The sequence below is a fragment of the Anoplopoma fimbria genome, chromosome 20 (genome assembly GCF_027596085.1).
Source record: "Anoplopoma fimbria isolate UVic2021 breed Golden Eagle Sablefish chromosome 20, Afim_UVic_2022, whole genome shotgun sequence".
Classification (NCBI taxonomy): Eukaryota; Metazoa; Chordata; class Actinopteri; order Perciformes; family Anoplopomatidae; genus Anoplopoma; species Anoplopoma fimbria.
The window spans coordinates 19,926,755-20,070,933 of NC_072468.1; the positions used below are offsets into that span (position 1 = coordinate 19,926,755).

The window sequence follows — 144,179 nt, forward strand, 5'->3', positions numbered from 1 at the left end:
TGTGGTTTATTTTTTCTTCATACATGTGTACAAATACCTCCACAATTTGAACCTGGCATTCAGTAGTTATAGAAGATAGATGACAGGGATGATAAAGATGATCGCACTAATAATTCAATTGATAAATCAGGTTGGGTCAGGAATCTATTATTACTCTGTGCTTTTCTCATCTATAACCAGTGGCTGAAACCCCGCTAGCAGTCATTTCCCATCTCACAGACTGTCTGGATGACTGATCAGGGTTGTGATTGTCTCCCCTCTCCCCAACACACCACGGCTACATACGTCAGCAGCAGCACATACATCTTGAGCAGTCTCTAACTCCAAGCCAGAGCAGTAGCCCCGGTAAACGTTGCAATCAGCGCCAGAATTGGGCCAATTCCTCATAACCTTGTCTGTACATGGCACCTTGCCTTGAATCATAAGAGCGTGAGGCTGTAGCAAGTGTTCAATCCATCAGCAAAGCTGCTATATTGCCCCAGTACAGTTGAAGAGGGTAAATCGACATTTAATTATCTGTCTGCCCACAAAAGCTGCATGGGCATTGCAATATACCTGATGTAATGGAGTTGCCACACACCATGTCATGGCAGCAACATGTACAAACAGCAGCTCTGAGACGTTGAATCTCGTTGCATAAGGTGTCTTCTGTTCCATGCTCGGCCTGACAACGGACATGTTTTCTGAGCGATGCTTTTTGAAATGTTTGAATTCTATGAAGACACAAAGCCTTTGCAAAAGAAAGAAACATGAAATAGACATCTAACGTGGACTTTAGTCCACTCACAATGAATACCCAAATATGGAACATTTATTCCCAAACATCAAGCTACTATGCCTTCAAACCGATTTTTGATTCGTCACTCTCTTTTCTTCCAAGAGATCAATACAACTCCTTTTCATAGTTTGAAAAGTTGACTCTGTTGCTTTTTGATGAAACAATCATCTTTTCTTTAACAAAGCTAAAACCACACCATCAAAAATAGTGAATCCAATCAACAAGACTTGAAAATAAAGCATTTAATTTATAAGCACGCAGGCTTAGACTTAGAAATGAGTTCCTATTGACCCATTGTTGAGGGGAGATGTTCGATCTTCAGCATTATGTTCAGTCTGGTGACTGGAGTTCTTTATGTTTCTCTTGAAGAGAAAAACAAAATCAATGGTGAAAATGTTTCACATGATTCATTTTTGAGGCTCAATCGAAGCGCAGCAATTTTTTCAAATAATTATGAACAATCTAACATCTTGGATTGCACATCTTCTCCAGCCAATCATAGGTGTATAAGCAAGCAGTGAAAGCCGCCGTGTGGAAATTGATTGTCCTCTTTCACCTCTCCCACAATCTTCAAAAACTAAACAACGTGTGCTGATCAATCCAGTCAACTAAGTACACCTCTTGTCAATGTCTCCAGCTTCACAATGGAGACTTGATGTTTCTGGAGCCATTAGTCATGACCAACTTGCCAGACGAGGCATTGATCGCCCGTCCGGTTGTAAATGCAACAGCAATCATTTCACAGGAGAAAAAAAAATAGAGCCGACGCTGCTGTAGTATATGGAGAGGTGACATGCTTAAAAGTGTCAACTTAAATGACTTTTTCCATTTACTCAAGTAGAGACTAGACTGTATTATTTGGCGTCTGAAGTTGTTATTTTAGACCTCAGTGTCCTTCAGAGTTACTTCTACACTTTATTTTGCTTCAACATGGCCTTGCACAGATATCCTGAAGGAAAAATATTCAATAACATTTGCCAAAATATAACCATATTAGATATCAATGGGAAGTCTAATTAAACATTGTGGCCAATAAAAAGATAGTTTCATAAAAATACCCGAGGCTCAAACCTTTTTAGTCATTAAAAAAAACAAAAAAACATAAATATTTGAAAAATGAAAACAGATTTGTGATACTTTTATCTTCTTTCCTTTCTCACTAACATTCTCATGACTGCTCAGATTTATCTTGTGACCCCTTGATTGGGAACTAGTCAACTAAACCACCATATTATAGATACAATAGTGACAATAGCTCCACCTCAATCAGATACATTAGCAAATGCTACTTACACATTATAGCATTAGTGATAATAATAATAATGTATTAATGTATTTTATAATTAAAAAAAACTTACTGTTGAGACTTTAAGGGCATTTAGCAGATTTCTATACTTAAGTAAGATTTTAAATGCATTTACTTATATTGGACTGTTTTTACAGTGTTGTATTGGTACTTTTACCTGAGTATGCTGATGTCAGACTCTGTGTGCAAAATAACATAAGTGACGTTGATGTGGGTGACACCAGCACTGCTCTGGTCTCCTCTAATAATCCTCCTGGCTCCACTCTCTAACTGCTAAAGTGCACTTCTAGTTCTTCTAATGACAGGTGACATCGTAACATACGTCACTTCTTACAATGACGGAGTGACAGGGTGACAAAACCGATGGCTACATAAAGATTTAATGCCAACTGCTGTAAGAAACACAAACAATGCGAATCCAGTTCGCTTCAACAGCTATTCCAAATGTAAAAACCCAACTGCGATACTACATCTTGTGCTTCCCGTTTCCCCTCTTTGTGTCACAGTGGGTAACTCTCCTGCTCCAGGGTCTGACTCCCTCCAGTTATCAGCCCAGGTGATTGAGAGCACAGACCGCCATCTCTCTATAGAGGGCACCCACAGACCCAGAATGTCTTGTTTGCGAGAGCAGTGTACATTTTGTATTTGAAAGAGCAGCAAGTCAATGAATCTCGATAATGCGAGAGCCGGGCCACATAACTCACGTTGATAGTCCTTACATTGTGCCAAGAGGCGATAAATCTGCTCTGGGAGACATGAATATGCAGTGGCAGTCAGACTGGCTTGTTCTTGCTTGCATGCCCCCTGATGCACAGTTTATTCCTCTCCCCCATTCCAAACAGAAAAATAAAACCAATGAGCCACAGCACCATCTCATCAACAGTGTTCTATTAAGCACAAAGAAATGTAGCAGCGCATTTTCAGAATATGCTTAAAAAACGGCAAATCATTAATGTAAAAAATGCAATCTATGGTGTTTGTTTATTAGGAATATATAATCTAGAATATCTGCTAGTATTATCATTATGTGTGATGACAAATGGGTTTAGATTTTTTCAAGAAAATATCTATCTATCTTTCTATCTGCACATTAAAAATGTTCTTCATCTCAAAGATGTTAAAGCAACCAGAATATATTTGCTCTTTTTGAAAGAGTTATAAATCCTACAGCACAGCTTTCAGCTTTTTTAAAGTTGGTTTTAGCCGTTTGATGATACTTCAAGTTTTAGTTATCTGTTTAAGGCAAAATGCATAATTCACTTACTGCAATCTGTGGCATTAAACTGGTAATTCCATACTTTCAGCTGGGTTTACCTCCTCCACTGCAGTAGAGAGGTATGAGCAGCACTCACTGTGTCATTGTATTAGTAACCTGCAGCTTGTGTTTGACGGCTCTTTGTAAGGTATGAAAAATGGGACAGCCAGATAGGCAGCAAGCAGTTACGGGGGTTTAATGTACTCATTGACACAGACTGAATGTCTCAAATAACAGTGATAAGAAGGCTGCTTTGTCATTGTCCCAATCCTCAGCTGACACTTATTTCCCTCATGCAAATAATTCATCCCATTCACAATACAGACGGGGGTTTCCTTCTTGCTTGCTTGAGGCAAAAAGAAACCATCTCAGTGCAGTGAATAAGAAACACATCTGCATCTCTAAGAGAACACACAACCGTAAAACTCATTATATAAATATGTATAATGTATAACATATATCCATGTAATGTGTAACATGTTCCAAGTGTATACAACAACTGTACAAGTTGTCATTATTTGGATCCATCTCACCTCCATAAAATACTTCTTGGACATGGTTGACAAGTATGCGTAACGACGCGTGCCTCTAGTGGCACCGTGGAAGGAGGGTCGTCAGACGCACGCAGATGCACGGCTTTCTGCACTGCCTTTCCATCCAGCACAAACTACAAGCTTGTTTTTTTTTTTTTTTTTTTTTTTTTGTAATGAACACTGTGTAACAAAGAGCCTTTTTTTTCTCCAACAGATTTGGACGTTCTGGTGCCAACCGCCGTGCGCAACTGGAGAGGAGCGTCGCAGGAGCGGCTTTTCCCCACCACCACCTTCACCAAAGTACATCTGTGATGAACAGTTGACATGACTGGTGATGGGAGACTGGAGTGATTAAACTGCAGAAAGCATTTATGTGAACGTCTGTTTCCTCCTCAGCACTCATCGTGTAACGCCTTTCTCTCTTTTGTCTCTCGGGCCACAGAATCGTTCGAGGCGACCCAAAAAGTTCCGCAGGCGCAGTTCTGCTCCTCCACACAGCGGTGCGTGCGGGAGTCCGGCTCGGCTGTTGCCGTACGGTACTTGCCAGTAGACAGATAGCATCGGCGGTAGGAGGGGGGATACAGAGGCTCCTGCAGGGGTAATTGTAGCAGCCTGCGTTGGCAGGTGTAACACTGATCCGCCTGTGAGGGGCTGAGTGAGGGCTTCATCCTGATCGAGCCGCTCTCAGACTTGTGAGTAAGAGAGAGAAAAAATAAAAGAATAATAATAATAATTTTTAAAAAAAAACCTGAAGAATATGTTGCACCAAGTACAATGAGCGCAAATTCACCGAAGACACCGAAATCCATTTATGCTCCGTCGAATTCAGTTTTGATGAGCGGTTTTGAATCGTCTTTGGAATTCTAAAAAAAAAGTGGATCCCGCGACTTTACAACCATGCGAAATACTTGGCGGTCTCCCCGGAGTGCGATTTGGGAATACTGGACATTGCTGATTGCGTGTCTATTTTGGATTCACTACTCTAACGGGATGCCTCATGTTATACGAATAGGTAAGTGTTCCACATTTACACACATATACACACACACACGCACACACACACACATACGTCTGTGTTCTTGAAAGTTGTCCCGTTATTCCGCTCATCTCAGTGCGGGTCTTCATTCGTGCGTTTTTTTTTTTGGAGGGGGGTAAAGCCTAAACGAGCAGTGCCTTTTATTTCCCGTTCGCCTCAGACGGGCTGTTTGGTTTCACTTAAACGAGGAGCAGCCATGTATGCAACAAGAGAGCAGTGCATTATTGCAGACGATTGCCTGTAAAATTGAGGGTGCCTTCTCCACTCAGAGAGCCATGCCATGGAATAGAGTGTGTTAGTGTGACCTCTGTGCACTCTCTGCTTTGTCTGTTCCATCCTTCTGCAGCCAGCGTGTTGAGTCACCAGCTAAATCCAGGACCATTGCCATGCCTTCTGGGAGTATTATTAAGCTTTTAAAGGAGTCTGTTGAATTAAAAGTTTGTAGGATCACATTAAGATGAACACCATGAGAAAGTTTCAAACCATGTTACAATTTATTCAGGGAAGTGGAGTTTGATGTAATCTTATTTTTATTTTTTTTAATCATCTTATCTCATCACTGCAAACCAAACAAAGTGCACACACAGTTTACAAAAAAAACAAACCCCATTCTGTTCAAAGTTGCATTGCACCGTTAAATTCTCCCTCCGGATCTTTCACACATGTGAGACACAACCAAAAAAGAAAAAAAGAAGGAGCAGAGTCTGTGCTGGCATTGTCTTTCTCCAATCACTCACTGACGAACAATGTGAGAATTGTCATTTGGAGGCTGGCGATGCGATGAAACATTTTGCGGCGCCAAGAGACAGGAGCAGAATGAAGATCAATAAGGTTTTTGTCACGAGGCAAATCGTTTTTGACATTTGGCGGAGTGCCATGCAGGACAATTACTCAAAATGGCATTGGCCCACATTAACATACCACTACAACAGCCGGGGTACAGACAGACAGGGAGAGCAGCTTAATGGCATGGAGCTCTTTGTCTTCGAGTTTCAAATGATGGGTGGAAGTGGATGAATGTTGTAAAATTGTATATTCCATATTCCAGTGCTCTAAGAGAGGCGGATGGCCTTTTCCAAACCAGTAGTCTCTTGTATGACATCCCCGCAAATCACCAACATCCCACTCTAATTTTGTAATACGATTCCTGTCAAGCTCAGCGCGTGGTCATTGAGCTACATTTATTCAAATGAAAGTTATTACACTTTAACAGGATGAAGTATCGCCATATCTATGACCTGGTGAATGCTGTCGAGCCTTCTGTATGTTTGATACAAATTTAAAAAAAAAAAGCAATTCAACAGAAACACGCAGACTAAAGTGGAAGACTGTAGAATAATGTTTAGTGCTAAGCGTCATATGCAGCTGTCAGGCAGGCCCAGGTTGTCCCTGTGATTGACTGCTGCACTCTGAAGAGCAATGACTTCTCTGACATCGCTGTGCATGGACTTTGTTGATGTCTTAGAAACCGCATAAATCCTCAGAGCTCTCTTTCTACTGATCTGAACTGTAATCGTTTTGTCGAAGGGACATTTTTTTATCCCTTTTTCTTTTTTTTTTTTTTTTTTACAGTGGCAGCAGCTCAAACGAAGACCTGAAATAGAGTTGACAGGCTTTGTTTTTAAAATGTCAAAGTGCTGAGACAAATTTACCTTGAAATGTGCTACAGTCGCACTATTGCTTTTTATAGAATCTATCACTGCTTGCAGTGCAGGAGCGTTTTTTTTTTTTTGTGCACCTAAGATTGTATTTTGACAAGGCTGCTGAATTAGCCTCAATGCCAAAAAAACCCCCCAAAAAATCAAATTCAAAAGGTTCACATTTTCATATTATCTTTCGAAGCTGAGTGTTCACGTACAACGGCCATACGTGGTTCCATTAGCTTTTGTCCATTCAAAAATAGGCCTGTAGGAAAATAACAAGAAATGTGTGATTATATTCTATATAATTAGATAAATACAATTTCCTTTTAATAGTGGATAAGCTTCAGGGTGTTCATAAGATATTCCATATGTGTATTATTACAGCGGTACTGTAGTATTTTCTCAGAGAGGACGTTAGTATTCACAGTCTGTTGATCCGTTAAGGGATGAGCGCTTTTTTGGAGTGTGTGTGTGTGTGTGTGTGTGTGTGTGTGTGTGTGTGTGTGTGTGTAGGACCCCCTTTTTTCTTTTTGTTGTAATTTGGTTCATGGTGTGCTAGTGTGTGCGCGCGCTGTGTCGCAGCCACCCCGCTAAAAACCAACAGAGGGCTTTCTTATAGTCGGCGCACGGTGGCCAACGTCGCTCCTCAGCACTGGTTACCAACACAAACAAACCAGTGAAAATCATCGAGGTGGGCGGTGGTATTTGAGCACGGCGCTCTCTCTGTCTGTGCCGTGTCTGCTCTTGGTTAGGTGGCCTGTGCAGTTCTCCAAGTACACCATCTGGGTAATGGTGGGCATCCAAGGTAGAGTTGTTGCCATTGATTTTAGTGCTTTTACAGTGCACTGCTCTAAGTTGAGGCCAGATGGTAGCTCCGTCTTGTTCTGCAGCTTCTATTTGTTGGATGGAATAAAAGACTGCTCCTCCTGTATTTGTCCACTTACACGCTGTGCTTCTCTTTAGACTCACTCTGCCTGCTTTTCGTAATTCTTTTTTCCCCCCCCGTGCAACCTCTCATCTCATCTAGGAACCATTTCAGTGGATAATGCAATGTTGTTATAATGAATACGAAACTGCTGGAGGATGTCATTTTTCTCTCAGAAGGTTGCACGTGTCTGTAGATAATTTGTATGTTTTCCAACAAGGAAATAAGACTCAGTACACTGAGGATTTTATTCAATGTGATGGTTGCTTTTTGTGCTTTTTTCTGTAACCCTACTGAGCAGCACTCTGTCACAATTGATTATAATCTATAATACATTGCGTTCATTGCCCAATTTTGATCAAATGAAAATGCATCCATATATCTTATATTGCAGTAATAACAGATTATTATACATTGTGTCGTTCATGTGTGGATTGAAGAAACTAATTCATCATTTGGTGTCTCTTTTCCCTCTCAGTGAGGTTATTCACTGCCTGACAGGGATTTATTGTATAATCAATTACTTTATCTACCTAATACTCAAAGCACTTAATCAGTGCCAGTTAATCAATCTCCCTCATGATTTCATGTTGATTTCATTTCAACTCCTCGCTCTGCCCTTACAACACCTGGTCACATGCATTTTTCATTTAAGCCTCCCTAAAATGCTTTGGGCAGCCATGACTGCAGACTTAATTATTGTGTGTGAAACAGCCTGGACATTTAAATGTAAGCTGACAAATATGCAGCACTTGAAGCTGTATGCAGTGCGACCACTCATAAGCTTCAGCGGCATAAATCGGGTCTGTGGTCACCACTTTGGTTGAAGTCTGCAAACACAGAGCCACTTCAGAGGCTTGTCTTTATCCCCGCACCAGCAGCAGAGAGAGACTGAGTAGTTTTCATGTGATTAACTCTTTAAGGGAGCTATAACGAGTGCACTCTCCACTCGCATGCTCCCCGAGATCCCTACTCCCTGTTCGGGGGTTTTCGCAAATCTCTCATCTGAAATGACTCAGGCATATTTGAAGAGACTGCGAAAAGCTGAAATGGTACTTTGCAATTCTACTTTTAACAAAGTCAAACCCAAAGGGCTGCTTGTATTGAGAATTACCCACAGGAGGATGCTATGGTTGGCTAAGAGAGGGAAGAGGAGGACAGTAAAACAAAAAAATAAAGTGTTTGGTGATGAAAAAGAACAATGAGGAGATGTTGCATCAAAAGTTGTATCAAATTAAGATGGCCATCATCTGCCGAGTGGAAATGAATATTTCATTTTCATCTAAATTTAATCTCTCCCTAGACAGAAGGAGGAAGCAGGGAGAAGCCTGCTGCTGGAGGCTCGGTGCTTGGGAGTTGTCGTGGTGAATATGAACAAAGGCTGGTAGAGGTCACAGAAGAATTGGATACAGGTGGAAGCTTCTTTGATGTGTAATTCCATTATCTGTCAGCGAAAGCAGAGATTGAAGGGGGGCTGAACACAACGGTTGTTTTACCTGCGCTTACACACTCCACCTTCATCCACTTGTATAAACATGAACTGCAGAGGAAAAAGCAGCTGTCTGCTTTCTACTTCTCCCAGTCTCGAGCATGTGTATCTTACCTTCCACACACCCACACACACATACATACTATATAAAGCCATACTTCATCCACAACATTTTCAAAAAACATATGTCTGGTCTCACTGGGCCTCTTGTACACAATCCAATTCCATTCTCTCTGTCAGCACACTCGCGGCTCGTCATTAACTTCAATCTCGCTGATGAGAAACGGCAGATGTTCGTTTTGTTGAGCAGAGGGCCCGCCTCCGAACGCGCTTGTCTTCTCCACTCGCCTGTGAGTTTAGACGCATTAGAAAGGGACATTCTACTTCCCCAAACAAATATGTGCTCCAGGCAGTGCTATAGTCGGTCTTTTCTGAAGCGCACAGCCTGTTTTCAAGTCAGTAAGTCCAAGTCGAAATGTTCTAAATAAACAGTGTGTTTATGTCCAAGACAAGGTGTAATAAAAGTTGCGGAATTCTCTTAAAATGTTCTCATAATGTGTCCGATCACTTACACTAACAAGACTTAACTGCGTCAAGGAAGTGCAGGTACTTAGCTTGTTGTTCAGTCACACATAATAATGATCATCCAATAATCCCAGCCACTAGGGGCTAATAGAACGGATCTACCAACCAGTAAGCTAATCCTGTGACACAGCAGGGCCCCTTCAAGCCCCAGCTAGCTTAGCCTAGCCGCTGCTAACACACCAGATGGTGTTTTCATATTGTACTACAAAGTGGGTGCTCTGCAGTGAAAGGCCTGCTCCAAGCATATGCTGATGCCTATTTACATAAATAAGGTGCTGAATTCCCTATGACTAAACATTTAATCTTTTTCATTTAGAAAAAAAATCTGAGGGAATCACTGCTGTTATATAGGTGGCAGATATTATTTTACAGGCAATATTTCATTTGATGTCATTTGTAACCATTTGGGGATGGAACAGGAGCTCAAGGGTCATACTTTTTTATTTAACCGTAGCGCTAGGAAGCCATGAGCTTAGTTTTGGTGCCACATGCCTTGGTTTCCACTGAGTTTTATACTTCTACCCTAGTACAATGCGAGTCAATACAATATCGTTTGTTGGGCTAACAGCATTTAGAAACTAAATTTGCACAATTTCAATTTTACTCTAGATAATCCACATAACCCACTTTAAACAGTTTCCGTTTGGACTATTTATGTGGTAGTGATTTTTTTCAGTGAAACCTGTTTACAACTTGATTATCCAGCGTAACTTGCATATAGTTTATGGAAAAACACAACTCTAATTTTTTAAATAAGGCATGCATAGATCCAATTTTTTCAGTCGCAATATCTATTCCTGGATATCAGCTGCTACAGTGTAACGAGAAGATATCAGTGTTTAATTAATGTATGCCTTACTGTCTCGACGTGACTGAGATTATTCTTTTATCTGTCGGGCAACATCAGGTTTGACTTATGACTTACCTCTTACTGTAAGACAAAATGTAGCAAATATATACACTATTAATTCTTACTTAGTAATAAAATAGTAAGCATCTTAGTAAAAATCGTGAAATCAGAACAAAAATTACAATTGAAGTGTAACTGAAGTGTAACTTTTTAATGCAGCAACTAATTGGTCAAACCATAAACAGGAATTACAATTCTATGATAGTATGTTTATAGAATGTAAACATAGAATTGAATTAAACTGATACCCAATCCCGCTAATTGATCTGTATCAGTGAATCATTACTACGTTTTTAATGCTGTGAGCACCAAGAACAAAATTCCTTTTGCCCCCTTTGTATAAAAAATGTAAATAAGGATATGCAGAAAGATATATGATTAAAATACCAAAGGGAATGAAAGGGAAGAAGGCAGACTAAAATAAATGAAACAGAACTTAATTTAAAGCCAAGAGATTAAATGACGACAACAATTAAGAGTGCTCTTAAAATCCACAAGCGTCTCTATGTATGTGACAGGATATCTTATAATGTAATAGAATGAAACAAAAATGATCTGTATGGCCCACTCCCATTAAAGGTAAGTAAAAAGTTTAAATATTTGTAATTTGGGTGAAGCGACCCTTTACTCAACGTGGAAACGTCCATCAGAAACAACAGCCTGATTGATTTGGTCCTCAATCTGCCTGAGTCTCCCTGCAGGCCCCTCAGGGACTCAATGTCATTATAGCAGGACGTGTGCTTTTTGGATTTGACAGTGTTTTGAAATTCATGGCATGTCAATGTTGGCCATTTCCCCGCAAATGTTTCTGTACCAAGGCAATGAATCAAATTTCATGCTCTAGCCATTTGTCTTTATTACGTGCCCTTGTCCCTTCTATTTGACTCTAGCATCTCAGCCCTCCTTGGGGCTCTGCTGGAAAAGTCAAATAACAGCAAAACAGTTTGAACAAAGCTTGATCGCTGGGCATTTCGCTCTCAGGGTCATGCTAGCGATATATAACATAGTTAATTAGAATGATCCTGTTGGAGGTAATTTGGTGATTTTCGTTTTTTTTTTTCACATTTAAGCAATTTGTCTACACTTTTTCAGACAAACTGTATTTTTTTTTTGTGGCAAACTGCACACACAGCGGCATGGGTACAGCAGCAGAAGAGACGGAGGGAGGGAGACAGAGAGAGGCTGGTTTCACAGACGAAGCTAGGGGACTCTTATTTAGCTTGTTAATTAGCTTGAACCTTTTGATCCCAATTTTAAAACCCGCCACGTTGCAATGCTGGCTGCCTTTTGTGTGTTGCCCCAAGCCCGATAAAACTAAGCTTTATTCCTGTGCCTTTCAAACACCACGGCATTATTCACCGGAGCAGTATTAGCTTTGCCCCCCCCCGCTTTAGCGTCATCCTTATCTATTCCCAGACTCTCTGTGTAAACTTGGTCACCTCTGACACCTCAGTAACATGCCGTTATTCACCTGCATTACAATAACAAGACCTTTCCTGCACACTGCTTTAAAGCCATCAGGAATTGACAGTGGAGGTATCAGCCGCAATGCACAGGTTTAAATCCTATTTAACTTGGGGTAAAGACGATGAATGGAGGATGACACTGTTTCATTCTGCCCTTTTAATCAAGCTCTCATTGTTATAAATGTCAGGTCTCGGTTGTGTGATTCCCTCAAATTGCTGTTCCATGACTGTGGGGAGATGTGTGTGCATGAGTGTGTGTTTAGGAGAGAGAGAAAGGGAGTGGGAGTATGTGCATGACAAGGGGATGTATAAGGGGAGCTGGCATAGAATCCCTGGAGCGTAGGGGTAGAGCAGGAGTTACTAATCAACTGTGAGAGAGTAGGCTAGAGAAGACTCACCCTCTATTTTCCCCCCAGAGAGACAGAGATAGAAGCAACAGATAAGACAAACCTCTTCAGGCAAACAGCACTACAAATGAATGGCTATCACCAAAAATATCAGTCGGGGGAAACAGAGATATTTCTTCCACATTCTACCTCACACATCTTTTTTTTTTTTCTCCCCGTCTCTTTTTATTCCGGCAGTAACAAATACGAGGCCGACCTCAGAATGTGCATAAGACTCTGGGGTTACCTCTCTAGCCCCTGCGCTCATCCCTCCACTGATGGATAGCCAGGAGGTTGAAAGCCAATGTCAATTAAGTTAACACAGCCGATACCCAGAAGATTTCACTCAGCACTCGCGCTTGTGTGTGTAGGCAAGACAATGTGGGATGGTCTCTCCTGTCTCAGCGTATGTTTTACCGGCTGCCGATCCACTGTCCAGGTTGCCCCCGGAGAGCACTGTGGTTAACCGCAAAATGTTCCCCTGTGACTCATCTGACGACGGCGTGTCTGCATGTGACCAGCCTCAGATATATGGAACAAGATAGAGATTATCATTGGCAAGGAGGAGAAGAAGAAGAAGAAGAAGAAGAAGAGAGGAGATTCTGGGCAGATGTTTGTATGAATGCAGGCCTTTGATGTAAAGCCAGAAAAGGTAGTGATGTAACTGTACCCCCAGGTTTCAGTCTTTCAGATAAGGTTTGAGAATTAGAGATGGCTGTCATAGTAACCAAGTAGAAAGTGACTGGTGGAGATTATAGCGTGTGATTAGACTATCATCTAAGCAGCAGTTTCTTTTATTTTCTTTTGGTCAAATCAATTTCTATCAGAGAGAGTTAATGAAAAATGTGGCTTCTGATTGTTTTGTTCCTACATCATGGTTTACTGTCTCAAGTGTCTGTGTCTGTTTTTTTTCACTTCCAGCCTCAAGTGTTTTTTATCCTTCTTTCAGGGATCAGTCTGTTGTATTGCTGTCACTGCACCCACCTTAAATTTAAACTTAGGTAAATTGGTTCAATAAGTTTATCATTTTTTCTCATCATTTGGGAATTTATTATAGCTCAGAAAAAAATCATTGTAATGTTGTAATATTGTATAAATATATTTATAGGTTATACAATGTGTTTTTTTAACTCCTTTTATTCACCATGTTAGCTAATTATTCACCATGTTAGCCACACACACACGACACATTAACTTTAACACTTTAACTCCTCAACCCCAGAGTTGTGTTTTTACTCATCCAGAGCAAGAGAAATAGAGGAGCATTACATTTGTGAAAGCTGGGTCATTTCTGTATAAAACCTAGCAAAATACGAGCTATGCTGCTAATTGCTTTTCACCAAGAGTGATAATAATACCATGAAATTTTCCTGCGCCAAAATAGGCTGCAATCAGCAAGTATTATCTGGTTTGATGAAAAGGATCGGTTGAAGTATTGCTGCAATAATCATATGCAAATTTAACGAGACACCTGCAGTGTATTAGGCTATTTTCTTTGGTAAAGCAAACAATGCATGTCCTTCTTGCCTTCCATTTTAGTCAAATATGCCATAAGCATTACCACAAATATAATCTGTGGTCTTCAAAACACATTTACAATATTTATCTTCAGTATTTCTAACATGATTTAACGTCTATATCAGTAAACTGTTATAGTGTATGTAGCGAAACCTGAGCTTCATCTCTTGTGATACACAGAAAATGTAAAACAAAGCTTTTTGTAAGACATAACAAGGAAAAGGAAAAAAGAGCTCTTCACTGTAATTACATGTCTAGATTTACAAATCTATTAAGAAAATTGAGAGCGCAACACAGTTTAGAAATGTCAATATTCTAAATGTCTTGAAAGGTCAAAAAGAAATGTCAAAAACTGTATGTAAGTGGGAGAAAGGTTTCTGATGGTGGCACATGAGGACCTCTTTAACCATCATGAAGCCATTATACCTCTCAAACTCATTTGTACATTATGTATATGATGCACATTTTAATTCCAATCCAGTTTACAGTACAAACTTCCTCTTGGTTTCATTGAAACAACCAAATTGCTGTTCATGCTCTTGCTCTGGACTTTTTTAGTGCATTTTCCATTTCGCAGAGGGAGCTTTTGTTAGCCTGATTGGTACTTGGAGAAATTTACAACCATCAGAACATTGACCACATTTAAAATAATTGGCATCATGCTGGCATCACAGAATTAATGCTCAGTTAATGTCCTGCTCAGCCTCCCTCTGCACTGTTCACATATGGATCGGCTGTCTGCCAGAGGGGTAATTACTTCAACTGTGGTTAGGACCATTCCTACGTAGAACTGTTGTACTGGAGTACACAGGCTACATTATACAGAATAAAAAGGAGCAATCTCTTAATGAAGCGATTTAAAATAGGCTCAAATGAATAGTCAGTAAACATAAAAAGTATTTTTTTAAAGTAATTCATTCTGTAAAAATACAATTGTTTGCTTTGTCATTCACATCATCATGAATTGAATACTTATTTGGCTGTTGACTACACATCTTATAACTGATATTTATTTAAAAAATGTATACATGAAATATAATATCTATAATTTGTCCCAAAAAATCTAAAGCTGAAAGAATTGGTTGGCTAATCAACAATTTTTCTATTTCTTCAAGTAAACATACCCAATTTGGCTTTTTTCCAGTTATCAACCACAGTTTTTTCTCGGCCTTAATGCAAAGTTAAAGTAGATGGTAAGTTTGATACAGACACCATACAGACTTGGAAATGTCTCAGTGGAGAGTATTATATTGTACGAGTTCAACATTCCCCTTTGTTAGATGAGCATATGTCCTTTGTATCCAGCATGGTGGAGATTTAACCACACAAGAAGGAGGGATGGCTTCAAAAAGGGGAAGCATATGATCTTCTTTCCCTCGATCAGGGCTTCCATGAGGCCAGGCGACAACCAGCAGGGTTTGTGAGCTGGATTTCGAATCTGTAATGAGGGCTGGCTCGGGCCCAGACAGATCAGATACCCCACGATCTTTAGCAATATTCTGCCTAAGCATTGGAGGACAGTATGAGATGACAGGATGAGCCTGGTGTGTGTGTGCTTTTCTGAGTGGAGCCTATTAGTGCAGGGAGCCTCTTCAGCCACTGTCAAACTTAAAACAGAGGACCTCCAATTACGTGCTGTGATGCATCTGCAAAGTCTGAGCACTATCAAGCTGCAGGGCTGTCACACTTTTGTCTGTTTATGAATTAGTTTATGAATTAATAAGTTTTTGTTTCACATTATACGTATCATGGTGATAAAAAAGGAGCCCCCCATTTGCCGTTTCTTGTCTCCCTCCTCTATTACCCATCTTCCTTTCCTTGAAAAAAAGAAATAACCATTTATTTGAAGTCATGTTCCTTTAAGAGGGTAAAAGATAAGCTTTTGTTTCAGTTTCATTCTCTTTCTCTTCCTCTTTTCTTACCACAGAGAAGATGTGGCTCTAACATATGCTCATTGTGTTAATCCCTTGCCAGGGTAAAATGAAAACTTCCTTCTCTCACCTTTCTTGACCCGTACCCCTTCTGTCTCCTCAACGCACTGTATTACAAGACTTACAATTCAATTTGCAAGCCCAATCACAGGGATCCTCTGAGCCGCTGGTTGGAAGGCAATTGAGCCTCATTCAATCTATTCCCCTCATGTTTCTGATCCATTTATGCTTATTTAAAGATATTAAATGGCTTGAATTAACCACATGCAGAATCAAAAAAATGTTCTTTCTTTTTCTTTTCCTTTCTTCTCGTTTTTGTCACACTTCATTTGATTGCAGCCCTACCAGCCACCTTTGCCTCCATCTAGTGCTTCCCTGGTCATCTGTGCACCTTGATTTGAGAGACGAAGGTGGGGGTGGCAATAACGGCACATGGAAATGGGCTGGTGATTGCCTTCCTCCCCGCGTGGTGATGGAGGGCTTGAGTGATCGCGCCCCTGAAGCCCCTCCTTGGTGGTTGATTAGCTGTGAAGTCCTGGAGCTCCGGAGTGACACACTGGCTCATCAGACCCTGCTCAGCCTGTCAGGGACCCCCTGATTGCATGGTGCTTCATAATTGTTCCCCATTCTGGTTAAGGGTCCGGTATGCTGCCATCTCATCTTTGTGTCAGAGAATGCGCCACGCTATGCTCGACTTCTCCTGTTGATTTTCAGAAGGTACGCACTTAAAATGTTGCCATATGAAAAGGATGCTTCATAGAAGTTGCATCCTTTGGGAAGATTTCATTTACAGAACAGGAGACAACACGGTCATGATCTTCCATTCATTCAATGCATAGTATTCATTCAACTGCCTTTAAAACGTACCATCTCTTTGAGGCCTAACATTTTCTCACAATTAAAAAATGAATAGGAAATGAAACAATCCATCACAAGTAATGATCAAAGGAATACTGTATTATAATAATGCATGTTGAGTTGTGGCATTAATGTCAAGAAATGGTTCTTCTTCCTCCCTCTCCTTGCCAGCACCAGCAGCTGCAAATAGGCCCGTTGTAATTGTCTCTTTTTTTTTTAAGTAAGGCAATTGGAAAAGAATTGTAGCATTTATAATCATTGAGTTGATAGACATGATTAAAAAGTTAAAGCAGTCAGAACGGAGAACTCTGAGGGCTCAGGCCCAGGTTATTGATTCCCATAGCTCATGTGGGTGAATTGCCCAAGGTGTGGAGCTCATCAAATCATAGACTATCTTAATTATTTTTATGTCCTGGCATCAGCCTCTGAGGATTTCTTTAAGTTTCTTAAAGACTTGTGCCAATGCCATTGCGATCAATCTGTAACACCCCGGCTGATATTATCTTAAAGCAGTCCTGTGGACCCTGCACTGGACATCTGCGGGTTAGGACCTGAAATGTTTGAATTGATTCAAGGATTCAAAGGTTAATTTGACCAAACTTAAAGCTGTGCTAAAGGATAACAGTAAAAAAATAAAAAAGATATTGTTCGAGACAAGGCCAAAGATATACAGAGGACATATTTCACCATCCAAAAGCCTGAGTGTAGAAGCTTGGGTAGTGTGTGTAAGTCCTGCAGACTGGTGAGTGGAAATGTGAAGGTATGCTTGGCTGAGTGAGTCTGTGTAAGGCTCTATGGTCCTGAGAGCAGAGCAGATCCCATACCAGTTGGTAATGACCCTTGCTTTCCACAGCACCAGACTAGAAGATATTTTAGACCCCAGAAAACCTTCTTAAACTGTCTGAGGTGGTAAAGGGTTGCCTTTCTTGCCAAAATGTCAGTGTATGTGTAAAATGTCAGATTCTCCGTGATGTGGACCGCCAAATGTACATTTTCTCGGCTTCTACCTCCAACAATCGACCATTAGCTCCTTGATTTTGTTGACTTTTAGTAAGATGCTGTTGGTCATACTGACAGGTCTGCCACCACTTCCGGGTAGGACTTCTCAGTATCGTTGTTGATCCAGCCTATCATCATCAGCAATGGAGTTGGAGCTGTTCCTGATGACACAGTCGATAAGGTATAGGGAGTGCAGTTGGGTGTTGAGTACACAACCTATGTTGAAGATGATGACTTTAGAAATGTGACTGCCCACAGTCCATGGTCCAAGCACAACATGAGGTGTTTAGTTTCAGATCCAAGAAAGTGCTGTTATCCCATATGAGTCATAGTATGTTTTTAGTTTCTTGTGATGCAAAAGACTGAGATGAAAAGACACGTTTCTTGTCTCAGAGTAAGGGTCCTTCTTTCTAGGTCTGTGGAAATGCTCATCAGGTCTGACATGTCCACACATAACTCTTGGGCTTTCCCACTCACCAGATAGTTAAGATGACCTGCAGTCACTTAGCTCAGCAGCAGTCTTTTTTTTTCCACTCATCAGAGACACAAAAACTGAAAAATCACGTCTCTAGGAGCCGTTTTGGCTCCTAAAAGCCATTCCCTCATGGTCAAGACATCCCCAGCACCAATGGAGTAAAACTGCAAATGTAAAACACGAGCTCCGTGTTTTGTAGAATAGCTTTCCTGCATCTGTGATGTGTGCAATTGCATTTAACTGCATGCCAGCTTTTATCATATTTTCTACCAAAGAAGCGGTGACTGCAGCCACAGGCTTCATCATGTTCCGACTTTTTACTCGCCAAATATGCTTTTCCCTGTTGCCAAGCTTTGGTTAAAATCACTCGCTAGTGTTTGTTGGTGCGTTTTTGTTTATTTATTATTCTAATTACCCTCCCATCAAAAGGAAAAGGATGTGTCTTCATTGGCTCACCTTTTTCCACGCCTCTGGCTTTGTGTAATCGTCAATGTACAATGGAACATTAGATTCATCCACCCTTTACAGTTTCAGTTATTTCACCTGCTTTGAGCAAAAAAAATAGCTTTTTCCCGTGGCGTTTCTTTGATAGAGAATTATAATGTCATAGCTCTCAAATGAAATAGGGCTCAATGTCAGCCTTGTATAGGGTGATATACTTTACAGTGCTGGAGGAGAAAAGTAAATCCACCATCATATTCAAAACAAACATTTACATAAGAAGTACAAGGCTGTAGCAGATGAGTGGTTCGTCGTAACATTACATATTGGTTCAGTCAAAGAATGAGTCAAGGTGTGCGCAGGGTGTCAAAAGAGAAGCCGCCGTGAAAATATTGGCTTTGTAAGGTCCCTGAAGAGTTTTGCATCCAGGGTAAAAATGGCATGTTGGTTTAAATACCAGCTCTCCTTGGGTGAATGTGTTTGTATCTGTCTCAGTGTTAGTACTGCATCTTTGAACAGAGTGGCTGACAAACTTGAATATTTTCTATTTTCCTTGTTTTAGTCAAATGATTTAGGTCATGGCAATGATGCATGGGGATGCATTTAACAGCGTTTTGTTTGATTTTGTTGCCCTTTTCATACCTACCCCTTTGTGTGGCACATCTGAACTTTGTGTGCACTATTAATTGGCAGGGGAAGCATCAGAGCACACCTCTGTGATATCAGAGCGATGATTCTGATGTAAATCTTTTGGTAACTGAAAGATTTTTATTCTTGCTGAACAAACTCAGTATCAGTTGTCAACCTCCGCTTTTGATTATTCTCAGGGCATGGTCAGAATGACTCATGTGGAGAAAGACACATGTTAAGGTGTTTTGAGCACAGTGAGGTGAAAAGGTAAAAGATTGTGTGTTTTACAATTGCTGATCAAGCCTCTGCATATTCTGTTTGAGCATTCAAGCAAAACTGAGTGTGGACAAAAGGAATTGAGGGAAACTTACAGACACATAAATAAGACAAGTGACGCCATTTGCACTTTATCATGTACCAGGAGGGCAGTGTTCATGGAGTTGTCACATTGATGTTTGTCTGTATTGGTCAACAATTCTAAAAAAGTTTGGTATTGAAAATTTCTTTCTATTTTTTGAGAACTGGGGATTGATCAGCAATTGCGCCTCTTAATGGTAGCATTAAGTGGTTCGTCATCATGAAGTAGGTTGTGCTGATAGCTTGGTGACCGAGGAGGTCATGCAGTAGCTACTGTTAGTTGGGACTATAGGGTCATTAGTGGCAAAATGGATTTAAAGAATAAAGCTCTACTGGCGTTGCTTCTCATTTGGCAGAGCAGGTTTACATAAAACGTGGTGGTGCTTCATAGCTAGTATGATTGCTTGCTCTTCTAAGTTCTTGTAATACAAATACAAACAAGACAAACTGGAAATGAAAGCCACGGTAAGAGATGTCTCTTAGCTTGGTACCATGTTGGATGTCTGACGTCTTTGCCTTTGCTTATTCATGATTGGGGAAATCTAATGATATCTAAATGATACCCAGCCCTTACACAGTTTACTGTATGCAAGGCAAAAATGATGGAAGGTCTTTCAACTACTGATGAAAGATGAAACATGACTTGTGAGTCCAATGTCCACCCTGAGCCATATTCCTCCTTTACTGACTGAATAATATGTAATACCCTGCAAAGCGGCACACGTTCTTGGTAATGTGTCACTACTGGAGACAGATACACTCACCTCAGTTCAAAGTAAGGCATGTCATTTTGTTGACAAGCTGTAGCTGGGAGTGTGTGAGCATGTTTATGCTTGGGAAGACATGTAACTCTGTATTCTTTCTTAGAAAAATTAGCATTGTGACAGAGAGTCTTTCAGTACTGTGCGCTCCGATCATTAACTGGATTTCCAGAAGTGGCTGAAAATCAAAGGCCAAGTAATTATAAATCTTATGCTATGTTTACCACAGAAACAGTTGCTTATGCATGGTAAGAAGCAGTGTGGGTGGGTAGCTGCACAGAATGAATAGATGATCCACCTCAAAGGTAAGGCCCACCTTTAGTGAGCCTCATGTTTCCTAGACAAGGCATGCATCATTGTGGCTTCTAACTCTCCTGAACGTATGAACTGTGAGCTTAGCTACCTGTTTTGCACTGCTGCTGGTGGTAAATGATGCATTTAACCTGTTTATGCATCGGGTTATCTATGCAGCTGAGCTGTTTGTTAGGCATTTCAACCACAATAATAATTTAACTGCGCTTAGGAAAAATTATCTCTTCTAGACATTTTTGGTGGCTTTTGGTGGTCAAAAGCACCTCCCTAAAGGAACCATTTAAATTCTGACTGGTAACGGGTTAACTGCCTTGCTCAAGGGCAGGTTTATATTGTTTTTTTGGAATTGAGGTAAGAACTCCTTCAGGTTACAACACTGACCTCCTGGTTGTAAACCCAAATGTCCGACCTCATCTTTAGGCGTTAAGCCACATGAATGTTGAACAGCAAAAGTGCAACCTGTGGGGATTGTGGGTAGTATGGCCTTGCCCCTTCCAATGCAGAAGGTCAATGTTGATGCACATGTAGAATTGCCCTACCTGGTGTTTCCTGGACTATACTAAAACACTGAAACAATCATAAACTCTCTGTCGCTACAAGGAATGTGCTTATCAATAGTGGTTGCTGTTGGCATTGTGTGGGCATAGTGATTAACTTGTCCAGAAGCTTAAAATGTGAGCTCAATTAAGGACATGGAAATATGGGAGACATTTTTTTTTCTGTACTGAATTTGGTTCAGAAGCGAACAGTCATCATTGTGGCTACCCGTTATTATCTTGTTGTGATTCAACATATTTTTAAAGCTGAGTCCTTCCCAATCTTTGCAGCCTCTTTCAGTTTAAACCCTCCTTACTTTGCCATTCTGCGCATATCCAGCAAAGTTTAAACATTATCACTTGAACATATTTAGTGTTAAAGTGTAGTTACACACAATTTTGAGAAATAACCTTCAATTAAATTTCTGCCAAAGTGATGTCAGTGTATCTCCAAATGTAATCAGTGCAAAGTTTGTTCAAATATAAAAAGGAAGTGATACTGCTCTTCACTCCAGGTTCCCCGTAATTAACAAAAGGGTATGCATTACATTGCCTCCCATATCACCTCATGGTTGTCATGCTCTTTGACGGTGTTTAATTGAAAAAGGGTCTCTCTGACATTCTTACCAAGTTCATGATCTGCATTGATAATAGAGTGTATTGATGTTAAGTGAAACTTGTTTTGTTGTTGAAATCATTCCAGATTTTCTTCATTTTAAGGCTGGTTTTGTCGATTTCGAGCTAGTCATGGTTAGATCGTCGTTTGGGTTAAAATGCTAAAACGGAGATCCAGCCCCGTCTGGTGAACCACTGTGGGACGTTTTTGGAAAGAATGTGTACGGTAGTCAAGGGTGAGAGACAAATACTTTCTTATTAGTTTGTAGGGAGCCATGAATTACAAATAATGATGTTGTCAATTAAAAGATCATTTTTGCATGTCAAGAAAGTCGCATTTTGATGTAAAACTGTTGATGTATAAGAGTCAGAGAAGACATTTTAAGAAAGATTAGACAGCCAAAAGTTGTGTAAGTGGTGTCTCTCTCTGAGGCTACAATGCCTGTGTGTTTTGTGCTCACACCAACAACGGCTCTTTGGCCATTCTTTCGCTTCCCGGCTGGTAAAAAGTGTCGCTGGAAAAAACACAATACAATGTTGCATTGTTCGTGGAGCGTAGCTAAGGTACCTAGCTAACAAACCAAGGTTATGGCCATGCTGGTGTTGACGTATATTGTGTCAGACGAGAGATGTAGTTCACTGAGCGGTTTCATACAAAACTAAATGGTACTACGACAAACCTCCGATAAACTGTGACTTCCTTGGCTTGCAAAATAATGGTATAAATTTACAAACATCATATCTCTTATTCATGGCACAATTCAAAAGGGATCAAAAACCATTTGTGTCATGCTGTGTTCTATTTTTCCCCGAATTAAGTCACATTGGGGACACCGGAAGGTGAGGGACTTTTCTTCTTGATGAGGTTTTCATTCACACAAAGTATTGCAAATAGTATTGTTGTTGAATCAGTATCAAATTCAAGGTATTGAAACGTTCAAACAATACTCAGCCTTGATCTCCCTCTCTTTTCCATTCTTCTTTTTACACACACACACACACACACACACACACACACACACACACACACACACACACACACACACACACACACACACACACACACACACACACACAAACTCCCTCACTCAGATAAGACGTTTGTGTTTTCCAGGCTGTATTCTCACATCAGGCAAGAATAGATATGAGACAAGTCATCCATTATAAGAACTTGATTGGTTTTGTAGTGGCAAATATCACATCCCCATTTAATAGCATCAACACATACACCTCAGAGCTTCCTGGCTCAGCCTCTTTCATAATTTTCTTGTCAAGCATAGTAGACAGCCTAATGTGAGAGGGCAAGCACAGAGTAAACAGTGGACAGATTTTAGATGTATCACTGTAATGGAGTAATTACCCGTCAACAGTATCAACAAGATTCTTCAATTGAGTTATTACATTTTAATTACTATTATCCTTTGGCAGTTTAGTTTGTGAAAGCAAAACTAAACTAAACAAGTCTATTTTTCAACCTTGATGCTATTTTCCCTTCTATCCTCAAACTGTCCACTAAATATGGCTTGAGGTTATATAATACTTCAAAGTATCCGCTGACAGAGTGATGAAATGATATAACCCGAGACAATATAAATGTGTCCACTGACTGATATTTCGCCAGGCTGTTTATATTGTCATAACATTCCCTTTAATATCTGCTTGTGCTTAAAAAAACCCATTAAATATTTAAATGACTAAGTCAGAAAAAGACATTTCAATGTGATTAAGTACTTTGATTTTCTGCATCAAACAAAAACAGACCTCTCTATCTGGTTATTTAATCTGTTGGCAATTTGTCAATTGAAATGTGTTGACTTGATACAAAAATTACTTTTTGTGTGATAGATTGTGATAGAGGACTTTATCACTGTACTGCCCACACAAGTACCTTTATAGCAAAGCAGTTGTGAGGATTATAATGGAAAGCGATGGAGTTGATAACCATGTGGCATATTTTCATCTCACTTTTTCTTTTCATTGGGAAGCATGCACTGGGAAGTATGGAATCACTCTGGTCTCAACAGTTTGTGATGGCTGCTATACTGAAAAAAAAATATTCGATTTAATAGTATGTAGGAGAGAGAAAAGCAATGAATAAATAAGAGGTTATACAGTGATGCAATGCAAATTAGCCTTGGATTCAATTTGTCGATGGAATGGTAATAGTAAGGCTGGAGAGAGGAAGCAGAAAATGGTATATGATTTCCCCCACTGACTTGCATCACACCATGCTAATTTGTGTTTCATGCTCTGCAAATGCAAGCCAAACTGCAATTTTTCTCCCCCTCAAACCTGGCGCAAAATGATGCTTTCTTTTTGTATGTTCTTTAATTATTTTATTAATCCATTTGGTTACTTCGAGAGTGTTAACCTCAAACGCTGGTTTTGGTAGTAATGGCGAGATCTGAACAGCTGTTTAGTAGTCGTTCACAAGAACTACTTTCAGCCCGAGTGGCGGCTCACGTTTCATTTTCATGATGTCTGCGTAGCCTTGTGGCTCTCTTCAAAGACCACAAAAAAAAACGTGTGAATAAGAAAAGCACAGTGTAAATGGCCTTCCTAATGACTCTCAGCAGGACTACTTCTTGTATCTTTTATGAGCCAGGAAGAAAGGCGCGCATCATTATACAGTGCCCATCTGAAATCCACCAGCAGCATGATGCTCAACAAAAAGAATCCCCTCCCGGCAAATCGGGCGTAATGGGACACATTAGCGTATCGTTAGCCTGTTAGCGTGCCTGGAGGTCAGACACTGGCTGCCAAATTCCTGCTGCTGCAGAAAAAGAAAAAGCTGGCTCTGGATGTCGGTTCATTCATTTGTGAACAGATAAAACACGAGCGCAGACATGTCTCTATGAGATTTTGAATATTTCTCCGGGATTTAGCAGGGAGAGTGATAATAAATATAAATACATTCAGATTTATTTTGCCAAGAAGAGACAGTCGACCCACTCAGCAAACACCGACAACAACAAATGTCTCGCAAACTATAGTGCTGATTCCTCAAAGTAGCAGCTTAGTTCCTCATGCTTAATTACAAGCAACGGGAAATGTTAATACAAGTCTCCTGTATGTATTCGGAGCCCATGTAATACTTTTTCTCTCGCTTAAAATACACCCAACACTGTATTAGCATTAGCATTCAATATTAAGAAAATCAGTGTATGCCTTTGGCGATAATGTTAGGTCATGGAAACACCAACGGAGGAAAAAAATGTAGTTTAAAAGAGAAATGTTTTATTTCCCCATCTATTCTTGGCATCTCTACTGGGGACATAATATACTACAGTGCTTTGTTTAAAATGTCAGCAGTAAGAGTTCAGCAAATATACTGTAGGTCTATTATAGAACACGAGAGGCTGCCCATCACATTATAGTTATCTAAACAAACCATTCATATTGAGAGATGCAAATGGTGAGTTCAGTATACATCCTGAATTTTAGCCTTTATGCATTTTTCTCCCTACATCCTTATGCTGCAAGAAATTGCGTGGGGAAAGTGAAGTGTGGGGAATGGTGTTGTTAGTGTCAGAAATATGTGAAGGAGCACAAAGGATTTACGTCACCTAATGTAAATTACAGGACAGCTAAGCAGAGATTTATGGGAAGATGGATGGAAACCACCGCAACGGATGATATAGATGACGGTGGAGAAAGAGAAAGACTGATGGTTGTGGTCAGGGAAAGGTTAACAAGGAGAAAGTGAGAAAAGGTAATGAGGGCTGTGACTGTAGCAGTCACCTAGTGTAATCTGTCACTCACTCTATGGTGCTCTGTTGATGGGACCGAACCCAAAGATATCATCTAATTTGATTCACCTTCAAAATGATACGCACCGTCAGAGGCACAGTGCGATGCATTGAGGGGACATTTCTGAGTGGTGAAACAAATGACCTGCTAGGTCTAGATGCAGTATAGAGTACAAGATGCCCTGATATCCAAGGAATGATGCGCAATGTTTCAATGTGTCACTGTGCAATCTAGTCAGGGGTGAAAGGTGGGAGAGTGGGGAATTGGAAGGCTAACAAGTGCAGGGACTAGTCAGCAAATAATGGGAAAGTCATCTGTGAGAGATGACTATCAATTAAAGGCACTTAAGGCACTAATGATCAGCAAAGGGTTCCTAATGAGGATATGTGAAGGTGGGATCACATCTCTGGAAGTCAAGTGCAGTGTTAAGATTCCAGCAGTATGCTAAAAGCCATGAGTGCACACAGGCTCACTCATCACACTATCAAGGTCATTAGACACTGTAATCAACTTAGATTGCACTATTTCAGGGGGAAACAAAGTTGCTTCGTTTAAAGCAGCGATGGGAAACCGTGTGCCGCGGTACAGCAGGTGATTACACTAATGAGTTCCTTCTGTCAGCTAGGAGGCATGCTAATCAGTGAAATCGCCCCGTGTACTCTTTGGTTGGAATGAAAAACCTGCACACTCTCGGCCATTTCCTGTCACACGGTTGCTTATTCCTGCCTTATAACAGAAAATTGGAGACAATGAGCTGATCTCAACCAGTTCTCTTTTGGCTGCTTCAATATATACTGATTAAAAACAAAGGTTGAAATACTACCATAAAAGAAAAAAACAAGTATGTTCTTGTATAAAATCTATTTTAAAAGGGCCTCTAAGAAAAAACAGTATGTCATCCATCCATCCATCCATCTCCTTCCGCTTATCCGGGGCCGGGTCGAGGGGGCAGCAAGCTAAGGAGGGTCATGTAAGACAAAAACAAATCACTGTTCAAATGCACTGTTTAAGGAATACATTTTACATAATGATTATTCTAGATGTGTTTCCATATAGCTATAGGATGTAGACTTCTGCTGTGCACCATATGTTTCAAGCTTTAAAAACCCTTTAAAAGCAATACCATATTCCATGTGTCTAAGCCACAGAAGTATTGTCAAAGCCTAATGGGAACCGTAGCAAACAGTCTTTAATCTCTGCTAAAGCTCCATTAATCAACATTTTTAAGTGAAAGTGGTTGCTCACAAGGCGGAACTCCAAATTTGATTTTTCATTTCCTCTTAGCTCATTGTTTCCCTTTTACGGCCAGCACATTTATTGGACGTCTTACTGCTCTCAGCAATGCTGTTTCCAGCAGCCCACTGTAAGCTATTGGCTCAGCACCAAGCTAACAAAGCTAGTTAGTAGCTGGTAAAGAAAGTTAAACATCTAGGAAGCTAAAGACTTTTCTTTAGCTAGGTGCTGACGTTTCTCAGGGATTGGTGGAGACCAAAGCAGAGATAACAAGAAATTAAAGATTGGACTGACTACAAATGCTTTGCTCTGTGTTTGCTGGATAAGAAAGGCAGTTCTGTGCTAAAACATTAGCTCCCATCTAGGGTTATGACATTTCGAACATTGAGGACTGATTTTAGCTGTCCAATGGACAGACACTAATAATTATCTATTTTTGTTGAACACATTTATTTCTGTAAGTAACCTGCTCATGCTGAAACGGTCCTGTCTACATCAGTAAATGAGGAGTGTAGGCACAGCGTGGATTGAGCGCTGCTCTGTCTGGGCTTTAGGAGCACACTATTGTCTGGACAGGAAAGAGCATTTTTTTCAACTGAGCACTCAGCACCTACGGGTATTTGAGTATCTCCGTAGCAACCTGCTCACTGATGACCCCCATTACCTACCTGGCACACAGGTCATGCACGTATTGCATCAAATAAAATGTACTTCCTGACAATCTCACACACAAGGCCACAGAAAACATGGAGAGGCTGGAAGAGGGTCCTAAACAACAATGGAACCACCTGTGCATCTATGGGCCGATTCCATCTTGAGCTGAACTGCTATATACTGTATTGTCTCTCCAGGATGTCCATATGGACATTATATTATATTTCTGAAATATGTATTTGGATTAGGAGTTATGGAAGAGCTTGACATCCTGCATTGCAAATGCAATTTCCCCAACACTTCACTTTGCTATTCTATCTTTCCAGTCTACCTCTTAATTCCGTAACCTATAGGTTCCAAAAAACATACAAGAATTTTAAATAATACACACCTTTATTTTGATGGTTATGCAAAGGGGATAAGCGCATGATTTTTGACATTAAAGGACAGGAAGAGTAGATTTTTCCAGGATTAACACTTTGATCTCTATACAGCGAATGGAAACTTTACTTAGAGTGGATTGACAAGACTCATTAGGGGGGCATTTTTCTGACCTGCAGTGTTGCCACATTTGTGAAATGTGGTGCACACTGAATACTTTGGGATATGGAGCAAACAACATGCTGGTTTGTATTTGGTCGAAACGGTGACGATGTTATCTGTGATCAAGAGTTGATAGTGTCCATGTGAGAAAACGCTCCCTTCCATTCTTTTTTAATTCTGATATGATCACAGGTGTAAGGTTTGCCATGTGCAACAGAACTAGGGCACAAAAGAGCATCAAATATCAACAGAACTATGTGGTTCCCTCTGTTGGTCCTACAATTACAGACTGTAAATCCATGAGAAACCTTGTCTAGATACTGGCATCATTTCAGGGAGTTCATTTTCGAGACCAGTACTTGCGTTAATGAGAGCCCCCCTGAGAAAAATAGAAGGTGTGATTTTTGTGGATGCCAAAAACTGTAATTTTTCAACTATGAATTTCCTTTTAATAGTGGTATTTTTCACCTCGCTTCCCTTGGCAAAGAAGAAGCGTGACTGAGTATGTCTGTGTCATTTGGCCATGTGGGTGTTTTGGAATAGAAACAAAGCTTTCACATATCTTGCAGGTTATTTTTTCATTCATTCAACTGTGCTAAGAAAATGGGGAAAACATAAGACGTACATCAGTTATTATGTTCCTCTCATAATAATGTTTTGAAAATGGCCCTCCGCGTTTCACAATGGATTACGTTTCTCCTGAACTGTAAAATGAAGTCATTCTCAGTCTGCCTGTCATCTTAATGGCAAATAAGTTTGTTTTGTATCCGTGTTAGTTCCCCATTCATCATTCCTCAAACACAATACATTAAGCCATACTGTGTATCATACTATGCCCCGCTTCCTGTCACAGTCACACCCAATTAAACTGCTTAGGGTATTACATACTCCGATTGATGAGGCTGTACATTTTAAACTAGCAGCAAAAAAAACAAAAACAGTCTTCTCTAGTTCCTGAAATGTTATGACGATACTAGACAATGATTTAAAAATAAGATGGAAACTGGGCCAGGGACATTGTCACCTTCTGCTGTGCACTAACTGAATGGAGGACGTCACCAGTTAACATCGGGTTAAACCTTTTCTATGTATGTATGTAGTTTGGTGAAGTCAAACAGTGCGGTGGCCTACAGAGACTTCAAATCACCAACAGGACTCCAGTGGAACCATAAAGTGTTCAACAAACTGAGCTACATTCATGGCCCCTGGATCCGGCTCTCAAGAGAAGTCCCTAGCACCCTCCCACACCTGCCAGGGACAGGCCTTCCTGCGGTTGCCTCTCCTCTTCCCCCTCCCACTGGCAGCAGGGCAGGCGGTAATTAATTTCCACATTTTAACTGGGAGGCAAAACGCTAGCGTCCTGGGACTGCGGCGCCCGCCACCAGCCTACATACTGGATTCATGGGATTAGGATAATTAGCCCCCGGAAGAGTGGGCAGACAGATGGAGAGAGGAGATGGTGGCACCTCGTGGCCAGGGAGGCTGATCCTTCCTGTTCTTTCCTCTAGCTTATGGAAGCAAAAAAAGCTGTAAACAATAGTTCCCTTACCGAGAAAGAGTTTAAAAAAGAAAAAGAAAATCTAAGCACAAACAGATTGCACAATACTTTTGCCTCAGGATAATCCATCTGATATGTCATATTTTTTCACGCAACACATCATCTTGGAAACATTTCAAACTGCTTCGTCTGCTGTGGAGAACTTGTTGTGCTAACTCGTTGCAAACATAGAAGGGAGAATTCATGTGATATTGAGTTTTTTTTTTTTTTTTTTTTTTTTTTTCAAGCACAATGCAAGCAAGCCCTGTTATTTCTCAAAATGGGTGCCTGCTAATGTGTGTGACGGTTGGGCAGGGTGTTTTGACAGCAGCTCTGCTCCCTGCTCTGCACAGCCTCCAGGATCCCTCAGTCACTTAATGAAAAAAGAGAGTGGACTTGTTGCAAGTCACTGATGCAGAAAACAGATTAACTCAGCTGGGCTGTACTTGCCCGATATCATGTACAACAAAAGCATCACCTCAATGGTGAAGTGAAGGGAGAAAGCACAGGAGGCATCTGGGACCGGTATATGGTATATACTGTATATGTGGGTTGAAATCAATATCACAATATTAAAGTATTTCTCTAAATCATTGTATAGTACATCAATGGTCATTAACTCTGTTACGCAATACATTAGACCAAACAATGTATATAAAACACAAACTTTACACAAATGTTTTGGTTATAAGTAAGATGTATAATTATTTGCCGAATACCACAGCATGTATAGTCTTGGTAAGTTATTAATGCCTGTCTTTGAAAGCTCTTTATACAAATACATACCGCTCAGGAAAACACGTAAAAAAACCACACACACTAATACAATAAAATGTATTGTGTTTCAACTAGAGTTTAAATTGATCCAATGATCCTTTTTAAGTTCTGTGGAGTGTAAGAAAGTCCACATATTGACTCCCCGAGCACACCAGACATTTGTCCTAAGGAGGTTTTTCTGAAGGGCACCTTACAATTCCCTGTAGATGAACCTTGAGTTACTGAGAAAGAAACCTCTGGAAGGTTTCATTACACTGCGGCAAGTAAGGAGCCTGGCTACGCAGGCATTTATTGTTGGAGGTTTAAGCAAGAGATGCACCAATATTAGATATGGGCTCGTAAAAAAACAATTTAGTGCATTTATACCTACGTAAGTGTACTTTATATTTTGTTTAACAAATCTAGAAAAGCAAGGTTTGGGTCAAGCCTGATGTTGCCTTATACATAAAAGAATGATCCCATTCACTTCCACACAGTGAGGCATACAAGAATGAAAAGTCAGATTGTTGAATTGAGTTGCATATTTCTTTTTTGGTCCACTGCAACAAGCTGTAAACACAGCACTGACATATTCACCTCATTAACTTGTTGATGTGCTCATTTATACATCCAGCAGTTAAAGAGAAACAGAAACATTCATTTAGACCTCTGGCCACCCTAACAGATGTAAATGCTCAAAGGAATTGAGCATTTTCCCTGAAAACAGCTGTCTACTATTGCTGGAAATGGGTTTGATAAGTGCGATGAGAGAGAAACAAAAGAGCTTTAAAACCAAAACAATGAACTGAAGACGATAAAATGAGTGGAACTGCGCGCCAACTTTAATATGAGTTCATAATTTAACCTATGATTTTTTGTTTCTTGGGAAAAGAGCAGCTTCCCATCCAAAATATTGAATTTTCGTTCATCCTTTATATCTAAATTATCGATAAGATATAAGAGATAATGATGCACTCACACACTTACACACACACAGCCATTGCTTCCATATTTTCTGTTAGCATATTGTAGCAGCATCCCGGACAATACTAATGCTGCGTGCCTCCCAACATGTGTACGCTTTAATGATTTCTAGCCCTGGCTGACAGCTTCGGCCATTTCTTTCCACCCTGAGTGTGTTTTGTTGCTTTCCGCTCCTTTTACTCAAGAGAAGAACAGGAAAAAATAAATGACAGCTAGCTCCGTAGACTCCAGCGCAGTGGTACACTATGTCTGAGGCTTGCATCTGACAGAACGCAATAGGAGGCCTGCAATTGTGAATAGGCTCGACTGGGGGGGGCTTTTGACAGGTAGACAGCAGGTGTGAGTAATAAGAATATACTTGTTCTTGTAAAGAGCGGGCTGTCTCACTCCAAGTGTTTCTGATATCAGGTCTTTTTTTCTTTTAATCGGCGGGCTGTTTGTAAAACTGTGTGGCCTATGTTCAGTTCTCTCCCTCTCCATTTCATTTTAGGTAATAAATCCATCTATTCTTCCTGTTCCAGTGGCACGCTTTGTAATTTTCAAGTTGAACTTTTAAACTGTCAAAGTAAGAGGTTGTTGTTTAACAGTAATTGTAGCGACCTGCTGCAATAAGTCTTTTGAACTACATTGGAAAAAAAGCAGTGAATGAAAAACTGCCTTTGAGGTCATTGAAGTGCTACTGTTTCCATTCTGCAGACACTTATAAATAGAGTTCACTCAGGATTTAACAGTTTCACATGAATTAATTTCCTGTCGAACTTTACTCTTAATCAAGTTGACTTTCAGTGTGCATTGAATTCACAAGTGCCGCAGCTACTTCACTGTAAAGAAGGGCCTAATTGTTAGCCGTGAAATGTTTATTTTGAAAGACTTATGTACTAACTCATCTCCAAAAAGGTTATGTATCATAAGTTAATTCTGTATTCATAGAACAATGCTGAACATGTAATGAATACCCACTCTCTTCAAGTATGAAGTGGATGCCGACCCAAGCATTTTCCTGCCTTAATTTTGTTTTGCATGAATGCTCTCAAAGGCAAATAAAATCTGCTGTTAGTGTCAAATTTCATACAGCGAGTTCACTACAGATATTAAAGCTAAATGTGGGTCACCAGAAGGATAAAGAGGTGGGTGCTGAGCAAGCTTAATTGCCTTGTATCTCTTAAGGTTTGAAGGGTAAGAAGGTAAACGTGTATTTCCTTAGTACATTAGATTCAGGTAAAATAAACCTTCAGGAAAACATGGCAACACTCGATTTTTATCAGGAAACCTGGAAAAAGACATGATTATTTAATATCCTGTGTAACACACCAATCATAAGTCTCTTCCAAGGAGTTGAACAACATCTAGAGCACATGCATCATTTCCATATGCTCCAATCTAAATTTAGCTTTTTCATCTTTTGGGAAATACATAAAGGGGTTCTCTTAACAACAACACCTGGCAGAAAACAGACAAATCCTGTAGATTCTGCACAGTAGACCACAGATAGAAAGAAGACTAATTATGTCCAAATTACCTGGTAAGCAATCATTTAATTCCCCTTGTCACGTTGAATAAGGATTAATTTGCAGGCAAATATTACACAATGAATTATTGAATAACTCATCTCCCAAGTCAAATTAATCTTGAGGATTGATGGCGTGGATGTAACCTGTGATCGGAGTAACATATTTCATGAGTCATTGGTGGCGTGCTACACATTCACAAGGGCATTACCAAGTGATGACTTGATTTTGACTGACTGTCCCCATTTGAATTCATGTTATATAAACAAACAGGGGATGTCTGTTCGGCAGTAGACCGGATGATGATTGCAGAGTCACTTAGCTTTTTAATTAAGTCCTTTAACCGATTATGACAGTGCCTCAAACATTGCATCACATGTAATGACTCATGAACCGTTCCTTCCCGGATTCCTCCAGACACTCGAAATGATTTAGTGCAGTGTCCTTTAAAAGTTGACAGTGAGACTCCCTTGATGTTTGGGATTTGGACTCACTGATGCACAACAGTTATGCAGCTGTACAACTTGATTTTCTGCAGTCTGCCATGCCCCCTCAGAAAACTGTAACAGGATATTATGGACAAGGTAGAGTGGTTCATATTTAAGTTTCTTCAAACATCTTGGTGCTTCAGGGCCCTCTCTGCTTTGAATGACAAAATAGGTCCTTGACTCCATCCACTCACTGGCTTTACAGTATCTCTGCTTTCACGTTACAAGGACTGCCGTTGGAGTGACTGTTACTAAACTAGTACCGCGTGGAAGTCCTTAAGGAGCCAAGCGCATCAAGGTTGTTTCTCTGTGTGATAGTCTCCTCTTCTCACCACACTGTTGGCTCTCTTTAGGCAAGGCGTTAGGCTTGCTTTGGTCTCTTGATCCCACAAGCACTCTTGAGATTGGCCAGGCGTATTTAGTAGCTGCCTCCTGGCATATGGCCTTTATTATACTGCATTAGATTGTGAGAGGAAAACAATTGCACTTTCCTCTCTGTATTTTACAGGCTATAGCGCAGGGTCCCACTAAGTTTCAAGGGTGTTCGCAATAAATACATCCCTCTAGCATTGACCAACCTCCCACAGTACAACCATGTCGCCTAGAAATGGTTTTTATACACTACTGACAAGTTTTTTGTAGTATACGTAGTGCTACATTTATGGTGGTCTGCTAAGCTAAACTTTTAAAACCAGGGTAAGGGGTTTGAATCCTGCATGTGAGTCCTGCATGTGGTCAGGCTTAGGCAACGAAAACATTTTGATTGAAGGTATACTGTGGAGTTTTAGATTTTGTTTTTATGAGTGGGTCCCTGTCTTGTTTATATCAAATGAGGACACAAATGAGCACATGCAAGAATGCTGGCGTCGCAACTCACATCCTGCCATTGGTTGAACGCTATTCTACTAATGGACAGTTGGTGGTGGTGACGTGCCAAAAAATATAGAGTTAAGCACCAACAAATGCAGTGAAGAAAAACTACAAGATAATAAACATATGCATTGTAAATGTTTTATGAGTAAAGAGATGCAATTGAGAGGTTTGTAGGACCTCAAGGATAAACACAGCAGGTTTTTGTTGAGGAACACAGAATGTAAAGATAACTTTGGTTTGCTTACAGGGAGACTCCACAGGGCACGTTTTGTAAGGTAACACATAGTTCCTTGTGTTTTAAAAAGCTTTTCACTTTTACAATATTTAATCGACACAACAATCAATCGTATTAGACACAATTGTCATAATAAGCATATGAATTATTGAGTTATGGCAACAACAAAAGAAATTGTGAGGTCACAGTGACCTTTGACCACCAAAATCTAATCAGATCATCCTTGAGTCCAAGCGGTCGTTTGTGCCAAATTCGAAGAAATTCCATCCTGGTGTTCAAGAGATATAACGTTCACTGTGGAGTCTCCTATGAAATCCTGTCTGTGTGTTTGTATATGTGAGTTTGTGAACTCATCCTTAACAATATCTCGATTTAGCTCTCATTCGTATTCATCAAAATGCATTTTGTATTAACCTCACAAGCTGCAGCCTCTGCAGTTAAATAATGGCACAAAACATACTTGGTTAGAAAAGTAACAGCAGCTTTAGAAAACTTGAATGTGAGAGGAGGAAATATGTGATTAAAAATATGACCTCGATTTGACACCAAGCCACATCCATTGTAGTGGCCAGACAGAAATTGCAACCTGTGCAGTTATTTTTCAAAACATTTTATTAGTAAAAGCCTCATAAGAAAAGCTGTTAAGCCAGGTGGTTTCAGCAGGTAATGAACTTGTCAGCTTTCAGGTTTTAGAGTTTGTTGGCTTTATCGTTTTTTGGTATTATTCAATTCAGCACCTCGTTTGCTCTTCTCCCCAAATGGATTTCTCAAGTCTCCGCTTGGTCGCTTGTTTTGCACCGGGAACACATTTGAGCTTCTCCCATTGGACCCAAGGTATCGAATTGCCTCTCATTCCAAATAAATAATCTGCTCCCATAGTGCTCCTACTGTGCATTCTCACAAATGCTAAGCAGACAAAATGCCGTTGTAGCATGGGGATTTTCTATTCTTTTTCAACAGCCCATCAATATTGTTAGGCCTGCCAGATAAAAGCACTGAGACTTGACTGCACAAGAAGGGGAGGTTAGTATGAGGTATGGATTTGCTTCAGTCCTTTTTCACCTAATTTGAGATTTCTTGCCGTTTTCATTTGGCAGAGGAAAAATGCCGCTGGCTCAGGTAGCATGCAATAGTCTGCATTTGGGTTTTTATGATTTATTGTAAGGCCTTGTGATACTTTGGAGCAAATTCATGAAGAAAAGAAGTAAGAGCTACTGATTACGTGATAACCGCCTGGTTGTGTAGAAACATCGTACTTCAATAACATCATTTGCAAAGATTTCACTCTTAGTGGGTTGATCATACAATTGAACCCACAATACATACCAGCATCACATTATAACATTTACCACCCATTAACATAATTGTCAATAATATTGACTAATGGGGTGATTATGTATGTTTAAGGTGTGAGTTTAGGTACACGTTCTAAATAGGGTTTCTTTTTACTACTATTATATTTCAAGTATCTTAAACATCATTTAAGGAGGAATATGTAATGCCTTGCCACCTCTTCTACTTTACAATCATCGATAATTAAAAAATGATCCAACTACTAACTAACAGCATGGCGTGAATAAGAAAATTTGTCCAAACAGCTGAAACTCTGTGAGTAGTCAAGTAACACTGCTATCTTATGATCTTCACATATGGTGTCCGCCTATAGTTTACATTAAAGCCTGATAATCTTAGATTTAAGACCATAGTAGCAAAATAAACGCAACATCAGTACGGTTTAATTGTGTTCACAGTGCAACTAACCGGTGGCTGTAAGGACCATGAACGCTATGACAGCTTGTTTCTAGGATTAACAACAAAAAAACTAATCGTATCTTATTTCGTTCCCCCCGTCACCATGTGACTACTTCACTAAGACTCGAGCATGCAGAAGCTTGGGAAAACAAAAAGTCAGTTAGCAAAGCTGTGGCAACTGGAATTCAGCGAGCGCATCTTGTTTCTGCCACTTTGGATTTAAACAAATAAAAAAACTGTTTCTTCTCCTCATTATGTCGATAATGTTCAATTATTTCAACTAAAATTCTGGCCATATCCTACACATTGCTCCTTTAAAATTTAGAACTGGAGTCAGTCATTTAATGAATTAGCAATATTTCTGACAATCGATAAATCTCTCAAGTTACTTTTCTAATTCTAAAAATGTCCTAGTCCCAGTTTTTCCAATGTGCAGATGTCCTGTTTTCCTCTGTTTTATATAATTGAAAACTGAATATGTTTGGGTTTTGGACTGTTGGTTGGACAAAACTATTATATTTAATTACGTTACTGCCGGGCTCTAGAAATTAGTGATTGACATTTGTCATTTGACATTTTATAGACCAAAAGCAAAATGTATTTATTGAAAAAAATAAATCAGGAGAAATTCAATGATAAAAAATATTATGTGTTGCAACCCTATTAGCATCACATTTCCTAAGCGTATTAACATTTCCAAACCAGATTCACTATGAATGGAATTAAAAATAAAAAATGTGGCTCACATATGAATAACAATCAAGGTCAGGAACAAAATAATAGCAGCCTTCACTGGAAAATAGAAATCATAGATGTACCCCAGGTTTATCAAGCTCCATAAAGAATGAGATTATTTTCAGCTCCTGCGGTTGCTTGTCATAACTGATGCTTTACTTGACCTTGCTCAAGCGGAGTGCAGCGATTTCAGATATTCAGCAAACATCTGAATGCCCTATAAACAATAACATTCTCTATTTATATCTCACAGTAGATTTATTCCACATACAGTTTCTAGTCTCAAAGGTCTGCTTCAGAGAGGTCTCTATATTTCCAGTGTGTTTTTCAGGTGGATGACCAGACACGATGCACTGCTCGTTGTACGGCCGATTCGCAAGGTGCACACATGTTATGTGTTCTTTCAGCAACAAAGTGTTGGCTGATTGTCAGTACTCCACACAGGGCTGCTTTAGGGATGCCATGTCCATGTCAGGGATCAAAGCAAACAGTGAAGACAATTTATGCTGTGCAGCGAGTGTGACCGAGTGTGGAGGAAGTGATGTGAGAAAACGAAGTTGTTGCGTTGGTCAGAAGATGTTTGCAAGAAGACATTTCTGCTGCTGGGATGCCTTTACAACTCTTTGCTTCAAGTCACGTACAAATAATACTTTTTCAGATCAAATTATATTACATTTTAGTTTGATAAGGATGGACAAAAGAAAAGTTAGGGGTACACTCTATGTTATCATCTTACAGTCTACCCGACACAAAGAAAGGTTTGATGAGACAGTATGATCTTGAATTTGCTCATCTTGAGATTCTTGTTGTTTTGAAACCTGAGATGCTTGGAAGCTAGGCTTTTGAATTATTGTTTGCTGTCTTCCATTCTAGATAACTTCAGTGACCTTCAGGCTAGAATATGATTTGTGATAAAATATGTTGAATTATGTCCTGTAAGGCCGTTTCTATGAAGTAGAGATAAATATGAATGCTAGAAGCCTGTAAACAATTTAATGCAGCATTTCAGTTTCAAGGACACATGCATCTGGCAATTAAATGTTTTTGGTGTATTTAAGACAGAAAGGCAAATAAAAAATCTTAAACATTTTCTACAGCATTGCCTTTGGACTTTATCAGGGCCTGTGTAATGAAACACGTACTTAATGGGTTTGTTTAAAATGGCCTAATGGTGTTCTTGGTCTGCGTCCAAAGATACTCGGAGAGGCAATACAGGAATAATTTAGACATTTAACTTTGGGCCGTATATTTTTGTCAAGGTCACTGATCTCATTAGAATTATTCCCTTATGCCGCTGACTGACGTTGCCTTTTCTTGTGCTTTGGCTTTTGGACTCACATGTGTTTCTTTGATTTCGTTTTCACCGCGATCGATGGTGCGAGAGAACTTGGCACTATGAACAAAGATCAGTGATGAGACTCGCTGCACCTGTCAGAGTTGACCAGATCAGGTAATGAGGAAAGTCCCTCAGGATGTTAACGAAGCCATTAAGCACTCATGTGTGAAACTACTAGGAAGCCGGCGTGTTAAATTGGAGCGGCCAAATTAAAATTCACTGCACATGGCACTGAAATGTAAATATCCTGCCTTTGCAAGGATGAGCTGGCCTCCTTCTCTGTGCTCTAATCGGCTTTGAAAAGACGGTGCAAGGTGCTTAGGAATAATGCTTGTGCTCTGTGATAAAACAGGCAGCTTTTTATTATAAACCTACAATAGTCAAGCCATGTTTGAAAGAAGAACTAAAATATAAGCTGTGCGCATTTTGTTCTCCACACTGAGAATAAATGGCTCTTATTCAGGACACAACGTGTACACAACACAGACTTATCATTTTCTTTTGTCTTATCATCCCGAGGACAACTCTGAGGTGTCTGGAAGCTGTAGATCGATACGTTTATTTAACACGTGTTTCTTTTCTACCAGTGTGATTCAAATATAGACCCATCTTGCCGTATCTGTTTCATGAAACTACATTACTCGTCCTTGATAGTCTGTTTACAAGAGATGCTCCATGTAGGCTGTCAATCACATCAGTGCAGTCAAGCATGGAGATTTACATGCAGTCATGAGGGAATATGCTTTGAAGCTGATCATTAAGGGTTTTTTTCTAGCCGTCTTGGGCTCTTTAATATGATATATTTTACTGCAGTGTGTAAAAATGAAGAAGTCTACCTGTAGTAACTTCAATTTAGATTCGATAAATGTTGAATTTCGTTCAGAAGGTATCGGTTAATGTCCCTCGGTTGACTGGTCCCTCATAATTCATTGCCCCGTGCTTTCTGCTAATCCTCATGAGTACATGGCCCCTTCTACGTGCCCTGAGGGGAATAATCTCCCTCCTCATACCACCAGAAAAGTGGAAGAATGTGGATAGAAATGAGCGCCCAGGGCTTCAATTCAGATGTGTTAAGATTGGTCTTGTTCCAGAGGATGTGAACGCTCTCGCAGACACATTGAATTTCCATTTGAGCGCCTCCTGTCCCAGAAACTAGCCAGAGGTGTCCCAAATGATCTGACCTGCACCTCCCCCTCATTTGTCTACATTAACTTTGCATGTGTGGTCGATCGAATAAGAAGTGGGGCAGATTTATATTTAGCCGCGCCTTCAATGACTTTGAAAAAACAGGGTGACACAAGTCTTCAGACCGTTGTCAACCTCTCAGCTCAAGGCCCTCATCCGTCTCTTTAACATATAATTGAGCTGTATTTGTAATTACGATAATGTTCGAGTTTATTACAAATCTTCCACATCTTTGTCATTATTCCGGGTTACAGTCAAGCTCTATGTAGTTTTGTGTCTTGCAGATGGAAATGCAATAAAAGCCCGTCTGAGATGTTTACTGCCTTTTACTAAAGTAAGACAAGAGATCATAAAAAGATACTTACGTCCTGTTTTCATTATGCCCCTGGCAAAAGACACTCATTTCTGTGGGTGGGGGACGATAATAGCACTGTCAAAGAGTTTTATACGTAGCTGAACTCAAACTCTTGTTCTAATTATGTTCAGCATTAAAGCAACTAAGTGGTTGTCAAAACTGCACAGTGATAAGGTGGCCTAAATTAAACAAGGCCTTTCCATTTCAGCATGGACTTTGAAGCAGCCGGCAGGGATAAACACAGGCCTTGATATTAATTGCACCTTTAGTTATAAAATCAATGTCAATTACACTGCACATTTTTTTTTTGCGACCCAGAGTAGTTATCTAACCTTCCACTTTAGAGACTATACATCCAACCGTGGTGCTTTAACCCTCCGGAGGAGTCAATTGGTTCTGCAACAGGTTGGTGACAGCAAAATAAAAAAAAAGGCCCCTTTCAAAGTGCTTCTAATGAAAATGAAGCCCCGGAGTCCCCAAGAGAACCGTCACAAAGAATATGAACATAAAACTGTGTGGTGACGCCTCGAGGTGGAAGGCTATTACACTCAGCCTTCAGGGCTGCTGTTTCGCTGACACTCCTCACATTATATTGATTGTGACAATAAAAATGTAACATACAGTAATGAAACAATGAAAGGACTTCTTTCAAATTGTTCTCAGTAACTTAAAACTCTCAGTGTCGGCCATCTTGTACCAACTGCTTCGAACGACACGCATAGAGAGATCCACATCAGACTCCTGAAGGCAGTTTGAACATTGTCATATTAAAAATTAATATTTTGTGAGTGTGTTTTGAATGCAAAAGAGTGTGACAAGTTAGCGGGTGATCAGACTGATAACAGCCCTGCATTAAAAAATCTTAAAGGGCTGTGATGTTGGGGGTTAGTGTTATTGCTCCAGTGAGATGATGAGATGCAACACGGCCCAGTTTAAGCAGTAGATTCTTTAGGCTGAAGGCTTATATGTGCCAACACAGTGCATATACTATAATAATGTGAAGTTCTTACAAGTCTCCAAAAATATCACCCTGAATGATTTATCCTCCGTCTTCTTGGATCATCAGGTAAAGAGTGCGCTTGCTTGAACCTCACTTCATTGGCGAATGCGCTTTGCCATCTTTCCACATTACGCTGCAGACAAAGTGGATCAGGGATCTACTTTTTTTTTTTTTTTTTTTTGACAAATCCCTCTGTTTGTGTCAAAGCAGTGGTCTCGTTGGAGGGTAGAACGCACACGATGCTGCTGTCTGTATGAACATGGCGTTTACTCCCCGCTGCAGTAGCAGCTGAGATGCTCAGAGAGATCACTGTGTTTTTGCTCGCGTGGCTGATACAGCTCACTTGGGGGTCTGACTGGGAAAAGGAACTCAGCCATTTGTTTATGGGTGACAGCCTTTTATTTTCAGACCAATCGGACACAAACAATACTCAGCTGTCCTTCACAGACTATAAGCTGGTTTGTTTAGTGTCCACTTCATGATTGTTACTCAAGATTTCAGCGCATATAAATAGAGGCTAAAAATGTTTCATACCTATAATTGTGTTTTCCTTTCAAGACTATGGGAAAGCCCTTCAGTCATTTGATTGTATTGAGTTACTTGCAAAAAATTGTTATCTTATGCCAGTTTCTGAAAACATCCTGTAATTGGCCTTTCAAATATAATCATGATCATGGTCTGTCACTTTCATTTCATGTTTTTTTTTCATTGTTTTCTCACAATAATGTTATGTCATAAATGATTCATTTCAGTGACACTTTTCTTAGCTGATGAAAAACACCCGATGTGAGACCCCTTTATTTGTGACCACAAGTGCAGAGTGCTTGAGAGTATCGGGACCTACAGTAAAGAGTCAGCAGGATTCTGCATAACTTGCTCTAGTTTAAAATTACTATTTACAAAGTAACTGTTACAAAGTCAACTGCAGGAATTTACAGGAATGTTTGAGGAGTTCTGCAATATATTCACAGATGGATGACTGCTACTGACAATATTAGGTTATGCTGAAATAGCGACAGAGGGTATTCGTGGCCAACGGCAGAATAGAGTAAGTAAGAGACTTCACAGCTGGTGTGCGTGAATCTTCTCGGCACAATATCAGGCTGCAGTGTGGTAAAAGAGATTATTTTTGATAATTGTTAAGCCAGATAAGACCTTTAAATCATAATATATATCCAAGTTGGGTGTGTGGGTTAGAAATATTTATCAGTTAAAAGAAATTACATACGGTTTTGTATTCACAGGTACACACAGGTTTAGAGGCATTGTATTGCTCTTTGACTGGGCTAAACACACACAGCACACACACAGTATGCCTACTGTATTTTTAAACCACAGAAAGAGTAGGCAGCCACAGTATAGCTGGTGAGTAAGCTTGTTTTGGGTCATGATCAAATTGGCTATTGACAAATGTTGCCAAAGATGCAATATTTAACCATATCCTGTATTTATCTTTATGTAAGTCCACTTCCCAAACACACACACACACACACACACACACACACCCACCTTTATTTTCAAGCTGTTGTTTATGCACAGTGTGGAGCTTTTTCCTGCTGTCGGCCACCTTTGTGTCCATCTCTGACAAAGTGCCAAGGCTGCAGGTCTGCATATTTTTTCTGCCACCATATGTGGACAAAGAAAGGCGGCAGTGGGTGAGGAGAGAAACGGGTAAGGGATGGTGATGGACACAGGTAGCCTGGCACAGCTCGGAGCCCCCCCGTCCACCTGGCATTAGTGACCATTGTCCCGCTCCCTGTTTTTCTGGCAAAGCCTTTGATTGAACTGGCGGTGAGGTGAGGATTGGCATAGGGAGGGTTTTACCTACGTGATAACAATAGGCCACAGACGGGGGAGGCGGCTGTTTGTATCAGGCATTGTGGAGCCGGATTGTCAAATGGAGGTTCACTGTGCATTGTGCAGTGTTTCTGGAAAGGGATTTGTGGTTTGTAAAAGGGCATCCGAGTCCCAACGCTCGGTTTGGCGAGTCGTTTCTGTGTCCTCACTGGGTTGTCCCATAATTGTCCTCATACAGTATGAGGCAGTTTCTCTTTACTAAGGAGTCTAATTGACAACGCCATGTTTTTATAGCATGCAGGGAGAAATATATACTCATTATTTTTAGTTTGGCTTAAAAAGGGGGGGGAAAAAATGGGATTTTCATTGCGAGCACGCCCCGAAACCCCTAATCATGACCGGGGTGCCCTGTACGGTGCAGAGCACAGGCTCCCGCCCTGACAGATTATCCGGTGTGAATGTTTGGGAATGATAATGAGATCAAAACACCTCACTAAGCTGGGAAGAGAGGGTGGAGACTGGAGAGGGAGAGGGAACAAGGGAAAGTGAGCAAGAGCGAGCAGGGGAAGAGGGTGAGCGATAGCTGCGATAAATTGCAGAAGCAGAACCACTTGAGCATAAAATTAGATTTTACAAATGTGTTGTTACCTGACAGTCCTCTGACAGAGGAGATATCACAACATTATAGGGCTGCATGAGTACTACTAATCGTATCAAATAAATAAGAATGCCTCTCAGCTGTGATGGAGCTAGATGGCTATTCAATGTGGACAGTGATTTAGAGGGAGCAATAACATAATTAAAACAGCCTTTCCCATTATGGACTCAAACATTAGAAGCCCAAATTCAATTTATATGATAATATATTATGATCCGTTAAAGCCGTACATACGACGCGCTTGTCTTAATGCTGTGACACTGAAAACACGTCAGCTAAATGTTAATTTCACATTTTGAAGAAAAGATTTTGGGAATTAAAGAATTACTGTTTTCTAATGGTTATAATTATTTATTTGATGTGCCTCTCTATCATTATTCTATAATGTTTCTAATATGGTTAAGTTTCAGGGCAGTCTGTGCGACTCAAGGAAACATGTGTTGGACAAATACTGGATACTAAGTGGGCTTGAACCTTAATCATCTGTCCCTTCAGTTATTAATCAGTTCTGTTTCTTGTAAATAATACAACAAAACATACATTTACTATAAGCACAGCCTGTTAAAGTAATAAATATAAACACCCACTCTACATAATGGATTGCTGTAAGTATTTGAGGTAACAATTATTTGCCATGTTATTGCTAGTTACAAATAGTAAACTAAATACATCATTAAGACAACAATGGAGACTGCATTAATCAGTCTGAGTGACAAATGGAAGCTCTAAATCAAGTCGGCTTTGCAGAGAGACAGTTTGAGAGACAAGTCACTGAGGCAAACTTTATCTTCTCTATGTTCCGAGAAGAAATACTGTGTATGTAAATGGAACAGAATAAATATATAGAGGGTTTTATTCCCCAAGGTAATATATCTATCGGGGAAATATTTCAACCAGATGTTTACTGCTCAAGATCTCAAATAGATAAATATGGTTATATCAGTTGTAGTGCAATGGTCCTCACACTAATAATGTCAGTAATAATCTGTTGTAAGACACTTTTTATTATATATTCTTTAATATATTTTGTCACAGTTGGTTTTTATGTTTTTTCAAGTATTGAATATGGCATTTGGAAGTCAGTTTTCCACATATTAGAGCACAATCTGTCATTTAAACTTTCCTACATTCAGACCAGATGCAAGTGGGAGAAGACTTAAGCCAGATTTGCATGTATTTGGCATACGTGTCAACCAACTGTAAAAGCTAACAGAATGTTCATTTCTAGTGAGGAATATTAAAGTGGCATTAATTAATCATTTTAATTTTATATTAAGACAACTACTTAATGAGTTTATACTCAAATCTCTACAACCTCAACAAATGGATAAAAAGTTGTGGATATCAGTGAGGTGACCTAGGTCAGAATGTTAATTTTCTTCATAGTTTCAATGTCCAAATCGTTGTTTGGAAAACATCTGATCAATTCACTGTTAAGGTTATGAAAAAGAAAAGTAACCCATAACCCATCTCATTACTGACAGCATGGTTCAAGTTTCTAATATAGAGGGTCATTTGTCAGGGCTAATTTGATATTCCTATTCTGGTTTGAGTAGAACATTAGCACAAATCCTAGTTATATTATATGAGACTATCGGTAAAATAATAAACACATTTATATAAGTGCTACTGATATTTGATATTACAAGCAGAATCTGGCAGTACTGTCACAGTATTTTCATGCTGCCCAGTGACATTTCAATGTGTCATTATTAATGCATCTACAATGCTAGAAAGAAAAAAGCAATTTATAATTATATGTGTTATTTTACTTTATGATTAAAGGGATTAAACAGGCATCTATAAGAGCTTAGTATAATGTCATTGTTGACTAGAATTGCTGTGGCTACAATGAAGCTGCCATTGGACTTAAGTGCAGGCTTTATTCTTCTATTTATAATCATTTTCATGCATCTTAACAGCAGATGTCAATCATAACATGGCCCCTGTTATGGTTTAAGCTTCAACACATAACACACTTAAATTACATATGCAATATAATCATCCACATTACCAAAGACCTCTAAGAAGGCTTCTTAACCAAACAACCTCTTCAGAAAAACATTTTAAACAAGTATATTCTCCTTTTGGTTATAACATCTTTATAATCTTGTGTCAGTAAACATAGTACTGGTGAGACAAAGGCTGAAACATATAAAAGTGATATATTTTAGATATTTGAAATTAAAAACAAAACATTTATTTATTAATGTGATGTAGTTTGTCGATTTTTTGGGATCAAACTTAAAAGCCAAAAAATGCTTTCAGCTAGCCTACTTGGTGCTGTCACAGTCTGACTTGTGAGTTGCTGCAATGCACACTTGCAAATAAATGCTAAAGATAACACTTCTGTAATTAAAATGCATTCATCAGACTCATAAGTCTTTCACACTGTTAATAGTCAGCTGTGGCATTTTGCAGTGAACATGTGTGCAAGCGTTAGCATGTCAGCACATACCCGTCAGTCGCTATTACACTTCGAGTTAAAACATCAACAGTAGAGACCTACATAAGCCAATAGACATCATCTTAGCATGTGGACATTTTCTGTCTGTCACTATTTTTCACCTTTCTAAGAGTATATGTATTATTTTTCCAATAGATAATGTTGAGGATCATGGGTAGTGTTCTGCTAAGAGCCGTCCAACATGCCAACATTACAGGTGATTTATTTTCAAAGGAAACTTCTCATGCGTGTTCCTCTAATGGTAACATTCAAACATTCATTTGCAGAGATTTTAAATCATTAGTTAGCAGACCTCTAACGGGAGTAATGAATCATCCATTCACCTATGCCCCCTTATTGTTCAGGGTGATTGGAGCATTAGGACAAAGACATGGGAACACCATGAACAGGTCACTGATTCACTGCAGGGTTAACACGTCAACAAAACACATTTACACTAACACCTGACAGGCAATTTTAGCGTTTTAGATTCACCTGACCTGCATGTGTTTGAACCGCAAGAGGAAATCAGAGCAGTGGGGGGGGACATGGGGAGAAGAACCAGAGCTAAGATCAAACCCAGAACCTTCTTGCTGTGAGGTGACTTTGCTAACTAATGAGCCAACATGCTGCCCTGACACCATTAATTAACGAGTACCCTTAATTTCCTCTCACGATACATATCATTGATTAAATCTAACAGATTACTGGCCTGCTTTTTTATTTTACCCCTTGCAGAACAAACTGCAGTATTGGGTAACTTAACCGCAGGTCAAGTGTTGTGTTCTTATCCATAATTATGAGGGAACATATTCTTCTCAAATTGGCTGCATTTCCAAACGTTTGTGGCGGTTTGTGTGCTTTGTATTGGTCATTATTTGCAGCCATCATTGTGTAACTGAGTGCTGTTGCGCATCCAGGGAGACAGGAAGCTATTCATAGGGAGATTGGGAATCCCACCAGTGAAAAGAAAGTACAAAAGAGCAACACTCAGAGATGCAGTGGGCGAAGCACATACTGTATGTATCCAAGAGCATAATGAGATAGTGTCATTGTTTAGGCTTCAGCATTGGTTTGCCTGGCATCAAGGAGCTTGTTTTAACAAGCAAAATGTCTCATAAAATGGAGGGCAATGAAGCTAAAATATGTACTCCATCCACTTACAGTGTATGTCCATCTATTATGGCCTATATCCAGACGTTTTATATACTGTAGAAATACTTGCAGTTTTGGAAACATAACTTACTGTAGTATATCTTATTTGTGGTTGATTTCAACTAAAACAAAACTTGGGCTGTTCTGCTTTTGAACGACCCCCATAAATGGGGTTACACAGGTTAAGAAGGACAAGTGAGGTAACAAAATCATATTCAATGTTTTGTGAATGACCTTGCCCTGCTTCAAAAGTGTGGGTGCTGCATATATTTTAACACATATTGTAGGATGGAACAGAAAGAATAAAAAATAATAATAATTGTTTAAACTCTAAAGGGATATTTCTTCAGCTGAAAATCTAAAGTTCTGATTCCTTGAGAGAATGGATGTTAATCTGACCATCTTCGGGCTGTGTTGTTTTGTGATTGTTTTAAGGACAGGGATGAACATTTTCTCGTACACATCGATGTTTACATTACATTGCAAACAAATATGACTTCTTCAATCTTGGATGTAAGCCCAAACAATTGAATGAATAAATAATCATAGTTGGGAAAACAACATACCAGACTCCATCTTATCACTAAGGAGCTTTGCTTTAAATTAAAAAGCAACAATGACTTTAAGCCAATATACTCAGAGAGTAAGAAAAAAACAAAACGTATATTTTAGGTTATTACATTTAATTAGAAATCAGTAAATCTGTAAAATCTGTAATAAAAAAAAGTTTATTTGGCACAATCGTACTTTTCAACTGTATAATGTTTATCTTTACCTAAATGTTGTCAAAATCATGAAAGCAAAAAACTGAAATAGCATTAACAACCCCCACATCAGTCTATTTTAAATTTGCTTTGTTTTGGCAGACTGTCATTCTGTCACTCAGATCACTCTCTCAAGTCTTTAAATGCAGCGGATGTTATAAATAAGTATTTTTCAGTGGAACCCAGTTGATTCCAACCTAAGCTGGCTCACAGGCAGTCTGCCACTCCTTAAAAGCAGAGGAAGGGTTTATGCTTGTGCACTTGCCCACGTTGTTTGCGGGAACATAACATGTGGGTCTTTCATGCTACAACATGGATTTTTTTTTGGAAGGGCATGTACAGCTGAAATGTGCAACCTCTGATTCTGACTCGACACAGCCTGTCTCTGCCAGTTCCTTCAGGCCATGCCGGCCCCTCTGCACTCACAGCTTCTGTTTAAGAATAAAAGTCATCTTAATTTTCATTCCCACCACAGATTATCAAAGGCTTCCATTTAAATGCAGGTCATGAGTTTTATTAATGTAGAATGTATTATCTTAGGTAATAACATTTTTTGCTCTTGTAATCTGCTCTTTGGTCACATTTCTTGGTTGAAGGGTTTTCAAATCTTTCTGAATACCGTTTGTGTTTTTGTTCCATTATCACAATTTAACAGCATAATATATACTGAATGAAGCTATTACCATGCATTTGCTGGGTTAGCGGCACGTATATATCCTGGCTTTGAACTATCTTAATACCTTTGCTTAACATGTGCGATAATACATGTCAGCACAGTTACAACACCAGTGAATGAGGACTATCATCTACAGTAATGTGTCTCAGGTTATTTTAGTTTCTGAAGTATTGGGATAAAACCATCAGTACAGATTTATTTAAGAAAATACGTGGATGAAGGGAATCTGATTGACAGCTGACAAGCCTTATTTGTTTTATAATAAATAATTCTACACTTAGAATAACAGTTTCATTATATTTTCCACTACCACTAGTTGTCCCCACTGTCTGTTTTTATTTTTGTAAAGTTAGAATGGTCTGGTTTCACTTCTTGCAGTTTAAGAGTCACATTTGAGTCGTCCTCTCCTCACATATATCAGTCTGTGGCTCTTGAATGCAGCTGATCCACAAAGTCCTCAAAGGACAAATTATGGAAACAGCTGCAATTAGCGGCTGATTTATATATTGTGGTAGGACCTTAGAGACTAATTAAAGCCCTTTGTGTGCTTGTCTATGGGAGGCATGCTAATTTAAAGCCTTTTGACTGATTTACAAGAACAAGTCTGAAATTCATGCATCTCAATTTGCACGCGCCCTCTGCAATAACCGAACACTCAGTGCGGTTGTTAAAATGGGAACTTGTAAACATCTTTCATAATATCCCAATCTCTATATCATTAGAGTCGATTTTGTGCGATGCTTAAAATAACTGCTTATCCCTCATTGGTGGAAGTTGCGGGAGCTCTTGTACATTAAGGCTTTAAGGCCGTTGTGCTTATGGCAGACTTCTGAAAAGGGCAAAGCAAATTATCCGCAGGATTTTCCTCCCAAGGAGCAGGTTTCCCCCCCTGTTTATTAAATTTGTTTAAGTGCTTCTGAGCAATGCACATTTTATCCTCTTAACAGTCAAATTACTATATACTCCAGCAATTACTTAATGTACTCTAATGAGATTTCCCCGTGAAATGGAAGGATTCATTTATTTTAATGTGACGCATTCCACCGGGCGGTTTATGCATCACGTCCCCTCGCAATCCAGGGAGGCTTTGAGTCATAAATAGTAAGATCAGCATGGCTTCCAGAATTGCCACTCTACCTTCAGGAGCAGAGATATGTGAGTCAGTGATCCAGTCATTGGGGGTCTGTTCAGGGCCATCGGCGGGTCACAGGTGCTATTTCCAAGCTCAGCTTTCTGCAACCAGGTATTCTCTAGGATTAGTGAAATAACACCGAGTTGGCAGGCAGTATTTGTGAGCTAGGCAACGGGAGTGCAAAATCCTAAAACACAAACAATACAGCAAAACACTAAAATAAAACAAATTACTATGTGCTCTTGAAATCCCATTAGGCCTAATTAAATGAGAGCCCTTTTTTATTGATTTTTTTTTTCTGTGCCTTTTGATATATAATAATGGTGTGCATATGAATCCAGTAATCGTTTGGGAAATGTGTACCTAATTCAAACATTTTTTAAAGATTATTTCAAGAAGTATTTCAATCATCCAACTGCAGGGAAGAATATCAATATTCCAGTGAGATGTACTAAAAGTTTATAAACTCCAACAAAGTAAACCAACTGCTTAAACCACTGCTCTATTCATCGATTAGTTAAACAACATTCTGGTCATTGGTTCATTTCTGTCAATTATCAATCAAAAAAGCATGTCATTGATCCAGATTCTTAAATTTGAGAATTTGTGATTTTCTCTTTACTGTGTCTTTGTAAGTTGGGTATCTTAAGGTTATCCTACAGAGTGATTGGAGTCAAAATCAGCATAAAGAGGCAGCAGAAATAACTTTAAAGATATCTACTACAGTGATTTAGTGTTTTGAAATGTCGCAATCTCGATGTGGGGAAACAGGTTTCAAAGGGTGTCTCTATAACTAAAATAACGTCCATAAAAGATCAACTTAGTGAACTTTTTTTTTTTTGAATTGACGGAAGAAGGCACATGATGAGACATTTTGCTTTGTTATTGAAATGGTTGTTATGATGAGAGTGGAGGTGGAGGAGCCAGAGTCTCTATAAGCTGATGTTCCTACAGGCATCTTTTAAGAAGCTGTCTAAACTGTCTTCTTAAAGGCTGCAGCTGAGCCACAGAGGAACTTTGTTGTCATACATTTGACAGTACTTGTAATGTTTGTTACTTTAGTAATCACACACAAATTGCGAAACTTGTTATTTAATGTTAGATGCAGAGTTGTTAAAATAAAACTAAAATTACTGGATGTATGGATTCCATACATATATTACTAAATAGTTTGAGCAACACACGATGTTGCAATGAAACAAAATGAAGGGTGATCACATATTATATAAAGTCAATGAAGATTTGGATGCACATGAAAACGTATGCATGGTTAGGCTGCAGAAAGTGTTCATCACACAAACTTGTTCACATCACGCAACCTTTTTGGATGGGTTTCCTCCATTAGTGATAATTCAGTATGAACTGTCGAGAGACAACATGATATATATTTTAAAAAGTGAAAACTGAAGTAACAGAAGTAGTGTGAAGGTGAAGTTCATCAAATATTTCAGTTGGTTGTCTCATCATTTTTACAGGTCCAAGTCTGCCTCTCATCCAGATTATAACAATGATCTGTGTCTTAAATTAGAAACAAATGTGTGGAGGCCCCAAGGAGGCCCCCAAAGTCTTCTTGAGGGACATATATATATCCTATGTCTTACATTCATACTTAGGAAGGACTGTTTTTTCTGAATAGTCTGTGCTTTTATTTGCTTGCTTCTTGTGTTTTGACAGAATTTCCTCACAGTCGAGACGAGTCCTGATAGTGTGGGATCAGTTCCAAAATCATTGGATCATACATTTCCCAATACGCAACCAATTGCATCCTTTTGTTGACCCCCGTCCTGATAAATGTCCACTTCTTTAAAGCTCTATGAAATACAGGCTTTCTGTTATACCGGTAAAAATTGTGTCCAAGGCCATCATTTTAACATCATCATTTAAAAAGCTCCCATTAGAGCTACAGAAGGCAACTGTTTTCCCACAATGAGTAGTACTCTCCGATATAATGTCCGATATAGTATAGGTGGAATTCCTTTTTGAAGTGACCTGAATTGAATTGTACATATTTTGGTTGTTTCAGCTTCATTGTATGCCTCGCAAGTCCAATGTTTCATTAAAAACTCTATTCATCTGGCCAACTATTGAAAAAAGTATTTTGTTTGCTCTACACTGGAGGATGTAGTGCAGCACTGATCCAGTCTGATACACAACACCATCTCAGGCAATACATTTCTTTGATGTGCACATTGACATATTTTGTTGGTTTGGGGCAGAAGAGCAGCCCATCTAAAAAAAATTGAAAAATACTTTCCTTTGAATTTTATGAAAAAGGAGAGTGCTCAAGACTAGTTATCTGTTCCTACAATGTGGTATTTCGGTGAAATAAAAGGACATTTTAATGGAGAGACAAGAGCCTGAGATATCCTGCTGCCCTGATGGACCAGACAGACAGGCTGACAGACACACACACACACACACACACACACACACACACACACACACACACACACACACACACACACACACACACACACACACACACACACACACACACACACACACACACACTCCCTTAAATCCATTATGGCTTTAGACTTCAAAGCTGATATTGGTTTTTTCAGCATTCACTGAAAATGGAGAGGGTTGCGCCATGTTTGCTGAGCAAATTTAATACCTCATGTTATGTGCGCTGCTCCCCTCACTGCTAGTCCTAAGTGCAAACGCCTCTCAATATTTCCCTCCATTTAGCCCTACCTGGAATTGTGTCTGCTTTTCCTCCTCTTGCTGTGATTATGTTTTGAGACAGATTGTCATGGGCCTTACCTGTCTCTCTCTCTCTCTCTCTCTCTCTCTCTCTCTATCTCCCTCTTTTGTTTTTCAGGTGGGATTTTCGAACAAACAGATGGACCTGTTTCCCTTGTTAGCGCGGAGGAGCTTGCCTTTAAATTTGCTGTCAATAACATTAACAGAAACAGGACTTTGTTGCCAAACACAACATTAACATATGATATACAGAGGATTAATATCTACGACAGTTTTGAGGCGTCAAGAAAAGGTGGGTGGCTTGTTCTGTGTTCGTTTATGGATTGTGATTATATTGTGGAGAAGTATTTGTCAAAACACAGCAAGCGTCGGTTGTAGTTTGTTAATCATGATTGGCTTTGGCTTTCATATAAAAATCTGGTATTTAGTGGAACAAACCTTCAGTATTTGGGAATCCTTTCTAAATGGACTTTGATTGAAGAGCTAACACACTGTATTCTCAAACTGTCTTCTCTCGCTCCTCTCTAGCATGCGACCAGCTGTCTTTAGGTGTGGTTGCAATATTTGGGCCCTCGCATAGTTCATCATCAAACGCTGTGCAGTCCATCTGCAATGCGTTGGAGGTGCCGCATGTCCAGGTGCGGTGGAAACATCACCCCATGGACAACAGAGACAGCTTTTATGCTAATTTATACCCAGATTATTCTTCACTAAGCTATGCTATCCTGGACCTGGTGCAGTTTCTCAAATGGAAAACAGCCACCGTCGTATACGATGACAGCACAGGTAAACAGACCTATTATATTATTATATAATGTTACTTTATTCTCCCGAACACGGTGCACATGTGTAAAGTATGAAACAATGGGATGGCATTTTCTTTGTGACCCTTATGGCCATGTCTTCATTTGTGCCGTTTCTCTTCTTCAGGTCTGATAAGACTACAGGAGCTGATAATGGCCCCGTCCAGGTACAACATAAGGCTAAAGATTCGTCAGCTTCCTCTTGACTCTCAGGACGTGAGACCCCTACTCAAAGAAATGAAGAGAAGCCGGGAGTTTCGCATCATCTTTGACTGCAACCACCACATGGCGGCACAGATTCTCAAACAGGTTAGTGAGAGACTCTGTAACAGACCCTCCTGATGTTGGAACTTAGCGTTGAAAGCATTTGGTTCTCTTCCATGCACTCCCTGGCACCAGTTGATTCTTTAGCATTCAGTTGACCAGATGTGTTTGGGATGAATGGGGATCTGCTGTGAGAGCATGGGATTTCCACTTCTGCCACCTGCTTGCTGAACACCTTAAAAGTGAGACAACTGTAGACATCAAATCTAAAACTGATTAATTGATATATGATAACTTGTTGAAGATATGAGTCTTGGGAGTAAACAATCTAATGATGTTAAGAAGACCAACCTGTCATAGTCTGATGTTGAGCTGTGACCAGTTGTGATGCACAGCTGTTTATTGTTGCATCTATCGGCACCACCTTTGTTGTAGAGTGTAAAACAATGTCGATATAATGCGTCGTTTTTACGATCGATCTTTGGCCTTCACCATTTGATGCATCCAGAGGTTTGTCAGTTAATTAAATATAAATATAGAGCATAGAAAACTGCTCAAAATCGGCTTATTCCATTATTTGTGTTCAGGTATGGCCTTAATATGTTTCTGTATGTACGCATACTGATCTTGTTTACATGATTACCAACTTTCTTCTTGGATGGCCAGACTTTTAAATAGATCCCGCAAGCAGGCATAAGATCAAAAATGCTTCATTATCAAAACATGTTTTGATACAAATAACTGTCCGTCACAAAGAACAGTATGATCAACGGAGTACAGATTGTGTAGGTGGTCTTATGCTTTATAGATGTCAGGAACAGGCTGGTGGATGTCGCCCCACCACCCCCCAGCCCCCGGCCCTCCTCCACTCAGTGTGCTGTCAGCTTCTGTTTACATGTTTACCAAAATGCATCATCTCCTCCCAAGTTATTTAAATAACTCATTCCTCCCAAGTTATTGAGATCTAAGTTGACACATATTCGCTCGTGGCCAGTCTGCACATCTCGCACCAAAGAATCAGTGTCCCCTTGAGAGAAGAAGTGAGAGAAGGTTTTGAGGCAAAAACACTCCTGACAGTTCCAGTCCGTGTCCGCATTGTCGGGGTGCTGTGCTATAGCGCAGACTACAACTTTTAAAAAGAACGGAAAACGGTTGATTCGTTATTTGATAGAGTTTTACTGCCTTTTGTGCATAATTGGTCAGTTACAATACAGCCCCAATGTGAATGTGCGAAAGCGTGTGTTGCTCAATAATGTACAGTATATTTGTTTGCAATTGAAGGGTTGTTTTGTTGTGACATACATTGCACTTTGCAGATTTAATTTGTAAAAATGCAGCATTAGACCCAACGTGGAAATATTGCCTGTCTTTCATAGTCATTTGAAATAGATTCTGGCTACTGCCGAGGTATATTTTAATTACTGAACTTATTTTCTAATCAATTTGGTCTGTAAAATGTAAAAAAAAGGGTTAGGGTAAATAAAAAATAACACAAGTTCAAAAAACCACAGTTCACATATTCAATAGGATTGTCTTCTCAAACCAAGAGACCTAAACACAAACAAATGTTTAGTTGCATAAAAGAAAAGAAAAAAAAATATTGACATTTGAGTGTATGGAAACTTTAGAAGAACTTTAGGGATAAATAAAGAAAGAAAGAAAACATAACATAGATAAAAATAAATACATTCTACAAACTGGTAAATTCGGCCAAGATTAGTATTACAGCACACAAACTATGATCTCTTAATACAATTTGGTTTGACAATCTGGTTAAACATGTTTCTCACTAAGCCAAAGTGTGGATATCATCTTCGTTTTTATTTGCAGGCAACAGTGACAGAATGTAACAGCTACTGAACTACAGTAAAATAAGATTTGCAGGCAGCTCCATTTACAGCTTTACAAAAAGGTTGCTCCTATCGAAGACAATAAGTAGCATTCAAAGGACTGAACTAAATTGATGTGTAATCTGATTTGACTGGTACAGCAGCTGAACGCGTAAAAAAAGGAGGATCTGATGCGACTATTTTAAAAGAGTTTGAATATCAAGTGTTGCATTATGCCTCTTGGAATATTTCGTTTGTCATGCCATGATTCTTAACAATGTCGGGTACTGTCTTCACCCTGACAGCTCACCTGCATTCAACCTGCCTCTGTTCAATTATATTTCCTCTCAGATTGGATAAGAATGAAGAATACTGTCCCTGGTGCCTTTTAAAAGAACTCTGTGTGCCCTTTATTGTCATATGTTTTTATATATTTTTTTATTTTTCGCCTTGTAACTGCTACTAAATTGTTGGAAGCATGGGCATATTGAGGTTTACCAAATTAAAATGTTAATAAAAAAGAAAACTCTTGCTCAAAGTACAAAAAGTGACACAAAGTTTCAATGTCATGTATTTGGCTCGATGTCGAGGGAATTTGCGAATAGCGTAAACATTAGCATAGCATCTTATTTATATAACCTTGGCTTTTTTCTTCCACGACAGATGGTACAATTAAATAGGCAGAACTGCCGCCATGGGAATGTTGTGCCTTTGAATGTAGATTGAGTGGAACAAGTGGCAGTGATGGAGCGTTCGGATATGAGGCAGAGATTACCGAGCTCTTTTGATTGAAGGCTCTTTTCTCTGCCGGAATAACGTCACGTGCCTAGAGCCATTGCAAACCATTTAAATGCATAGAAAAGCGTCAAGTACTGTTGCTGTTCTCTGTAATCCTGTGGACCACATATGGTGCAGGAATCCCGACAAGGGAAAACAGAAAGTTGTCCACAAAATTAACAGTGTGTTAGTCAATATGCTCATTAAAACCGGGCTATTTTTCTCTTCACTGATGAAGTCTTTTTGTGCATCTCGTTGGTATCGTTTGTTCTTTTTGTGCTTTTGATTCAAAAATGACCTGACGTGACAAAAATAACATTTTCTCTATCCTGTCTCTGTTCGTTCACAACTTTCTTTCCCATTCTCTGTCTCCATACCTTTTCAGGCCCAGACCATGGGGATGATGACAGAGTATTACCACTATATCTTCACCACTCTGGTAATGTACCATGCTTGTTAATGCAAATAGAGCCTTGTTTGTTCTCAACTCCCTACTGCTTGAGTTTTTGATGAATAGTGGCTAATTGCCAAGGGGGTTTGGATCCAGTCCATAATATCAATTTTGTTTGACAAGCTGGAGGCATAATGTAGTCTTCAGTATGCTGTAGTAAACACTGCGCTTTATAGTGAAGTCAAACAAAGTCAACAGCTTGAGACTCAAAAGTGAATGTGGCTTCCAAGGTACAAAGACCAAAATCAATCATTTGTGAGCTCTTACATTCTATAATTCAATGCCATATGAAAATAATCAAAATTTGAAGAAACAAATGGTAGCACAAATTCTAACTTGGTGAACGAATGAATAATGTTCATGTGTTGATTAAACTTTGTGGACATCTTGGAGGCTGGAGTCTGTGATGCTGTCTAATTGTATTGTCTTATGCTAACAGGTGTTTCTATTATTTTGTCTACACCATGAATAATAAAGACTAAGTAACTTAGACACTTCTGTATAATGTAATTTAAATCATCGGCACCACACGCTTTCAAAATGATCAACGAATCAAAGTTGAATCATCAAAAACTGAACTGAATATTCATTCATTCATGAAGATCTGATTTAATGCAGGACTTGTTGTGTAAGACTGCATACATTTTTAGATAGGTGTATCTAATAAACTGGCAACTGAGTGTATGTCTTCAGTAACAAGTGCAAAAGACAGGATCAAGAAGTTATAATTTATCTAAATTTCATAACATTTTGTGCCTTATCCTTTAAAATTATAAAATGATTTAGGCTTGAACATGATTTTTTTTTTTTTGCAGTAAAAGATATGTTAAACGTAACTGGGTATGTCACTATTTCATTCCCATCTTGAGAATTTTATGTTCTCACTCTGATTTAAAAAAGAAAAAAAAAAAGAAAAGATCTCCTGTCTGACTGATACAAGCAGACCCAGCATGGAGCCGTTGCTGCTCGTCACTAAGACGCCGAATATCTGGAGACAAACAGACTGAATGGGAATGAATACCAGCATGATCGGTGCTGTTCCTTTCACTCTCTGTTATCATCTCTGTTTCTGCTTCTCTCGTGCACACACACCCGTCCTGTCTCTCCGGACTCATCCAGTCTGTTGTGATAATGTGACATGACACAAAGGTCCAGGCATCATGTGTGTCATCCTTCACACTCGACAGCGTGGCGACGACATTTTTCTGCTATATGTCTGTTGCTTAAATAAGGGGATTCAAAACCGCCGTTTTTATAGTCATTATAATGTTTCATGTTTTGGAGTGTAACAGTTTCCTAACAGATGGAAGGGGAAAATATTTACAAGAGGATTAACTTAGAAACTTTTATTTGATAGGATTTTCTACGACAACAAAATGTTTTCGCATGAAGGCGGGCTATCTTTATAGAATCACAGTGTGGTATCAATCTGATGCTGCAATAAGCTGTCATATTGATAGACACACCATTAAGGAGATTAAACCTGGGGGCTTGATTTGATCCAAAATGATGAATACTTGTGTGGTATACATGGCAATACAATTTCCTCTCGATGGAATCCACTGCTGTCTGTGTTTTATCTTCCGAGGTGAGGGAAATGCCGAATTATTAGAGCGTGACAAGGCAACAGCAGTGTATGGGGGTAATAACTTCCTTGTCCTCTAAAATGAGTCTGTCATAGCTATCTTTGAGAACCTGAAGCTGAGAACTTTGTTATGCTTTCCACCTCCATAACACTTCTGTATGCACTTAAGACACCGACAGCATGTTCTCCTGGTAAAGATTTCAGTGTAATGCTGCTGTAGGATTATGTTGATTTTATGTTATAAATGTGTGTAGAAGGCAACAATGCAAAAAAAAAAAAAAAAAGTGAACTTATAATTGGAACAAGTCACTTTTCTGACATCCCAAAATGCCCTAATAGAAACGAAGATGTCACAAAAGACGAATTATATTTTTTACAAACAATCCTGTCCCAGTTAGTTTGTATTCTTAGCTTCAAAGAGAGAGGAAACTTGTAACCTGATCTACTTTTCGGAGAATTTTTTAAGCATCATACAAAACAACAATGATTTACTCTGATCTCTGTTCACAAAAAAAGGAGTACTGTACCACGATCTAGTGGGAAAGAATGAAAAGAGGAGAATAATTTCAGTGACTGGCGGCGACCGTTCCTTAGTAAGTGTCTTACACGCTCTCGTTCCCCCAGCTCTAACCCCACAGGGTGCTAATGAAATATCTATGTACATCCAAATGTCTTTTCCAAGCCCCCTGGCCTATTCCGGCACGACATGTGTCAACATGTGACTTCACACTTCAGCTACAATGGCTGCCCCAGAAATTACAGCGGCTCAAATTGAATTGCTGAGAGAAGATGCCAAGGGAATGCAAGTGTTGAATTATTAATATGATCCAACAGAATTTGTTTTTCTTTTTATTCTTGTTCTTTATTGTGTCTGAGCTACAAACAATAATTACTCCCAAATAAGAAATTTACACCTATAAAGATTCCCTAACATGAACATGATTAAGTAAGACAAAATATATCACAAGCTTGTAGTTTGTGCAGTGTAATTCATTATCATGTAGGAACAAAAACAATAACAATTTGTCAATTCTAAAAGGGTTTGCCAGCAGAAAAAGCGACTCTGCCACCAGAGCCCTTTTATATTTCATTTATTGCACAGACAGGCTTCCAGACACCATGCTAAAATCCCCTGATTTGACATTGAAAACTACTGTGTTTCTCCTCCCTTTAACTCTATTTGGTCTTAATATAGCACCGCTTTAATCAGCAGCTGCGTCATTCTCTTTTCATGTGAGCAGAAAGCATGCAGGATGAATACTTAAAACAAGGATGCTCGATGCTGGCAGACTAAATGTGAATCTGTCCTTCATTACTGTTGTCTCTCAAAAGGACCTGATGGCCATTGACCTGGAGCCGTATCGCTTCTGTGGTGTCAACATGACCGGCTTCCGCATCCTCAACGTGGATAATCCCCAGGTGGCATCCATTGTGGAGAAATGGTCGATGGAAAGGCAGATTCCACCTAAACCTGACTCAGGCCTGCTGGAGGGCATCATGACGGTATGTTTTATTACTTCTGTGTTCCATCTAAAGTCACTCACAAAAATGTCAATATAAAGGGACCACCGCATCTATCTATCTGTCAGTCTTATCTATCTATCATGGCTTTGGCCCATGGTAAGAAATGGCTTTAACCTTAACAGCAAACCATACAAAACTCTTTTCCCTCAGCAATTACTATCAATATTTAAAGTAACCACTTTATTAGCTACACGTTCTGAAGTATACAAACAGTTGGCTCTTTCAGGCTGTGGTTCACGTGCGAAAGAAAAAAGATGTGTGAAAATCAGATTTGAGAGGTTCAGATACAGTTCAACTAAATGTTGAATGGGGAAGATGCATATTTTAAATGATTTTAAAAGTGGTTTGACTATTCGTACCATACTGAGTGGTTCCAGCCTCTTAATAAACAGCTATTGTCTTGGAATTGTGTGCACCCCAAAGGCCTCCTATTTAGTCACGCTTCTTGTTGATTAGAGAGGTTAGAAGACTAAAACTGGTCAAGCTTACACAGAGCAAATGTCTGCAAGGTATGAACCATTTATGCAAGAGGTCTCAGAAAGAACAAGCTTTACACCCCATGGACAGCATAATAAGAGGAAAACAATCACAAATATAGAAAGAAAAACTAAAGAAGAGCACAATATAAGCAAACAGTTAAAATACTGTACAAAATAAAATTACAAGTAAGTCATTCAAAAGGTATAAACAAGAGAAACTATTAAAATAAACTGTAAACCAGGTGCACAGCGGAGCTACATTATGTAAGTAAATAAATGAGACTAGTTTTCCTGCCAAAAGGGCAAGTCTGTAAAAATGTCTCCTCTGACAGGATTTAAAACAGAAATAGAGGCGGCAGAACGAATACTAACTGATAGACTGTTCCAAAGCTCAGGTACCTACACAGCAAACGCTCCATCACACGTCAACTGCTAGCAGGCCTAACCAAGCAGATCTGAGAGGCCTTTTTTTTTTTTAGAAAACAAAGAGTTAAAAGTTCACTGATGTACTCTGCCACCTAAATTACTGAAGATGAAGAAAATGGCAATCTTGTCAGAGGAATATTACCGGTTCTTTTCAGGCTTGCCGATGGAAGGGTCAGATATTGGCAAGAATATCCACTGGGTTATCTTTTACACTTTCAACGGTACAGAGGGGGGTGATATAATGCTGTGGAGAACATTCATTAAGCCCTTACGCACCAATTATCCCTCGGACACGCCATTCTCCCTTCACAGCCAATCTTTTTCCAAATGGATCGTTTGTAATGCATAATGCACCATTGTCTCAGTATGTTTCTAGGAAAATGATAGGGACTTTGGCTTACTCCAATGGCCACACAGTCCAGATATTAAACTCACTACAACCCGTTTGGGATGAGACAGGACATGGATATGCCACCAACAAATCTGCAGGAATGTAATTATGCCATCAAGACAGAAGGATCTTTATGGAAGGCATCCAGTCCTCGTTGAACTCCTACCATTACCTACAGGCTGTTCTGGTGGAGAACTCAACAGATTATGTAGCAGTTGTGTTGACAATAAAAAGATGTATAGTCGGAAATTAATGGTTAATATTTTTTTACATGCTGTCTAATTTGTGTTGTAGGTCTAAGATTTTATAAACATAGACCATATTTAATTAGGCAATTAAAGGGATCAAAATATTCTTATTTAGGTGTCAAATGTCCACCAAACATGCATTTCTCATTGATTTGATATTACACAATAATCATTTAATTTCCCTCTTTCCCTTCATTATCCTGGAATTTTAGTTTGTAAAGGTCTGTTGTCCAAAATGCATCACCACAAGTTCAAACGCAAAGGATTGTTAACCTGCTTTTAAATTGATTAACAGATGTTGCTGTACGCAGGTTAAAAGCATACAGCAACTAAGTCCAAATAACTGATGTTGTCTGAAGGTGTGAATGGCATATGTCAGTTATGTATTCAAGACAAAAACAACACTATACTATACTGAATGATCAGTTGAGAAACACAATAGATATTTATATAATTTTAATTCTAAATTAATGTCTGTGAATTCATTTTAAACGTTTATAGTATAAAGTACGTCTTAAAAGACAGTCTGACTCTGTCATGTTATAAAATGAACAACTATTGTCAGGTTATAAAGTATATAATTGATCTGAAAGTGAAATGTCTGCACTAAAAAAAAAAATGATATCCTGTCAGACTTCCTTTGGATCTATCCACATCAGTGTGAAGATTAGTTTGAAGGTAGAAAAACTATTTTTCATGTCTTTCCACAGGCATCAGCTGAATTAATGTTCACCCCTTATTCCAGACAGATGCGGCTCTGACCTATGATGCAGTCCACATTGTATCCGTCTCGTACCAGCACGCTCCACAGATGACGGTAAACTCGCTGCAGTGCCACCGCCACAAACCTTGGAGATTTGGAGGGCGCTTCATGAGTTTCATCAAAGAGGTGATGGGGACATCTTTGGCCTGTTGTTATTTGATTATTGATATTAGAGCACAATGATTGAGAGGTGAACATGACAATAGCAGTGGATTGTGGACCGTGTAGTCATTTGGGACTTTGGATATTTACCCGGGAAATCAATCATATACACACAGAAAGCAAACCAAGCCTTGATAGACACATCAAAGTAGTATTATTGTCAGCTTTATAAATCTCCTGTATTCATAACCTATTTTCCAGAAAAGCACGTACTGTAACCTTTTGAAAGCACAACTTGTGCAGTCGGCTTTTATTTAATCTAACATGAGAGTCTGACAGGGCCTCAGAATACACAAACAAGCCTGTGCAAAATGGCAGATTAAGGGTGTGCAGAGATGCTACTATTTGTATCTTGATTTGTTCAAACAACAAAATATATATATTTTTTATTTGTCCTGGGTGTGGTTTATAAACGGTACGAATTCCATTTGTTTTTCCCCTTTTATAATCGCCGCTATTATCTCAAAATTAAAGCAGTGACCTCCTGGATCTACTGTATTTTACCGAGGCTTCGCCCTCTAACCGGAATCCCTCATCTGGGGTAACTGCCCAATACATTTGCATATACCCACAGAGCAATCAGAATGATGGCTATGGGGGGGCTGTCCATATAAAAGGGCAGAGCTAAACCTCTTTCCTCATGCACTTATCATTAGCAAAATGGCTGGCAACTTCTGTTCAGTACCCATGGCTTTGTCCAAAGATTGGATCCTGCACAGGCTAGGTCTTTGCTGCTGGTTTAGGTGCCTCCGTGCTAAGCATCCTGCCGGCCTTTGCGACTAGTACCAAGCATGCTTTTTGGCTTATTTACCAGTGATGATTTGTCTTGAGCTTTACTGTGACGACAATGAGACTGTGGTCATAGATCTCCTGAGCCCTATTCCCCTAATCATAGCATGACCATACCCCTTTCCATCGAGATGATAAAGACTTTAAAAAGTAAAATCTTAACTTTATCATACTGTGTCATTGCCTGGCCTGCAGTTTTACTTAAATCAGAAAGGGGAGAGAGAAGGGGGTAAGCAGTGTCTTTCACATACTGTAGGTCCGATGACCTGTACCTTCAACCCAGGTGCACATAGTGTGTGTGTAGGGCCCTTTGCTTGTTCAAGTACAACCTTTTGTGTCACACGAAGTATCTGCTTTAAAACAAAGTATGGGGAGGGAAGAGGGAAGGTTTGAAATGGCCACCGCTAATGGCTCCTCCACGGCTTTCCTTCACCAGCAGGCCATACATCGTCCCTGAGAGAGCAAACGCTGAACCTCCATAGTGGCAGCAGGCTTGTTCACTCCACTGGTTTTCAAAGACAGGGACCAACAATTTCTTCTTGAGCAGCAAAGATAGCAGGGGTAGGATAGATGTTTTGAACCCTCCCCATCACTATTTAGGAGCAAGGATGACAGTCTGTGTGTATTCAGGACTTTCTTGAGGTCAGTGCATTGCACTAAAAAGGGAACTGTCAGGTTTTAAGACTGGTGATTGTTGTTTTTCCAGGGCAGCACACTAAGACCAGTGTTGGCTTTTGCCCACAGCTATCTATAGTTTCATTAGTTGTGTTTCTAAAGCAGTCTCACTTGGCAACTCGAGAGAGTCAAGTTGACAGCTATCATGCATTGCCCCTTTAGTTTATAGAGGCCAGTTAGATAGATAAACCTGTGTGAAGCCATCGTAACCCTGGCTCTATAAATACAGCTGGAGCTCTAAAACAAGCGCTTCCTGCTGCTTTAGCTTCTGAAGTAATTAGTAAAACTGGAAAATAGACGATGAATTGAAAGTACATGTAATCTGATGTTCAGTAGGTCGTTTTGGGGTCATGCCTACATTATAGAGGCCTGTTGTTTGTCATTTTAGAAGTAGAGTTACAATGTGTAACCATCCGATTTCTAACAACTTATCAACAAAGAAAACTATGCTGCATTGTTATTGTGAGTATGCTGGAAGCTGAGAAAATGCAAAATCCTTCCACTCATGATGTAGCTGTTTTCAACCATTCCTATCATACCAAGAATGTATTGTGTTAAGCGTAAAATTGTGCTCTGGAATCAGATGCCCCATATTATTATGTTTCTCAGCTTCACATCGCCAACTGGCACACCATCCATGAAAACTATTGTTTGTGTATGAATTGTAGCAGCACGTCCTGCTTGCCTGCCAAATGTTCAAACACAGTATCGCCTATACCATTACAATGCACAACAAACAATGTCTTGTGTGGTGCATGAGGTCAGTTGAAACAGTGAGCATTGTTAGCTATCCCAACAAGCTGCACCAAGAGCAGCTATGGGGACCTGTTGTAATAATGACTTAAGCCAGTGAAACAGTATTGCATTGTCCCTATACAAACGCACTGTAGCGTTCGGGCTATAAAAACACATACTCAGGCCTGATTTACACTCTCTTCTAGACAGGCGTCCGACATGTTCTGAAGGTCGACTTGGCCCTTCGGATGTGATGTGGCTGAGGCATTTATGTCACTCTCTGAATTAGAGCTGTTTGAACATGCCACCCACCTCGGTGGCGATAGGCCAGATGGAATGAGGTATGAGGGGGTTTGAAAAAGGAGAGTGCCACAAATTTCTCCTTGAAGCTTCGATCTTCTCAAAACACATTCTGGCAAGCTACAATAAAGACAAAAGAGAGCTACAGCCTGCAGGGTTGTGACAGTTTGGATTTTTTTTAAATCATAAAAGCGTAGCAACTCGACACACAAGGACTGATTACTCTCTTGTACCAAAAGTAAACTGAGATCTCGTGCCTGCATCACAGACTGTGTCACCGCTAGACAACTACAAATCTGTTTATGCAGAAAGATCACAAGAGACAAACAGAGTAAAAGAGTAAGCTAGAAAAATCAACCTTGGCATGACATTTTAAAACAGGATTCCCCCCACAACTGTACAAATCAGATACAGGTAAGAGACTTTAGTGCTTAAAGATGGGTATCTCCATTAGCAAAAGTTTGAGAAGAGCTGGTGGGTATCAGATAATTGTAATAGAGGAGGGGCAGTTATGTGTCCACCCCAACTCCCCCCCACACACACACCCTCCCCAACTTCCCCATGGGGAATCAAGCAAAAGGAGGTGGTTGTTAATTAACTCCGTAGTCTGGAGGGAAAACTCGTTGGAGGCGTTGAGATGTAAAATGTAATTAAAAAAAGGAAACGCGACCTGTACGGTTTGCGTTTGTACTTTTGATCTAGTGAGTGATAAGTTAGTGGGTGTTGTAGTTTGTTGTGCTTTGTTGATAGCCGTTGTACATTTCTCTCTGCTTATTTGTTAATTATTTTTTTCATATTGTAATATTTACCAAATACTTTGTTGTAGGCAGTAGGTGTGACACAATAGTAGGCACATTATATAATGCAATGTGATGTAAACTACAGCCTCAACGCTTGGATGAATCAGCATCTATTATAAGATCTGATTGGGTAACAATTAGACATTATAAGTCCACCAAATGTATTGATTGCATCAGATTGTACATATTTAGACTCTTTTGTGCAGTACTCTACATTACCTTAACAAGGCTTGTTATGTTAAACTTACTACATGAATGTGCTTGAATGAGTATAACAATGTAGATGTATTATCTTTCAGTCCCACTGGGATGGTTTGACGGGGAGACTGTCATTCAACAAGACAAGTGGTCTACGTACAGACTTCGACCTGGATATCATCAGTTTGAAGGAGGAGGGACTTGAAAAGGTACATTTTTGTCTCTTGCATTTTTTGGGTGAGATGGAAATAAGGCACAGCAGCAATGTTTAACCGCATGCAGTGTAAAAGAAAGTTGAACTTCTGTGATGAATATACCATAAAAAAAAAACAATTTAATGGGTTATTGATTCCACAAATTTCATTTCAGATTTTCCTCTTGATGTGGAACAAATAATGCAAATTTGACAGTATCATTTACCTCCTAACAAGGAAGCAAATTGGCTGTTTCAACATAAGCATAAGTTAGTGGATCATAAAGCAAATTGGATTAGGGTACACATTAGGGTGTTAATTGCAGCCTCTCTTAATGATAATTTGAGGTGATGCCCAAAATGTATGTTTGGTGTTAATGAGCTGTATAAACATGTTTTACAAAAAAATGAACTAAAAGGTTGGTAATGTAGAACTTATTTTATTATAGTGGAAGGCAAAGTACCCCCTGGACTATAACAGCTTTTCTCTACTAGAGGGCTTTCATACATTATGAATACATCAAATAGGGATAAGTCCCATTATGACTTCCTCAAGTACTCCCTGAAGGCTCCACGGTATAAAATAGCAGCGGCTTTTCAGCATGTAACCCTTCTGTTCAAGAGTAGAGCAAAAGAAAAGTGCTGCTTTGAAATTCTTCTTCTTCTCTTTTTCACTGGCATCTTGTCCTGCGTGTGGTCAATTAAGTTGAAGCACAGTCATCTTGGAAAAGTATTTGATGCCACATTAACATCTTCTCATTGTGTCTTTGACAAATCCCAAGCTTGAGCATGTTAGCGTTGATCCAGCAGCGTGCTGAGGATTTTTTCTCTCTTGTATATCCGTGGAATCGGCTTTAACTGTTTGAGCCGGTTAAGATGTGGACTTTTCTCAACTAATCCATTGTAATTGAATATTAGCCCAAGTTTGAGCTTGTGCTGGAATTATGAACAGGTTCTCAACGCCAACATGCTCAGAAGGGTGAAATAAATGTAATGCTCGCCATGTGTTTGGATGGGTAAATAACTTTTGCATTAGATATTGGGCTAATCATGTTTAATGAATGGAGATAATTGTAATTGGGGACAATTAGAAGAGAATTTTTGCAAAGCAGAAAGCATTCGGAGATATTTTTAAATCTTTCTCCTGGAGTCCTCTTTGGTTGTGTGACATGCTGTAACTGATGTGCTTTTCAAATTAGAGCACATGCCTCTCTCTGGATTAGGCAGAGAGGACATTAACAGACATTTTTTCGTGCATTTTGGTGGGAGGGTGTATGTCTTCAAATGGATCCACGTCAAGCACACAAACCCCAGTGAATATTAAAAACTGTGTCTGTAGTATTAAAGAAAGCAGTAGGGATAGGAGGAGGGTTTGATGGAGGGCTCGATTTGCAAACAGAGATTGTTACCGACAGCCACGGGACTATTTGTGCTAACGATATGTTCCAGAGTGTGTCCGTACAATATGCAGAGCTTTTTTGCCTGAGGGCTTCTCGCATGTATAAATCCCTTTATTTCTTCAAATCTATTGGCTTATCTCACTGCGACTGCGGAGCAAAATTACTTTTACTGTGTAATCCAACCTGCAGTCCCATGCCGTACCTTGATTCAAATTAACTGTCACTTTTTTGCAATATTTGCTATTTTTTATAATGTTCTACTTGTTTTAGCCCACTTTTTTAGCCTTATATTTCTTTTTTATGCACTTTAAAACCACATTAGAAACCAATAATATATGTATCTATGTCCATATATAGAATATATCATTATTTGCATGATTCATGTAAAATATGCATACATTTGCATGAATAAGTGGCACAGATTAGTTTGAAGATGAGGGAAGATGATTCAGTTGACAAAATTGTCTCTCTATTTTTGATCTCATTGCAATCTACAGTATTTTGTTTTCACATACAATTCATCAAATAATTCTGGTTTATTTGATTTGCCCATCAAGCCTGATTTCTTTCAAGACATACACCTTATTACCCCCTGCTTCCAAAAACAACCCTGCTTGCTGATTTAAAGGTGACTCAGCCAATCATCTAATGCTGCTGGAGATGTGTTCAACCTGGCACTAATGTGAGAGACTGGTTAGAGGGGGACTCTGCCGGGGTCAGAGCACACCAACAGACACAGAACACTTAGCTACATGCTTTTCATCTTCCGCAGGTGGGGAAGTGGAGTGTGTCGGGAGGTCTTAACATCACAGAAGTGCCGAAGCGAAAAGGGATGAACATCACTGATTCCCTAGCTAACCGCTCCCTCGTCATCACCACCATCCTGGTAGGTCGCCTGTGTAGCTATCCAAGATATCCAACCTTCATGTCTCCTCTGTTTTCCTTCAGGTAACACGAGAAATGAAATTCAAGCTGTACAGCAAGGTCTTATATTTAGCTCTTCCTAGCATTATCCATGTTTTATTCTATAGGTATTGCAGCATTTGTAAGTAGTGCACTCAATTTACATTCAGTCATTTACATGGCTAGATTACGAGTTTCCCCACTATGGGTAGGACACTATTTAAGAGTTTAGTCAAACTATTTATTTACCTTCTACTCCTTTTATTTCTTGTTTCTTTAAAAGTGAAATAAGAATACGTAAATATATAAGGTATACAGCACAATTCTAAATAGCCCAAAAAAGACTAACTATTTCTAAACTGCCATTATTTTCGTGTGTGTGATATTCAGCTTTTCAGCATGTTTGTAGCCATCTTGTGTATCTTGTGGCATCTAGCGGTGTGGTTGCAGATTGCAACCAACTGAATACCCCTCTGATCTCTCCTCCTCTTCAAAGACTGCAGTAACCTGACCCGCCAAGTGCAAAACTGTTGTAATGCTGTTTGCCTTGTTGCAATATTTACAATAATTACATTAATAACGCTACTTAGGCGGCATCTCGTGGTACCATGGTTTTGCACTCTGCAGCTCAAAATGCAGTTTTTGAAGTATGTTGGAGTACTATGGTGGCCTTCAGGTAACACCAAAACACAGAAGGCTCTTGCCAGAGTCAGTGTTTTGGTTTGTCCGTTCTGGGCAACTCTAGAAACATGGCGGTGCTTGTGAAGAGGAACCGCTCCATTTTTAGATATGAAGGGCTCATTCTAAGCTAGAGAAAAACAGGATTCTTAGTTTCAGGTGACTACATACACTAATGAAAACAAAGATATGAATATTATATTCTATTTCTGCTAATAAATCCCCCAAAAGGCACACTGGCCCTTCCAGAAACTTTTTACAGAGCTCTGAGGGTTTTTGAAAACAAGTTAAAGAAGACAGAGCTTTCAACCACCTCATGGAGCTAACGTGAGCTTAATTAGCTAGCAAGCGAAGTCTGCTTTTGTCTAAAACCAAGGGCTCATTGTTTGAAAAAACAAAGAATTTCAAAAATTGAATCCGCGACCATCATTATAAACTGCATAAGTATGCTGTGCAAGAAGGGGAAGCTTTACAGCTTTAGTAGCAGGAACTTCAATTATCAGTGATTCAGACTAGATTTTAAAGTCACATCATGAGCATGTTAAATGAGGCCTGGGGCACACAAAAAACAAAGTAATAGACAGTTACCGAGAATGAACAGTTCCTGAGAACGCAATAATTACATGTGCAGATAGAAAGAACAAGGTGAACCCTCCCCCAGCTCCCCATCGCATTCATTTGATCCCTGGTTGTATGTACTTAACGCTGTCACTGGAAGTTGGGGTCTTTATGGAGCTACCAGGGAGGTGCTGACACATATGCTGCCCCTCCTGCACCTTTTTAGGATAGATATACAAGCTGCAATGATAAACACCATCATTATGCCTATATTGGACCACAAGGCTGTAATTATGACAAGCGAGGTCAACATAATTAATGCCTATCGGGTCCAATCTATGTTAATTCTGTCTCAAAGAGGAGAAATCGGACAAGGATTTAAGTGGTGTAATGTTGAACTACTGCTCTAGGAAATGCCAGCATTGGCTGATTGTGTGAAGCAGTTAAAGTGGTGTTAATGCAAATGTGTTTCAAGTTATCTAAAATGTTTGATCATTTTTTTTATCTTGAAGTGCATTTGAGCATTTTTGACATTTGCTATTTCGTTGGGATTCATTAGTTTAAGATGATAAAAATTGCCTACTTTCAATTTGCCGAAGTGAGTTTCAACTTTAATATCAATCCCCCTCCCAATGTAATGACATTGCATCAAACTGATTCCAGCGATGCATGAACAAGACGTCTGACAGCTTTATAGTGATAACTTTCTGGAGGAGATTAAGGCACTTAATGTGTTTTCCCTCTTACATTAATTGTTTGCACTCCATTGCCTGTAATGTCTCCGTGCAAGCCCACCTCCCTCCTCGTTCTGTTATGCACGCCCATGCTGCGACTGTGAGGGTAGAACTGGTATAAACACTTTGATTTGAGTCCAAACCTTGGGGAATAGCAAAAATTCCAAGGCTAGAAACAGATGGTAATGACTTTTTCCCTTAACATGCAAACTTTTTGATCAAGCTAATTGGACAACTTGAGCAAAGTTTGTGGCTAAGCACTTGCTCCCTAAATGCATTGTCATCAAGTATTCATATCTTATTATTTATTTAAGACGCCATCCTAATTGTGATGTCCAAGTGGCTTCATATTTTGATAGGAAACATTAAAGATGTTTATCATTTAAGCATTTATTTCTCTGCATTTTATTTTGTTAGAATTTACAGAATAAATGATGCCCTGCTTAATGCTAGTTTTAAACTGTTCTTTGCAATCAACTGAGCTCAACAAACAGTGCATCTGTGTCCTCATGCTACCAGCACATGATGTTTTATTTCCATTGCCCCCACCTCCACCCTCATCACCTCCACTTACTCCATGAAATACCAATCCATGAGCAAAACCAAATGCTGTTACTGCCTATTTTCTCCTCTTTGACTATATCTTTTTACTTAGTGCCACACAAGCTGCAGTTAAAAAGAAAAAAACACCAAGCAAGGGTCACCTTCACCAAAGAATCAATTATGCTGCTACTGATCCCAGTTTTTAAATTATGCACCTGGCTATTGGAGGCTGTAAATTGTATTACAGCCCTTGCATACATGAACCAACATGTTTTGAAATGCACAGCGGGACTTGCAAGTTTATCAGGCAGGGAAATGGTAACAGGCACTAAATAAAGTAACTCATTTATGAGCTATTCTGTGTCAGTCATTGTCACTGCAGGCATCATCTCCGTTGGTCTCCCCTGGAGATTGGTGTCAGTTGACGAAGGCAACGTTCGTGGGCATGTTCCATTTCACTGCGGCATTCTGTTCCTAATCAAGCTTTTATACAGCCCAAATTATGAGCAGCCAGGCAGGATATTACAGGCCAGTAAAGAGTGTCAGCTACCTGACCATAAAACGAAAACGACCTGTACACCAGCTATATAGGTCAACACACAGCAGTGAGGGGGAGAGTAGGTTTAGTTAGCTCAACACCACAGGCACATTGATAGTATAAACATTAATTTATTGTGCATTACACTTTACATTACAGACTTAAATTAGCTCGGTTCTCCTGCCTTTAATACATCAGTGTAAGAAAAAGGTAGCCGTCTTTCATATTTAAACACTCCCTGTACCCGCAAGCTGAACTTGAATCTGCTGTCACTGCCTGTTAAATGCAACAGCGACTCATCAGCTCAGATCACTTTGCTTCAATTAAGTGCATGTGCTGAAACAAATTGAAAAAGCTGACCTCAACATTGCTTTTCATTTGATCTTTTGGGTCTGTGCAGGAGGAGCCATACGTCATGCTTAAGAAGTCTGACAAGGCGTTGGTTGGGAACGACCGCTTCGAAGGATACTGCGTCGACTTGCTCAAAGAGCTGGCCACCGTCCTGGGCTTCACGTATGAGATCCGTCTGGTGCCTGATGGGAGATACGGCTCCCAGGACGACAAGGGCCAGTGGAACGGCATGATCAGGGAACTTATAGAGCATGTAAGTTGTACTTCATGTTGTCTGCTTCCCATTTTTCCTTAAAGGAACAGTTGGACATTTTGTGGAATATGCCCCATTTGCTTTCTTGCCAAGTTGCAAGCTTTGCAGTTGCCAGGCAACTCCAAGAAGATACTACTCTCAGCCAAGGAATAGTCCAGGATACCAAAAACGCAATTTTTTGTTTTGTTATGATTATACAAATGCGCTATCGTGTTAATTAGTGCTTCAGAGGTGCTGGTGGTTTTGTTACCATTACCAGGCACATGTTTACAGTCTTTTTGCTAAGATTAATCTTATCGACTGCTGGCCTCAGCTTCAGATTTATTGTGCGAACACGAGAGAGGGTATAAATCTTCTTATCTAACTCTTAGCAAGAAAGCGTATGAACGTATTTCCCAAAATGTCAAACCATTCCTTCATGATGTGCTGCATCTCATCTAAAATTATGTAGCTTCACACGCCGTAAAAATGTTTTACATCACCATGCAAACTTACAAAAGCATGCCATTGAACTAAATTGAAGGTTATGTCCTCTGTGTGGGCAGTGATATAGTTATGATTGAAGACAAGTCAGGAAGAGCCTGCAAAGCTGTCAGTTACATTTATGGCACAATTATGTCAAGGTTGCCTAAAAGTTACAAGTGTGTTGATGTCATTCAGTGAGGCAAACCACTTCCTTTAGCTGGATAAGCCAGAGATCCAGGATGAGCATGTGATCCGGCATACATTGTAAGGATGCAGGAAACCACGCCGGCAATCATCTTGCTGAAACAGCCTCACACCGAAGTGATGGTGGCAATTCTCCGCTGGCATTTCATAAGTGTCCCTGTCAGTGCTCTCGCTTTGTCCTCAGCCCCATCGGGTCAGCGCTGTACTCAGCTGAAAACTTGTAATAGCTTAAGTGGCATTTAGTGCAGGGAATCGTATGGCAGGAGTCAATGGCTTGGTGCTGAAAGGGTTGGGAAAGGTGGGCTCCCACTGCAGCACTTTATTTCTCCATCCAAGCTTTTTGCTAGATCCATGTTAATAACAATAACCTTGAGGGGAACAAATGGATTACTAAAGGTAGAGAATCCTGGCGGGATATCGAGATGCATGACTCCATTGTTAAACAGCACATAAACTCACTGTACAAGTCTGTTGTTGGTTTAAAAGGAGATTTTGCAGGTGGTCACAGAAAGTTAATTATCTTGCAGCACAATAGAAAAAAAAGTAGTGTTTTTGCTGTTATTGTTGGTGACATATGGTCTACATGTGTTTTGTGAAGATGTAACATTTGGTTATGACAGAGACGTCTAGACTGAGTTTACTGTAAACATGACCGGAAACTGGAGGACACACAAACGTGTATTACACAAGAGAAATAATCAATCAGCAGAAATATAGAGCTGAAAATGCATTTAAGGAATCATTTTTAGAATGTACTTATATAGATATATATATTATATACATATATTTTAGCTTTTTTTAGGAGGGTTTATTGCCTTTGTGAATAGCAGCAGAGGTGAAGATTAGAATCTATACTGCTATTTATTGCTTTTACTGCTCCTTATCGCATGACCAAGGGTGCATGACGTCTGCTTTGTGGATTTTTAGTGGGTTCTATTTTGTGGTCTGGTGCTTTTCTTACCCCTGTCGGTATGGATAAGCTGATCCGTGATTCAGCAGACCTGAAACATAAACATTAACTCAAGCTCAAGAGATCTGACCCTGGAATGATATGAGAGGCCAATATGGCTGCAGATTCCCTGGGAGTAGACCTCAAACTGCTGCATCTCCGTCAACAAGCTAATCATTTCTGTATTTCTTCCCAACTCTCACAAGAAAATGTACTTTAAAATGCTATTTTCTTCTATATACAGTACCAGTCAAAAGTTTGGACTAATCATTTCTGTATTTCTTCCCAACTCTCACAAGAAAATGTACTTTAAAATGCTATTTTCTTCTATATACAGTACCAGTCAAAAGTTTGGACACACCTTCTCATTCAATGGTTTTTCTTTATTTTTATTTTTTATTTTTTCTACATTGTAGATTAATATTTAAGACATCCAAACTATGAAGGAACACATATGGAATTATGTGGTAAACAAACAAATGGTCAACAAACCAGAATATGTTTTAGATTTTTCAAAGTAGTTGAATGAGAAGGTGTGTCCAAACTTTTGACTGGTACTGTATATATATAAATTTGTAGTTTCTGTTTTTTTCTGTCATATATATATAACTATTTTATAATGATATATATATATATATATATATATCTTGTACAAAATACAATTTATGAAAGATATTGTATGCATGAATTGCATTTATTGTGCACACCATATACAAAGAGATAAAGAAAGGAAAAGGCTGCTGCTGTCAGTTTTTATCTGTTCAATTTGTATTCATAACTTATTTCTAATAACTTCTTAAAATCCTATTGCACCCTCATTGTTATACAGACAGATTAGATGTATGACTTGTTTACGGAGGATCAGTGTGTTTACCTTAAAAAGGGTCACAGCGTGACAACTGGGGAAAGCGGTTGGTTTGAGCTGATAAAACTGTGCTAACCACAAGACTCATGCATTCATGCTATCAGCACATAAATAAATCACATAAACAAATCACATCATCTCTACTGGTATCATCTAACTATTCCCAAGAAAACTTTTCTTGAAAAAACTGGAAAAACAGAAGCCAACTGACCATTTCACAGTGATTAAATCTTTTAACATAACAGGTAACGCTGGAAGAAAACTCTACAAAAGCCGTACAAAAACCACAATTTGAACAGTTCAATGAAAAGTATTAAAATGTTATTACTGTGACATAATGATTTACTTGAAATGTCTTTCTCGCCTCGTTCATTTCTATTTATTTATTGACTCATTCATCCACAAATTGTCTTCAGTTTCTACCGTCAGTCCTTTTGTTTCTATTATCACTGTTGATAATACAACAAATGCCTCAAATACTTTTATGCCCAAACTACACACAGCATCTTTCCACGAATATATTCACCAAACATCTTCCTCCTCATGCACATCTACAGTCAATGGCTCTATTTTAGTATTTCATATATTGTTAACTGTATCCACCCCTACCTTCCTATCTGTATGTCTTCCTGTATCTCTGTTTTTGCAAGTAATTTAAACATTCATAGTTGCATTACAAAATTAACTGACCTAGGGGTTTATTAAAATCAGATGAGGCCTTCATTCATCTCTTTACTGTAGTTCATCAAGGTATGTCACACCAGAAGTTGATGTGACAGAAATAGAGCAAAGCTCTGTAGGAGAATGTGTTTTCCTATATTTTGGATGCATATAATACTAGAATGCGGTTTTCTCCCCATGTAACTGCTGCGTACGAGAAACCGCAATGTTGTCAAGTGCAACGATTGAGCATTGTGTAACAGACGGCCTTTATTTTCCTAAGTGTAGTCACAAAGCTCACTGCGGTGCCAAAGGGCATTGTTTGGAAGGTGCTAAATGATGCAACAGGCCTTGTTAAACTTGATTTAGTCATAATTGATGATCACTTTAATCATGCTGTGATGCAAATGTTAATAGCGTGCTTAGCACATCGTTTGTTTCTGTCATGGCAATTCCCTTTTCCATCGACAGATACACTGGAAGCTTGTAGGCAACCCACATCATCTATGAATGACTAGTCGACTAGATTTAGGGCTGACTGAAAGGCTGCTCTACAATATTTGTATTCCGCTACAACACACATATTTTGTTTTTTATGCTCATATAAGGATTTTCTTTAGTAATTGAGGAAAGCATGTGAATGCATGTGACCGCAAGTGAATGGACGAGTGCGATTTTGATTTTGATCTGAGACAACAGGATGACATGGTGGTGAGAGTGGCTGACCCGTAGCTGCAAGGGGCAAAAAGTTCAACTGCCTCAACAGCAAACATGTCTGTCCCGCCTGTCAAAGCCCCCCGAAGTAAATCACAGTTCCAGGCCACCATGCTCTGAATGCGCTGCTTATGCAAAGCAACAGTGTCTTGATTGCATTGCATATGCTTCATCATTATCCCCTTGTGTAGTATGATATCAGACTGCATTCCATAAGAGGCATGTCTACAATGTTGTGCTCAGAAGTGTCACGCTGTGCATTCATTTATCACCATGGGTCTTGGAAATGCACGTTCAACTGGCGATTCAGACCTTTTTGCATTCCCTCGGCATCCGTGTAGCAAAAATTGCGCTCCGTTATCTGTGGCAACCATTGCATAGTTCAGCGAAGTCTGTTTCTGCAATTGCACCACATTCCACTGAAGCAAAATCTGCTCTGAAACGTTTGAGAAAGAAGAAAGGGAGCAACACAGGATCCCTATATGCAAGTTCTATACAATCATTGTGATTGCAAGCTGTAAAATACATATACAGACCGTATAGCACAGTGTGTCAATGTTTGCTAAGAGATAAAAAGCCTTGGTTGTAAGCAGTATGTAATTACTGTGTGTTTGGCACTGTAGCAAATGCACTAATGTCCTCTTCTGTTTATCAATTCAGAAAAACACAGAATAAGAAACAGCCCACTGTAATAATGCTCAGGCACTGTATGTTCAGGGTATAGTCAATGGATTGGAGAGGCACGGATCGTGTACGTTGTAACTATTTCATCAGGTGAGGAGGTCCGGAGGGAGAACACCACTAAGCCCACCATCTGCAAACCCAGATAACACAGAGCCATGTGGCACGCAGCAGGGCACTATCAGGTAATCTTGATTGTGCCCAGTTTGTGTGCCTAAGCGGCGGGCAGAACAAGGACATGCGGCATGTATATTAGCGTACCGTAGGGATGTTTGGAATCGCATGCTGGTTGATCTTCCGGCTGAGTGGCAGGTTGGTTCAAAGCTGCAGTTGGCAGCAGAGAACAGAGGGACCAGTATGTGATGTACAAATTTGAATAGTTTAAAGGAGACAGCAGATGCACTGCAGGATGCATCGGTTTTTCCCCATCTTTCCATCTCTTCAGAGGCCACCGTGTATTTAGCTACCACGGTGCTGACCACAGGAGTGCACAGTCCGCAGTGCCTGACACAAAGTGTAAATGTTTTCTTTTTGACCTTTGTTTACTGCTATGTGGTAGTTATCATTTGAATCTGGGGGAGGAGTTGTTTAAGCCACAGGGGAAAGTTAAACGTATGGTAAGAACAGCCTTTAAGTAGTTTTAAGGTGTTAAAAAACAAATAAGATGCCATCCAGTACAACTCATCACAAGAAGTATGCAGGACACAGCTCCATCATTCAGCTCCATGTCTTTTCTTCTTAGTAAAGTTATGTGTGCTTCTGGAACCAGCAGATTCAGCTCCTGTGGAATCAGGTCTAATGGTTTTGACCCCAAGAAAAACATGAGATCTCATTTTATTTGGTGAAAACGCTGTACAGTTCTTGCCGCTCAGTATGTAGGAGGAAAAGAAAGCCTCCCTTTGTGAGCTGTGCCGTTTCTTGGAGGAAAGAGCTATCCGAGCGTGAACCCAGCAGCTGGTTTCATTAACCTCCTGTCCAGCCGGGTTGCAAGGGAGTTGTGGGGGCCGCAAATTTAAATGGTAACCTTCTGAATATGCAGTCATACACATATAATAGTGACGGCAACTTATTTGTCATGCTCAGCCTTGTCCATTGCATAATGCTGCAGGAGTCATATGTCATTCTATTGACACAAGATAATGGCTTCATAGATGGAACTGCATCTAATACATGGGAGCGCTGCGAATGGCATCATCAAAGAGACAGAAATATATTTCACATTCACATTGTACATTCGACAGAGTATGCCACTGGGATATGTTATCATGTGTATCCAAACTTTAGTTGAAAGACAAACCATATGTAGCCCTGTTGTATCTACCCAATAAATAATTGACAGTATCAATGATACAGCATGATGAAGAGTCTACAGTGGATGTGTGAGACAGTGCTTGGACATAGCTTGGACATTTTTTGAGTTTGCATAATAACATGCTCATAGTGACAATGCTAGCATGCAGTATACATAGTTTAAACTCCTTCACCTTCTCTTTTTAGCATGTTAGGATGTTAATGTTGGCTAATTAGCACTAAAAGAAAAGCTGACGCTGATGGAAATGCCATTTGTTTTGACGGTATTTGGCCATAAACCAAAGTCTTGGAAAAAAATGAATTTGAATCTGATCGTGCTGCTAGATGACAAGTAACAGAAGTTAACAAAATTCCTCCTGAGGGAGACATGAATGTCTGTACCAAACTTCATGAGACATTTTACTCAAAGCAACAAAGGTCAATCTCTTGTTTGGACTAGAGGAAAAGTCATGGGCTCACCAAAGTCATTAGAATTCATATTCTAGGGATTTACAACTACTGCCAAACCAATTTCCATTGGTGCGATACAGTATTTCAATCCGGACCAAAGTGGTGGACCAACAGACAGACATTGTGAACTTTAGAGCAACGCTGCAAGCTTTGCCCAAAAAAAAAAAAAACACAAAAAAAACGACCAATATTAAAATAGGAATCAGAGCAATTCTCTATGTTTTTTCTGTGTTTTTCCGCTACAGAGAGCAGACTTGGCAGTGGCTCCTCTCACCATCACCTACATGCGTGAAAAGGTAATCGACTTCTCCAAGCCCTTCATGAGCATGGGCATCAGCATACTGTATCGCAAACCCAATGCCACCAACAACGGCTTCTTCTCCTTCCTGAACCCCATGACTCCTGACATCTGGGTCTACATCCTCTTGGCCTACCTGGGTGTTAGCTGTGTCCTCTTTGTCATTGCCAGGTAAGTCCACAAGTTGCATGCTGTTTGTCCTATCCATCATTCATACATTTCTCCTTGAGGTCTCTGAACAGACATAGCAATTTACTCTGATATCATCGTAGGCTGAGATTCGAGTGAACCAGCAGGTTTCTAATACTGTGTTAGATGCCGGGTAGTGATGAAGGCAGTTATGTCTGCATGGGCTCTCTGCAGCCAAGCTGTGGGGAGGAGGAATAAAAATAAAAACTTAGAGTTGCAAAGTCCCATTCAGTGTGCAATGTCTCGTTTCCTGTGTTGTCTTGGCAATGCAGCTTTTTGATGCACTTTAAAATGATCGTTTAAAATAAAGAAATACTTGCTGAAGCAAAAACAAAAATTATAACGTAATGATCATATTCAGCAGTACAACGAGAAAATACATACACACCTGATGGGAAATTGCATCAGTGGAAGCTATTTATAGTTGATCATTAGCATTCACATAAAAAAATGTAATTCCTGGCAGTTATAACTCGTAGAATTATTATGGTTGGAGATCTCTTTATTGGCTGAAAAGTTGATTGGCTGAAAAGTATCTCACTTGAATATGTTTTTTTCATGAATATGATGAATACCCTGTTAGTATCATTGTGAGTATTTCCTGCTGCTCTTCATGCAAAATGGTGCTTGAGGAAGTTCTAGAAAAGCGGGAACCGAAAGGCGTTCGGGGGCTTGAGAGCAAACAGCTGCACTCTTCTATCCTCATTCGTTGTTGTGAGAGTGGCTTCACATAAGTACAAAATCATCTTAAATTGTTGCATTAGTTTTTTTATTGGAGTCCAGCCTAGAAAGCTGGAGAGCTGCTGCATCCCTAAAAATGCATAGCGTGAGCATAAAACGGACAGCGGTGAACAATAAGTAGGTCACTTTAAATGCTGGACAGAGATGTCAAGGCATTACCAACAATGTTTGGCAGAAAGCACTTTGGCTTTCAAAAGCAATGCTGCTACATAATAATTATGCTGCAATGTACCCTTCCAAAGGTACGTTTTAGTCTGAAGCTAGAGATGAAAGGCGTGTAAAATAAGTCAGCCTATATTTTTAAAACCAAAGATAATTTAAAAGGACGTAAAGCAGGAATATATTTCGCCTCTTTCATTCGACCCATAACTCAAAACCTGGAGAAGCACATCTGAAAAATGATTAGAAGATTTCTGTAACGTGTTGACGTGGAAGAACATTTGAGGTCCGCTAAGTGTGTAATGGTTAAGGTTTTCCATGTATATACTTATCTCTCATAGTAACTCAGGGACCTGGTTTCAGCTTCTGTCTTCGCTAGTACAGATGTTAAATAACTCTTTCTCTTAGTGATGGAATTATGATTTTACCACCATTTCCAATAGCGACAACAAAAAATATTCAAAGGTCACAGTGTTTTACTGTATAAAAGGGAGCAAAATTAAAAGCAATTAGACTTGTATAGTTGTAGAAAGTCTAGCTTTTATAATGAAAGCAAAACAACATCAAATCTCTTTTTGGATCCAAGTATGTTGCTATGAGATTTCAAAATGGCTGAAAGAGCAACACTTAGTGTTTCCATAATCCATGCGACTTATTTTTAGGATATCTCATTGGTTATTTACATCTTGCCACTGGACATACTACTACTACTGATGGGGAATAGCTACATATGAAATAATGAATATGGGACAGAAAAATGACAGTGTTATTGGGGTCTAAAAATAAATTGAGACTGCATATGATTGGATGACATAACCTGTTGCTACATAAGGCTTAAGTAGGTGCACATTCAATATAATATTTGGCTTTTTGTAATGTTTGGACACCTAGCTGTTTCCAGATCCCCTCCTCTAGTGTATGTGTGGGCTGCACTCTTGGCAGACAGCTAATAGGGTTGTTTAGCAGGCAGTTTCGTGTAGGGTCGTTCAGTCTAAAGCGAGCTTATGGCTGTGCTTACCGACACAGCCTTTTTAGAAATTAGCAGAGAACCGGGGATATTGACTCACCACTAGTAAATTGTCTGTGTAGAAATTCCACTCAAAATCGTGAAAAAGAACATTGCCCTTTTCTTCATCTATTGCCTGCTTAAGTCAGAAAGCCTCTCATATTTCCCTGCCTCTTCACTATCACATATTATTTGACCATGGCTTTCCATTTAACATTAAAGTCAAACAAAATGAGACTGAAGGAATTAATTGGAATGGTGGGGAGAACCATTTGTACAACAGCTGCCCAAGGCTTCTCTGATGTCTGCAAATGTTATTCAGGGGACATGAATGTTAAGAGAAACACTTTGAGATGAAAACACTAGAGAGTGTATTTAATTTTAATGCACAATAAATTAAACTTAGGTATGACAACATTTACACAAATCCCCATATTATTGTCCATCAGTTAAAATGTCTGCTTGCTTAACAAGGATGAGGAATACTTTGGCTGGAAATTTCTATTTTTGAGGCGTTAATGATTAACCATCCAGTCCTGTTCAGCGTCTGATTAAAATAGACTGCTGACAAGATGGAAAATATATCTGCAGCATGTAATTAGATTATAGTGTATCTAACTCTTGAACAATATACATTTCAGTCAATTAAATCTTTCCAGAGAATTCTAACCACTCAGTTGAGGATTCACCATCATGGGTTCCAGTGTTGTGGACCATTTAAGTTACTTATCTGTTTTTTCAAGATTTTTTATCAAAGTAACAGATATGACACATATTGGGGAGATTCAATCTGGAGTCTAAATGATCCAAATGTAGAGTAAAGAGGCAAAAAAGGATTTCACATTATTTGAATACATTTTAAAAAGGGGGGAAAGTAGTGACATTTATAATGTTTCATCTCAGAATCTGCCTCTCAAAATGGCTTGTGCAATGAAAGGCTTGCAGCAGGTGTTCAACTAAATGGCAGAGATATGGAAAGATGCATGCTTTATGATTTCAGTGGAGTCATAATGCCTCACATTTACATGTTTTTTATAGATTTTATAGTCTCTGAAAAATGTGATTTCTGAGCCCCTGTTGGTCACCTTTAGTACAAAGCATACATATACTGAATAAGAAATAGATATGGCGGTTTGAGCTGAGGCAAAATCATGACCAGATGATTTAAAAATGTTTTGATGTGACATTTGATAATAGTTTCTACCCTCATAAAAGCAGTGAAACTACTGGACATAAACAACTCAAAATGTATGGTTGTGTGATTCCTCTGTTCCCAACATATTGTGAAAAGTAAAGTCACATGAGCAATGGATCAAGAGACTGTTTGCTTTAAAAGCTGTTGCACATAGTGATAAACCCACAGAAAACTGTCACACAACTCTACACTTCCCCACACTATTATGGAGCTTTTTAATGCCAGCACATTATTTTGGTATATATGGCCTGCAGCTTAAATGCTCGGGTTCACCATAACTGCTCTCATGAGTTTTGTTTAGAGCAGAAGAGGGCAGTTTTTCTGATTGAAAAAGCTCTTATCACACATCTGAATGCTGATTGCCCAGCCCCAAACGGCAGACAAACAAAATTAGCAACTAACTAATGAACACATAGCGGAGCACGTAGCAGCTAAAGAGACGGATATTTGTCTTAGGAGTAGGTGGAGACCAAAACAGAGTGAATATTGGACGCGATCAGGTAGCCACAAACAGAAATCCAAACAAATGCTAGTATTGCTCTGTGTTTTCTGGATATATACATATCCAAATTGCAAACATGTTTGCCAAAACAGCATTATAGTGTTAGTCAAGGTTGTGTTTACTGCTTGTTCTGCTGCCGCCAAGTGGCCCAAAGAATCAGTTAATGCTTGTACTGCTCTGTAGGGCTGCTGCTCTACTGCAGTCGTCAATACGGTTGTTCCGGTTCTCCAAACCAAATGTGGAACTCTAAAATAGCTCTCAGAATAGCTCTCAAGCTGATATGATTCAGTTTTTGAGATTCTACGTGAGGAAGGAATGGTGTTCAAGAGGGATAAGACACATTTTCTTTTCTTTTTTCTTTTTTAGATCTCATAAATATAAAGGTTAAAAACTTTCCAACTTCCTCTCTCGTTCCCAGGTTCAGCCCATATGAATGGTATGACGCCCATCCTTGTAACCCTGGATCTGACGTGGTGGAGAACAACTTCACCCTCCTCAACAGCTTCTGGTTTGGAGTCGGTTCCTTAATGCAACAAGGTTTGGCGGCGCACACATCCTCTTCCCTGTCAGAAACAATACAGTCAAACCCCCCCTCCCCCCTTTCCCCATGCACTGCTAGCTCTCTCTCTTTCTCCCTCTTTAACTGACAAGCTCCATGATTTCCATTCCGTGACTGTTTCATAAGACATTTACCTGTCAAGAACAACTGCACAGCTCAGCCTTACATGACAAAGGAAGGCTGTTGTCACCTACCTGCTGTTTAAAAAGGTTAGAGTAGGTGCCAGGCACTTGTCAGAGATTGTCAGGAAAGGATGGAAAACATTGCAGCATTTATTTCCCCATAAGGCAGTTGCTGGCCCTGCTCAAGAGCTTTCTGAGTGTTGGGACGGAAAGGGTAAGTTGAGGAACCTTGTCTGACAAATGCCAGCTGTCAGCCATTGTAGAGTTGGCTGGTGTGATGTTTTCAGCGCTGTGCTAGAGACAATTCCTATGTCTCATGCTTAACTGTCCAACAAGTAGCCTACCAGTTAAATGTCATTGTGATTTAAGGGTGTTCCCCTACTGATTTTTGTTTCCAACCACCAATCGCTGGAAGCAGAATCGTCCGATCCGATCACTGATTACGGGTTTAATTTGGAGCCATTTCACTGCTCAACAAGCTATTCTGCTCCTCTGCTATTTGAATGTGTCGGTTTGTTCCTGTCCACTGTCACTGAATATTTCAACGTCCCTGACAAATCCTAAATAAATGTTTTTTTTGTCTATTAATTCTACCTTAAACAGTGTTTTCACTATAAGCTCTTCTTTCTAGAGCAGCACACTGCTCTGCTCTGCTCTTGTGTGTGCTGAGGTAGAGCAGAGAAAATGCTACAAACAGACTTGGTAGTGAATGTCATAGCCTAATACTTGTAGAATTAGATTGCTGAGGTGGCTGCGTAGGATTGTTTCCAACTTTTATGATTCTACGATTGCAATAACTCAAGAGCGTTGCAAAGTCCAAAAGACAGCATTTAAAAAAAGAAATTGATGGGATTATTTCCAAATTTAACATCGTGTTTCTATCTGATTAAGTATTTAGCGTCAATCCATATTTGTTGTCTTTTAGCCATTCCAAAACATTGAAACATTTTCACTGTGGTCAAAAAACTGTTTTTCAAACGTGGAGAAGAATCGGACAGATGGCAAAAATACTGCTCGCAGAGTTGGGCAGTAATTTTGCTTGTGTTTGTCCAGCTTTGTTACTCTAGCGATTTCAAGAGCAGGCGAGACAGCAGACAAATGAGTATTGAAAACATTTAAATTCAGAATCGATGCGACATCTCGTCGGCCGATAATAATCGCCAGTGGCCGATCAGAGCGCCTTTAGTCTCGTTTGATGCTGATGTATAACGCTGGAACCAGTTAGAACAAAATAAGAACTTTTTCATTCAGCATGAGAACCAACCATGTATCACCAAACCTCCCACTACAGATTTAATTCTACCGTTGCCTGAAAAACCAAAGCGATACAACAAGTTTTCCCTCGCTAGATGTCCCTTAAAGGGATAGGTAAGTAAATGAAGGCCCAGGAGTAAAATAATGAAGTCAACTGTGGAGGAAAAAAAGGCCCAAGTAATAAAATGCTTAACCTCAATGTAACAAGACAAATCAAGGAGGCTTAGTGAGACTCAACAGTGGATCTTTGCCCATAAGGATAGCAAACACATTCAGCAACTCATTAGGCACAGCAGCTCGGCAGCACTCTTGTGAAACTGCATAGCAGCTCTGCCAATTTGCCGGTGCAGGCAGAGGGCTGCGAGTGTAGCACCAGTGTGCCGGGAGGGAGAGGAGAGAGAGAGAGAGAGAGAGAGAGGAAATCAAAACAAAATGAGCTAGTTAGTAGCCTGTATTATTAAACTGAACTGGGAAGAATTCCCTATTATAATTTTTATCATGGCCCACAGTGTTGTCTGTCAATGCCTGAGCTCCACTGTTTCTCATATTTACAGTAGTTAACTGAAACTGCTGCCGCTAATCAGTTTTTATTCATAGTTACGTGAATAAAACATTTTCACATTTGGATATCGAAGTTAATATTCAGTTCATGTGTGCTCTCTATCAGGTTTATCTACATTCTGAATTGATATATGATGGATATATTTTTCATGTTGCATAACTGTTTCTACATGATTTTTTTTTAATTGAGTATTGTCAAAATGATCTGATTCAGGCTCTCCATGACATCTATTTGTGCTGCAGCACCTTGTAACACACGGCGGTATCTGCAGCGAGGTAGATTTTGTCTGTGTCACATTAACAGACATCCTCAACTTGTCTGCCAAACACAGTGACAGCAGCTGAGACGGAAGCCATTTCCTTGACATGCTTAAAATGCAAATGGACGTGTTTGAGGAGATGCACCAAAAAAAAAAAAAAAAACGAAAAAAAAATCTACCAGCTTGTCTGTGGGAGGGAGGTGTCATAGACAAGACAAAGAACGCAAAATATGAGGAGGTGCAAAAGCAAACACTCTGTGTACTTCTAATGCGTTCCTGGGGGTCTCAGTAGGCTGTTGCTCACAACAAACATATGTCTGATCATTTGCTGTAAATTGGTTTCCCCACATAAAATAATTTTAGAAAGCATGTTTGATGTATGAGTTGACTTATTCCCAATTCTCTCATTCTCACTGACATTATTCTTTGCTTTTCTGAAATATATTTCTACTTTAAATATTACCAAGATGCATAGTCTTAAGTCTAAAATACTGTATTCTTTATTTTGTTCTTTATATGAGATCTAATATGCTGACATGTTGTCTTTGTTTAAGAAACTGCAGTTGTAACTTTGCCCCTTCTTGAGATTCAGAACAAGATTTACTTGCAATGGAATAAACATTTCCATTCACAAGTGTTATTATTCAAAAGCAATTAACAGGTAAAAGCCTCAAGCTCTGAAAGGGAGTTATTGTGCAGTGACGCCACAGAGCGAATGCTAAGTGCAGGTAATCATTCTCATGGGAAAGCCTTGTTTTCTAATGTTAGAATGAGGCATTGCTAGTGGGCAGAAACACTCAAGAAAGCCGGGACATCATGTTTAGCATGATGCACTACTGAATCCATGGAGACCATGTTTTTTTCCCCACACTGAAAATTCAAAAAACATAATTAGAGACAAAACATTCTGCTAATTTATTCAAAATGAAAATAGTAGCGTCAGCCTGACATCTGATGATTTCATCTTACGACATGTATGCTGAAATATTAGTAGTGGCTATAGATATAGTGTATCCGGGTGTATACGGGGCGGCTGTGGCGTAGTGGAGAGCAAGGTAGTTCTCCAATCAGAGGGTCGGTGGTTCGATACCCAGCTTCGGCAGTCGATGTGTCTTTGGGCAAGACACTTAACCCCAAGTTGCTCCCGAAGGCTTGCCATTGGTGTGGACTAGATGTTGCATGAATGTTAGTTAGAGTCTGATGGTGGCACCTTGCATGGTAGCCTGTCATCAGTGTGTGAATGGGTGAATGATATGTAATATACTACTGACTGTAAGTCGCTTTGGATAAAAGTGTCTGCTAAATGACTGTAATGTAATGTAAATCCATTATACATTAACTCCCCTTTTGTGTATAGCATTCACAGATGCCGCAAGAAAGAACTCACACACAAGTAATTAATGAAATAGTGGAATTCAACCTCAGTCAGAATTACGTTTAGAAACACTGATAGTTTCCTTGAGTGCTGGTTAATTAAGCGTATTTCTGCAGTACAGAGACACTTTTGAACTAGACTGGAAACACAAAGCCTCACAACTTCCATGTTTACCTCGATATATAAATCGCAAGGCTTGATGATACAACAAATGTAAAAGGATTTTAAAAATGCAACAGCACAGTTTTTCTCTGACCTCCACTAAAATAATCTTAATATTTCAAAACTCAAGTCTACTTTTTAATGATTTTTTTTTTTTTGTAAAAGCACTTTTGAACCATTTCCTGGGGAACTAAGATTTTATAAATCATGGCAAACAAGAATAATAGGAGGTTTTGCATAGCCCTAACTATGAGTAAAAGTTAAAGTTAGCATACCTCATATTTTTGAATCTCACAAAATGTTTTGCTCCTGAGTAAACAGATAAGTTGGCAATAACAAAAGGCACAAAGGTTGTCCGTTACTGCTGGATGCTCAACTTTCGGGACTTGGAGTCCCGAAAGTGAGCTAATGTTTGCTACAGGCTGGACTAGCTTATGGAGCTAACATTAACTACTCAAAACTTGTCATCCATGTCCAAAAAATGTAATGTTATGTGCTATCCAATGCCTCTTAAGGTAAATACATATACTTAGGAAATACTTGTATTCACTTCACTGTGAGAGTTAGATGAGACGATCAACCTCCCATAACTGTTAAAGCTAAAGTATGGAGCCATGTTATTAGCTTAGCATAAAGACTGGCTCTTTCTATTGAGTGCTTCAGAGTCCTAAAATCGAAAATGAGTTAGCATTTTTGCATCTCCGGTTCACTCGACCCAAAGTCAGTGGATTTTTGGTAATATTCCTGAAATAATGTCTGTGGTAAACACAAGCTTAAGAGATTGTAATGTTCCTTATACAATGTAAAATACCTCTAAACATTTTGAAGCTTTTAGGTGTCTTAAAAATGTTAACAAGTAGCCTAACTAACGTTCGTCATTACAGCTTGTTTTGCATATTGTGTATACTCTCACTCGTGCGAATTCGGTGTAGTTTGATTTTGGGCTATCGAGGTGATTGTCACACTTAACAGACATTTTAAGTATCTTGAAATTGTGTTTTCCACAGAGCTTCTAATCTTAAAAATCCGAAAATCCAATAAAAAGATCCCATCGTCGGCTTTTTGTCTAGGGAACCAGTGCGATGCAAACTTCCAAAAATTGTCATCCAAGCAGAACTCAAAGAGACAGTAAAGTATTGCTGTTTACTAACGTAAAGCTCCCTTTGCAGGTCATTGTTCATCTATCATTTCATTCTACTTTTTCCTGCATCTTCATCAGTGATTTTGTGAAGCACTCTTAATTCCACTAGTATGGCATAATAAGGATTTGTTATTTTCAATTAAAAGTTTAAGCTTGAGCCTGGCCTCAAAATTAAAAATGTCTATTCTGCCATAACACAAATCCCACAATTTGACTTGCACCTTAGTGTTGTGACATAGTGTGTATAATCTCAGGGAGCCATTTATAATATCATGAGAATGAGCAGTGCAACAGTCAGTGAGATTGATGTGATGTTTTGGTTACTGAAATAGAATAAGTGTTATCTTCTCTGAACAAACATTTATATTACCTTGGTTTACAAGATATGAGTCCTTCCTCGAGGAAATGTATGGCATATTGACACCGTTTCATTTCTGAACTGGCACAATATGACTGATCTGCTTTTTGTATTTATTAGTTCTCTGATCCAGCGCCATATACTGCTCCCTGCTGACAACAGCACTTTATAGTGTGGAATTCAATTGAGTTACCCGTTGTTTCTCTTCATTTTTAGTGCAACAAGAGAAATGCATCTGGGTCTTCATGCTGTGAAGTCGTAGTGAATTAAGGGATGCTACTGTCTTCCCTTGTTTGTAACCATGTAGAGTCTTTGTCAAACCACAAAGGACAAATCCAATCAAATTTGGTAGAAGAGGTTAAAGAGCTGACCACCCTGCCCCCCTTCTGTGGGCTTGTTACTCTTTAGAATTGCCCTCATAAATCTTCTCGGTAAAGTAACAGTGCACAATGCACAAGGGTATTTTAAAGGTTGTCAGAGATGAGATATAAAGTAACTTTAACACCAGTCAGTGAGCCATTATAATCATAGTATTACTAAGCAGAGGACCACTCAAAGCCAAGGCTGATGCTGAAGTGAACTGTCAGTCTGGCTATGTACTATATCTTGATTTTTTCTTTTTCTGCTTTTAATACACACTGCAATGATTTGACGGCAAAATATATTAGTGTGTACATCTGGTAAACATGATGAGCTTTAATTTACATAAAAGGAAGATGAAAGGAAACCGTCTCCAATAAAGCAGTAGTTGTGTGAATTACTTATGATATGTCAACTGGTTCTTCAACACTCATTTCAGATAAAAGATTCAGTCCTAGACTAGGATACACTGCAAATGGTATTAATCAGTTAATCTTTCATGTTTTAGCAACAACTATTATGCAGCAAATACTCGACTCAAACTAAACCACACTAGAAATAATTAAATAAGGTGAAAGGGTAGATTGTTTTTACTCCCTCATTAAAAGCTATTGATTCACATTATATTTTCAGTAAAAACCCTTTCTTACTGATGTAAGTCAACAATATAAAATGATAGCCATCTGTCAGTTAGTTAGTTATTTCTCAGAAAGGGTATTGAACTTAATGTAGAAGCCTGAGGAAAACACAGTTTGCTCGTCTGATCTGCCCGTTCTGAATTGTTAGCTTGTTTTTTTTGGGCTAAACATGCCAATCTGGCTTTATTTTCAGTGGCACTGCCAAATACATTTGCAAGCTAATTAACAAAAACGCAGGCCATCATGTTTCTGCATTTGTTTAATTTGGTAACAGTGTTGGCAGGTACATTTTTTATAGATAATTGCTTCATAGTCTCTCACTTTGTGTTGCTTACAGGCTCAGAACTGATGCCGAAAGCCCTGTCGACCAGGATCATCGGTGGGATCTGGTGGTTCTTCACACTCATCATCATATCATCCTATACTGCTAATTTAGCAGCTTTTCTCACTGTGGAGAGAATGGAATCGCCTGTGGACTCGGCCGATGACATCGCCAAGCAGACCAAGATTGAGTATGGTGTGGTCAAGGATGGCGCAACCATGACTTTCTTCAAGGTATAGTAGGCACAATAAAGATTCTATGATGGGTTCAAACTACTTTATCATTTGGAAGTTTTTAATTTAAAGAGTCTGACACATTACTGAAGGTACTACGTAGAAATACGAACAAATATATGTCAACAGCAATAGAGTCTGTGAGATTGGTTCCAGTGTAAAAACAGTCATAGCGTAGCTGAAGCATGCCTAGTGCTCAGTAATAATAATGATATAAAATGTATGGGAAATTAGGCAAGATGCTGGTTCTAGTACATATATATATATATATATACACACACAGAGTTAGATCTGAATTCCCACAACAGAAGCAAATTCTTCAGCTTCTCCACTTCTTTACACTGTTTGATGTGTTCCCCCATAAAGATTTTTTTATTTCAAAGTTTCATCGTGCCTGCGGGGTCTTTGAATTTATTTTATTATTTGGAGCTTTGCTTTAGATGCTTCTGCTTCTGTGGTGCTGAATAACACATGTAACAGAGTTACGTTTTTTTCTGCGTAAGAAAATGAAAACACTGCACATTTCAATTGAAGGCAGTCCATAAGTTTATGAAATTCAATAGCAGGAAAGCTTAAAATTCTTCCAGGGCATCTGTCTGTCCTAGTTTTAATGCTGTAAAAATGTTGTAGTGGAACTCTTGAACACTGCATGCCTCATTGTTGAATCTGCAGAATTGTGTGTGTAGTGAATCCCCCAGCTTTGATGATTTTATTGGGTTCAGGGTTATTTCGGATACTATATAGATTTAAAGAAAAGTGATGTCATGGAATTGCAGCTACACTAATCACAATACTTTAAGATAACTAACTTTTTTGCATTGCATCACATGAATACGAAATGTTATGTAATGGCAATTAGCGCACCTGGATCCAACTCAACTCTTTGACACTCCTCTGAATATCCATGTGAAAGAAAGTTTAAGATCATTTTGTGTATTTGGATAAATCACAGTTGTGTTTGTAGCGTCAAAAATAGGAGAAACAGGTGTTTAATTACCTCATCAGAGATGCATGGCTCAAGTGCCCTCTGCTCCACCTTGCACTTCCAAAAAGGCCTAATTAAGTCAATTCAATGAGGCAGAGAGAAGCATGATGAATACTGAGGAGACCCTCAAGTAGATGAAGGCTTTGCAGATGAATGTAACTGGATGGATTTGGTCCTTAACTCAAGTTTCACTGACGTACTAAACTCTCAATTCTGCTCAATTCTTGCAATTCAAAAAACCCTATACATTAGTTATACGTCTGGAATATACATCCTGGTCCCAAAAGACTAAGACAGTATATTCTAACTTCTCCTAGATACATTCATTAATTCACCAGCAAACGTAAGTAATGGCTGACCAGAAACTTTGACAGCCAACATGAACACATTATCTACAGTACAACTCATGTTGTCAATGGCATTAAGATCCTGTTGAAACAAACATGTTGCTTTATAAATGTCATTAGAGGTTTGTAGCCACTTCTGGCCAGGAGGTTGTCATGTTACCCGAAAGCACACTCAAAGGAGCTGTTGTCTTGTTAGATTGCACATTGTATTGAGAACATTGAAGAGTGCACAGAAGCAAGCCAATTTCTTCTAACGAAAGTAGCTTTCACCTACTGTTGAAAAGTTGCACTGTTGCCCTAGCGAACTGGGTTTAACATGTAGTGTCAGCAGAGATAAGGGATCTTTAATAGTGCTGCAATTGATTTCTTAAGTAATCGAGTATTCTACCAATGATTCCACTAGAAAAAAATACTTTTACTTTGGCAAGGTGCAATAATACATTTACAAAAGAGAAACAAAGATGTACCAACTTTTTTTTTTTTTCCTTTTTAGAAAGATCTACATATTTATTGCTTTAATTGCATCGTTAGTATTCTAAAAACTATAGCCAAGTGCCATATTACATTCTAGGTTTTAAGAAAATGGACTAACAATTGACAACTGCTCTCGAAAATGTATTTCAACGATCCCAAAGTCAGTGTAAAGCATCAAAAATTCCAAATGTTAAACTTTCACCTTATTTTTTTTTCTTTTAAGGTGGTTTTTGCCTAAATCATACAAGTCATATTATAGGGAAATACATATTTTTAATTCAATTCTTTCTTTGTTAAAAGAAAAACTAAACCAATCATTGAAGCGTGCAGTTTTTTGATTACACATTGCTGTACTGTGTCATATGGTCAATCTTCCTTTCTGACCTCATCTACTCATCTGTAGCAACAAAGATGCCAACTTGGCAACACTTGTTATAAATCCTAATTGGTACTTCTAGGTTTTAATATCAGACTATCAGACCTTAGTTTTAAGCAAGCAGGACTGTGCTTCTACTTCAGCCACACATAATGGAGGGCTTTGTATAACAGCATCTTTCACAATTTGAAATGGCTCATAGTCTTTAGACAGTAATTATCTAGGATTAGACATGGCATAAATGTGACCTCGTACAAAATTGCATGAAATACCAGATAGCCTGATGCAAGACTAATGGAGAGTCATTCTATTATTGCTGCTATAGTAGCACTTATGAGAAAAGATGTGCACAAAGCTTCAATTTACTGTCCTTTAATCCCGAGACATCGAGATCAGCAGGAATAATCACTTTTTTTATCACTGGCTAAAATCTGTATTCCTCAAAACTGTAAGTGAAAAAACACTCTATGTGCCACATTTCCTATTCAAACACTCAAAAAAAAAAATCCCCACTAGTTATTCTGCCATTCATGAGGGCTACAGAGGTACCAGTGAGATTTCATGGTTAGAAGTATTTTCAGCTGTAACACCTTTGGCTGCAATGTTTCAAAGTAATTCTGTTCAAGCTCAAACTTTTTTGTTTCGAGCATTGTATATTTTTCAACCACTATTTCCTGCCTTGGAGCCATAGAGATTGCTCAATTAAGATTCAAAAGCACCTGTTTTTTCTTTAACTGGCTTTTTTCTGTCCCTTACAGAAATCTAAGGTTTCTACTTTCGAGAAGATGTGGGCCTTTATGAGCAGCAAGCCGAGCACATCACTGGTGAAGTCCATTGAGGATGGGATCCAGAGGGTGCTGAAGTCAGACTATGCCCTTATTATGGAGTCCACCACTATCGATTACATTACTAGGACGAACTGTAACCTGACACAGGTGGGAGGGATCATCGACAGCAAAGGCTATGGCATCGGCACTCCCCTCGGTAAGACCTGTGAATACATTTGAGACTAACTACTAAATAAAAAATAATAATAAACCTCTTTTGAATCTCATATGTTGCCTTTTGAAGGATGAGGGTGTGGGGATTTTTCAAGACAAGGCAGCAGCATAAGATGTTTTGGGTTTTTTTTAACCTACCAGTTAGACAGTATGCCAAAATGTGTTTATGAACCTTATTATCAAAGAATCCAGCTGGCATTTCAACCAAAGTAAAAACAGGCCTTATGTCGCTTCCAGGCTCCCCATACAGGGACAAAATCACCATAGCAATCCTAAGCATTTTGGAGGATGGGCGCCTACACATGCTGAAGGAGAAGTGGTGGAGTGGGAGCAGCTGCTTGGATGAAGAGCGTCACGAGACAGGCCCCATGGGTATCCAGAACCTGGGTGGTATATTCATTGTGCTGGCATCTGGTCTCGTGCTGTCTGTTTTTGTGGCGATTGCTGAATTCATCTACAAGATGAGGAAGACTGCGGAACATGATCAGGTATATGTCCCCATAAATCACATGCATAATGTGTTATTTTCTTTTATTTGATCTTTACTCTGTGGTTTAGAAAATTAGTCCAACATTAATTTAATTACACTCCGCTAGCATTTCTGTTTAAGAAGAAGTTGCTTACCAAGCCTTTTCTGTAATGATACTCATTCCACATAGCTAAACCAAAGACTCGCTCTGGCTTTTAGTTCAAACACGTTATAAAAGGATTTGCATGCCTTTGGCTAATCCCTAGGAGTACTTTGGCCATAACACCACAACATTTACTTATTTTTAACAGGCATAATTGCAAATTGGAGCATAGAGAATGAATCCATTATTAGTCATTTGAGTTGTCAGAATAGTATGAACCTTTTACTGTTGTAAATTACTAATTTGAGTGCATAGTTGCACGCATGCTCATGCACCACACATACACACATAGCAAGCGATAATGAACCGTGTGCAGGCTCCATGTGCTGGTGAGATTTGACATTGCTAACAGCCATGGACGCACATGCGCACATACACACACGAGCACTGACACGACATGAATGTTACGTTCTAATGCATGTTGTGCTCTTTAGACTGTCGACACACTACTGTCAGAACAATTTAAAGCTAAGGCATTTACCCCTCCCGTCCCTTTGCCCTCTTCTCCTTCTTCCTCCCCTCCCCGCATCCTCACTTCTCGCCCAGAGGTCTTTGTGCAGTGCCATGGTGGACGAGATCAGACTGTCGTTCACCTGCGAGAGGCGGGTGAAACACAAGCCTCAGCCTCCAGTCATGGTGAAGACGGATGCAGTGATCAACATGCACGCCTACAACGACCGACGACTCCCGGGAAAGGACCACATGAGCTGCAGCACTGGGATGACCCCCGTGTTTCCATGACATTGTGTTCCCCCCAGGGCAAGAACCTCCTGAGCAACGTGTCGGGGGCGATGCCAGAGACTAGAGACAATGGCATAGATGGGATGACCAGATTCATTATTAACCACAGTGACATGGGGACACTAACAAAACATGGGCAACTCAAAATGGCAGCATCAGCCACACAGGTATGACAACATCCACCACTGTATTCCAAAACCACAAGAGGTGCGAGTAATATTTGGGGGAGGTTCTGGGAAAACAGTACACCCCAAAAAATAATTTGTTTCAAGTCTGATGTTTACGTGCGCAACACAAAAACACAAGAAAATACACATTGTTCAAGAAATCCTTAATCAGTAAAAAGACAGAGAATCTTATTGGAAAATACGGAGTGAAGCGAGACGAAAAGGCTATGTTGAGAATGGCAATAAATGACAGATATTCATGGAGGACAATAAAGAGTTGTTTTCATTAGAGATCAGTTTTGCCATACATTGAAATTATGATATCAAGTTATCACCTTTATCCTTTTAAGTTACACAAACTCCTGAATGGCCTCTCACGGCAGAAAATAATGTTACCTCAAACATGTTGTCGAGGCTCCAGTGTTTATTTTTGAGTCATAAGATGCAGGTTGTGGAGACAGAATCTTTTGAAAGCATGGTTCACAGGTACACATATGATAACCTGAAAGAATACCCACTCAGTATTTGCAGTATTATTGTTGGTAGAAACCCATAGAGAGAAAGAACTGTTCATAAGTTTGTTGAATTTGTCATATGAAGTAAACTATATTGTTAAACACAAGCAATTTATCATTAATGCAGAGATTGATTTGAGCAGATGATGAATTTCATCTGCTCAAATCATTGATTGAATTTCAATCAGTTCACAAAATGGATTGCCAAAGATCTGGCCATTCAACAGAACTAGATACTGTGCCATTCGGGCCAGTTCCTGCTCACTCTGCTTTTTAGAAAGCACTAATCTTGCGTTCAATGCAAAGTAAATTAGAGTGGTTTAAAACGGATCTTGCTAGAACGTTTTTTCCAACCTTGCAGGGTAATATGAATTAAAAGCAAATTGTAATTGGCTCAGTTGTGGCACTGTAATGTATTAGCTGGCTTTGCAAACCACGTCACCTTAAAGTATTGGTATCAACACTATAATGTAAAACAATCATTGCATGAAAAGCATATGAAAGAAAACAGAAAATTTAAAACATAACCATAGTCCTGTTTTATTTCTAAAAGGATAATCACAGAAATATTGAGTATATGGACCAATTTTCTGGTCCATATACTACAGTTTGTGCTCAACTCTGATGAAATGGTTGCATATCTGTACTTATATGTGTATATATGTTTTTGTATATGCATATGTACAGACTGGGTTGGAAGGCATTGGATCAGGTATTTCTGTTTATATCTTTGTTTAATAAAGAATTGTAAGTCACTCTTAACGGGTATGAGACTGTGATCTTAAAACTAAAGTGCATTTTTTTTAGTGCATTTAATTGTGACATATCCATCAAACTTTATGCCGGACTTGTGTGGCTACAGGACCATTGAATGTCCAAAGTACATCTGAACACAGTTTGGCAGGAAACTGATTGTTTTGCATTACGAGCGTTTATGAAAACTTAGCAAGGGTTTGGTTTGAAGGTTATCTCAGACTTGAAAGTCACAAGCTTTTCCTGTTTAATTACCTGGTGTGGACAGAGTAAATCCATATGTTTAGTGTGTGAACATGCTGGGAGATGATGTGGTGAATAGACAAAAGACAGATGATGATTTTTTTGTGGTCATGTTGACTTTAATGCCTATTGAATAAGTGTTTATCTTCAGCAAATGTCATGCCGTCGAAAGATTTGAGGGGACTGTGAGCTGCTATCACCTGAGAGCCCAACAAACAGCAAACCTCTGTGAGGTTTATGAAGTCAATATGTCAGACGAACAAAAAAAATAAATAACCCTCTATGATTCAAGAAAACTCAAATCTGTATAACTTAGCATTGGTTTGGTAGTTATTCACTGTATAATTATCTATGGAATCCCTTCTGCAAAGTAGAGTATGTAGATAAGATCAACAGGAGAAAATGTATTTTGCTAAATTTATACTGTTATAAATGAATTCTGTTCACAGTCAAATATGTTATAGATGCTATTTATTTCATTAGAGAGGTCACTTTACCCTATATCCTCACTTTAGCCTAGTTCCACAGCCCCAAACTTCCTTTATTTATTTAATAGAAATGCATTATATTATGGTATATCGGATTACTATCATCCAGAGGGGAAACTGTATGTAAAACTTATTTTATGATGGCTGATATATTTCTTTGAGGTGAATATGAATGGAAATAGAGCGTCCCCAAGAATTAAGGGGACATGCTCTTAAAATAGGGAGGATAGGGTTTATCTTGTGTAACTGGACCTTTACTGCTCTTGATATCCCGATCAGGACCTGATCTAAAGTACGGCCGCAGCTGATGCGCGGTTATACGATATTACTGTTACCCTAATGTGTACTGTAGCTTCCCATGCAGGTGATTCAAAGACTCTTGTATTTCACCTCTGTAATATGTGAAAATAATTGAGAATATCATCATAATCCAAATTAGTTGGAATTACGACAGGGTTTTCTGATTCGGCTGATTCAGTCAGTTTGGTTGCTGAATATATACATCTTTTTCTACAAATTTATGTGAATAATAATGTCATTTTACACAAAATCGTGTGAAACGTGAGAGAAAAGTAATGCAAAATGTAAGCTACATAACCTGTGTTCCATTAGCAGTGTGTGATATGAGTTTTGATTTTTCAGCAGTCACAACGGTATGCCTTTTTATGTATACCTGTCTTTTCAGTTGCACAGCTTCCATCATTTGGCGGAAAACCTCTCAAACAATACGATAAATATGTTGGTGCCAACCAGGGTTTTCTTTGTGGACATGCAGAATTTCTATGAATATAGTTTTTGTAAGGTTTTGTAAAAAAGAAAAGGGAAAAAAAAGCTGATTTTGTTTTCCTAGTAACTGTATGTGTTATGAGAACATTAGAAAAACTGACATCCGAGTAAAACATGGGGAACTTCAACAAAATATTAAAGAAAAGCTAATGAATTATTTTCTTTTTAACGCATTGTGAATAATTCAATTGTACAGTTTGCTGTATGGGTTATATGAAGTTTTAAATAAAAAAAATACAAAATATAACTCCTGTTAAGCTACTGATTGATTGGTGTTGTGTTACCATTCTCAAGACATGAAATGTCTCACTTTTATTTTGACATTTAACTTAAATATTTTTGGGTTCTCATTTGAGTCTCACAATAAAGAGATTATAAGCAATGCTGTGATAATGGTTGCTTGGTACAAGGCTGAGGCCTACTTCAGTACTATGTTTAAGAAATTTGATAGTAAGTATAACATTGATTCCAAATCAATTGTAAAAACTTTTAAATGACCCCAATGGGGATCACAGTGCAATGTAGAAAAGTAAAAAAAAAAATGGAAAATCTGTTAATGGTGAAAGTCTTATCCTTATTTCTAAGTATACTTAACTGCTATTTTACCAGATGTCAGATCAAAGAATTCATGCATTCTTCAGATGTTTCCATGCATGCAGATATGAAAATATTACTTACTGAAATGAACTCATTTGAATTCATTTTTAAATTGGTATTTCCTTTGAAGAAAACAAAGACCCCACTCATTGTCCATCACTTGTACACTTGACCACATTTTAGTTTTTTCATAAAGCAAGTACATGTGATGGAGAGTGTGCAGGTTTCTTTGTATAATAAAAACAAATGTGGCGGAAGTTTGGTCAACAGAACACTCTGGACCAAATATCATCATGATCCTAGTGATGAATGTCGACCATTTGTGGGTTTTCATTTTGCGGATTTAATTAAGGGATTTAATTACATTACAGACGTTAACATAATAACGTAAAGCCACATTCCTTTTAAAATAAGCATGATTGTTATCTATATTTTGCCACAGTCATTATTAAGGTCCAACAAAGCTAAACAGATAATGTTATATTGCTCAGAATGAGATAGATTGGAGATGAGAACACAGCTGCCGAGATATGTAACATGTTACAGGTCAGTTACTAACAACCAGGCTAATGCATGTGGCAGCCCTGTGTGCAGAAAACAGGAAATGGGGGAACCTTTGAAGGGTGAACATGTGAATATCTCTCAAAGGTGTCTAATGGTAGAATCAAACATAATAAGAAAAAAAACAAAAGTACACTTTTCTAGGCCATGTTATATTCTTTGGAGCCTGCAAATTCAAATCAATATGTTTTATGTTGGTGTTACATTTGCATGCAACAGCTGCTGCATAAGGCTGGGTATATCATGTAAAACACAGAGTATTGCAAAACTAGAAAGGCGGAGAGGAATTAACATGTGTGCTTCAAATGGTGTTCATGCATGAATGAATATGTGCTTCCAGGTAGTCAATCGACGGCAATAGGCAGAGATTAACCTCGCTGGCGTTCGGATCGCACACGTAAATTTTAAAAAAGCAGGGGAAACCCCAGGCCATGGCGTTAAGGAGTAGCAGGCGCATAATGAGCGATGTGCAGGGGCCTTACGCCTAATGGGAAGATTTATTATCTCTCACTATCAATTAATCCCTTCGGACAGACCGGGGCCAGCAGGAGCGCATCAGGAGTATGTAAAAGAGAAAGAGGGAGGCCGAGGGAGGACGGGAGGCAGCCAGTTGAAGAGAGAGAAAGATGTGAAAGGACATGAGAGGTGGAAGGAGCAGGAGCAGTGGGGCGAAATGAAAAAAGATGGGGTGAGAATAGGAAAAAAGGCAAGGAGAATAAGGGAATGATTTGAAGATAATACCCACAAAGATTTGAAAGCTATGCAGACAGTCAGGGGAGGAAAACAAAGGGTTAACGACAAAGTGAAGAAAGAGGTATAGTTTGTAAAAAAAGATATGAGCCAGGAAAGGCAACGCAGGAATGCAGAATTACATGAGATAGAAATAAAAGGGAGAGCAAATGAGTGAAGCAACAGTGGATAAAGAGAGCCAAAGACGTCAATGGGAGACTCAGCGAACATAAAACAGAACATAGAAGGCAGATACAACACAACGAGCTACTTTGTGGGCATACTTTAAAAAAATTGCTATATGTTCAATTTGAGAACACAGAGCTGGACTGGTGATGCAATAATGTAGATAATCTCTGGAAGTAGGTCAATGAATATGGACTATTTTAAGAGATGAGCCTTTTTTTTTTGAAAATAAACTACACAGTTACTAAATGGATTTTAATGAAAACAAGTATTCCATTTAAAGGTGGATGCATGTGCTAGTACTCAATTATGTTAGAGTGGCTTTTAAGAAAAGGGACATTTTCCTTTTTTTTTATGATGGAAAGTCTATGTTGGATTTAATGTTAATGGGACTCAGCCTAATGTAGAACCATAAACTATTTATCTAAAGTGGTTTTACACTGTGTTCTTCATGTTGTGAATAGCAGGGGCAATGAATGACATAAGGACTTTGCAGTACCTTTACAGTTCTAAACATCATGTCCTCTCAGATGTATCCTCAAATATTTCACTGTATTTTACCATGTATGATAAGAGAAGGGCTGCATGGAGGAAGCACAACCTAAAGCTGACCTCCCTCGTCTTTGCCGTTACGGAGACGGCTTCGGTCTGTTGCTCATGCACGCTTGTGGCGTTTTTTTCTCACTCTGATGGCGCATGTCCAGACCAGTGCTCTTTTTTGATGACCTTGACAGGGCCGTCAGTGGGTGATGTTCTGCTTGACACTCCAGGGCGATGTGCCTTAGCCCAGTGGCTGAGCATCATCGACCCAATTGAAAGGGGGAATGAATGCCCGACCCATGCCATGACCATCTCAGTGGTCCCACTGGGTGAGAGACCCATCTTAGCTGAAGCTGCACCAGAGGATTGCTTCGATAGGACACTGAATCTTATTATAGGCAATGTCATCATCCCAGAAACTTGAATTCCCTCCAGGAAGTAGGGGATATGTAGCTGTAAAGGATGCAGCTGAATAAAAAGTTGTTCTGGAGGAACGAAGGCAGATATCACCTTCGAACAGAAGACCAGAGGGTATCACAAACCAGGGCATGGAAAGTAAGAGTTATAATCTTTGGGATTTTTATGTAATCAAACCCCATTTTTGATAGAAGTCATTCAGTGTGTTTTACATTGTGTAATTAGTTCTCTATACAGTAGATTTCATTGTTAGTGGCAGAGTCATTTGCAAAAAGTATTTAATAATTACTATTTATTTAATTTATTTCGTAAATTATATTACATTTTGGAATGCATTGTGGCTACGAGTATGACTATTCCCCTTAAAACTTTAAGCTTTCACCAGAGAGAAGGAATGGCAGATTGGCTATGAAACGTATTTTATATAAAAAAAACCCATCTAAAACAGAGGAAAAACATTTTTTGTCAGTGGACGATTTTACATTATTGCAAGGGAGTAATGGAACAAAAAAGAACCACAGTGATCGGTAAGATGAAGGCGACAAACTGCACCTCTCAAGCTCCTCAGCAGGCAAAAAATGTCGCTTACAATTATCGATCACGTGCAACTGATGCAAGTCAAACGTCAAGACCGTATTGACTCTGATACATTTTCACTTTCATATGTGGGCAGTCTGCCAAAGAAGCTTGATTACAAGACCATCAGAAGGTCAATAGCACTGTCCATCCCAATAACATTAAAAATGATAAACAATTAATGAGTGTGTAATTACAGCACACCATAATGCTCTAATGAAGTGGTACCACAGTGGGAATACTCATGCATATTCTACCTTACATAATGAGCTTGGCATTAGGATACATGTATCGTGTTTGTACAGGGAGACACCATATGGCAGAATGTCTGAATGAGAGAAAAACATTGTTTATTCCAGACCTCGTCTCTTTTATTGCAAATCACCGACACCACCAGTATCAGAGCTCCATCCACACACCATCATGTTGAATTATCCATTTGACTTTAGGTGAAATAGCCTGATGGAGACATTGCCCATGAAATGCCTTAGTGACTTGCTCTTTCTGTTCTCTGTCTTTGACCCTGGTAATGACTGGAATAGAGGCTTTTCATGAATATAAATATGGAACTGTATGAAAGGCAATTTTCTCCAGTGTACATAATATACAACCCTTGAACATTTAATATGGAGAAGTGTTTGTCAAGAAGGTACTGTGCTTTTTACAGTTTAGCATTGCGTTGTGCACTCAGGGGCACAACACCTCTTTGTTCACGTAAGCCTGCCACATGTCAATGAAGCCAAAGCAAACTGTGAAGCTTACACTCATGTTAAGCTGAAAGTTACAATGAACATGATATAATAATTACATGTTCAAATACACGATGGTTTGTGCCAGAATCTGAGACATAACCAAGGATTGTGCCGCAGACAAAACGCATGCAGTCAGTTGCAGTAGTGAGGGCAAAAACACCTTGTTCAAAGGAGGTGTCAGAGAATGATAAGACTCATTGAAGCTGACAGGCTTTGTGCCACAAGTACACAAAGCATATCCCAGTACAACAGTAATGTGTAAAGGGCATCTCATTAACACACAGCTCACTGAACCTTAACGTGGCTCGGTTAAATCAGAAACGTGGCTAAAGCTATTAAGCTGTTCGGTGTGATGGAGGAATGGAAAAAAATCAGTTTGGGTTTCTCCTGCAACATGCTGATGAGCATGAATGTGATGTGGGCAATATAACTCCATCTGATGGTAGTAGCAGTGGTGGTGGTGTTAATGGACTGATTTCATTTCACCATTTCATACAAAATAAAATATAATTTGAATGCTCTTCTTGCTTATTATCTGTAGCGTTAAATTACCTTTGCAAACAGGCATTTCAGGTATTGTGTATGTAGATGTTATACTACATTAAATACCCTTAGCATTGCTTAATGTTACATTACGTTACATTAGAGTCATTTAGCAGACGCGTTTATCCAAAGCGACTTACAATAAGTGTATTCAACATAGGTATTCAAGAGAACTACTAGTCACCAGAAGTCATAAGTGCATCTCCTTTTCTTAAACAAGCATCTAAAAAGCATAAAGAGATAATCCTTTATTAGTCCCGCAGCGGGGACATCTGCAGGATTACAGCAGCATAGGATATAGTGCACACAAGAGACATAGTAAAAAGAAAGACAAGATAAAAAATGAAATGAAATAAAAAAACAAGTATTATAAATAAGCAATAAAAAAACAGTAAGAAATCCACAATAACTGAAATATTATATGTACAGATAGAAACTATTATAGCTATAAACCAGAGCAAAAGTACAGTGCAGAAGCAAATTACTACGAATACAATAAGTGCAACAAACTAATACGAATGCAATAAGTGCAACAAACTAATACGAATGCAATAAGTGCAACAAACTGATACGAATACAATAAGTGCAACAAACTGATACGAATACAATAAGTGAGGAAGGCTCAGGGTAGTACTTCATGAAGAGGTGAGTTTTCAGCCTGTGTTAAGGTAACATGGAGCATAAATATAATCACATACATAAGACATAAAATATACAATCGCAATTATTGTATTTATATTTTAATAAAGATGATTATACAAAAAAGTAATTGCTATACAACCAAATAAATATTTTCTTTCTCTAGATAGCTTCAGTAACTTTAGACTCCAAATGCCTTCATAACTCACAACACTGATAGTTTTCAGTTTTGATCAGCTGTCACCAAAATAACCAGATTTGTTAAACTGTGCTGATTTCAAGTGATTTGCACCCAGATTGTGCGTCTCCACACATTCAGAATTTGTTGTGTTTTCTGCAGCAAGAAGACCAAACATACCAGACCAAACAATGGATCACAAACCAACAAAGCTCCTCTGAGAAGTCTAAATCACTGAATTTACTTTAGAAAATGCTAGTTGTTTTCAAGTTATCAAACACCAAGATCCCTTGGAAAACTTCGAGCATCTTGTTGAGTCCATGCATGGAGGAATTCAGATTAGCCAAGAGATTTGCATCGTTGCCACAGACAGTTGGAGCTGCCTAAGTGATCCTGGCTAGGTTTACATGAAATTATGGCCACTGAGTGTGTTTTTTTCAAGGATTGGTTTTGGCAGGTCTCTCTCATCATCAAACACAAACTCCAAACCTCTTTGCTCGCTTCTACCTGAGGAGGTACTGTCAGTGTTTTATCCCAAGGATGCTTGCAGCCCACAGCAAGGCTGTTTGATGTTGGCTCAGGACCAGACTTCATTCGGTTCCAGAGGGGGATGAAGTTCACCAGCAGATGATTTGCTATTCTCTATCAAACTCAATCCCTACATTTCCATCCTTCAGCTTGGGACGCTGCCAATACATCTAGCATGTAAACCTCTCCAAAATGTGAGAGTTGTTGTAAAGAAAAAAATCATCAAGATCGTACAAAGACAATGTTTACCAATTATGGTTTTACTTAGCTCCGACCACTATGGGTGAACGGGTTTGTCCTGGCTTCTGTGCACAGCCTTGTCAGTTATCGGCTAAAAGTACATTTTCAGAATTGGCTAACAGTAGCTACTCTGGCTCGGAATATTCACTATGACTTCATCATGATGATACGTTTAATGTATTTCTTTTACTACAAGAGCGCGGGGTCAATTTTGCATTACTATGGCAGTGTGAAAGTAATTATACCAGAAACTAGATGTAAGTATGTCTTTTGCTATTTTTTTTCTCCTTGGTAAAACAGGAAGAATCCTTAGTGATGGAAGCCAGGAAGTCTCTCTTTTCCCTTTTCTATAAGAGGACATTATATGGCCTGTCCACAGGGAAGGTGCTCGAGGGTGTCTGGCTTGCTGGGGGAAAGTTTATGGCCTGTGAAGGCCAATTTGAGCAGCCTGCAGAGTCCAAAACCGTCATGTCACGTTCTTCCCTCTATCACTCTGCAGTAGAAAGTTGAAGGGAAAAAAAACAAAATCCACCATTACCAAGGAAACAAAACTGCTGTTCAAAACTATTTGACATTTTGAGTGGTAGTGGCAAGGATTTGTGTACCGTAAATTGCTCATTAATATTAAACAAGGAAGTGACAGTTGGAGGGACTTGGCAAACACTCTTGGCACCTCAAGCAGGATCGCAAGTGATGGCTGGGTGCTTTGTTTAACCCAATATGTGGTGGTTAAGTGAAAGAACAGCTGCTTTGGACCTCTAAGACCAAGGGTGCTGCTTGGCAGTGTCGAGATCATGTGGGCCAACTGAAAAAACCTAGTATCAAGTGCAAGAGGTAATAAATATTTTAATATTGAATTACAACGGTAACTTCATTTGTTAAGATTAATCTGAGCCCTATTTTAAGGGTGACAAATGCAACATGTCTCATGTATTTTACACAGACTATCGACATCTAAATGATAATTTATTTAATTTCTTTACTGTTATTCATTTATTTATGATTAATCTTCTAAATTATATTCATGATACTTATGATTCATTCAGAGTTGGTCTCTAGTCTTTTGGCTCTAGTGTTCTGTAGTATGTCTTGGCCGGGTTTCCCTTGATTCAGACAGTAAACTAACATCACCTTATGCCACACTGTTAATATGCAGTTGCAAAGCAAGCCGCACACTGTAGCCATAAAGTGCATGATTAAAACATGTGTCTTGCTTTCAGTATTTATGGAAGATGACTTTCGTTGTGCTAGACTGGTTTTAATAACCACACAAAGCTACAAAAATGTTAATGTGTAGCCATTGAAAATAACAATTTATGTTCCCCATTGTGTTTTATTTCTGTGGCTTCGTGATGCCTGTGTTTATGGGTAAGGCCAAATGTAAAGTCATATTTAATTACACAACATTATTGCTCAATGAGGCTTTGTTAATGCAAGCTAGTGTCTCCGATATAAAGGATAAAGAGACAGCACCTGTAGCCGAGTATAAATAGAACAGTGTATTGCCTTTTTTTTTTGTCGGTGACATGGAATAACAGACTAATTCAATTTGTGAGTCCCTTTACAGCAGTGAATTTGAAGGTATAATGATTAATGTATAACTCTTGTTGATTAAATTGGATGAAAAACTAAATTTTGTTGATATTCTTGATTTGTTAACTGAAAGCAATAATAATTAATATGTGTCAAGAAATGGACCTTGAAGGCTTCTTACTGGAACTCCTCCAGCCACTCAAGGTTTGAGAGAAGATTTGGGATACCCACAACAATTCCACAGCATTGCCGTTGACTTCCCAGACTAAAAGACCGTTAGGAGATGCTGTTTGGCATGAAGCCAGTGGCATGGGCTTCGTTGGCGGTTTGTGGCATTGCATATGGGAAGTCCTTCAAAGTCAGCCGTCGTGCCGCAGGCAGCATTCTAATGAGGTCATCAATAACCTGCAACAGCTGCTCAGAGAGAGAGACCTCATCTGTTAAGCTCTAGCCACCAGTGACTCTGCTGTAACTGAACAAACCGCTCAAAAATAATGAGAGGTATTCTTTGGAACATACACCACCACCACCACAGAACCATTAATTGGTGAAATGGCAGTAGATTTAAGAAGTGACAGCAGGGACAGTGAATAAAAAGATTGCAAGTGAATCCCTCAGGAACTGTCACTTGTCCATTGTGACACTTTGGTTGGGAGAGCCTCTTGAAATGAGGCAACGGTAAACATGTCACCCACTACAAAGGATGCAGTCACACTTTGGGCCAATCAGGAACAAGTAAACAAACTTTGTAGCAATGAACACTGAATATAAAAAAAAAAAAAAAAAAAAAATCAGCCTTATTTCCTTTTAATTCTTTTCTCATTAGTTTCTGCCACAGATCCATACACAAACTTGGCCAAAGCAAACTTTATTTCCTTTTAATTCTTTTCTCATTATTTTCTGCCACAGATCCATACACAAACTTGGCCAAAGGAAACTTTATTCTGTTATTTTTTTCAGAAAAAAAGCTGCAGCATTTAAAGTATTGTGCATTTTGTTGAAGAAATAAATGTGCCAATGCCTTAACTTGTCAAGTTTAATTTTTAAAATGTGGTCCTAAAGCACTGACATACCTTATTCCAGGATGTTTCTCTAATCTGATTGGCAGCATCAGGGATAACATTCATTACTGATGGATGGACGCAGACAGACCGGAGGAATGATAAACGAGGGCCGATCCACAACCTTTGCTATAATTCATCATTGGAAGGACCAAGGTTCCACCAGCCTAGAAGAACCGGTTGGCTTCTAGCGTCTTATTGCTAGCTCCATGAAAAGGTCAAAGTGACCTTCTCGTTTTGATATTGGGAGCAAAATTTGGATGAATGACTCCTGATCCTCAATTTCCTACCCTCAAACATGTCACTGTCAAGCTTTTGCTGGTCTCCCCATGTTGTATATTATTGGTTTTCATCATCATTGCATGGTTGACCCCTTCTCTGTCTCACTGCTGAAGACACATCAAGCCCATCTATTTGTGTGATATTTGCGGCATGGCACCTGTAACCTGAGGGCTCTTCTTACGCCTCTGTAGCCGTCAGAGGAACATGAGCAAAGGCAGCAAGGTCTCTCAGTCTTTATCTCTCTCTCTCTCTCTGCTATGGATTTAGCCCACAGTTTATTCTTGCTTGGATAAACCAACACTACAAAACAAAAACAGGTGCAACTCTGCTTGCCAGGAATAAAAATTCTGCCAGCCTACTTAGAAAACCTTTCTAGGGAATACTGTTCAAGTTTTATGAATGTCTAGGTTGAACTTATAGTCGGAGTACACCCAGTGCAATTCATGCGCCTGCCAGAAGTACAACTGCTGAGCTGCTGTAGGATTTTTATACTTAAATAAGTCTACACATAATTTACTTGGGAGAAATGGGAGAAGTGCCTGATACATTATGTGTGTCTTAATCCTTAAAAGTCTTCACAAGTAAATATATTAGCAAATATTAGCTGGCATAAGGTTATCTTCTCAGTATCACATTGGTTGAGTAATACATTTGGGTAATAAAGCTACCCCAGCAACGACAAAAGGGTTTGATATATTGTATTGAAACTAGACTCCAGAGGATCTGGTCATATATCTATTAGGCGACAACCTCCGGCTGTGAAAAGTGAGGCAGTGATGAAGTGCCTTAAACTTGCATTTTACTAGTACCCAGCAGGGGGCGACTCCTCTGGTGGCAAAACAAATCTGATTGTATAGAACTCTGTGTGCCAATGACCCTACTTTTCATTAGATTTATTAACTCAGCATACATCGGGAGCATTTTGAGTTTATGTTTCCTATGTTTCCTTCTTCAATACAGAATGGTGGTTCCATTTAGAGTAAAATACACAATGTAGCAGGGTTTACTTTGGGATGCAGATTATTTGATCGCTACCGTGGCATTGTCCGGTCTGGGAGTTTTTGAGAGTCTCCTCTTCTTTTGTCTTTTGAACGTTAAGCCTTTCATAGTGTGTTTTAAGTTCATGCAAGTTTTAACAATTTGGTGGCCAAGAAATGTCTTAATGGTGATGACAAAAAAAACAAGATGGCAACAACCAAAATGCAGAACTAGAGGCTTCATCAGAAATGTGCACTACCTCTAGAAATGCATTTCAAGTCAAATAAGGACAACCACTGCCATTGGCTTTTTGTTTAAGGTGTCCAATATTCATTTTGTGGTACCATATTTTTGCTCCTTGCAACTCTGCAACCTCTTGGAAAATAAGTTTTATTCTTACAGAAGCAGGTCTCCACTCCTTCCTCATATCCATTATGAAACTGCAGTGCACCATGGCATAGATTGCAATGCTTTTAGACAAAAAAGAGGGGAGATTTGATTTTCCGTGACTAATGCTAGTTCCTATTGCACCCATAATAACTCCCTCCAAATGTCTAAACTATGCCACTAGTGCTCCATACACCAAAAACACCAAATCACAACAACAACAACAGTTTATATTGGACCATTGGCCATGTCATCAATTCACAAAATTGTAGTTGTGTATGCTGGTTCGAAAAACTGAGATGGTTGTTGGATTTGGCTTTTGTATGGATAATTATTTTAGTCACATTACAGTATTACCATAAGACTATTTTCTGGAGTTATTATTATCTATTAAATTTTCATTTACCTTACCAATGCAAAGCTTAAATTTGAAATGCATAGCAACACAGCTAGTACTACACATGCCCATTTGAAGCCCGTTACTTTTAAGATCATTCTCTAGGAGAAAGATTTATCCTTTGATGGTGTAGACAGCCTCGCTATGATGTTAGGCAACATGAATAACGTTTGCGATAAGCCCCTTTTTCTCTGTAGTTCTGCCATGATGGCTCACACGCAGAGGCAAGTAGGGAGGTGGTGGAAGGATTAGGAAGAGGTTATATCTGAGGCTCACTTTCAGTAGGGCACACCGAGGGTGGCAATACAGGTTCAGCAGATGCTGCTGGAGCATGGCCACTGAGACACAGATTAGATATGGAGACCCTAGCTAATTATAAGAAATGCAGCAGCTGACAGCAGCCTCGCCATAATACTAATAAAAATCCAAAAGGTGGAGTTAATGAATGGAACAGGATTTTTAAATAAATACACGCCGTCTTCCTCTTCAGTGCATTCATACAACACATAACTCTCCTACTGGTGTAAATGTGTTAACAATTTTCATTTCTTCTGAGCATTTAGACTCTCCATCCCTCCATTATCTCAGTTCTAATATCATGGTTGTCTTGCATTAATGTACCTCATCGCTCAATTAATCAGCTAGATTACACATTTATTTACCTGATGGAATTTACGTAGACCTGCCAGTCCTCTTCAAAATGATGTATTGCTCTTATTGATGGACTGATTTCTGAACACTGCTTGTGTTACCCCTAATTGTCTTCATTGATTAATTTTTCCCTATCTTGTCACAAATGTCTCCTTTATTTAGTCCGCACATTCATTTGTGAAGGCACGTGTGTCAGTCACATTAATAGTCAACAGGCCCTTCCAACAAGGCTTCTGATGGAGATCACCTTTTCATTAAGTGGTGAGGGATCCATGTTTGCTGATAAAATCGGATAAATCCAATTCAGTAGCAGCACAATGTGCCATATATGATTAGGGCATTAGATTCAGGCAACACTGCAGTATTTTGGAAAAACACCTGCACACAGGAGAACATTCAGGCAGGAAAAGATACTGTACTTGAGATGAGACACAGGACACATTTCAGCAAAGAGTGTAACATGCAGTCTGACCTTTCCATGTCCTCTCTGTAACTTCAGCAATAGTTAACATCATAATGCTGCTATTTATGGCACCTGTTAAATAAGGCAATATCTCAGGATCGATTTTGCTGCCGCTCGCTCTCCCCTTTGGCACTCTCTTCCAACACACGTTGAATTTGATAACTCAAGCTCTATTGATTTTTTTCTATAAGCAAAAATAGTCTGCACAGAGGCATAAACAAAAGATATTGGTTGTGTCCATATGCTTTTTTTAAGGATCAATATTTCAATGTTTTAGTTTGGTTTGTGCGGGACATTGAAACTTTATGTACTTTTGTATATACAGTACACCTATACAGGAACAATACTTACAAGTGATGCATTATTTCTGAAACATGCAAAAGCAAAAAGAAAATTAAATGTGTCACTATCAATATATTTTTTTTCTATGAGGCTATATCAATTTCCAGGAAAATGCATGCAATCTGGTTGTCCCATCACAACCTCGGACAAGGCTGTCACTTCTCCAACTGCAAGATTGCCTTGTATGCTATACATCCTGATGAGTGTATGAGGGGAGATATGCTTATGGGGGGATGATGCTGATAGAATGGTGAGAGATGATATACAGTGAGATTGCTGCCCAGACACAAATGGAAATACCCAGTATGCAACAAATGTAGAAAAGGTAATGGTAAGGCGGTGTTTGGAAAGGTCTAGTGGGATGGAAGGAATAAAGATCTGGGGGGAAAATGGAAAGAGAGAGGGACCATAACATTTAAATGGCAGATTGGGATCTAGTTTCCTGAGTTGGGGAGAAAGTGACAGAGACTAATGGATTTCTGTGCCTGGTGTGATTAAGAGGCTGTACTAAACCTGAGATAATGTGCTGATATCTGCTGGGAGCTGCTTGACGCTAGCTGATCATAATCAGTGGACCCGAGACAGTCGAGAAGCCGATCACCTCTCTGCGGCACTCAGCTCGCCCTACATGTCTGGTCTGGTTATGCCTGAAGAAGCACACCCATCTTCTCTACAATCTCCTACTATTACAATAATGCAGGGCTGAATTGTTTAATCGGTTTCAGCGACGGAAACATGTTTCTCTTATTGGGCATAATGGAATGCATAAGAATGTGGTCCCTCCCGTTTTATGTTTTGTGATGTGTAGTGCAAGTGAAGGAAACGTTCTATTTTTGAAATGCTATTTAAGCATCTATTAGAGAGCAACACTCGAAATACCGCTCTGTGAGCTGGCAAAGCAAAACTTTAGGTTCCATGGAGTAAACAGGCCGTGGTGCATTAAACATTGCTGATGTTCTTATGCATGGTCCTTGGGCTTCACTGTGCCACTGCACATTTTAATTTTAATCTTAATCAATGTTCCATGCTCTAATGAGAACACTGGTTTTTACACGCTTGTTGACCTGCCAGATCAGGATGCACTAAATGTGATCAGAGGCTTATTAGCCTTGGGAAGGTAAGCACTAGCCTCTAGCACCATAACAACAACCCCAGCCAATGCTGCAAGCCCTCACCATGCAAGAACTACCACAATAAACAGCATTTTATTTTCTAAAGAGATGACTCTTTGATGAGTTGGCGTATCAATTTTAAAAAGGCCACAAAATCCATGAGTGGGACTTCAATGCAGCACCTGTGGAAATATGACTCTCGTCAATTCATTCCATACTGTCATTACTACTTAACTGGTCCAGTGGGACTCCTTAACTGCAGAATAACAAGTACCTGCATTGCCACAACCATATGTCCATGGTTTCCCTGGGGAAGACGCCTCAGGCTGTCCAGATCCCATTTCCTTGTTGTCAGTTTCAGGCAGAGGAAGCCTGACAGCTTTATGTTGTACCATCAACATGGATCAGGATGAGATATTTTGCTATAACAAATCTGAATAAAAATCCACAATTACAGTATGAGGCCTCTGCTGCTTCATCTTGTGTGTGATCTGGTTAGAACATTCTTTGTGACTTAAAGTATCTTGGCCTGTGCTCCATGGCTTAAAGCATATTCAAATCCAATTAATCATGACATCAAAAGCCATGTTTTGATAGTACTACTATGATGGTAGGACTTCATCTGTGTTTTACAGTTATACAAATGCTACAAAATGCAAAAAACTAAGGTGCAGAATATTCACCTGATAAAACCAGATCAAACTTTGCTATTTAGGGGGCCTGGATAACACAGTATCCAGCAAAGCATCTCATCTGTCCCATCATAAACCTTTATAGATCAAGGTTTGAGATGAAACAGGGTTCAATTTAACTTGATCTGGATAAAAACTGGAGGAGTAGAATGACAAGACCTGTTCAGAGTTTACAGTTTATGTGTATGAGCATCTGACAATCAGACAGAATGCTTTTGGATGCTATATCACTGTACTGTGCACTGTGCTATTTCAGGCATTTTAGGAGCAAGCTTTTAATATTACTAACTCTCTGTGTACTGACACTTACAATATGACTTGGAATTAATTGCATAAATGAGTGGGATAGCTCATTTGTTTATTTTTTCTTCCTTTCTTGTTCATTATTGAATTAAACGACACAATCCAATTAGTACTGTGCATTACCCTTTCTTGCAGTTTGATTAAGCAAATAAAATGAAATATTAAGGCGGGTGCTCAGCCAAATTATGTGGCATTAAAAATCCTCCAAATCATAGGGATTTGAATACGTGTGCAAAGATATTAACTACCGAAACTCTATGAGCTGCAGGCTGAGAACAAGAACGCCTTCATCTGTCAGTAGTTTGGGATTAGTATCGTATAGACTGACCTGTCCAAAGATGTCTAGTTTAATGAGGCAGCTCCCTCTGGTTCTGAAGAGTGAAGCTAATGCTTAAGTGTCCTCAACTGTCATTCTTTCAAATGGTCATCAGGGGCGACTCATCTGGTTGTGAAAAGAAGTCAGATTCTATAGTATCAGAAATATCCCCCTTGATTTATGACTTCAGTAAATATTTCAAACATGAGGTTTTGGTCTCAAGCACTAGTTTCAAGTGTTGTTCAATACAGTGTGACGTTAATTTGATAAAATGATGGTCCCATTTAGAGTAAAATAGATGTTAAAGCAGGGCATGCTTTAGGGCGTGGCTACCTTGTGATTGACATCTTGCTTCCCCGGTAGATTGGTAGTTGTGAGTCTTTTTATCTTTGAACTTTAACCCTTTCACAGTGTGTTTCCAGTTCATGAAAGTTAATAGTAACATTTGTTCCCTAAAATGTCTTATTCAGTGCTCAGTTGCATATGCTCCACCCTCCATTGTCTCTTCTGGTTGCGAAAAAAACCAAACAAGATCATGACAGCAAAAACCAAGATGTCGACGGCCAAAATGCCAGACTTGAGGGTTTAAGATCATAGTCCACAAACCAGAGGGTGACGTCATGGTGACTAAGTCCACTTCCTATATACAGACTTTTAGTTTTCCAGTACCATTAAAGTAAAAACACCCTGGCTTGCATGTATTTATATTCTACATTCTGCCTTTGTAATTATGAACACACTTTGATACAGAAAAAAAATACTTATCTGGTTGATGTCTTAAAATGTTGTGATTATGAAGAATATTTCCTTGGTCATCATAGTTATTCTTCTAATATGTTTTCCCTCCTGTTTGATTGTCAGGAAAACAAATATTTGAATAGAAATGACCTCAAATTTCATTTGGCTGGAGTGCATGTTATACATATTGAGGAATGGCAACATGTCAGACCCGCCAAGCTGATTCCCAAAGTAGCTAAAAATGACACCGCTTAGAGCCAGCACTGTCTTCACTGTATGAGTGTGCCAAGTATTTTGGATGTAACTTTAAATATTTTACACATTGGGTGCAGAGGATGTTTTGGTTTTGTCTCACTCTGAATATATTCACTTTTTTTCCCAACCTCCTCCACTGGCATGCTGCCACACTGACGACCCATGTTTTCATTGTAAATCAAAAAGGTTCACCTTACAAGGTTCCCTTTAAACACCTTTCACCATTACCTATCACATTAATGTGACGGTATGTCTGCTTGAGAACAACAGCTGTTGGAATATTTGAAGGTCATCACTTCTTATTTCCTAGAAAACGTGGCAGGTGTCATTTATAATCCACTGACACGTTGCGGCTAGCTCTGAAGAGGGATTGCTTCAACATGAGGAGAATAACATGGGCTTCTTTCTCCAACCATCTATTGAGGTGAATAAACTGCCGGAATATATAACTTATGACCTCAATTTTCCTGATGCTGGTGACAGATGTCTCCTTTTGCAGGTCAGAGTGAACGTGAGGAGGCTTACTTTCTCTTTTAACCAATCTTTAGCGAGGGTTGGGACATTAACTTGGCATAGAAAGTGATCTGTAATCTGGGCCAATGGCTGTGTCGTATATCAAAACTTTGGCAAGAGCCCTGGGTTCAACACTGTTTTAAAACAACAGACTGAGAGTGAGACGCTTGCCTATACTGCTTACAGAACTCTTGACAAAAAGAATAAATCTGCCCCTGGCAACACTTGCTTTTAGTCATACAGGTGTTCTTCCTGGATGATTGATTCCAGGGCTTAACATTACCATATGTTAGACAAACATATCTATTTGTCTAGCAGTGTGGCATACTTGACCACTCCACAGACAACTTGATCAATTGGTACACAGGCTTTCAATTCACAAACAAAACATTAGCAGCAAATTTAAGGAACAATTCTAAATTGCTTCGTCAAAGGGACATCGGCTGAGACATTGAGCGCTGATGAAACAATGAAATAGAAAGGGAGAGCGTCTATTTGCAATAATAAAGTGCAAATACAAGCAGCCGGTCCTTAATGGAACTCCTCACTGTATCGCTCATTTCCTGAGCCCCCCCCCAAGGCTTAGCGAGATTGAATACACCATATGTTTATCTGGAGCTTTTCCCTTTGTAAGTGGCACTGACGGCATGGTTTTGGCACTATCCTTGTACTTCCCATAATGCATCAATCCAAAAGCTCATTTAGGCAGTCACTTCCCAGACACCACACACAAAGGAGGGACTGGGTCTCTTATTTTGTTTGTTAGATAACAGCTATGTATCCACTTTGTGTATCTTACATCATTCAGGCTTTAATTGTACATGTTTAGATTAACACATAGAGAGGAGGATTTCACTTGCATGACCAATAGATGTATGTCCAGCCCTTTCCCCTAGAAAGTACACTTTTTCATTGATGCCTCAATTAAGTACCCTGGCAAAGTTTTTCTCTAGTATGAGTTAAGTATAGTCTATATTTCCCCATGTGGTTTCATACAACTGCACTATGTATCTTGGGTAGGCCAGACATTTGTACAGTTGGCGTTTTTTTCTGGTGACTCTGCTGCCTCACTGGGTCGGTGTGCTAGCAGGTGATTTCTCAGTTTTGATGTTATGTGGAGTAACACAGCTGCCTTTATAAAGTCTGCAAGCAGCCTTATCTTTGGTGGCAATTTTTTACATCTGCGGTGTAGAACCCAATATACTTTGATTTTTGTTATTATCATGTTTTTTATGAATCTTAATTGGGGCAAAATTATGTTTTTCCCAAAATATTACCAGCGTAAATAGTAGGGCTGTCCTCGACCAAATTCTTCTTAGTAACATAACTAATCGAATAGTTGATTTAATTGACAGATCTGTAAAGCTGAGTTTCTTCTCAAAGTGTCACACAAAAGCACCACTTTAAATCCTGTGGTTACCAGATATGTGCTCATAGGTTTCTTGGAATAAAGTCATTACGCATGAAAAAAAGCATTATCGACTTAAGAGATCTTTGTCGACTAAGAATAAAATTACCAATTAGTGGATTAATCGACTTAATCGGGGGGCATACCCAGGAAATTCAAGGATTTATAAACGGAATTTCTAGGAGACATTGTTGTCATGTCATTGTGCTACACTTTTTCAATAGTACTCTACAATTTTCCGACCCACAGTCTCCCGCCTGCTACGCTCTGCGTGCGTAAACTGATCATTATTTTGTGATATCAGTATCTCATCTAACCTTGTAATGATATTCCCTTATCCTGCCTCAGCAAGCCCTCCCCCTCCCCCACAGTTACCCTGCTGCTTCCGTACGGCCATTTTTAGCCCCATAATTTCCTTGGCAGTAAGCTCCTGATGAGGTTGGTCAGGGATGAAGACTTCTATTAACTCAAATGTTGTACATGAAGGGAATTGCAGACCCATAAAGCAAGGTCTTGTCAGTCTCTCAGGTGAGCTCTAGCATGAAGAACATAGCCTCCCTCTCCTCCCACTGGCAGATTTGCCTTAAAAGTTTCAGTGCCCGAGGGGGAAGGTAAAAACTTTGCGAAAGCTGCTTGATTTTCCCCTTCACTTCTCCCGCATTCATGCTGTATCTGCTGTTAAGTGAAACTGACTCCCTCTATCACTACAGTACAGAAATGACTTAATTTGTGAATATAGGTGTCATACAGTGTAAGTCATATCGACAAGGTGTCCCAACATAGTTTAAAGCTCATTGTTTTTGGTTAAGATTGTGCCTGAATAAGTTTGGCGTAGCGCAATAGAGATGAGTGGTCTCTGTTTTGAGACGGAATACACAGTTCTATGGATTGTGTCCCAATGGAGGTGTCTGTTACAATCCAGGAAATACAGTGATGTGCAAGGAAGAATAGGACTTCAAGCTAGTAAATAAGGTTGTATATGATGCTGGATTTAAAATACAAAAAATCGACTGCAAATGTTTCATAAGGAGGGAGATTCCCTTTACACGTTAGTTAGACCTCAAACGATACAAACAAGGTGTTTTTGGTGAGCAACACTGACTTTTATTTTTTCCTTTTACAATAAAACTTTTTATTACTGAACGTATTTTCCAGCATTTTTTTTATCTCAAAACAAGACCATGTTTACTGAAAATAATGTACAGTAAACAACATCTTCTTGCAGCAGATAACCTATGGAATTCTTGCAGACATATATATATATAATATAAATATCCAGATCAAAAATTGGAACGTTTGAACGTTTGGAGGTACTATAGCCTACCTCAGGCAGTCTGCAGGAGGCAGAGAAGGTAAACGGTTTGTTTGAGGCAGACATTACTTTTTTGATGAAGTGAAAACCTCTCAATCCTGTACTCATCATCATCTGATGAGTGCTTGGTGGACATTGCCCTGATACTGCCTGTGTTCTCATTTCCTGGCACTGAGGCTTGTCAGTCCAAATGTCAACTAGGAAAACTCATTTTTTTTTATCTATTATCTGTTTATTTTGTATTTGGTATATCCTACCAAACGTCCCAGTTATATTTCATTAAAATTTCACCTCTAGCTTTTCTATATTGAAGGCACACATTTTTTGAAAGCTTACGCTGTGCGATACACTCTTACAAACAGCTGCCATTAGCCTAGTTCTGAATGAAACACAAACTCAAGGTCAGGAATTAAAGGCGGACTGCAAACCACAAGGTTGTATTGTCATTTGTGAATGTATAAATACATCTGACAGGACTGCTTTTAACCAAAATCTCACATTATCGTCTATCTGTACCTGAAGACAGCAGCTACTTAAGGTCACATTCAAAAAATGTATCAGTTAGATAAGAGGAAACTTAAAAAGCGATTAAGTCCTGTTAGACCCATGATCATCTTGGTTAACACAATTGCCCAAAAAATCTAAACTGATTGACACTGACTAAACACACATTCTGTATTGCATACTGCATACACTTTATTGCCTCATTTTTATTTTGCTACAGCCTCTATTCTATGGTATGCACCCCACATTCCTTTAACAGATCCTCCTAGGAAGACACAGAAAATCATGTTGGCAGTTGCAAAGGATTTGGGTGCAGTAAAATATTCCATATATTATCCTGGACACAGCACAGTAAGATGTTATGCAGACAGCAGTAACGGTGTTGCTGATGGACGCATAAAGGCATATTTGCAGGAACAGGAAATAATCCTCGCAGCTGGAATCAGAGATGATGTGTTTTCAGACAGCTCCATGCAGATTAATGTGTTGGAGAAAAAAATATGATGTAATGAATTAATAAGGAATTGCTACGGCTCGAGGGGCTGATTTGGTATTGAAACTCTTCCTTTTTATACCTGGGGAGAGAAATATACACATTCCCACACACATTTAACTGCCGTTAATATAATATTACAACCATTTTTTCTTAACTGAATCCTAAATCTGAGTCAACAGTTTAAGCGCGTTATGTCCATTGAAACGGTCGAGCTGACAAAAGTAGCCACACATTAATTAATTTTGATATTTGGGGGTCAAGATGTCATAATTGTGTGGGAGAGTATTACTATGTCTTGCTACAATATCGATTTTTCCATTCACTCCTCTTGGGAAAGCATGTAAACAAAAGCGTTAACATATTCTCTTGCGTATTTCTTTGCACCACTGTTGCTTCCAGTTTGACTCGTCTTGAACATGTGCAGCCTGGATATCCATGGATATTCCACCCACGTAAAGCACTGAATGAACTCTTATAATTTGGTTGATAACCTCCTCTGTTATGTCAGCAGTATAACATTCCCAGTGAGGTGGGATGTAGTGTAAACAACAGTGATTAAAGCGTGTTATCTATACTGGCTTTTGACACTTGTATATCTGGGGCTGGGTTAAGAAGACACATGCTGTCAGGCAATGAATCTTAGTTATTGCCCAAGGTCTAACCATGTTCACGTTTAGAGCGCTGCCTTCAGTTCAGAGCAGTATCTCAGCGGTTCACATCGGTGTTTGCGGGTTTGTCGGTACCCTTTCTGTCAAAACAGGTGTTCTTTTAAATCCAGATATTCCAGAACAATTTTGCGACTATAAGCTAATGCAGATTTTTTTTTTTTTTTTTTTTGCCATCATTAATGCATAAGGATGTTATAACTAGTTTCAAGTCACAAAACTGCACAGAAAACCAGGATACACGATTTAAACAATAAATGTCTGCCACATTTGGCATAAAACGTGAAAAAAAATAAAAAAGGGCAACGCTTACTCATTCATGAGGATTGTAAACAAGGGCAGACATTGTATGAAAAAAGCACAACTTTGTTAGGTATATGAGGCAAATTCTACAAGCAAGTAAATAATGAACATCCAAAGTAACATTTTACAGAAGCAAGTTTTGTTTGTACTTGTGCCTAGCAGACTATGTTGTGTGTGCATAGACAATAAAATAATAGTCTTTAGACTGGTCGTTCAACAAGAAGTTAAAAACCAAACCTACGCCCTTGACTGTAAGTCATAAAAACTCAACGGAAATCGTTGTACTGCCAAATATTTCTTGCCAACTTAAGAGGGATTTCATTGCACATTTAAGGTCATACACCAGAAGACAGTACACAATGTACACAACGGGTTGTACCTATGAAGGTGTCTGCCTGCACTTTAATGAGAGTCAGGGTAATGGGCTGTTTAATCTGGCCTCAGAGCTGGGATGAATATTATGATTAAGAATATGACAGCGCCACTTCCACACCTTGAGAAAGTGATGATTCTACACGTGTTGGTTGTCGCCTTGCGTTAAACGGTTGTTTCATCACTGTCAGCGACAGATGCTGCGATCCCACTCCTGCCACACCGAGCTGCTGCAGAGGAACCTCGTCACAACCGACTAACGTAACAAGAGGAAGCATTCATTGGTGTGAATTATTCTGAAAAGAATATCAATCCAGCTATATGTGTTTATTGACAGCACCAGAGTCCTGTTGCCTTGGTACTGCATGTGTGTGTGAGCTTATGTGTCTTGTATGTCTTTGGCTGGGTGGAGCTTAGGTGCCATCACCCTTACTGGGACCACCTGGCCAGTGTTCCTGAGCTATTTATTTCCCAGTGTGTCACCATTTATCAAGCTGATTGTTTCTTTGTTGCGTTGCTTTCTTTTTGTTTCACACTGAAAAAACATGACTCATATTAACCACTGCTTTCATTTACCCTCATTCACTACTGATTCTGACTTTCACATTTAATTGTTATTATCATTTATAGCCTACTTTAATAAAAAAATGTATCGCTAAGTTTGGCATACCTCCCTACTTTGTTGCGGCACACGAGCAGGTCGTAATAGTCTATACAGGAGATACTGGATCATCCTCAACAACAAGTGTCCCCCTGCTATCTGGCTCAATTTGGTCTCACAGAAATGCCTCTACCAAGAAAGAGGCCCATTTACTACCAGATCCCCAGCTGGAAATGTAACACTTGCAGTAATTCATCACTGGTTTCAAGGGAGGTGCACTGCTGCCGACCATTAGGACCACTGAGGGTTTATCCACAGCCCAGCAATGAGTTGTAGTCATAAACTACTACAGTGTAATCGTGTGGATCTGTATGAACAGGTTGTGCACTCGGTGATGGAGTACCCAGACTCCGCTGAACCTCTGAGCTGGTCAGCACTGGATCATTTGGACGTCAAGCTGTTGGAGTGCAATATAAATATAGATTGCTCTGCTCACACTGGGGCAAAATCTATAACCACGACCTGGGAGGCTTTGATCTTGGGCTTACATATGACCAAGGCCAGTTTTGTTTGCTGAATGTAAGAGCAAACTATAAAGAAACCTAACCTCTATGGATTAAACCACAACACTTGTTCTTTTGAGAATATTCAGAGGAGGGAGGGAAGAGAGTTTGTGGATGAACAACACAGTCCATTGAAGTTGGCTGTCCTAGTTATCTGATGTACCGTATGAGCGAACAATGTATTTAAATGTACTTGAGGAAATCTTCGGCCTAAAGATGCATGTACTTATTTCCCTGACCAGTATTGATAGCAAAAAATGTTACATATTGATCAAAAAAAGAAAAATCCAAACAGATTGAGAGCCTCAATCCGAAGAACGCAAGTATTACTGCTGTTTAGTGCTTGGTGATACTTGATGATCATCATTTATTGACTTTCAGTGGAATCATACAGTGATATGATCCTATTAAGTTACCAATTTCATCCTTTTTCATATCATTATTCAAAATTCAGCTGCCAGAATGAATGATTTGAGCAAGCTTCAATTTATCAACTTTTATAGTGAATCATTTTTTGGAGTAAGAGAGAATAAGAGTTTTATATGATTTAAATATACATTGGTTTGCTTAATAAACATTTTTCTATTTTTGTATATATATTTTCCATAGTGTAATATGTTGTTTATTGAGAAAGTAAAAAAATATATTTCATAAGTGGAATTATTACAACAATTAGAATAATGTTGCTCTTCACCTCTAAATGTTGTGCTAAGTTTGCTTTCAATGCAGCTCGAATGACGACGTTTGGTAATCCAAATTCACTGATGGGGGTCGAAAACACCCGGGCCAGGGAGGTTAGCCGAGTTGTAAGTGTAAACAAGACCCTTTTGTTCAGGAGACTGAACTCCCAGTGAACGCTGACATGATGATGGAGGGAGTCCGGATGGGGCCTTGTCAGCGGGCCACAGCGCCATCCCCCAGAGCAGCGCCACGGCGGATGAGGGTGCCACCGCTCTGGCCGTTAACATTGAAAAAAATGAGAGAGAGGTAAGCCGGGGACTGTAAAACAGGGTGTCTAGTCCCACATCAAGAGACGAGAGAAGACACACAAGCCTGGCTTTTAGACAGAACACATTCACAGAGCAAGCAGTGAATGGAGCTCTGTCAATTTGCCAAAGTAGCTTGGGTGATTAACATTTGAACTGTGGCACATCAAGAGCCCCCTGTGGATGAATGGTCATTCTATCAGCCTCATTAGGGGAAACCTATTCAGGGATGCCAGGCACAAATTGCCCAGGCCCAACTGTCAGGCTTGGGTTGAGAGTGACAATGGAAACCCAAAGTAAACAGTTACTGCTCGCAGATCGCTCAAATCCTCCAGTAAACAACGTTCAGAGCCAAGATAAGCAATGAGCTTCTTAAATTGATGGAGTGTATCATAATAATAACCTGTGTAGCACCATGGTGAATCGCTTCAATGTGGTTCCCTCCTCGGAGTAAATAACATCATGGGACAGGCAGCATGGTAGCAAATCGACCAGCTAGTGAAAAGTCTATTTATAATCTACTATTCTTCAACATAAACACACAAAAGTACATTTGACTGCTTTTATTTTAGCTAAAAGGTGATGTTTTTTCATGGACAAAATAATTAGTACTGTATAAATCCATGGAATAATTGGCTTTCAAAATACATTTACAACGTAACAACTAATGAAAAAAATGTGTGGGCTCCCACAATTGTGGAGAAATAGATGTGCCTTGCCAGTACTTTGTCTCTTTTTTGTCTTTCCTGCCTTCTGCAGACCCTTCATCAACAATTTATGGACTTTACTCAAAGGTAAACAAGAACAACACAGGCCAAGAAAAACAAACGTCTTCATGAGAATCCAGTTTCGCAAAAGCTATAACAACAGCATACATTCATATTAAGAAATACAAACACCTCAAGTCAAAGAAAACACAGTCAATCATAATCTTATGAGGGCTAGATGTGCAAACTGGCCGGCTGATATTTTCATTTTCTTAGCATATGCTCGATATTTATCCCTTCATATTCATTCTTGCAATACAACTACTGCAAAACTGGTAAAATGCTCAATATTTATTTCAAAGGATTTTAATGAGTTCCTGCTTCTGCTTATATGAGACTTTTGTTAAGTTTGATCAATAAAAGTTATGATCTGTCATTCCCAAAAAAAACATAGTAAACTTTCTCTAACAGATATTCAAACTGATTAAACAGTTGTTTTTTTTTGCTTGTTTTGTTTTGGCTGAATATGTGTAATCCAGGCTTTGTTTTATTTTCTTTATTGATTAAACCAATTTGCCTTAATGTTTCATTGTTGTTTGTTAACATTTGGGTAGGAATTACATAAACAGATTGTATACTGCTACATGGCTTTGACAGCATGCAGCTAGTATGGTTCTGCCTGCATCCATGTGCTGCTGTTTGCTAAAACTATTCTTAAAACTTGTAAATCAAAGGAGCCAGCAGTGTATAGCATAACTGGATTGATCTTCTTTTTTATCCTGGAAAAGATAATGTTCTTACATAAATTAATTCATAGGGGTATTCAGCTTTGCAAGATAATAGCACAACACAGTTTTTCTCTCATTTTAGCAGTAAATTGCTGCTATTAGAGATATAGAATTGTCTCTCTTCCAAGCCCTTAGTGGGAACGCAGTCATTTTGGCACAGAAAATGTTCATGGTTCGTGATTGCTCGCCCATATTTGTTTTTTTCCCCCCCTTCTCTTCTCTATTCAGTAAAAAAAAATCAGCATGATCTTGTTTGATAGACGTGTTTACCCAAGCTTTGGATGGAATTCATTAGCCATAATTAAGCGTTTACTTGATCAGGAGGGTAAAAAAAAAAGGATTATGTGAAGTCAGATTAAAGGGAGCTGAGTGAAACCAACGAAGAGATTATCAAGCGCTGCCAGGCAAGCAGGCTGCCTTTGGAGTTGGGCCCTCTCTGATCGTTATCTCGTTACTGCTTTATTCGTCAAGCGCAAGCTTAACGCCTAAAACAAGCTCGGCTATCCAGATTCTTCTGCAGGAGCATAACTCTGGAGATGTCACATTGACCGATTGGTGCAGTGGGTGGACTGACTCAGAGATGAGGTTAAAAAGCCTGGAGAGGCCTGTCAAGTTTTCGCACCCAGCATGACAATTTGGCAGTGATAGATGTTTCCAAAAGGAAATAATAGTAGATTTATGAAATAATCTTTTGAAATAGGAGAGAGAAGTAGATAGAGAGGACTTCAATATGCATTTGAGATTTAAATTCAAAATATATTTTGTCGGCAAAGTACTGTGAACGAAGAGGCCATTGAAATCCAAAACAAAGCCATTCCTTGCAGCTCCACCGGTCCCCACTAGGAGCCAACAACCACACCCCGCTGCCTGAGGCCGAGGCTGGACGGAAAGAGGCAAGGGAGAACTAGAACCAGGACTAAGCTGGGCACACTGTCAGGCCCTGCTGTAGTAAAATGAGAGATTTTCTCATGGACTCTGGTGCTTCAAAACACAACCACTTTTATCAGCAGGGATCGCCAAAATCAAGACAAAATGAAAGTTCCTCGTTGTAACTTTAAGATGATAAAAAAAAAACTTAACCTTGAACTTGATTTATGACTTCATTACATTACTAGAAAATTATTCTAAAGCAAATCACACACTGCATTAGTATGTAAACCTGTCAGAAAGAACGGTGACCTTCCTATTAGTGCGGAAATATCAAACTGGAAATCTCCTTGGGCAACAGACCTACTTGGTTAGGTTTTGGGTAAAAAAAATATCCTTTCTGGCAGAAAGCTCTGAAGGTAAACTTCACCCGTGTGCCAGATTCCTTTAGACTGGAAGGCTAAAGGTACACACATGAACTGGAACTCTCGCTAACACAAACAAACTCTCGTGAGAGTTTCACACAAGACCAATCCTTTCTAACCATAACCGCTTGACAGAACTCCTGCGACCAAGTTATGGTTGCTAAGGTAGGATTTTGTGGGAGGACCTTAGAGAAGGGTTGATTCTGTGAAATTTGTGAATGATGAATAGAATCAAATTGAAGTACCCTCCCTTTTCAAAAGAGAGAAAGGGAAAATGTGTTGAACCTGTATTACCTAATGAACCAAAACAGTTGCAGGCCATGCAACCAAAACCAAGCTAAATAGAGCTGGAGGGAACTGCAGCTTTGGGTGATAATTCTCTGTGGTTTGGTCACTATGATAAACTCATTGGAGATAACCCATAGTCATTTCACCCACTGTTAATATAAAATATTAATAAGTGCAGCTATATATTGTGTGGAAATCAGGGTTGGATATTAAACTGAAAAAATAAACAAAATTTTTCCATCCTTAATTGTGCATCCATTTTTGTATTTATCCAGCCATTAATGGTTATAATAAATGTCAAAAATCCACAAATGGATTTTACACAGTCAGAATCCTACAATCTATTTAACTGCAGGTTTTGCTATTTACCTCTTGGAAGTCAAATGCACCCACTGTTTTTCAAAAATCCATTAAAAACTGCTTGCAAACACATGCTGCTGAAAATCTGCATTACAGCAGACATGAGGAGCTTCTGGCTTCTGGCTGAAATACATTACTTGGTTTAAGGTCTCCATGGGTAGTAATGCTGATGGGGGCAAATAATTACACTGCAGCATGTGTAGTTGACAGCCGCACACTTCTCACTGTGGATAACATAAACATTGGAACATTTTAAATTTCTCAAGAATATCTCGCCACATCCCTCCATCTACATTACTCTGTCAACATTTCAATTCACATCTTTTATAAAGACCCTTTTTGTGCCGACGTCATGATTAAGTAACAAAACAAAGCAAAGACTGCAGGCTATAGAAGGCTCAACTATTAGAAAGATGGAAAGAAAATGTTGCCAAAAGTGTAGCCTCACGCTAACTGTAGCAACAGCAATGAACCTTCAGCTGAGTTTAGCAGGAGCTAAACTATTAGCAACATGTTGTCTCCATCTCTGAAATGCTTTGCCGATTTCTAAAGACTCATTTTTGACTGACTTTATGGGGTTGTTTGCAGTGTAGGCAAGCTGTTGGAAATGCTGGAATATAAACAGGACCTACTGTTCAGAGAATTATTCTACCTCCACTTATGATCCACCAAAAAATATGTCATGTTTACAAAGAGAAAAGGGGTCTTTTGTGGTGGCTACAGCAAAACAGCCTTCTACCAGAATACCAGGACTACTATTGGTAAGTGGGAAAAGAGTGTTTTTATTAGAGGACTGGTCCTTTAAGTGTCACTATAATGCCTCTTGTGTTATAGGCTTCAGTTTCTTTTGGTTGCTTGCCTAATGGATAAGACGTAGTTGTCAGCAGATGAGTAATTCCTCTCACATCGCCTTTGCACATCCCATCCATCCAATTATTTTCTCCCCACTGATCTTGGTCAGAAGATTTTATATAGGGATCAGTAATATAGAAAGGACACTGGCATGCCTCCCCAGACATGAGTCTATGCTCAGTGATTAATGTTAAAGTGTGATTTTGGCCTAACATTACTGACCTGTTGATTTGAGGGGTACAAAGTACTTCCTGTCAGATCGCTGCTGGAACACTTAGAGGAACCTGTAATGAGGCCTGTGAGAGATGCCAAGTGGTTGGAAACCCAAGCATACCTGCTGCTGGCTGAGAGACACACGGCAGCCGGGCAAGCCAGGTTTAGGGATTAATGCCTTTTTAAAGGGGAAAAAAATGACGGATTTAAAGTTAATAGGATACTAGATGTTAAACTTTGATTCCAACGTTTCTTTTTAACACAGATGTTTATATCAGTGCTTCTTTTTCAGATCAAGTATCAGTCATTTTACTTAGGCTAGATTAATTTTATTGACTTGAAATTTGAATTTTATCTGGCAAAATAGGAACGAGCCTGTGAAATTAATGTTACATGTCAGAAGTTAGATTTGTTTTTATTAAAAATATGACCATATGTTTCTTCTACCATTAATTATTGCGCCACATAGATACAAAGTTGTAGAATTCTGCATCAATGTTGATGGGGACCAAAGCCAGAAAAAAAATGCATTACTTCCCAACTTTAATGTATGATGGATAAACATATGAGTTAAGTTAATTGTTCACTTTTGCAGATTATAGACAGCTACCACACAATGGTGATAATTTAAATTTGTATATATTTTGTTCACTATGGCAGAGGCCTTTGCAAAGCTTCCACTATAGGATAATTACCAGGTGGTTACGTTATAATGAGGAACCAAACAGACTTTAAGTGTGAACAAAAAATGCAAACAAAGTAAAGTCCTTTTATTTGTTTCATGGCAGAGAAAATAACTTTCGTGAGCACATTGATAAACTATCAGGCACAGTTAATGAGGCCGGATAGTTAAAACATCTCTGGCTTAGTTTTTACCTAAAATCCTCTTCATGCATCATTGCAAATTTGATGAATCATTTTGAAAAACCACAATCACTGACACAGTGCTTCGATGAAACTTAAATGGTTGCGTGGCAATAGTGATTATCAAAACTGCTTGCATGAGGCTTGATATGCTTCAGAGACTAGTGGCAGGGCATCAAATAGAAACACACGAACAAATTATCTTTGCTTTACTAGCAGGATTAAAATATTTGGTTATTCAGCCAACACAAAGCCAGCACATATTTTGACAAAAAGATGTCCAGTGTTTGCTTTTTTGATTTACCATGTACAATGGATAAATCATATTATTTCACATGGAAATAACTTCTCTAGTATAACCAATGTAATTGCTTCTGTTGAAGAGCCTTGACTATTAACCTTAAATTATACTGTTACTATACTATATATACTGTATACTCTTAAAATGATGGCTCATTTGCCAAAATATTCTTAACTCAAAGTTCACCTGCTAGGTGTTTCTGAAGCTACGAAACGCATCGACGAGTTTGGTAGGTGGTCATGTACTTATTGGTCATACAAGACCTACCAAAAAAAGGTCAAAGCCAAGCAGGAGTCATCTGGAGGAAGAACACAGGGCCAATATAAAACCACTTGTTTTCACTGTGAAGGAAGTACTGTTTCTTAGGTCATGTGAACTGAGCAGCATATATCCCTTAATAAACATGAAAGGGGAAGACTTTAGAGACGGGGAGGGGCAGAGATTCATCCATGCAGAGCAAGCTGCAGCTGCACCTAATTAATCTGTCTATATATCTGTGATTTTGGGGGGGGGGCTGTGAGATGAACCAGTGAACTGTCCAGTGACCAAGTTGCCATGACAGAGTTCTGTGTGGAAAGGCGATGTATTTGCATGGACCATTGGCTTTATGTCTCAAACGGGATCTGTGAATCTGGCCTTACTGGTGCCTAATTTATCCTGTTTTAATTCAGAACCAACAATTATCCAGAGAAGAATGACATCTCCTTCAGTCTTCTTCACACTGAACTCTGAACAGTCTCAAAACTGTATATTTGGCTTTTATCCATTTCCTACAGCACTGCCACCCTGCAGACATCAGCACTCATTTCACCAACGTGTTCACTTTTGCACAATGAAATGTTTGCATGCATGCACATACAAATACTGCACACACACACACACACACACCCCGATAAGCAAACTACACGAGGCTATAACAACTTTCACTGTGTGGCAAGAAAATAAATCAGCTTGTACTTGAATATCTGCACATCAGAGCAAAGCCCTTTGGTTATTGTAATTACAAAGTGCAATAAATCAAAATAGAAACTGGATTTGTTTGTAGTGGCTTTTCTCTCTCCCAGCTGAATTTTTTTTCAGAAGATCCTAACTGCTGATGCAGCTTTTCTTGAGACAACAAGCCCTGGAGAATTGCGCATGTCTCAGCAAATATGAGAAATCGACATCAGGGGTAATGAAGTGACTGAAATAGGAGAACAGGCTGCCGTATAATGTTGTGATGATAATGTATTTCTTCCTGGGGATCTGATTTTAGTCCAGTGATTACCATGCTTTTGATCACCTTATGACATAAGTCTTTAGCTCCTCAACAGATGTTTCCACTCCGATGGACACCAGGCACTGCATATTCACTGTCGGTATAGTTTAAGAGGCTCTACGTTGCCAGTGTGTAACAACACACTATGGAGTTGAAATCAGGGCAGTGTATGCTGCAGGGGGAACCACGGTGACTGTATTAGGGGTGTGATGACTAATAGGCTCTAATGTGACATACAGTTTGTCAACTTTACTAGCAGTGGAAAAGTGACAATTGTAAACCAACACTCTCAAAACAATCAGAGCACTGGGTTTCCAAATGAAATAGCATTTGCAAAAAAAACTAACAGTTGATTGACATCCAATTTTGTTGAGCATTTTACAACAGTCCCATTTTACAACACAGAAAAGGAGCAGTTACCTCTCACTAAAAGGTAAATCAAAATTGCCTCTCTTGTAGTTTTGAGGCAGATATTTCACTCCTCTAGCTGTCATTGACAACCTATAAAATAATCCAGAATTCATTTTTGGCATTGTCGGGTTGATAAAAGTATAAGTATTCTTCAAAAGGTACATGTACCAAAATTCCGAATAGGATCCCACGTTGCTACAGCCGGCGAAGCCAGATTATGCAGCTTTATTTGTGCATTGCTGTAGGGATACATGTCATATTAGGTTAGGTGGCTAAGGAAATGCATGGCTCGAGGTTTCCTGGCTTTGCTAACATTTCATGCATTCTATGTACGTGGGGCTGCGGCAGAAGCAGTAGGGTAGAACTCTGGAGAGCACGCCGCCCTTCCGACTGCCCTTGAGGCTAGCGGGCTGTCACTATTGCTTTATAACAAAAGTCAACTTTCCAGTTTGATTCGTGGGAATTTCAGAGAGGGACTTTGCAAGCCGTCAGCATCTGTAAGGAGCGAAGGGATGAAATAATTTCAATATAGACGGTGTCGGGGTAAGTTACTTAAACAGTGTTTACCAATTACCCACTACATACTATTCATTGGAAAAAACATTACATTACCGTGACTCAACTACAAAATATATTAGTTTACATCCATTACTCAGCCCAGCCAAGTAAAAGATGCAACTTTAAACAACTAAAAAGCCTTCACACACATTTCACATATTCTGTATTTAATACACGTGGTTATAGAAATCAAGACATGCTGTTTAACAAGCAGTCAGCCTACATTTGTGGCGGTGTTTACTTTCTATCATTAAAGGTGCCCTGTGGAGTTTTTTGTAAACAAACAAAAGTTACAGATGCATACTAATGCAATTCCCTCCTTAAAAAGCAACATTTTTTATGTTTTAAATCCTGCATTGTTTACAACCATGTTTACAAGATAGCGGTGTTTACGTCATTGTTGTTGTTGGTGCAGTACTATGTGTCTTGGTGCATTAGCAACACCAACTGTCATTAGCAGAATACCAGTGGCAGGATGTGAATCTCATTGCTCATACCCATGCATGTACACCCCTCCCGCAATACAAACAAAGTAGGATTGCAAAGACACGTCTCCATAGCAGTTCTAGAAATAAAAATAAGTCTGGCAAATTGCCCCACACCTTCAGGCCTGTGACAGGAGAACATGTCACCAGTCTGTCAACCGAATGCTGACAGACCAAACTGACATGATACCATTACCAGACATTACTCAGTAAGATACAGAACAAGCCAAAATATCCAAGTAACATTACATTACTGGGATAAGTAAATGTAGTGTAATTACTGAATTACATTGTAATAACTTAATTAACCTCAATTAGTGTTGGGAATATAAGTGCAGAAGGGCTATCTTTGATCATTTAAATTTGCTAACAACAGTATGAACGTTTTCCAAAGTGTATCACCAAGACAGCTAGGGAACACATTTAAGGAGAATCCTGTCACTTATCTAATAAAATTCTACTTTTAAGATTTTCACAAATGTCCATTTGCTGTTTGCTCCCTCAGCAATCCAACAAAGACAATGAATTCCTGAATTTTAACAAGCAATTATTTTGGCTTTTACTTTTGTTGTAGCTTTCCATGTCATGTGTGTGTATTTGATGATTGGATCAGTCAAGAAAGAACAAGATGTTATCAGGAAATGTGAACTTCTCATGAACAAGAATGTTCTCTGGTTTCCATGGCGACCAAGCGATCCTATGCAGCCGAGCAGAATTGTCGGTCTCAATTAGAAAACGGCTGATTAGCATCAAGGTACTTGTGCAGGAGGAAGTACTAGAGGCTTTCAGATCCGCAGGCAGCTGTGCGACTGAGGGGCAATCAAAGCGTGTGATTGCCGTCATTTCATGAGAACTTTGTTTGTTTTAAAAATAAGCTAAAATTACTAAGAGGTCAGAAATTCTCATATTTTCGATGAGAAGTAAAACTTCACTGCACTTTATTTCTTCACATGTAGTGCAATCTTGGTAGGTTACTATGCTTGTTTAACACGTTTCTATTTTCTTATAATGATCATTTTAACTCATATCTCAAACAATACATATGAAACTTAAGTATTAAAATGTCCACAATGCACTTCATTCTAAAATGGTATTCCTCCACACTGTGAAATGGAAAACCGCATGGGATTTCAGAGCTAATGAGAGTGATATAACAGGATAAAAACGCTCTATAGTCATACGTTGTTTTGTTTTTTTGCAGTCACTGTGCAACCAAAGAGATGGATCCCCTATTTATCTCTGTCGCCTTGCCTGGGTCAGGCAGAGGACACAATCAGGCTAATAACAAAATTAGCCTTGATCAAATTACTTCTGCCTTGGTGGTTAATGATACTGCAAAGTTTGGAGCCCCCTGGAGCCAAAAATGCACATTTATCGGATGTTCGTAGTGCAGTAGACTCTAAATTAACTTTGAAATCACAGACCACTAATGCTTATGGGTCTGTCCTCCTTTGGGGTTCCTTAACAGTTACCCCTGACAACGCAGTTATTGATGCACCTTAGCGGGAGCGAATGACTTTGACATCTGCACTGTCAGCATACTTCCACTGCCATTTCTACTTACCTCAAAAGGAAACAAATGGTTAGACATTAGGAGGGCTGTGGTAAACAATGTGCTATGTTTAACCTAAGCTCGGTAGGTCCGGTGTCTTGGTCAAGGTCGATTCCAGCGTAACAGTTCTACTACGTGGGTCTGGGTCAAGTCATACCATGGCTTCTGTGGGTGCCTAAGGCTACCCTACCGCCGAGTCAGACTTCACAGCCACAGAGCTCTCAGTCTCCCCCTGGGAGCTCATGCTCAGTGTCAGGTGTCAGGTGGAGTTATCCTGGTCCCGGAAAGAAGACTCCATTGTTTGTGAAAGCCCCGGTCATTGTCACACCACATCTCTTGCCGCAAGGAGAGATGGACAGGAAGGCTTCTAAAGTGATCTGATTCTCTGTTAGTTGAGGTAACTGCGAGGGGCAAAGTGGCTCACTACAGGAAGGCTACATTGGGAAATGCTTCATCAGTTGTACTGCCACTGGTGAAACTGCACAGTGTATAGAAATCCCCCTGAAAAAAAGGGAAGTCAAACATAATAAGGGAATAAGGGAAATCAGTCAGTTTGCAGTGCTAAAAAAAACACACATGGTCATAGTTCACCGTTTTCTTAAAGTCAAATAATACACATCCAATGAGAGGTATATATATTTAAGTTTATATTGTTACACAAAGCTCTGTTAACAAGGAGGTGAGAGTCAAAGAGGCAAAGCAAAGTTCTTCTGGAAGCAAGAGTGAATATGATAGCTGTCACTCTACGTTTTTGCACTTGTCTTATCAGCGTGCAGCCCCTCAGATGACGTGCGGGTATTGTCATGTTGCTGCAGTCACTCCTGCACTGAGAGGTGATTATATGAGTGCTTGACTCTCAGATGACCCTGTCACAGAAAGTCTCAAGAACAGAACTGCACATCTATGATTGATCCCAAAAAAGTATCAAGGTTGAAAAAAATAAATAAAAAGAAAGCTTGCATTTTTTTTTTTTTTTTTTTCACTCAGCGAGTCCTTGTGATTTGATAGAAAGGAAAATGAGGAGCAGCAGTGAGATAACTCATACATTGAATGACAATAAAACTGAATGTCTTATTCAGAGGTTTGTGAATTTACAAGGTCACCTTGCTTTTGAGAGAAACAGAAACAGGAATTAATGTGGCGGCTGCTCTTATCAAATTCATGACTAGGTCACTTCAGTACAAGAGATCCACACCCGTACAGTAGCTCCAGGCATTTATTTTTTTTACAGCTCCACATGCCACAATACTTTCTACTTAGCCCTCCTTTCTCTGCTCTACTGTGGCAACACTCCAACTGGTCTACACTTCTCTCCACACTTATTTGACCTTCCTCACTTCAGACCAGAATTGCAGAGTCCTTCCCAAATCTTCCAGCACAGGCTGAACATCACCTTCTACACACACAATGAAAACAGATCTCCTCAAATCAATGTAATTGCTCTCACATCTATCCTAAGCTGTTATTCTGTTTGTATTGTTAAAAGGGTGAGCTTTATAAAAGATTATGTCCATAAGGGGCCACAATTTTGAATCTCCTCTCCACATCTAATGGCAACCAAAACTTGGGGACCAGAAAAAAAGTGGAGCAACATCCTTGCCACGACAGTTCTTTAAGTGGTAGCCCAGCAAACAAATAATGTAAAAGTAAGTGCTCTGATTTAATCACAACATACCACGGCAATTGTACTTCTTGCCCTTTGCTGTTATATTTGCTTGCTAATTGGTTTTACCTCATCAGTCCCATCAGAATGCAATCATTCCGTCCACCATGACTTTAAACCATTTAACAGCACTTGAGCCAATTGGTCTGTCTTGCAATCAATCAGTATATCAATAGTCTCAGTGAAAAACTGTGTTTGGATGAACCTCATCCTTGCGTGTTATTAAGGTGATCCAAGCAAAAATAGTTTACTAAATAGCTATTGTTAAATACTAGATATGATGATTTAGCAAACTGTTAACATTCCAGAGATTATTATAAAAATGCATTATGAACAACATTCTTACTAGTTGAACATATACATTGTACATCATAAATCTTGAATACAATTATTTAAAAAGAATCTTGACTTTACAATGTATCCAGGTTATTCAAAAATAAAGAAAAAGGAATCCATCCATATTTGAAGCTAATACTATTCAGAAGCATATAAATGAAAGTGTGGCAGAAGCAGTTTTCTGCTTTTCCTCTCAGGACACAGGAATCAGACTTAGTATACAGGCACCCTCTCTACCAGGTGAACCACCGGGGTGCTCAGTTTTAGGTATTCGTTAACAAAGTCTTTAGCCAATTGAACTACTTAAAGTGTAAAACTGCCTGGATGATAATAATAACAGTGTAAAACTCTTTGCATAGAAAATTCCTGACAAATGGGTGATTTTTTTGCCCTTGCACGACATACGCGAGGTTTGATCTCTCACAGTGGCATGCCTTATGGTGTTTACAGCGGGGAAGTGATGATGTATGAGTTGGCTAGACAAGACTTGCGAGGTAATTAACAAATGATGCTCCGGCTAACAAAGCATGGCCTTGATGGGGATGCATTACTTTCATGGAGCCCCACAGCTAGGCTGCTCGCAAGGATGCTGCTTAATAGAGGCAGATGAATTGGCTGCGACTCGGACCAAGCAGGTGGACCCACCACTACCCCACCGAAACCCCTGCTGACTCAAACTCACACATGCACATGAACGCACTGATACACACTCACAAATACGAGCATGCACAGGGGCTGGTGCACATACACATTATCCTCAGAGGAGAGTGTGTACAGCTGCAAGGTGAAACATGGCAAAGAAGAGACCAATTATCCTCCAGACAGATGACTTGGGGTGTGGGAGGCCCGATCATTTTTCCTGCCCAGGTTTGAAACCCCTGCTGCTGTCGGCTGCTGACAACTGGTCTCCTCCTCTCCAGCCCTCTGTTTATGGTGCTCTCCACTTTAAAGGAACACTTACCACCACATTGTTTTAATGTTGGGGTTAAGATATCGACGCTATGTTTTGTTCTGAGATGAGATGATAGTCATAGAAATGATAGCTAGACTTATATAGAATAATGTGCAACCCTATTCAAGACAACATCTCCGTGTTTTCAACAAAAAACATGAAAACAAATGTATTAGTTTGTATGTCAGTGTTGTGATACTGGTGTTTCCTATATGTGCTTTCTCCTGACGATTACTCTTCTGTATATAGCCACTAGGTCAGCACAATTCCACCTGGCGCCATCAAAAGTGAGAGAACTAAATTCAGCAGCCTCGAAAACAAATTATAGGCTATGTAAATAACATGTAGTGCCGTCCTGTTGACCCGCAGAATACCAACTATGCTTTGCGAGGAGATAATAATGCATCAAATCATAGCCTGACATGGTTTTACAATCGTAAACAAAATGGAAAAATGTAATTCAATTCGGATCTCAGTATTTTTCTGATGTGTTTACAGTATGTATAGGCACTCACAGAATCTGAATGACCACAGTGTGTTCAAGTTTAAATGAAATAACCACTATTACCAAATAACAAGTGCAATGTTGAAAAAAAAAAAAAAGAAATCTAAGCATGGAGTTGAATTTTTCTTACCCATACATAATGAAACACATTTGGGTAAGAAAAACTGGGGAATGCTAAAGAAAACAAAAGGAAATTTTGCCAAACAGAGGATGTGGAGCTCATAGGCAAATAGTTTATAATAATCACCATACAAACATGCATATACAATACTGGGTACACAGGATGCCGAGAATAGCAACAACACTTCAAGATCTCCGTAACACCAGCAGCAGCTTCAAAGGCTAATCTATCCACCATGACTCTATGCCTGATGGCGGAGAGATCCAACATAAAATGAAAATACATTTGTCAGTAGAGGTAAAAGAAAACAAATGTCAATGTTGAGAAGAGATTGTACATGCTGATATGGTGACATTACATTTTTTGAAAATCTGTCTCTATTAAGCTCCCGTCTGTTTAGGGCTACGTTTGAATTGCAGCTCAATACGGTTTTCACTTCTCATGGGAATGCAGAATATTATTATGTTTACACACAGTGTGGTTAAGACACTGAATGGCAATGAAACCATAAATATTTTGTAAAATATATATATGTAAAATAAGGTTTACAGTTCCAAATAATGAGCGCATTAACATTGACCAAGCGTTGTAGAAATGTAATAGCTCTCGATAATATAATCTGGTACTTTGGAGCAAAACACCATAATAACTACCGTGACTTTATTGAGCAGATTACATTGGTATGGAAAAACATATTCATCATCTGTGATATTCATGTTTAATTTATCTATTTTATATTGACGAAAACACCTACTGTTTTTTCAAATTCCGTACCAAAAAGTACATTGTAAGAGATTACATTTGAACACATCATGGGCACATCATGCCCGAAAGCCTCATAATGTGAGTGGCTATTGTACCTCCCGCTAAAAGTGCTAACGGTGTTAGCTCTGTGCAGGATAGCTAACGTTAATAACTAGTTCCCTTCCTGCCAATCTCAATACGTATTTATGTTCACGATGTTACACTATCAGGGAAAAAATAAGTAAATATTAAATCGTGTCCTAAAATGTAACCTTATAGGTTACCAAAAATAAATCCATTGGTTGGTTACTTGAGAGTCTGGTTGACCTTTGATCTTAAAGGCTCATTATTGACCTTGGAAATAACAGTTTCACAACAAGTTTAGCTCCACTCTTCTTCCAGGGTTTTCAGGCAAATGTCATTGCCTCGAGTGATGAGTATTGCTTCCTAGCCCGAATTTGTGCTCAAGAATAAAACATTTTACCAGGATGTGATTGTTTTGAATTTCAGTTACTTTATAATAAGTGTAGCTTTGCAGACACGATTTTTGATATGTGTTACTACATCCACCTACCCCCTTGAGAGGTCATAGTGAACAGAAGAAACTAAAGTCTAAAGTGTATCAGGACTATTATCAGAGCTTAGGATAGATTTCGGGGAAAATAACAGTTCATTTTTGGAGGAGAAAAAATGGGCAGACTTATTAAACATATGTAAACAACATTGATCTATTATACATAATGCAGAGACAATAAGAGACTACAATACAGTGTGACCTGGGGAGTTAATCTACACAATATCACGACAAGTTGCTTAGTCAATGGGAGATTTCGGAATAAATTAACATATGAATTTCCCCCGAGGACTATTCTAATCAGAGTATACTATCGTTTTCTGTTCCTGCTTAATGAATCATAGGAATTATAGTCACATTATAAATGGCAAGTCTTTGCAGGGCTATTAGTTTGTTTCTTTAGGGGTCTAATAGAAGACATGCTTCATTTAGGGCACTGTAGTATCCCGCAGCAACACGGAATGAATTGCATTATTTCCAACAGCTGCCATTTTCCAATGATCTTATCAGAAGTGCACTAACATAATGTGGCAGAGGAAGTTATTATTCCACACCAGCCGTCTCACTCTCACTTCATAATAGCATTCATCTTTCTGAGCAGGTCTTTTACTTCCAGCTCTCCATCCTCCTCGCACATTTCCCCACAAATTCTTTCTTAATTACAAAAGATGGATGCCGTCAGTAGATACATTCCTGGTCAAGATTTATATTCAGCGGGAGTTTGCCTTTAACTTTCATTTTAATGCTAATGCCTTGTGCTTTATTAACTCCCCGATGTGTAAACCACGTTCGGTAGAATGTGCGGCTGCCTGAATGCAATAACACCTCATTCAATACGTTGATTAAATTTTGGTGCATCTAAAGAGGTGTCTGTAGAGATTTCACTGGGTGGGACAAGTATTCCTTCATCCTATTACTGGCTCCAGGCTTACTTTTCCTCATTGCAGAGCTGTCTATGTTTTTCTCCCTTGAATCCAAGAGTCAAGTGCTTGATTTCCGACAGCTCTCCTCAAGTGCACCTTTTTGTTTCCAGGCATCATGTAGGCCTAATCATGCAGCACTTATCACCTGCTTTGCCCTTCACACTTGTTTGTCATCACAGAGCAGCAGACAGTTTCATACTTCTATCTACTAGGCCATTACAGTCATAGTCAAAGTCCTATTGACATACAGAAGGAGGACAAGTCATCATTTATTATTTTATCTAAATATGCTCATGGTTTGGGCATTGCAGATATTTTCCTAACACTTATTCACTCTTTCAAATATTGATGCAAATTTGCTACATAATAAAAATAAATGTACATGAGATATAGCTTAGATATGAGAAAAGGTTACAATTGTATAAACTGATCATTTCATACATTGATGACAATAAAAAAAATATATATTATTATTTCACAATGTAGGTTGTGTGCTGACTTTTTTTTTAATCTATTCTCAAAGTCTTCCACGATTATAAAAAATAATTACAATAGTTGAAAGTATATAGAAAATATTGCTGACTCACTCAACACTATTTCACTAGCAGTACTAACAGTACTGTATGTGAAATAGTCTTTTCTCGCATATTTGACTTAATTAAAAGCACAGATTTTACAAATAACATCTAAGATGGTGCTGTTCTATTCAAGAGTGCCAGTAAGCCATGACAGTGTGACAGTGTGACATTGAGCCAGCATGTACAACAGCAGCTAAATGGAATTCGGATATCATTAATTTGATTAATTAAATGGTGCTTTTCCCACTGTGATGAGTTCAAATGTCTTAGAAAAAGGCCTATTGGATAACTTTGTGGCACTGCTATGACTATGTGTTTAAGGTCATGTAGCAAGTTCAAGTTTGATTTGGTTAAACTGGTAATTAAATTGTACTGGAAAGAACATGCACATGTTTGTACTCAGACAAACTAATCAGAAGCATCGTTTAGGCAATTAAGCTCACTGCCAACTGGACGGACGGCTCCGGATTTGTAATGTTTTGTTGTGCTAGTTTATTCAACAAGATTTCCAAAAAGACACCAAATAAAGAATTTCACATTCCCCAAAGATGTCCAATAGAGCAGTAATAATTGATGACAGCTGTGATAGGAAACCAAAGATGCTAGCCAGAAAATCTAAACAGCTAGCTGAAAATGTTCTAGAAGATTCTTTGGGGCTGAGGGGAACTGTATGACTTTCACATCAGTGTGAGTTGTGTGATAATTCATCAAGCCCTTTCACATTTAACTCAATGTAAAAACAGTTATTTCAAGGTAACTGTTTTGTAAATACCATATATTGCAAATCAGGTGCTAACTATACAATGTCACAATTAAAAAGCAAAGATACTTTCCAGAAAAGGGTTTGCTTTTAGAACATGATAAATACAAAAAGAAATGCAGATGACAATAATCTGAAAGTATGCAGCTGTACAATTGTAGATGCTTTCAGACCACACTGATTTAAACAGCAGTGGAAGTTTCAACTGTTATTCATAAATATGTACAAGACATTTGTTAATAGGCCGAGTGAATGCATTATTCAAAGTGATTCAGGAGCAGCTTATAATAGACTGCTATCAAAGTGATACTCTGCGTTGTGTTTCTGCGAGGTTCTCTCCCCTTGATGTGCATCCAGAGAGACAATACAGAACCAAGAAGGGAGGGGAAAAAATATTCCTATCAAGAGCTGGGACTTTAAAAACATTGATCTCATCATGCCAACCAAACTAGTGAACATTTCAACCCAAAATTGATTGTCCTTGACCTTCTCTATGTATATACCATAATCTCAATGGAGAGGCATTTAACTAAATCTGCATAACATACTTTAGTCCTCTCTCTTGTTTGTGGATCAAAGCAGCCAGTTGCCACATGAATGCGATGACATGGCGGTCTGATTACTTTAATAATACATGAGAAACCTAATGAACACATTCAGAAAGTGGCACGTCACTCGTCTCTGCGGCGCTGAGCATTGATTAAAGTTTGCCTGTTTGGCATTTGAATAATGAACAAACAGTGAAGAGAAATGGAAGCCATTAACCTTTCAGTGAGTCCCTCTTATTCTAAGGCACGGCATATCTGGACGTTCCAATTCCTGAATTCTATTTTCCACATTACCCGTCTAGAAAAGATTCAAAAGGAGTCCCTATCAATAGAAAGGTATGAAAGAGGGCTTTTAGATATAGGCACACAAAGAGTTGATATACCATTGATGTAGTTACCCTTTTCTTACAATTCAGGGCCCAGTTAATCTGCTTTTTAAGTCTTGTGGTGCAAGAGATATGTGTGATATATACACTGTAAAACATCATGCCTGAAATGAAACATTTTATCAGTAAAGATGCTGTCATTATCGACTATAACCCGTCATTTAATTACAATTTTTGAATATTAATAAGACATATGCCTATCTAATGGCCAAGTCTGTGATACTAATCCAATTCTGTCTGTATTTTCAGTGAATATCTCCTTGCGGCCCACTAGCTGTCTGCGTGTTAGCACTGAAAAAATCTGGCATTCATACACAGCCCTGGTTCAGTTAAAATTTTTATTTATTTTTACATTCAAACTTCTGAGGTTTTTGAATGAAGCTTTGAATGTTAAAGTTGCAAGCCTCTCATTGTGTGTGAATGGCAGTAAGTGGGAGAGCAAACGGTTTTCGACCGCAATGACAACATTATTTTTGAAAGGCTAAATGCAAACAAATATGGATTACAGCAGGATATATTTTTTTTACATAAAAACTTGTGAATTTTGGAAAGGATTACGTCTATCTTTACTCAATGTGCTTATAGATCATGAATTCATAAGGACATGGAGAGAAAAAGCTATGCGGTCACTTTTCATGTCAACAGCTTTTGCCTCGAACAGTGAACTATTCATGGCTGTGATCATTTTGTTCAACCCGTACACTGCTGCCATACTTCAGGTTGGAATGAACATACTCTCTCATTGGGGGATTTCCCAATCCTACAAGCGCTCGATTCACCGTAAGGAAATCAGTCTTCAGATTTTTTTCATCATTGTCAAAAAAAAATTCAGTTGATAACGGAAAATATTCTATGAACGCAACCTCTGGTTGCACTCATTGGAGTCTAACAAAAGCATTGCATTTTCTTCCCCATAAAACATGTTGCCATGCAGATTTCTTTGAATAAATGGAAACCAGAACTGTTTGCGTCCATGTTTACTTAAAACTAGTCTTCTTCTAACCTACTTTGGTTTTTGGCTGAATATCACCAGTTGTAGATCAATGGTATAGTAATAAACCATTGACTGGACAGGTTTTTCACAGAATCTTTGTGCTTCTAGATGTGCATGCTTCTGGGAATGCACAATACAAATAAAGGGAAATCCACTCGTCAAAACTGACAATGTCAAAAACTCTTCAAATCTATTGATGTGACAATTGTCTCAGATCTAGAAATGAGGCAACGCTTTTCATTGTTTTTTTGTTACAACCTGCGGCTCGAAAATGAAGATGTCTAATGTCATACACTTATGACCTGATGAAGACCCATGAGCAAAACACAACTCTCATATCTCAGTGCTTGCTTTGTGTGGGAATTTAACCTTATTTTTTTCATAGTGTACAAATTAAAATGTTACATTTTATGTACCCGTCTCTGTTGTTCTGTCACTTGATTGGGTGTTTTGTTATTTCTCTAAGCTAAGGAAACCAGTAGCCTGCTGAGCTTGAATTCTATTTGCATCGTTGACAGCTGTCACAACTGACAATTCTACCATTAACATGCTGCCATGAAGATTGTTAAACACAAACTTAATACTTTCTTTGCAAGGTTCTGTTTACTCTGGTTAGGATATTAACAGTCCGAGAATCTGTGGTTAACACTAAATACTGTACATGTCTTTCACAGCAATGAGGTGGCAAACCAGGGTGTCTGCTCGTCTTGCTGTGCCTCTCAATGTCTGTTTCCTGTTCAAAGAGTGGTCTTTGTATTTTCCTGGCATAATTTCAGCTTCCACTAAGCCTCTAAAATGTTGCAAATTGAGACGTTTGTTCTTTGCTCCAGAAAGTGTTATTGTAGCTTGTAAAAGCTGCTTTTTAGGAAACAAAACCAAAACTTTCGTGTCAACTTTCAGAACACTGGACAACTTTTGCGAACTGTTATCGGCAATCCAAAGAGATATGTAATTAAAGAGATTTAAACTAATAAATATCAGTTTTTAAATGGATGGAAGCAAAGCACAGACATCGACTCTGAATCAGTACAGCCGCAAATGGTGTTTGAACAATGATTTGTGATGACTTCAAAACAATAGAGCTGATTAGAGGAGCTGGAATGCTGGAACTCCATGCACCCATCACTTTGCTTTTTGAGACACATTTTTTTTAACAGTGTATACAGTCATGCTTTGGGGTTGACAACAGTAGAAAATCTGAGTGCATAAAAGCATTTGGGAGTCAACATGTATCGTAATTATCCAGAAGAGAACATTAGTATTCATAAAGCTTGAATGCTTTTCCTGGACATTTTAAAAAGTCAGATTTGTGGTATGATGAACTACAAAGTGGCTTGCTGAGAATAGATTATATTGACACCTACAGTATGCTCACAGATAATAGCGCAAAATAAATGCCTAAATGCAGCCATGCGAAAATGTAAGAGTTGTCTTGTGAAGTTGGCAAGACAATATGTCAGGTGTTCATATGGTCACAAGAAAGAAGTGTGACTATCAACACCAAAAGCTGCAAACTTCTCTCAACAACTGCATGAGCAACCATATGCTGGATATTTCCTGAAATTCAGACAGTACATATTTAATTTCCAAGAACCACAATTATCCTTCTTGTACTATTCAAGTCAAAAACTTGCTTTTACCAAGAGTAAAAATGAAATATCACAAAGGAACAGAGAATAAGGGGGAAACAGTTTGAGGAATTCCTTGGAGGTTTATTTTCATCAGACAGGTTGTTTTAAAATAATTGGGATATCCTTTCCACAGAAGTGTCCATTGTGTGGTGTGAGCGTGTTGAAGTTGAAGCTTGTGCTCATCCTGTGGCTTCTTGTTTCTTAAAACAGGCAGTGCACAAACAGCTCTCAGTAATATAATGACTTTGGAGGAAGGGTTGTGAGAAAAACACTCCTTTTAACAATGTGCTGAACTTCTTTGGCACCATCCATTTACACTCCCTTTAGGGAAATACTCAGAAGAAATAAAGGTTAAGAAAACAAACCCTCTTGAACTGTAGTGAAAAGACATGTTCAATGTTGACATGTTAAGCTCACTTCATGTGTACCTTGTTGATCCAAATCCTGGTTGTTTAGTCTTGGAGAGACCAACAGCCAGCTACATTCACTCCAGTCAGTTCTGTCTTGTTTCTTTGTTATTTACTTCTTATTTAGTTTGTTCAGGTGCCATTGGCACTGCATATTCTTGGGTTTTACAAAACAATGTTACACATCTATTAAACAGTTGTGTTTACTTCTTCACTTTGACCTGAGGAAGTAGGAGTAAGAGTAAAAAGTATGCTGCATTAAAACTACTCTAAGTACAATTAAGTACCGACTCACAGCTGTGGCACACCAGGTAGAGCGCTTGTCCCACAAGGTTGGTGGTTCGAACCCCTCTACAGTCAACAAGCTGAGGTGTCCTTGAGCGAGAGACCTAATATCTTATCTTATCTTATCTTATCTAACCCCCAGTTGCTCCCCGACCGCTTCTTAGCAGCCCACTGCTCCTCTGGGATGGGTTAAATGCAGAGCATTGTGATTTCCCCATTGTGGGACTAATAAAGGTTTAATTATTATTATTATTATTACTACAATTTGGTTAAAAAAAGTTACTTGAGTACATGTATATAATGATAACAGTTAATACAACATGTATGGCCCCTGTTGCTATTGAGATAATAAAAACAAAGAAGTGACCATGTATTGAAACCAGCTTGGAGTGTTGACAAATCATCAATATTCAATTTACAACACATGCAATTGGAGAAATGTTGACATAAAACAACAAAACAGATGGGGAGAGGCAAACAACACTAAAGGCATATTTCATCACTTTTATGAAGATATGGTGACTGCCACTGACAATGTGAACTGGATCCATGAGTTAAAGCTTTCTTAAGCAATAACAATATGACATTTATATTGAATCAATTGAAGTATGCCAAATAGTCGGTAGTATCACTGAACCCACTGAGACACAACTCAACACAGCTTTTATCTCATTGTTTGTATCAATCTTTATCTTCTAACCTCATTCCCCTTTACTGAAATTCAGATTTTTTGACTCATGTTATTTTAGGAGCAGAGAGTAGCGTTACATAACTCTGGGAATTCAGCGATGCACAAATTTTACTTTTTAACTATCACCACAGTCTCTACAGTTAAATTAGAGTCAAAACGTTCAACTCTTGTCATAGCCAGAATTCCATTTGATGCATATCGTGGATGTGAGTGTATTTGGGATCAATTAAGTCAAACTTTGGCTACCACCTTTCGGAAAATCTTCGTAGTTCTTGACGCGATGGCTTCTGCAGTTACCAGAGACATCTCAGCTGCTCTCCCCATAAGAAGTAGTGTACTTCGAACGCAAGCTTTTAGTTTGAAATCTGAGATAGACAGTATTGTTCAGTCTCACTGCTCTCACTTACTCTAAAATCCTTCCCTTTACAAAACTCAGCTCAGACAAGCAAAGTTTGCCTTGCCTCCCAAGCATGAAAGGACACAAAAGTAAAGACACAATGATTTATTTAAAAAACAGATCAAAATAGAATTAGTTAGACTCCAGTGGGATGCTCATTTTGCAGTGTGTGTGGCAGTTGGTAGCCAGAAAAAGTCTTTATAGTGGTCAAATAATGCTTAATGAAGCTTTAATCTGCAGTGCATATGGGAAAACTTTTCCCATATGCACTGTTTGACAATTGCAACATCCTTTTATTGTATAATAGATGGAACAAAGGGCTCATTCCATAAATGTAATCATATCAATTGAGGCAGCTTTAATTATTATTTAAGGATTTTTTTTTTTTGATTAGTTAAGTAATTGTAACTTTTACATCAATGTTTCTCTGCAGATCTAACTACAAGTTACAACAACGGCAATGAAACGGTGGCATTTCATTTGTGGAAACAGGTTAAGAGAACAAGATTCCTTCCTTTTATTTTGGCTCACAGTAGAAACTCTTTGGTCCCTGGGGAACATGCTGATTTTGGGTCCGTATTCCCCTCTGACTCGTTCATATGCCTTTGGCAATGTCTGATAACACTGCCATTGTTTGATAGCATTGGAACACACACACACACACACACACACACACACACACACACACACACACACACACACACACACACACACACACACACACACACACACACACACACACACACACACACACACTGCTGTAGGAGGGGGACAAGTGTCAGCTGGAGGCATAGAAAGATAGGCCGCCCCCGCTACAGAGTTAATCTTAATGAAAAACGAGTCTGCCTCCAGACTGGGTACTTTGGCTGACATCCATTGATGTTCTTTCCTCAATGTATTTTTTTTTTTCTTATGTTTATATATTTTTATTATGAATCGCAGAGCTGACATTTTATGTATTTTCAAGGTGTTTCAACTGTTACTAAGCTACGTTATTCCCTTTGTATTATCAGATGTACAATTTACGCATGATGAGTCAGCGGCAACGGTACAGATTAATTAACAGGTAGGCCTTATTATATGTTGATCAATGAATCAATCATGAAATGTCTATAAAATATCAAAGTCAAGGGAGGCCAAAGTGATGTCACTCACAGATATTGAATTTACCAGTGATATGAAACATAGAAGAGCATCACATTTGAAAAGCAATATTAGGCAAACTTTTAAATTACATAATTGATTAACAATTTTGTCATACATTATACATTATTAATGTTCATTCACCAATTAATCCATTGTTATAGCACAATACATTTAATGTTCTATTTTAAACATTATACCAGAGTACAGTTTATATCGCTGGAAACCTGGTGGTAATTTCTATTTTCATTTAAATCATTCAATTTTGATGGTGCGAGTGTGTTGAAGTTTTAATTGC

General features: G+C 39.1%; 1 protein-coding gene across 1 annotated transcript; it reads left to right on the forward strand.

Moving 5' to 3' along the window:
• Positions 1-4,769: 4,769 nt before the first annotated feature.
• grik3 (glutamate ionotropic receptor kainate type subunit 3) lies at positions 4,770-93,667 on the forward strand. The gene is made up of 16 exons (XM_054620857.1): positions 4,770-4,884; positions 52,122-52,295; positions 52,532-52,789; positions 52,934-53,115; positions 56,062-56,115; positions 59,045-59,215; positions 61,526-61,669; positions 65,304-65,411; positions 67,568-67,681; positions 71,150-71,353; positions 77,898-78,121; positions 82,161-82,279; positions 88,870-89,087; positions 92,028-92,253; positions 92,508-92,758; positions 93,449-93,667. The coding sequence occupies exons 1-16, from the start codon at positions 4,770-4,772 to the stop codon at positions 93,641-93,643; spliced, it is 2,757 nt and encodes a 918-aa protein (XP_054476832.1). The 3' UTR covers positions 93,644-93,667.
• The last annotated feature ends 50,512 nt before the right edge of the window (positions 93,668-144,179 follow it).

What these genes read in the sequence shown, in the direction of transcription:
- grik3 (XM_054620857.1), top strand. Translation starts at nt 4,770, where the DNA reads ATGCGAAATACTTGGCGGTCTCCCCGGAGTGCGATTTGGGAATACTGG. An exon ending in GCCTCATGTTATACGAATAG is followed by an intron (nt 4,885 to 52,121) that starts GTAAGTGTTCCA and finishes TTTGTTTTTCAG; the next exon opens with GTGGGATTTTCGAACAAACA. An exon ending in CGGTTCCTTAATGCAACAAG is followed by an intron (nt 82,280 to 88,869) that starts GTTTGGCGGCGC and finishes TGTTGCTTACAG; the next exon opens with GCTCAGAACTGATGCCGAAA.